The sequence below is a fragment of the Epinephelus fuscoguttatus genome, linkage group LG19 (genome assembly GCF_011397635.1).
Source record: "Epinephelus fuscoguttatus linkage group LG19, E.fuscoguttatus.final_Chr_v1".
Classification (NCBI taxonomy): Eukaryota; Metazoa; Chordata; class Actinopteri; order Perciformes; family Serranidae; genus Epinephelus; species Epinephelus fuscoguttatus.
The window spans coordinates 18,419,762-18,563,940 of NC_064770.1; the positions used below are offsets into that span (position 1 = coordinate 18,419,762).

General features: G+C 41.2%; 2 protein-coding genes across 2 annotated transcripts; one reads left to right on the forward strand and one right to left on the reverse strand.

The window, feature by feature from the left end:
* Positions 1–21,710: 21,710 nt before the first annotated feature.
* On the reverse strand, positions 21,711–41,886 carry usp31 (ubiquitin specific peptidase 31). The gene is made up of 16 exons (XM_049560566.1): positions 40,703–41,886; positions 40,371–40,505; positions 39,958–40,052; positions 39,773–39,865; positions 39,070–39,205; positions 38,311–38,458; positions 38,033–38,213; positions 37,765–37,876; positions 36,718–36,812; positions 35,712–35,789; positions 33,708–33,837; positions 33,160–33,279; positions 32,149–32,374; positions 31,894–32,052; positions 30,676–30,828; positions 21,711–29,530 (listed from the first exon to the last, which is right to left on the reverse strand). Exons 1-16 carry the CDS (start codon positions 41,225–41,227, stop codon positions 28,044–28,046), a joined length of 3,873 nt encoding a protein of 1,290 aa, XP_049416523.1. The 5' UTR covers positions 41,228–41,886; the 3' UTR covers positions 21,711–28,043.
* A 9,886-nt stretch (positions 41,887–51,772) lies between these two features.
* Positions 51,773–108,779, forward strand: baiap3 (BAI1 associated protein 3). The gene is made up of 34 exons (XM_049560567.1): positions 51,773–52,004; positions 66,002–66,144; positions 79,030–79,117; positions 81,055–81,138; positions 81,314–81,421; positions 81,888–81,947; positions 84,507–84,573; positions 86,233–86,446; positions 86,658–86,702; positions 89,079–89,156; positions 89,933–90,038; positions 90,209–90,316; positions 90,420–90,512; positions 91,836–91,939; positions 92,030–92,147; positions 92,338–92,462; positions 95,466–95,556; positions 95,812–95,868; positions 97,193–97,290; positions 97,403–97,454; positions 97,573–97,724; positions 97,877–98,000; positions 98,626–98,766; positions 98,914–99,009; positions 99,276–99,491; positions 100,875–100,943; positions 101,044–101,123; positions 103,444–103,552; positions 104,078–104,149; positions 107,425–107,508; positions 107,811–107,931; positions 108,010–108,133; positions 108,219–108,424; positions 108,615–108,779. Exons 2-34 carry the CDS (start codon positions 66,011–66,013, stop codon positions 108,716–108,718), a joined length of 3,528 nt encoding a protein of 1,175 aa, XP_049416524.1. The 5' UTR covers positions 51,773–52,004; positions 66,002–66,010; the 3' UTR covers positions 108,719–108,779.
* The last annotated feature ends 35,400 nt before the right edge of the window (positions 108,780–144,179 follow it).

Sequence of the window (144,179 nt, forward strand, 5' to 3'; positions counted from 1 at the left end):
GGAACTAGACAGTGCATTCCCCATGTGTACTTGCACAACAAATGCACTCACATTGGTCCCAGTTAAAGGTGTTGGATTCATTTGTCCTGAAAAAGGTCTGTATACCTAAATTTTGTTCACAGCCAGTGGTGATCAGGGCCCCAGTTAAAGAAGCCCATCAATGCCCATCAGGGTCATATGGTAGCTAGAAGAGGGCCTACTTAGAGGGGTTTTGGGGGCAGCAGCGTATAATGCCTTTAAGGGATGTTTAAGGGGGTTTACAGTAATCATTGCAAAATGTGCCAATATGAGTCGCGTTTTGGGGCCCCAATTTTCCACTACAACTATTTGTATCAGCAGTGCTAACACTACAGCCAACTACTTCAGTATGCTAAGCTGAACTGCTTTAGATATCTTTCTCGGAATCCCCATCAGAATCAGATACATTTATAGAAAGACATTCAATTAACATCAGATTAAAATGATTTAGGCAATGGGGTTTTTCGACCCACCTGACTTTTATTGTGTTCATTCTGCAGGCTGGCTTCTAACAAACTCTAACAACTATCAAACCATCAGTATCTTACAAGAGATTCACTGACAATCAGCACAGACAGCCAGTGCCCTACAGATATGAACATCAATAGGCTGCTGGTACACAGTGGTGTTCTCCCACATTTCTTCATACTCTGCTCCTGGCTCCCACTTCTTTGTGTACTTCTTTGTTGTTGTTGTGGTATTTGTTCGCAGAACAGATCAGGCCCAAAGTGAGAGCTCCTTAAAGGTTTGCAGGATTATAGCAGTACTTTATGAAATTGGTTAGAATGGAGCAAATCATATGGGCATGATAAGAATGCCCAGAGGATTCGTCAGCTATCACAGCCAAAACAAGTTTAAGGTTAGAGCCCACGAGGTGTAGTGCAGAATGAAACTAGAATTACCACCTCGCGGTTGGATGCCTCAGCAAACCAGTCAAGTTGCAATTATAGTTTATGTCCATGTCTGTCAAGTCTCAAATGTAGCCTTGAAAGGTGACACTGCCTCAAATATGGACATTGCTGCAAAGAAGATACATATTCCAAAACATGGATGCTTTTGTTGTAGAATAAAGAGACTCAGCACACAGGATTGGACATTTGAGGGTGTACTCATGAAAAAGAGAAATAATTAGTAGATCATGACAATTTATTGTGTCTGACAAGCAAGTGTATCAGATGACACATCTACAGCTTTCCAGTACGCATTTAAGGTGTTTCCTGTCACTTAACCTAGCCACATAACCAGTTCTGGTAGCAATTGCTTCTCCTCACATAACCAAATTGGGCCAGAATCAGGGCCATCGCAACCGGACAGGCAAACTAGGCAATTGCCTAGGGCCCCAAGCTGGAAGGGCCCCCCAGAGACGGTTGACATTGGTCCATATCAATGACAATATGAATGGAACCCCTATAGACACTGCAGCAACGACAACACGTCGGAATCCCCCCTAAGAAAAAACGAGACAGTGGTAAGTGAGAATGTGTTACAAGTAGTTATTGCCACATGCCACTTTGTCCCAGTCCCACCAAGCATCAGAAAAGTTTAATGTTCAATGCACAACATGACAACAACAGCTAGCTAACATTAGTTAGACAGTGAGTGGACCAGCTTGAAGCTTCTAAACTCTTGAGACATATCTGTTTGTTTGTTTGAACAGAAGAGGTGTATTATATGACATTAGCTGTGTTGCCATGGTTGTGTACACAGAACACTGTACCTGCAATAAGTTAGTGCCAACGACAGTGTTAATTTCTCCCATTAGTAATGCATTTGTTGTCAAATGCTAACATTAATGAAACCAACATCAATTCTGCTGTCAGTAGAACATCTTATTCTGTCCAAACTGTAACTAATTTGTATTAAGAAGAGGAAGATATTATGTTAACATGAAGCATTGAAGTTGTTACTGTTGTTCATTAATTATTTCATACAGATCTTAAATGTTGAGTGTTTGTGAAGCACATACACACAGTTCTGTACTTGCATGAAAATATTAAAGCAAACTCACCAAATATAATTGAGCTCTTTTTTTTCTCAAGGTGCTTTGTTGAAATATTTTGGTCCACAACAACAGCATATCTCTACAGATGCCTCAACAGATGAAGGTAGGAGGAAGTTATTCTAAGTTCACAGTGACTTAAGAAATAAGAATAACTAAGAATAAGAATAACTTGCCTAGGGCCCCCACAGGGTCTTGAAACAGCCCTGGCCAAAATCACGCCAGATCATTTCGCTGAAGTCACATCAGGATAATAACAGTTTATGTCAGGTCACCTACACCATATGTTCACACAATAAGAGTTTATGCCAGGTAACCTACACTATACTTCACACACATCTTCAACCTGGCAGCACTGAAGATCTATACAATCAGCACAGTTTCAAGGTGGACACCCAAGATTAATGTCACCAATTCAGTATGTGACCAAATGTCTCCCCCCTCTGTTCCTGAGTTATGATGTTGAATAATGGCCAGAAAAGTGTTTTTGCAGAACATTATGATGTCACAGTGAAGCTGACCTTTGACGTTACTTGTGAAACTTTGCCATAATAGTGTATGAATGCTTGCGTTATGGCCAAAAACATGTTTTGTGAGGTCACAGTGACCTTAACCTTTGACCTTTGATCACTGTATTCTAATCACCTTATCATCTAATCTGGGAGGATGTTTGTGCCAAATTTAAGGAAATTCCTTCAAACAACCTAAAAACATAATGGGTCTCATTCATGAAACGTGAGCAGAAGGAATTTGTGTGTAAACTGTTCGCAGACAGAAATTTGCGTGCATGTCGCATTCATCAATATTTTAGTAGCTCCGATCTTTTCGGAGCTACTAACAAAATCTACTCCTGCTCCTGACCACTCGTAGTGCTTGTGTAAATTTAGTAAAGCACATAAATATTGCTTGTCACTATTGGAAATTACAATTTTAATTTGTATTGCGCTCTGTTATGTACACAATACACAGATGCCTTTGAAACACGTAATCTAAACATGACAAAATATTAAAAATATAACACATTTAGTTAAATTAGTTGGCAATAAGCAGGTTTAAGATCCAGATTAGGTTCATGATTGTGAATTAAATCCACTCAATAGATTACACGTTCTTTCTACATGTTGAATGATGATAATAAAAATATAGGCTAATAATAAAATCACAAAAAGGTTGTAAACCTTATGGTCATTACCATATCTGGGTCACTCAGGTGGTGTCAATTCTAATTAAACCTCCCACAGTATAAAAGGCCTTCAGTCTTAGTTAATGGTAACAATGGCTGAACTTTCACATTTGCATGATTTGGCGCAAGGTGCTATTTGGCGGGTAAGGCATTTTTAGGGATAGGGCAGCTATGTTGGCTGAGAGTGATGAATGGTTGATTAGTTGAATCCGACTACCGAGACCAATTCTGTTGCATTTATGCAACATTTTGGAGCCTAATCTGACAAGGCCAACAAAACGAAGCCATGCCATCCCTGCACATCTGCAGGTACTCTCTGTGCTTGGTTTTCTAGCCACAGGGACCTTCTAGCGGGAGATTGGTGACAGGTCCGGCATTTCTCAGCCATCTATGAGCCGCATCTTTCCTGCAGTGCTCAACAGTATCATCAAACTAATGCCAGAGTACGTTCAATTTCCCTATGGCTCACAACGGCAGGTAGAGCTGATGCAGAGATTCAGCGCGATTGGAAACATGCCAGGTGTCATCGGTGCCATAGACTGCAGATACGTACGCATCAAGGCTACATCTGGTGATGCATTTGCTTAAATAAACTGGGAAAACTTTCATTCCGTGAATGTGCAACTGATCTGTGATGCTAAGTGTGTGCTGTTAAACGTTGTGGCACAGTGGCCTGGTGGGACGCATGATAGTTACATCCTGCTCAATAGCGCAGTTGGCACACGTTTGGAGGATGGAGCTGTGAAGGACTGCTGGCTTATTGGTAAGAATATAGCCTGCCTATAATTGCATAGGCTACATTTATATGTAGACACTTACCCTTCTATATCCATAGGGGACAGGGGTTACCCCACGTGGCTGATGACCCCGCTGACCAACCCACAGACACCACAGGAGCTGGCATATAATGAGGCGCACGCTGTTACTTGGGCCGTTGTAGAGCACACCAACGAGGTCTTGAAGGCAAGATGGATGTGTTTGGATAATAGAGGTGGCACTCTTCTTTATGCACCCTCAAAGGTGTGTAAAATAATATTAGCCTGCTGTGCCCTGCACATCGTGGCCATTAAACAAGGCCTACCTGAAGTCCTCAATCCAGGAGAACGCGTACCTCCGGAACCAGCTCTTGGACCTCGAAATGCAGCTGCTATACGGACCCGCCAGCGACTTAGAGTGATTTTAAGGTCGACATTCTTTGCAAAAAGTTATTTTCATTTGTTTTGTTTTGTTTTATATTTATATCCAACATCCTGTTTCAGTAGGCAACATCAGTTCATTTTAATGTCATGCTCTTGAAAAATGTATACAAATAGGCTATATTTATTTATCCGAATAAAAGAGAGCTTGATTATCTCGTTTCAAGTGTTTTTCCCAGGATAACCAGACATCACACAATACTGACAAAATTACACTTTACTTTAAATTACACTTAATTTGCTGAACTGCTGTGAGTAAAGCCTCTTGATCTCTCAGGACCTCATCCGTAAGGACAGCTGGATCACAGCCTCTTCGGCCTTAGTGCCTGGGGGCAGCAGGAGCAGCAGGTGGTGGAGCCACGAAGGAGCACGTGCCAGCTGAAAGAATTATTTGAGACAACACGTTTTTGTTTTTTTTTTGTTGTTTTTTTTGTGGCTTTTTGATCATTTGAATGAATAAATCTGATTTGAAAAATGTTTAATTTTCGTTGGCTACAGACTGAATTATTTGGAGCTGTATAAAACAGAACTTTAGGTTATTAAGATTCAAATAATTTGAAGATGATGCATACAAAACTGCTGTAGGCTATATGTAATCCGTATCATTTGTTAAAATAAATGTTAAATAGCTCTACATTCCGACAGCCATCACTGATTTAGAGTTTATCCATTACGCACAAAACATCTCTGGTTTCCCGTTCCCACTTCATTCAAAACCCCACAAATGAATCTTCTGTTTGTTTGGTGACCACTATGCTATCAGTGATGGTTTTCAGAATGTATTATGATACAACACCTTACCGTCTGGGTTTGATGTTGACTCCAGTGGCATGTCGCTGTCTCCGTCAGGAATAATTCCTGACAGAGAGGTCTCCCCAATTATGCCAGCGATGCGCTCATCTGCAGCAGATAGTTGTGACTGTGAGCCTCCTCCTCCTGCGGCTGCTGTATATTTGTGTGTGTGCGCTTATGCGTATCTTTGCCTCCAGTTTCATATCAAACCATTTACCCTTCACCTCTGACATGGTTCTTTGTACTACAGAGACAACATTAACAGCATCTGTTACCTCCCTCCAGGCCTTCGCTTTGCCTGTCCCTATCACACCACTACTAACTGAAGAAAATAAAATGTTTTTTCTTAAGTCCACTTCACCCAAAATTATTTCGATCTCCGCTTCTGAGAAATTCTTTTTTCTTTCTCTCGACTGACAGGTCGACTGGATGCACCTACACCTCCTTATATGGTGGTCATTGGCTATTCATGGGCGGGAATTTATGCTAATTGCTGATTACCGGGAGCGCGCTGTCACTTTACGATGGATTGGTTTTTAGTAGCGTAGGCTTTTATGTGCAAATCTACACACAGATTTACTCACTTTTCATGAATGAGACCCACTGTCTCCAGCCATCACTGTTGCTGGCACAAAGACATAAAGAAGAGAATAATACAGTGAGAGTCACCTCTTCCTGCTGAAAGAGCTTATATTACATGTTAGCACCAGAAACGTCTCAGAGTAAGCCTATATTATGGGTAAACTTATACACACACACACACACACACACACACACACACACTTGCAACACAAAAAAGCAATTTGAGTGCCATGTCACGGCAATTGCTCAAACAAACGCATGCATGGGATGACCGAAAACAATTTATGAGCCTCATTGAAATTTTAAACCGCATATGTTCACACTCTCTGGCCTCCTTTGAGTGACAAAACAATATTTCTGCCCTTCACCATCAATATATCCAGGACTTCAACAGACACTACCATTGTCACAAATCACACCGATACTGATGGCGCACACTAATCAACAACATAACCCCATCCTGACTCGCTGCTCCAGCGTTAATGGCGGATGTTGAGTAGAATTAAGAAGAATAGCCCCATGTCAGCACCAGATATAAGTATCAATCATCTGCTGATAAACGATGCAGTTGAGGGAAACTGAAAGGGTTCTGCTTCTGTGTAAGACCTGATAACTCTCTCCAAACATATCTCGTCCTTCACCAGAATGTCAGCGTGAACCTGTTTCACAGACAAAAGAATGCAATGATTAAATTCCTGCCTTCAGCCACAGAAACTCAACACTCAGGAGGATAACATGAGCCAAGGTCACTGCATTCACATTCCAAAGCATGGCTCCTTGGGTCTGTTTGCTTGTTGTTGTTTTCCCCCTCGAGCTCCCCGTGAAGAAATATGAAGTCTAAAATGTGGAAGGGGGGAAGGAATGCCGGAGAAGGATCGTTCGGAGAACTATCAACATGGTGGACTGTAATCTATTACAATGACGGTCCCAAGGATCAAAAGCAATGAGCTGCTGACTGTTTAATAAACTGCAAGCTTACACTGCAGTATGGTCTTAACTATGATTCATTACTGTCACTGGATCTTCTATGAGAATAAAAGAGGCGCCCGAGGAGGCTGCTGGATTCCAGCCACACTAAATTGCTGTAAATTGCCTCTGCATTACATGTAAAGACTTTTTTTGTGGAGTTCATTTTGGCCTGTTTTCTTTCCTCTTCCCTTTATTTTACCACCAATTAAAAATGCATGAAAATAAGAGTTTTAAGATCCTCATGAGTTGCCACGGGGGTTTTTAAGTTCACATACTCAAGGCACAGTTTGATATTTTATTCATTAATGTGTTTCCTTACATCATAATTATGGAGGTAGACTTAAACAGTTTGCCTCAAAGTCACGGCTGACATTTCTCACTTTACGAGGAGCTGACTGCGGTGAATGTTCTCCGGCTCTTGAGGGCTTCATATCGTGTCTTAGTGCAGCAGCTAAATGAACTCTTTAGGACACTCGGGCTCTATACAGAAGATAAAAGCCGTCATATTGAGGTCAGGAATGTGTAGAATGAGAGGTAGTGCTTTACATATCGCCAGGGAAGAAAATTTTTCACATCCTTAAAAAAGAAAAAAAACTCTAATTTAAAATTCTGTTTCATGTCATCCATTGAGAACTGGAGATTGTTTTTAACATAACCAGGTGTTGTTTAATTATGCACTTTCATCCAACCCAGTCTCCCTACCAACTCATCAATGCCAACACATGGTTAGTGGCCCTCAGTGTCGAATACTGATGCACAGAGGCCCCCTTTAGCGGCAGTATGAGATGCATCATACAGCTGCATTTTTTGATGCTCTGATCAACAGCCATAGGTAAGAAGGTTGGTGGATTGGTCAAACAAACTCTGGACTTTCACCCAGGAGCCCATTATTTGTGTCCCGTGTGAAACCAGAAGTCAGTCAAATTATTTTAATAACAAAGTAATGTGTTAGTATACTATGCTAGTGACGTATGTCATGTGACATTATGTTACATGCTAACACTCATATCCTATTACTCGACTTCTTCTCCAGAGCCTTTGTGCTCCACTGTCTCACAGGTCCCCTCAAATCACAGCTACACCTGGATCGTGGGTTGTGGTAACACTGCTGTCGTGATCCTGTCTGATACCTACTACTACTGCTGTTATTATTGTCATAGTTGTACGATTATTATACACATAAGATTATTATTGTCACATACTGTCATGTATGGCAAAATGGCTTGGACACGTCCTTTAAAGAGCAACCCCCGTGGCATGTTTCACCGATGTACACGAAAACTGGTACACACGTGTATCATGCCCAGATGCACAAAGAAGTCTCTGGACCAAACAGGAAGTCAACTATTTTGAATTCTATGGTCATTTTTGGCGTTTCTCACTTGTTGTATTTTACCAAACTTCTCGTACAGAATCAATTGGATTGACTTCAAAATCGGTTTGTGAAAGCTTGACTACATTGTGATCAAAAGTTATCACAAGATCTACCTCACACTGAAGGGCACGCCTGTTGCGGAGCGTTGAATTTTGATGTCTTGCCATGGAACACAAAATTTGGCATAACTTTAGAGTAAATGGTCCGATCTCCAGCAAACTTCACATGATTCAAAATACAGTAGTCCTGCCCTGAACACGTCTATATGACAATATTCCATATTGTCATAGCCCCACCTAGTGGAGACAGGAAATGACATGTTTTAGACTTTAATGCGCTCCTCCGGGCAGGTTGACCATATCCAACTCAAATGCGGTCTAAAAGGCCTTAAGACGTTGGTTATGTTATATTGTAAAGATGGGGAAATGTCACCAGACGCCTTCAAGGCATGGTAAAGTTCAATGTATTGTCAAAACACAGCAACTGGGATTAAGTTATGGGTACTTTTTTTCCTGTTAGAGTTTTTTTGGGAGTTTTTCCTTATCCCCTGTGAGGGTCGAAGGACGGAGTGATGTCGTATGCTGTAAAGCCCTCTGAGGCATATTGTGATTTGTGATAATGGGCATTATAAATACAACTGAATGACTGAAATGAATCAAATTACAATTGTAACAAATGTACATATTTTAAGCAAAATAATGATGTCTTTTCTCCAAACTAACATCATGCTTTTGTTGCCTAAACCTCAGGAAGTGCACCTAAAAACAAAGTTATTTTCATCAATACATTCTAAGCGTATTTGGATAAGAGACTGAATGCATTTAACGAGCGGAAACTGTACATTTCCTGTGAAAACTGAAGTTCATTTTGAAAAGACCCAACACATGTAATGAGTGTAAAAAATGACATGCATTTCCTGAACGTCCAGAACAACACAGGAGAGGTACCTAGATTGTCATAGTTTGATATGAAGGTCTGATGAACTGGGGGTGAGAATCTATTTTTTCATCTCAGGATCTACAGCATGTCCTAAAAATTTCAAGCTATTACAACGAAGGTGAAATTACGGCTGTTATTTGCATTTTAAATACCAGAATTAAAAAAGCAAATCACTGGAGAGAGGCTGTTTGGAAGGCCAGCCAGAGACTGGTGGGAATTGAAGGAGAGAGCTTGATACACAACACACACACACACACACACACACACACACACACACAGCAGCAAGGCTCTGGTTCAGGGTGCTACTCTGGTTAAAGCCAACGCTTGGCTGACTCATTACAGCACTGTGAGTACACTCATTAGTCAGTTTCTGTGGGCACTGGAAACATCTTAAATGTGCCTATAAATGGTCACCAAAATTTACTGTGTAGTAAAGTACTCATATTATCCTTCAGAGTATAGGACGATCTATAATTCATTCTGCTGGCTTCATTGTTATTCTCATTGGTGAAAAGGAGAGTCTGGGGAATGTGATAGGGGCTCTTCTTACTGTTAATTAGCGGAACAGAGACGATGGCTTTTTTTGAGACTTGTCATGAACATGACACAAGGCTATTAGGTGACTAGGAAATTTGACTCATTGCGATATGGCTGTAACACAATCTGTAGTTCACTTCTCATTTTTAAAAGCTATCTCTCAGTGGCGGAAATGGTACATAGAGGTAAAGGAGAGGCAACGAGGCGCTTCAAACGTCCCTGTGAGTATGCCCCGCTGTGTATTTGTGGTTGTGTTTAATTGAGGGGTTTCAAGGATGCATGGAAACCTCATAACAGCATAAATAAGCACATCTTGGTACATGGGAGGCACTTTGTTCCCGTATTCGTCCGCATTAAACCAACAAACAGAATTCACCGGAGATTGTTATGTAAAGCAAAGCAGTTTTAAATTTATCTTTGTGTCAGCCACATCACTCCTCTCCAAGGGGATGAAAATAGTGCTGCAGGAAGGTAATGATAAATCCCCTTCAAGCTCTATTAAGGTACCAATTCATTCCCCTTCAGCGCATTATGTTTATGATGTAAATATGTGAGTGGAGACGCAGCATTTCCATCAGGGCCATTAAGAAATGCAGATGCCTTCGTGTTTTAGTGCTACATTATGATTGAAGGAACTCGCTTTTTCCTGATATTGAAACTATCCTCCGCCGGATGCACAGACATACCTGCCTTTAGATGCAATAAATAACATTTGTGCTCTTGACAAGTATCATCAAATTTTCATATCAGTTTTTATAATGCAGTAACTGCAGGTAATAATAATAAGAACAGTTATGTGGATCTCGGTGCCTCCACCAGGCTCAACTGTCATCCTCGGGATTTTCTGTATTGTAGGGGGGTGAAAAGAAAAGGAAATAAAACCACATGATAAAGTGTTACTTTTAGAGATTTGACAGGTAATAAAGAATCCCACACCAAGCTTAACAAATACATTAGGCCATTTCCCCTAAGCCCAGGGACATATTAGTGCAGTTGGAGAATATTCATTCATAAATAAATAATGGTGAAACAGCTTATGGGGGCATCTGGCTTTATATTCGTATTAGCTGCTGTGCTCATGAAACCATGAATCATGATAAAGAGGATTCATGAGTGCCGAGGCCTCTTTAAAATATGGTTCCTTCAAGCCTTTTGTTCCGTGGAAAAGCATAACATAAAGGGTCATGCAATGTTTCTTTTTCTATTGTCTGTTAATCCCATAATATGCAGTCTTCTTTGCAAAAATATATATACACACAAACGACATCCTTGGTCAAGGTAGGAAAATGCAAACAGCACTCTAATATTTTCATCTCATATACACAATTTGAAAACCATTTCATACTTGACAGGCCAGAGTACGTACTCGTGTGTTACCTTGACAGTTTTGGCTCTGCAGTCGTCCTCATAAACCGTCCAACAGGTGGCTGAATAAGTTTAATGGCTGAAAATTGCAAGGCAGTGACTTCCGGTGCTGGCAAGCCCATTATCACAGTTTACGGTCCACTGGATCCATTTCCAGATTCCTGTTGCCTCTTTAATCCAGCAGCGCTACTTGTTGCTTTCAGATGTGACAGCTCTGGATCGCTCTGTGTCCTTGATGTGGTTTCACTTCTTTTGAAATGTTAAGAAATGCTCAACTTAGGGTTTTCTTGAGGGGTTTGTTGTTAAACTGTGAGCCAGGGATACCTAGGCCCAATCCCAGTACCCCCCCGTCCACCACCCCTAACCCTTGGCCCTCGAAATGAAGCAACAAGGGGTAGGGGTTGAAATGTTTCCCTAGGAATTGGGACACCACTCACTACATCACTGCGTCAGTTACATTCACAAATACGTAACTCTTTTAAACAGGAAGCCGTGAGCCATCTACATTTCTTTAACCAGCATTTACAATGGAGTCTCCAGCTGAGTTCATCCTACCAATCGCATTTGCTGATTTCATCACATTACGAGGCAGCATAGTTATACTAGCTGGCGTGTTATCGTAATGTGAAAAATCCAACAATTTTGCAGAACAGGACAAATGACAGACGCCAGTCAATCAAATTTACTCTCATTGTAAATTAGATAATGGTCGCTGAGCCACCAGGCACCCTATGGGCCCTGAGTTGAGTACCACTGCTGTAAGCCCCAGACAAGTCGTAATACACTTGTATTTGAGTATCTTTTCCAAAAGCCCTGAAAAGCTCTCCAGTGTGTGCTTTGTTGCAAGATAAGCATGTAGTGAATCATGAACAAGGTCACTTATTATAATTATTTTGTTTACTTTCTCTCAGCAGGATAATCCACTCAGTATCAGTGCAGCTGCACTGTAGTTACAGCTGCATCTGTCAAGGTAAACAAACAAGTACCACAGGTTCACAAACATAATCTTCATGTTATATTGGTATTGCATAAATGCATGTATATATACGCTGTACATAGGCTATATGCAGATGAAGCACTCAGGTATTGACCTGTTCACTGACAGGTTCAGGCATGTTTTATCCCACTTTGATGAAAATGGGACCAAACACAGAATCACATCAGCTGAAAAACACAGGCTGAAGGTGCCGTCAGTAGAAATCTGCTGAGTAAAGGTTCATTACAACCTGTCTGATTCTGATCCTGCAACCGGAACAACAGAGGCTGTGATATTTAATCCATACTGCGTGCTACTGCTGTAAAACGCCTCAGATTCACAACCATGCTAACACTTTGATCCACACTGTTAGGCTTAGAACATAACACCAAACACTTGGACCAAAGTAGTTTGTATTTTTCTGCATCTTTCAACATATATGGATATTTCGATGTTCAAATTTTGTTATGCATGCATTGCATGGAATCTGATCTTGTCAGTTCTCATTTGGGCCACTTCCAGATGTGCTTCTAAATCAGATACAGGTCGTCTTTTATTAGCAATGCAACCTCTGAACATCTGAACAGTCATATTTGAATTGATGTGACTTTTACTCAGCTGAACTGAATGTTATGCCAAATGTTGGTATTGCACATTTCTGCAAACCATGAATATGTTACATTTGTGTTTGTACGTTTCTAAAGTGACATAATATATAAGCTGAGTTGTCATCAGGAGGTGGTCTTCATGGTGGATGGTAGGCGAGACACCTGCCAAGCTGCAGTCCATTGTTTGAAACCAATAAGAATGGTTGTTTTTTGGTAACCATTCGCAGTGTTTCCACTGGTGTTTGTGGCACCAAGCTTGGGTGTTTTGAATCAAAACATGATCTTTCCCCAACCATAACCATAACCAAGTAATTTTTGTGGCTTAACCTAACCACATCTTCACCACAGGGTTGTTGAGAAACGTAAATCCACACAAACTAATGTTCAAATGTAACTTAGTTTGCAAGAAGTGTAATACAATTTTTTTTTTGTTTTGAATATTGGGTTGGTTGCCATTTTTTAAAATTGATTCAAACAATACAAATTACACAACTACACCATAACACATCATAGACATACAGTAGTAAAAGGAAGAAAAAAACACACACACACAAAAAAAAATAGCAACAAAAGCCATCAACCAAAAACAACTAATTAATGATATCATTATAATCCTTCTTCTAAACTTGGCCTTAATCTGTTCCATCTTTTTTCATAGTCATTGAATTTCCCCTGCCTTGTAGCAATAACGCCTTCTAACATAAAGAAATGTCACTCTTTTCCTTTCGATTCAAAAATAAATCTTTTTCAGAATAATATAATAGGTGTATATATAATATGTATAACATAGTTAAAAGTAGCCCCTAACATCCTGAAATATTGGATTTAATCTGTTTCAGTGACGCACTTCAGGTCATGATCCCACCACTCCAGGTTATGACCCCGCACATCCACACACACCTCCATACAGATGTAGTAGCCATTGCTCAACAAACAGCCATAATTAAAGATTTGTCTCTCTTTCTCCTCATCCTTGACCTTGTCATAATCTGGTCACTAATTCTCTGGCTTCCACTGCACATCAGCATCTAAATGAAACCATAAAAGCTGACCTCAGTGGCCTCCATGTTCACTGCTGTAGGACAACGTGCTGCATGTGACATCTTTGTTATTGTGCATGCAGGTAAGGTCAGGACTGTGACCAGATCACACTGAAATCTGGTATTGGTCGTATTTATAGTGTGATGTGAACAGCCAAGATAAAAAAAAAAAAGGATCTAAGAAATATATCTGAATTGAACTCTAAGGGTTGCAGTGTGAGCAAACCAGTGTTTCTGTGGTTATTCCTTTCACAGCATGAAGATTCTTGCCGATACATCCAAAATCTTGTGAGCAAAGAAAGTAATATTTCCTGAAACAGACAGACGTACCTCACCCCTCTAAGTTAGGAAGCATCTGGAGACTATGAAACAATGTAGACCCCCACCACATACACACACCCTAAAGTGGAGCATGACCCCAACGCACAAATATCAACTCCTCAAATCACTTCTGCTGATATTGAACAAATGACTTTTTATAAAAGTGTTATTTTCATAAGAGAAAAAAAAAAAATCTGTGCAACACCGTAACAGCATTGTGATTGGATGTCCATGTGTGCGCGCATCTATATTAAAATCAACTCACCGTTCGGATGGCTCTGATCAAAATCAGGAAGAGTGACGATTTCTCTCAGTGCTAATCTTGGTGTATTTGCTTTGTCTGAAACACTAGATAAAGGAGGGGAGGAAATGACAGCAGGGAATAATAAAAAATCAATAAAGAAAACATGGAACAAAAAAAAAGGAAGAAAAAAAAACCCTACAGGTTCACATTTTCTTTGAAATTTCCATCATCCTGAGCCATTGATGGGTCCCCAGGTGCTTAGATCCAAGTCTGCAGGTACTGAGTACCATTCAGAAGTCCTGATGACAGGGTGGACATGGCCTACAGCCAAAAGACCACACAAACACACACACACTTCACTGAGGGATACACCACATCTGCACCCGCCCCCACCTCCACCCCGCTCCGCTGGTGCCTTGGATCACTGCTCATGTTGTCCAACACTGTTCCGCCTGGGAAAGATCTCAACTATCAATCTCCTAGCTGTCAGCCACGCTGACCCGTCGGACCCCGGACGGATCCTGCAATAGAAATCAAACACTCCCTTCCTCTCTGTAGTGAAAGTCTGTTGCTGTCCTGTCCTGCTTTGAACATTAGCCTGTGAAGGTTGATTGAGTGGTGTAGAGGAGGAAAAAAAAAAGGCATAACAAACAAGCAGTGTGAAAGTGAATGTGAAATGAAGCTCAGCAGCAGATAGTAGAAAAACAGGCAACTAATTGGCTGCTACAAGGAGGAACATGACAAAGTGATGCTGATAGTTGGGGAGCTGATTTAACAACTGATTTGGTATTGGGACATTATTTCACACTTTACAGTCAACGTCAAAAACAACAAAATCTTGCAGCTTTATCATTAAGAATGCTACACGAAGACAGTCCTCAAGAAAATATATCTGCACAGCTGGCTGCACTTGAACGCAACCCACCTTCCTCTTTATGGATTAAAATGACTTTCAGTTAAGAGGTTCATCGCTGCCATTATTCTTATCTTATATGTGAGACCTCAGTAGCTGTGAGGCCTAGACACTCCATAATCTGTTGTTACAGACAGGTTCATGTTGGTGACCTTTAGCTGTGCCAGCACATGCATATTATGCTTAGGGTCCTGCACCTCTCTGCTAGTACCTCTCTGTCTCTGTCTTCCCCTGGTTCTCCCCTTGAATTCCAACTGCTCTTTCCTGCCTCCTAAAATCAATTATTATTGATTTTTCTGCACTCTCTGGGGTGGAGTCAAAAGAGGGGACAAAGGAGATAAAACCACAGGCGAATTGCTAAAGTAACTCCACTGTACCGTGGGGGACTGATATTATCGTGAGAGAGGAGTCAGATGCTGGTTTAAAAGCACCAGTGGAGAATGAGAGTAGATGGCATCCTCTGCTTACCAGGAAATTTCAAATGATTCATGAGGTGGATGTCGGCCAAGAGCTGACTGGCTGCACTGTTTTATGGCATACACCAACATGCTGATACAGACGTACAGAGAGCGGGACTAAAATACTTCAAACTTTGGTTTAACAGCTGCTTTAAGATGACCCGTTGAGTGGAAATCAGCAGGGTGGTGGGAGATGATGACAGATGCTACAACATTCTGGGCCCTTCGAAATCTGTTTGCCAGATGATCAGGTTATGTACTTACAATATTACCTCCTGCATCAGACTGATCTAAAAAAAAAAAAAAAAAAAAAAAAGCCAGACAGCTGTCTATAATTTTAATGAAGAAGAAGAAGATGTTCTGGTCTATGAAAGGTCACTTTTTAATTGGAATCCATCCTATAGTGCAAAATTGACTGGTTGAATAATGAATTAGTTGATCTGAAGAGAAGGATGTATGAGTTTATGATGTTTCACAGTGGTGGACAGTAACAAAGTACAGGTACTTGAGTACTACTTCAAGATACTTGTCATAGAAATAAATGTATTTATTTATTTATTTGATACTATTTGAGTATTCCAAATTTATGCCACTCTATACTAAATACTTAGTGTAGGGGAGTAACTAGTCGCATGTAACTTTTAACATGTACCATACCCAAAACCAGTGAAGTTGGCACGTTATGTAAATCGTAGATAAAAACAGAATACAATGATTTGCAAATCCTTTTCAACTCATATTCAATTGAATACACTGCAAAGACAAGATATTTAATGTTCAAACTGAGAAACTTTTTTTTTTTTGCAAATAATCATTAACTTAGAATTTAAAGGCAGCAACACATTGCAAAAAAGTTGGCACAGGGGCCTTTTTACCACTGTGTTACATCGCCTTTCCTTTTAACGACACTCAGTAAACGTTTGGGAACTGAGGAGACCAATTTTTGAAGCTTTTCAGGTGGAACTCTTTCCCATTCTTGCTTGATGTACAGCTTAAGTTGTTCAACAGTCCGGGGTCTCCGTTGTCGTATTTTACGCTTCATAATGCGCCACACATTTTCAATGGGAGACAGGTCTGGACTACAGGCAGGCCAGTCTAGTACCCGCACTCTTTTACTATGGAGCCATGCTGTTGTAACACGTGCAGAATGTGGCTTGGCATTGTCTTGCTGAAATAAGCAGGGGCGTCCATGAAAAAGACGTTGCTTGGATGGCAACATATGTTGCTCCAAAACCTGTATGTACCTTTCAGCATTAATGGTGCCTTCACATATGTGTAAGTTGCCCATGCCTTGGGCACTAATACACCCCCATACCATCACAGATGCTGGCTTTTGAACTTTGCGCCTATAACAGTCCGGATGGTTCTTTTCCTCTTTGGTCCGGAGGACACGGCGTCCACAGTTTCAAAAACAATTTGAAATGTGGACTCGTCAGACCACAGAACACTTTTCCACTTTGCATCAGTCCATCTTAGATGAGCTCGGGCCCAGCGAAGCCGGCGGCGTTTCTGGGTGCTGTTGATAAATGGCTTTTGCTTTGCATTGTAGAGTTTTAACTTGCACTTGCAGATGTAGCGACGAACTGTAGTTACTGACAGTGGTTTTCTGAAGTGTTCCTGAGCCCATGTGGTGATGTCCTTTACACACTGATGTCGGTTTTTGATGCAGTACCGCCTGAGGGATCGAAGGTCACGGGCATTCAATGTTGGTTTTCGGCCTTGTAAACTACGTGCAGTGATTTCTCCAGATTCTCTGAACCTTTTGACGATATTACGGACCATAGATGATGAAATCCCTAAATTTCTTGCAATAGCTCGTTGAGGAATGTTGTTCTTAAACTGTTCGACAATCAGCTCACGCATTTGTTCACTAAGTGGTGACCCTCGCCCCATCCTTGTTTGTGAATGACTGAGCATTTCAGGGAAGCTGCTTTTATACCCAATCATGGCACCCACCTGTTCCCAATTAGCCCGTTCACCTGTGGGATGTTCCAAATAAGTGTTTGATGAGCATTCCTCAACTTTCTCAGTCTTTTTTGCCACTTGTGCCAGCTTTTTTGAAACATGTTGCAGGCATCAAATTCCAAATGAGCTAATATTTGCAAAAAATTACAAAGTTTACCTGTTCGAACATTAAGTAACTTGTCTTTGCAGTGTATTCAATTGAATATAGGTTGAAAAGGATTTGCAAATCATTGTATTCTGTTTTTATTTACGATTTACACAACGTGCCAACTTCACTGGTTTTGGGTTTTGTAATTGAATTATGAAAAAAAAAATGTAATTGTAATATGTTACTGAGAAGAATAGGCTACATATTCGAATTACACTCACTAACCAAAATGTTGGTGATTACAAATATACTCTTTTCAGGAAAAAGTTTTTTTTCTTTTGGTATAGTCTTTGTCAGAAGAGAAATCAAAAGGTAATCAAGCGTAATAAGTTACATTACTATGATGAAGTATTTAAAATAGTCACAATACTTATCGCATTTTTAACAGATTAACTAGTAATTTGTATCCTATTACATTTCAAAGGTGACATTCTGAACACTAGAGTACTGTACGTCTCTGTTGGGGAATACTACATTGATCTAACAGCTGGAGTTACGAGTGAGATTGAGATTCTCTATACAAGACATGACATCATTTTGTGATCTACTGTTAGAGATAAAAACATTGCACAAAGTTGATCAAATTTGCTCCAGCTTGACCAGCTGCAACATTCATAATAATAATCCACATACTGTATAGAAATCTCTGCTATTACTGAACATTGCATCATGAATACTTTTACTTATACCACCTGCACCTACACCTGCTACTTTATTAGGTACACCTGTTCATCTGCACTTTAATGCAAATTGCTAATCAGCCAATCACGTGGCACGTGAAGTTATTTAACTGCTGATCTACTGGGATTTTCACACACAACCATCTCTAGGGTTTACAGAGGATGGTCCGAAAAAGAGAAAACATCCAGTGAGCAGCAGTTCTCTGGGGGAAAATGCCTTGTTGATGCCAGAGGTCAGAGGAGAATGGCCAGACTGGTTCAAGATGATAGAAAGGCAACAGTAATGTTGCAACCAAAGTATGCAAGAGACCATCTCTGAACCAACAACACATTGAACCTTGAAGCAGATGGGCTACAGCAGCAGAAGACCACACCAGGTGCCACTGCTGTCAGCTAAGAACAGGAAACTGAGGCTACAATTCACACGGGCTCACCAGAACTGGACAATAGAAGATTGGAAAAACGTTGCCTGGTTTGATGAGTCTGGATTTCTGCTGCGACATTCAGATGGTAGGGTCAGAATTTGGTGTAAACAACATGAAAGCATGGATCCATCCTGCCTTCAGCTGCTGCCAGCTCCTTGTTGAATCTATCTGACGAAGAATTGAGGCAGTTCTGAAGGCAAAAGGGGTCCAACCTGGTACTAGCAAGGTGTACCTAATAATGTGGCTGGTGAATGTATATAAATAGCCATAGAAACATAGCAAGCGAATGACCTGCCTTATGCTTTATATGATTGGCTAGTACTCATTGCCTTTGTGTGTCTTTAAATTGATTAGGTCTAGACAAGGATTAGGGTAAGAACGTCAGGGGAGGCCAGTAAGATGCAGAGTAAGGCAGGCTATTCCTTCGCTATCCTGGGATTCTCAAATTTGCAACTGGTACGTGAGCTGCCAGCACTTGTCAAAACAGCAGCGCCTATTATTTTCTGTAAACAACCTCTACACAAGTGGCAGCCGAATTAACAAGAGCAGACAAATAATTAGGAATTTGTTGTAGACAGCATTTAGACAGCGTCTCATAGAGTTTCCCCATACTTGACAACTCACAAAACTGGTACTTTCTCAGCCACGGAGGTTGTGCCCCAAACACATCAAAGCATCAATGTAGAGCTTGTTTATGAAAAAATTCCCAGGGAAGGATCCCCCTGAACCCTCCTACAGAGGTCCGGGCCACATAATAAAACTCTGTATTGCAGTGTGACGCCACACATCACAGCCACACATGATGTTGTTTTCCAAATCCACACTCTTTAAAGTCATTAGTTTGTTATCTACACAGGTTACTTTCATTTATGGTCAACCATCCATCCATCCATCCATCCATCCATCAATCCATTTTCATCCGCTTATCCGGGGCCGGGTCGCGGGGGCACCAGGCCAAGCAAAGCACCCCAGACATCCCTCTCCCCAGCAACGCTTTCCAGCTCCTCCTGGGGGATGCCAAGGCGTTCCCAGGCCAGACGAGATATGTAATCCCTCCAGCGTGTTCTGGGTCTGCCTCGGGGCCTCCTACCAGTGGGACGTGCCCGGAACACCTCCAGCGGGAGGCGCCTAGGAGGCATCCTGATCAGATGCCCGAACCACCTCAACTGATCCCTTTTGACGCGAAGGAGCAGCGGCTCTACTCCGAGCTCCCTCCGGATGTCTAAGCTCCTTACCCTATCTCTAAGGCTGAGCCCAGCCACCCCATGGAGGAAACTCATTTCGGTTGCTTGTATCCGCGATCTCATTCTTTCAGTCACTACCCAGAGTTCATGACCATAGGTGAGGGTTGGGACGTAGATGGACCAGCGCTTTGTATGGTCAACCATACATAAACAATTGACATCACACAGTTGGTATGATTTATAATCCGTTCATTTGCTTTTAACCTTACATTGTTTAATTTAAGTCGACACATTGTAGGGTTACACGGGCAAATTGTTTGATATTAATCATCTATGTCTTTGTCTTTTAGTTACCGTGGTTGTTTGGGGAGGTCTGTTCCTGGTGGAGCAAAAGGCGTGGCTGACGGCTGAGGGCTGAGGTTCGGGTTTCGTGAGTTTTGCTTTGTGTTTAGTTGTAGTTGGCATCCATTTTAGTTACCCCTTATGTATTATTTGGTTTAGCCAAGCCACTTTACATGCTCCCTTGTGTGTCATTTGGACAGGTCAGTTTGTTCGGTTAACACCTTGTTTAGTTATTATATTGACCTCTTTATTAGGCCTAGTTGTTCATGTCTTGGTTTGTAATTTTTCATGCTTTTTATAAATAAAAACCCACCGTTTTGTCAACAACTCCTGAGTCCATGTTGCCCCACTGCTTGGTCCCTAACATGAAATATTGCTTGTTACTTAAGGATGTGAGGGCTTCTTCTACCACTGCTGATTAACATTTAAGTCTTAGTTCACAAATATTTGCTGACTGCAGCTCTAAAATAAGTAACTGAGAGACACTGTGACAACTGCTGGCACTGATCACTTGTCATGAGCATTTTTCTTTTTAGACATTTTAAAGTATAATGATGTGTTATTTAAGTATTAAATGTTGAATCGTAGTGGCTCAAAGCTGGTTGTTACAAACAGCCCAGGAGTGTTTTTTAGAGGACACTGTTGTTTGCCTTGTCACTGTGTTCCCTGCCCGATTATAAGAAATGTATCTAGTTTGTTTATTGAAAATATAACTCATCTAACATTCACTTTTCAATTGCACAGGTCAAATTTTTCACTCTCTTTGCAGCCGTAGGCGCTGAATGACAAGTGGACGCCCCTCAGTGTAAAAACTGAGCTCAGACATGCTTGCATCTGCACATCCCTGCTCCTGCACCCTCTATATTCTGTGGCCAGGAAAAGCTCGAAATAATAATCCTGCCCAGAAATTTAGAGGCACTCATGTATCGCACAGCCTTGAGGTCTCAGATAATACACAGTCTCTGCGGCAGCAACGAGACAATGAGCAGTAGATTTGTGTGCTCATCGGCGGGATAAAAGGGGGATCTTGGAACATTAAAAATAAAAACACCTTCAAAATGTGTCTCACGCTGCTTCCGACAGCCACCAGAACACAAACGCTTTTATGGAGACAGACTGTGGACAGTCTTGCAGATCTGAGATCTGAGCCTGCTGTTGAGTGGGTACACTCATTACTGACTCAAGGTGAGATCAGAGGCTTTTCTGACACGAATCAATCTGGAGTTGTGGAATCGTAACACGCAAAGCTTTGTGTAACTTTAATATTTATCTCGCTTTAATTATTTTTTAATGCTGCACCAGTGGTTCTCTATAAACCAGTGAAATCCAGGAGCTGCATGCTCAGTGTTGAGAGAAATGCTGGGGGATGATTTGTTAGAGAAAAGCTCCCTCTAGTGTTTGAACGAATCCAGACACACAAACACAAATAAGTTTCAAAATTTTTAATCAGAGTTTCCATTTTGTACTCGCATGGGTAAACCAACATAGTATATACACATTTGTCCTTTTGGAGAGAAAAAAAACAAACATTAAAAGTGCATACATGTTAACAAAAGAGAAATAAATTAACATAGAAGACTCTGACACAGTCTACTAAACTACTGAATGTCACTTTGATCAACTCTTAAAAAAATAGAAAAGTGAATTTAAGGGAAAATGAAGAGGCAAATGGTGGAACAGAGGCTCGAATACATATATATATTAAAAAGAAACGAAGCCTCATGAACCTGGCACGACAAGGAATACAGTAAAACAGCCGTAATACATGAAAAAATCTCAATAAATGCAACACACTGTATTTTACAAAATGCGTTATGAATTATACTTTAAAAAAGAGAACATAAGACGTAAAGGTCAAAGGGGAGACGTGCTATGCATGTAGCACTGTAGTGTTCTTTGTGAGCTTAAAAAAACATTAAAATGAGACTCGTGACATTCATTCATTCGTTACACAGCTCCTTGGTTTCATCCGAAGGAAGATACAAACCAACTATTACAATTTGTGTTGCTTAAGGCTTCTGTTTGTAGTGTTTACATAAGTCCGAAAACAATTTAAACCCAGACTCACATGTTGAAGTTATGTATTTGGAGTCCTTTAATATCCAGGACGACACACAGCTGTATTGCTGTACGATATCTCGGCTGAATCTGAAATCTGTGGCTCAACGAAAGGATTTTGGTGTCTCAGTTTCAGTGGTTATTGCAACTTTGATTCAGTGAGAAAATTACACAAAAATGTTGCAGATAATGTCATTAATTAATGGTTTCACCCTAAAAAAGTTTTGGAACTCTGTTAATCAACAAAACAGCCGCTGGATTCTCTAATCTTATTTAACGTATGCATTTTAACAACTTCAATAATGTTTCACACCCACTTCACCAGTCAACAGAAAAAACGATGACGTTGCTGTTTGCTGACCCTGTTTCAAATAAAAAATAAAAATGATTGCAATGATCGACGTGGAGTGAATTCTACAAAAAGTATCAACTGAACATTTACATTTTAATGTCATTGTTCGTTACATACTATAATATAAAACTACAAATTTACTATCTTTATTGCATTTAACTATATATATATATATATATTTATTTATTAGAGTTGCCTTTATATGAGAGTCCGGCCACATCTTCGATGCAGCTGAGGGCATTTCGACAGGGGTTCACAAACTGTTATCACTGAATTAATGAAAGGCTTTTTCACAATACATCCATACATGAGGCTATTTAGTAACCACGTAGAGATTATCGCATCCATAGTGTTGTCTCTGCTGGTGTACAACGGTTAATATTAAACATCTTGTCCAAAAACAAAAGACAGTGTAACCTACCAGTTTGGTAGGAGCACCCAGAGAGCACAGATCAGCAGAGTTACAAAATAACATACTGTGAAAAAAACATAAAAAATATATATAAACATTAAATGGTAGGATGCTAAAAGGAATTATGGCATTAAATAGATTTTTTTTTTTTTTTACTTAAAGTTGAATCCTTTTAACTGTACAGATGAAATAGTTTGTCATTTACAACTTCTAAATATTGGAATGGTGTGCAAATTAAGCAATGGGATATACCAGCCATGCTCTGCTTTCTACGTGACACGGCCGCAGACTCTTGCATAGTTAATGAAATACATGCATTAGCGTTTTCATGCAATACTGCATTCCTTAATCATTCTCAAATCTGTACATTGACAACTAATTTAAAAAAAAAAAAAAACAGACGATAACTGCGGTGACGAAAGCTAGAGAGGAAAATTAATTCTATAAAGATGCTGATTCTTTTTTTTTTCTTGACATCTTGTTTCAACAGGTATTTGGATTATTATACTGTATGTACTTTTCATACGGAGTACAGTACGTGTCTGGTCTTCACTGGCATTTTGAGCTCTCAAAAGTCAGCCATGTTACACTTTTTGGTAATTCAAACCTCAGCTTTCTTAGTCTAATTGATGAAAGAGATGATTATTGCTCTATCTATAGGTGTAATAAAACTAAAAAGGTTATTTCATGACTGGAAGCCACTGATTAAGATGTTTTGACAGCAGGTCCCTGTGACGTAACACAGGACCAAAGTGATACTGTAGACATTAAAATCATACATCAGGGTGTTTATAAGAACTCTGCAAAACAGAACTTCATAGAATCAGTGAAGGAACCGTCTCGTATAACATGTTGTAAAACCAAAAACAATTATGTAGGCAATGTGGTGCTACAAATACAATTGTTATGGATGAATGAAAAGTGGTTGGAAAACACAGGCTGCAGCTTTCAGATTTAACCTCTCCCCTCATCAGCCTCACTGATAGTTCAATATGATCTCAAATTATTCAGACATCATAAGCAATATACAGAATGACTGACATTATCTACTGATGCTTATTTACAACGCATCTAAAAACTTAATTAAGATGTTAAAAAAATCCTAATGCACTGGGTTCTGGCTACACAAATGGATTCGTAATCCAATAAACGTCCCCTTTAGCGAGTGGAGGAATGACGGCATGATCCAGCCCGACACACTAGCCACTACAACTTAATTACAGACTTTAAAACAGGCAAACAAGACGGTGAAAGCCAAAATGACAGAAAATTGTCCTGCTTTGATCCAAAGTGCCATGCACAGGTTCCTGATAGATTACAATGTTAAGTAGAAAAGAGCAGCTACAGGAAAACCACAACGTTTAAACAGCAGTGTGTTATTTCTATGGCCACTGACAGTTTGAGCAAAGCAGCCTCTTTACTTTTTCTAATGGTGTGGCATTAAAAGGGTCCCGTAAGGTTTTTGGAAACTATCAATAAACTATCAATAGGAATTAAACAAATACATTTTTTAGTAGGGAAGACTATGGTATAAGCCGATATTAGCCTTGTTGACCGTCATTGGCCTTGCAGGAAATAAGGTGACATTCACTGATGACGGTGGCTGATACTTTTCTGCTGTGTCACATCAATTTTGCACAGGCTTAACAGCGTCCCGTCGTCCCATAGACAATAGGATATGTGTCTGGGATGATCAAAGATCCCAGGACGCCGAAAAGAAGCAGTAAACTAAAAATCAGGGGATGCACCTTATTTGAAACCGTGTTGAAATAGTCAGGAGGAGTGCTAATTTACGTTAGCTATTAGCAGCCGGTTGCTGACACTAACAGCTAACGGAGGTTGTATTAAGTTACGTTAAGATGTGTTCAAGCTCTAGTTAGAAAAAATTGGATAAAAGTAGATTATAACATTATCATGATGTGTTCAAATGTAATCTTATAAAATTTATTGTTCTTTGAAGGAGAAATTTGTTGATGTTTCCACAGCAATATAAAATAGATATTAAAGAGGAAATTACAATATATTATATATCTTTAAAAAGGCTTCGGAATAAGTTATTATTTCAAAAACGATGTCTTTTTGTGAATAAAAGAACAAAGTTATTTCATAAATTTGTATGACTGAATTTGTAGACAGTATAATGAACGACTAAATGACTTTAAAACTGTTTGGTTATTATTTTACAATGAGGATTTCGTTTCCCTGGGGAAAAAAAAAAAAGAGGAATTAGTAACAACGAAAACAAAATAAACATCAATATTGGCCAAATTATTATTTTTAACACAAGTATGGGCCCAGAATTTCACAATCGGTGCATCCCTGTTATTAAGTCTACTGTGTTTTTAGCTTGACATGTGCTCTGTTGTTTCTAATTTTGGTTTTATTTAGTAGCCTTCAACTTGCTATCCAACTTTCGCAAGTCACCACAGTTAAGTTACACAACTGTGTTGCCAAAAAACACAAAAAAGCTCACAAACTGATTTGCTCAAACCATGTTCAGGCCATTTAAATAATACACGTACAATTTTAAATTGCGTTGTATTTCCTCTGAAACCATCTGAGAACCAATGTAAACCTGGTAAATGCTACAGGGAAACAGCTGAGAGGAATACTGTAGATCTACAAGTAAAAGATTGTATGAATGTTTAAAGTAAGAACTAACTAATGGTTGGATTTTAATGGCAGAACCACATTCATTCATTAAAAACATACACTATGCTGGTATCTAATGTTCGGATATTGCAGTTGCAGGTGGAGTAACTCTGAAATGATAATGCTGATTGTTTAAAACGAGGCCAGCGAGCATCATGACAGCTGCAGTGACAACTTCCTGCCTCTGCTTTTGCTTCTGTCACTTTACTGCAAAACAAACCCAGCGTGCAGTAAAAGCCTACATATCTAAACAACTGCTCAAAGACAATAGAAATGGAGCTCTATGATTAATTAAATGGCTCATTACCAATATTCTGTTTCAGCCATGTGAAGAAAGAAATGGCGTTGTCTTCTCCAGTGAGGTACCACAGGTTATGATAATCGCTGCCAACAGGTTTCTGGCTCACTGAAGTGTGTGGTCACAGTTCTGAACATCAGCATTTGAAAATATGCTCGTTTTAAGAAATATCAGTGCCAGAGGAGCATCGGTCTGTTACAGCACCAGGTGTAGTAAAGGGGCGATTCCTTAAAACGACCCCTGAAACATCAAGATGAATGTACCCTTTTACCATTACGACTCTAAGGCCTGTTGACACGACTCTACGATATGTCTTGAAATCATGACAACATATTAAAAATGAGATAATTACATTGCTAAGTTAGTGTGTGTATGTGTGTGTGTGTGTGTGTGTGTGTGTGTATGTGTGTGTGTGTATAACTACTCTGGATAAAAGAAAACTACTTTATCTATACAAAGTGCGAACAATACAACATTCCTACTCAGTGATGCATACAGTAGTAGACTACTATGTTGCCAAAGGCAATTATTTGTTTCCATGTACAGTATTGAAAGGCGCTTAAGATAATTTTCATCTTGCTCATGGAAGGGAAAAGTTATATACTATACTATATTTGTCATTATCTGTACGGACACATATATATATACATACACATATATATGGATTCATATACTTTGATTTTAAAGGGTTTCATTCCAAAACACATTGTCCCTGTGACAAAAAAAAAGCTTTTGAGCATTTGATAAAATACATTTCTATCAAAAAAGTACTAGTAAGAAACAAAAATAAGGTTTTTATCGGAAAACTTGTCTCAACGTGAGTACCGATTCTAATTCTTTCTCAAATAGTTTCTGTTTTGGTCCACTTCTTGTCGTCACCTCTGTATTTCTATTCTTCTAATGTTCATACTCAGGAAGTCTCTTATGTGTGTTTTCAGCTATCAATCTTTAACACTCTTAAGACATGAAAGTGAAATTATCACTAAATAAAGTCCACAAATGTCTTTTTCCCCAATGAATGAGGTGTGAAGAAAGGGTTTGCAAAGCAGGTTTCACCCATCAATGGTCAATTTGATCGGCTTAAAACAATCAATGAGAACTACTGCCAATGCTTAGCCACCATTATTTCGGAATGAAACTCTTTTGTACGTGTGTGCGCGTGTGCGTGTGTGTGTGTGTGTGTGTGTGTGTGTGAGCGTCAACCCAGTTTCGGTATTTGTCCAGAGATTATTTTTTGATGTTACGGTTCTGTTCTCACTAACGTTGAGCTTTAAATGCTTATAGAACAGCAGTTAGGTTTAAGCCAGCTTAATTCCATCTGAATAATGATGAAGAATGTTATTCCACGAGACAAATTATGCATTGTTGGTGCATACGGGGTGGGGGGTGAGAATGCTCCTTACCCCATTAATTTCTTTTAATGTACAAGCTGCTGCATTTTAAATCCAGTGTAGCCAGCAGGATGTTTTGCAAGCAAACTGAACTTAATGTCTGCAACGTTTCGAAGATATCACAAGCCTCTTGTCTCAAGGAGAGATAATTGGATTTCGAAGATTCCAACAGGGAATTCTGTCAGCTGTCATATAAGCCTCAAGTACACACAATCAGACAGGTCAGCTGAATGCATATGGCATGCCATGCCAGGGAAACATTGAACGTGTCAAGCGATTGTCTCACTCGCATCAAAACATTACCTAATGCTCAAAAGGTGTAATTGGTAACAATACACACGGCTCCAAAAACTCAAACTGGCGGCATACCAAGCATCTGTTTGGCACCCAAAATATGCAGATGATGTACAGTACTTTACTTTCTATGCAGCACAGCTAAAATTTCCCGAAGCCGGCTGCCACTATTTGTAATTCAACGCCAGCGTGTGTATTTTATTCCAGTGTACAAAACCGTAACATCAAAAAGTGTGTCTCTTTACAAATACACCTGGCGCTCACTGAAACTTAGGCACAAAGAAAATAGCTGCATTATGCGAGTTCAATGTAACTACTATGGATATATCATTGAGGCCTCTTTGTTGTACGTGCAGGAGATTGCATGCTTGATGACAGCTTTCGGGAAGACGCCATCCTTTCGAGAGGCTTCTTCCCGTTAGAGGGAGACTTGAGACTTACTTCAGAAGTGGAAGACTTGGACTTGCCGACATTTAACAGAGTGCGACTGAGAGAGCTGGGGGGCTTGGAAGACTCCTTTGTCTCTGACTTTGTCTCACCTCCATTAGTCTCTACGGACGTCTGTGAAGACACAGCGTCTCCTGTTTTTCCAGTATCACCACCCATGTCCTTAGCTTGTCCGTTCTGCTTGCATGTCCTCTCTGAGGCCTTTTTGGCAAGCAAGGTGCTTTTTCCTAAATCAGCCGACCGGCGGCTTTCCCTTTGTCGGAGGGCGCTCTTGAAGAAAGACAACCCTTTTTCCTCAGATTTGCTGCTGCGCTGCAGGTCTCTGGTGGATACGCTCGGGGAGCGCAGGCTAGTGACGGAAGAGCTGCTGCTGGAGCTCCTCACTGATCTCCTCTCAGGCCGGGTGCTGTCACCACTCTTAGACAGTGAAGAGCGCGATGCCAAGTTGCCTCGGAGACTGTCGACCAGGGGACTCGTGTGCATAGAATCTCTGCTGTAGCTCCTTTCTACCAGCCTTTTCCGACCACTCGTGGAGTTTTTCTCAGTGACACTGGAATTCTTCTTTGCAGTGGGCGAGGGAGAAGCTGAGGACTGAGGTGTGGAGCTCACTAATGGCTTCCGTTGTGGCGTTGCATCTAGAGGCCGAATTGCCTCCTTTGTTTTGGAGGGAGTTCCACAGGGTGTAGAGGTGCTTTTCTTTACACTCTTTTCTTTAGTATTGCTCACCTTTTTGCCTTTCACAGGTGTACCGGAAGACGTCTCAGCAGTGGAGGTCTTGTGAGTTGCGCACAAACGTTTTTTGGAAGTCTTCTCTTGCTCCACTTTGCTGGAACTCTTTGTGGAGCCTGCGCTTTCTGCCTTTGAGCCAAATCCTCCTATACTGCTCTTACGCTTCTGCTCTTTGGAGGGAGTAGCTTGGGCGGGTAGAATGTTTTGGTCTATAGCTGTGATCTGGTTGTTGTTTTCAGTTGACTCATTTTTGGTGCTCTTCTTATCCACTGGAGTGGGAGCCCTGCAGTACATCATGTCAAGGAACCTTTTGTTGTTGTCGTGGTCACTGAAGTTGCTCTCCATCATGGACAGGGGAGTCCTGCTGCCGAAGTAGCGTTCGTGTCTACTGTAGCTGCCAAAACAGGACGTGGAAACTTTGTCATCGCAGGCCTCGCCTATCCTCTCCAGAGGAGGAGAACATCGAGAGTCGAGGGAGAAACGTGAGGGGGAGTTGGATCTCATGTGCAGCTTTGCAGAGAGAGACCAGGAAGGCTTTATCCCACTGTCGCTGAAGGCTAAGGGACTAGCGATGGATGACCTGGAAGACAAGCTCTGGCGCTGAATGCTCCTCACAAAAGGGCGAACAGAGAATCCTCCTAAAAACAAGGAAACATATTAGGAAGAAATGCATTTTTTGTTAAGGGCACAAAAACTGGACAGAAGACCCAATCAGACAGATCAATTTTCAGCAGTCTCTACTGCTTTTTGTACTTGATTTCAATGAGAGTAAGCTTTTTGCTCGCTGCTTTTGCACTGTGGGAGCACCCTAAATGCCTGGAGTTGAAAAAACTTGGAGCAGAAAAGCACCCAAAGCCTTTGTCTACTTTTTTCATTGTCCAATTGGATAAATTCGCATTTTGCAGATGACATTTTGCAAAAATACTCTCCATTTTGCATAAGCTCTCCATTCGATCTGGCCCTTAAAGTGCTTTTGGAAGCCTTGAATTAATCCAAAGTACAACAACAACTACACAAACTACATTATTTAAATTTGTTAATAGCTTAAGTCAACTAAAAGGGTGTGAATAAATGTAATTAATAAATACTACAAATAATAAAACAATCACTTTAGACCACTTTTGGACCATGACCCACTGGTTGGGAACCACTGATACAGCAAATTACATCATTTAGAGGCAGTATCCATAGTGAGATCTGTAAAAGTTGTAGTTAAATACCAGTTTGCCTGGCCAACATTTTTGGGGACTGTGCTGACCCTTCATTCTGGAGGGTTAAACACAACCTACATTTATATTAACCACAAACAGGAGCCCAAGCCAACATCTGTCTTAATTTGGATTCACTCGGTATGTGAGGTTTCCCACAGTACAGAGCTCTGTCAAGCATGTTTTCTAGCTCGTCCCAGTCAGATGTGACACATGTCGTGTCAAGTTCTGCCTTCTTCCTGCAATATGCTCCCGCTTTAGAAAAATAAATTATGGAATTTTGGAGTTTGTAAGTTCAGGTGGGAGAGTTCCTCACTACAAGGCGCTCTGGGAAACCTTGATGGTATTTTTTGATTCCAGTGGAAATTTTGTCGGTACAAAGGTTTGTGTTTGAAAGCAAAACTGTCTCTTTGAAGCTGTTTTCATTTGTCATTTTGGTTTGTGACTGACGGTTAGCCACATGTGTTCTGTTTCATATTGGTTTTGGTCTGATTTTAAATAAAGTCCAATCTCATCTGGTGGGTGGATGACCTTAAAAGTGGTACAACGATAACATGGCTTTTTCTTTGTCTCACCATCATCTTCACTGCGTTCTCCTGGAAACTCTACTGACTCAGCCAGCGATGCCAGAGAGGTGCGTCTGGATGAGGCTCCGGAGGCCAAGCTAGCAGGCCTACTGCCAGGTAACCGGTTGATCCAGTGGTCACACAGGGATGAACTGGTGGAACCTGCATGAAAGACAATAAAAACTCTTGTTTCCTTTAGAGGTTCAAAGCCAAAGTGAGACTTTTAATCTTGTTATTTTTCCTCAGGTAATATTTTCCAAAAAGGTCTGCCCTATGTGGTAGGTACATGCACAATGAAATCATAATCAGTCCCTTCAGGATGCTGCAATCACAGCAGTGAATGCAAATTCAGCCAGCCCCTATGAATTCTGCATATCCTTGTAATTTTATCCAATTATCACAACTTAACAGCATATTTGACCATTTAAAAAGGGTAAAATCTCATTTCACTGTAGATCTGTGCGCAGTGTATTGATTCACTCCTCCTCCCTCTCTTTCTCTGTTTATCATGAGACTACTGCAGCAGGACCAGAGCTCGGTGACAGGAGTCACAGACACACAGTGACAGGGCTAAGTGTTGGCATCACACGGCTAATTTTACCCAACATTTATTTACAGGTTTAACGACAGTCGAGCCATTTTGCTGTCAGTGTGAGATTAACGGTTTGGTGTCGGATGTTAACCACTGCTCAGGGCTCCAAGCGGAAAAAATGACGAAAAGGGATGAGATCACATTATGCTGTGTTAGCTTGTGCTATCTGGGCAGAGAGCAGGAGGAGAGCTGCTCACAGGGACAGCATTAACAGTTCAGTTCATTACACAGAACAGTTATGACTACATTTCCTTTGTCAAAAGTTGTGGATGGTACTAACAAAACCATTCCAGTCTGTCCCACTTTTTCATCACCCCACTGTTGAGGTACCTAGCACACTGATCAGGAACTAAAAGGTGGAGCTAGAAACACTGCAGTCCGTTGACTGATCAAAAATGAGTCCATATGGGTACTATACCGAAAGTGTTTGGTCGAAACGCCGCTTAATTAAAATGTTTACATTGATTGGTTTTAAGTTTCTCTCCAGTATTCAACCACTAACCAAAACCTTCCATCACAATAAAGGTTCATGCAAATACTGCAATAAAACTACACTTTACTTTGACTTGATCACAATGTGACAGGAATTCTAAATACAGCAGATATTATTTAGATAGAATGAAATAAATACTGACCAGCAACAGAGCTGTTAGCAGACCAGGAGGGGATAACTGTCCTCCGCTGGTAGAACAGTATGTAGGCCGTCTGCTGACACACGTCATCGTCAGGTACTGATGAAACCTCGCTGTCATCAAAGCAGTACCACTGACCATCAATGGAGTTCTTACAGTACGCTGTGAGCACGAAGCACATGAGAGAATAGGTCAGAACGGATAATGAACACATACAGTCTAGTTCTATGTCCATATGAACAACTGTTTGTACATTACCCGTGTAGTGGCCTCCGTGCATGTTCCCATGATGGTTGCACACAGCATACAGGTCATACAGGTAGTCGTCGGGGTTTCTTCCCAGGCCATATGGGCGTCTCCATGGCGACCAGTGGGAAGGCAAACTCCAGCTGCTCTGGCTTCTCTTCACCACATGAGGTGCCATGTCCATGCCCATCAGTGGGAACCTCACCATGTTCTGCATCTTCACCCTCCGGTCCCCTTCCTGTAACAGAGGCCAAGTTAAACAGATCAGCATTAAAAGGAGGACACCGGCTGAACTACTAGTTGCAGCTGAGAGCGCTTGTGGTAGGGTGATATGTTCTCCATAGAGTGTCGGTTTATTTGTGGTTTTGTGAAAAGTACACAGTAGCTACAACTATTGCATAAGGGGCAGTGAAAATGCAACGTGCGCAGGCTTTCTTAAACTGCTGCTGACCCAGTGCTTGCTTCATCACCTCCACTGCACGGCTGACATGTGCCAGGCTGTAATCATTCGGCAGCGAAGCAGCGTAGAGGTATAGAAATCCAACAGTCCCCAAGTGCCACACCAGCAAAGCTGCATTTCACTGTACCTTGTGACAAGTAGGTACAGACCTTTAACTGCTTCATTATTTAGAGTGCAAGCCAGCTTTTCTCTAAAATTTTAGATCCATTTAGTCAAACTTACAAAGAATGCATGCTTCAGGAAATACAATAAAATCTCAATGTCAGTGCCGGTATGATATGTGAGTTTCAGAGCCAATATAAAAATGATTTTTCTAAACCTTACAGAAATATGAACAAATGAAGACATAGATAATAAACTGTAACTGTGTTAACATGAGCATCCATACAAGAACTACAAGAAAAAACAGATAAGAATTCCAACACCAAGTCCAAAGCAAACACAGATAAAGAAAAGCAACTTAATGTAAAACAAAAACAGAAATGATTCTTGCTCTTGATGCTCAGAGTGTAGTTCCACATTTCTGTTTTCTATTTAAGCAGAGTTTGGTTGAGCTGAAATACCTGTCTGAACCTCTTGAGATGCAGAATAAGGACATCCGGCAGCGTCCACAAGCTGAGCTTAATGCGGCCCTGCTGCAGCTGCTTGCAGTGGGGACAGCGCCAGGCGTCATCTGGGGCCAGCTGAAACACACACAGCCCAGGCAGCAGCCATCAAGGACAAGCTCCGACCACACTGCTTATAAAACTGGCCTCACACAGGATAAGGCCCCCGAGTTTTTCTCCCTATTCTCCTGCGGAGCAATCCCAGGCAAGTCAAACCACAATGTGTACGTAGGCCTGTGCTCAGTTTCTTCCAAACATAGCATTAGAAGTCAAATACACAGTAAAACCACAGAGTGAAAGACTTTTTGAACTTTAGAAGAGAAATGATAGACCGGTGGGGAGAAGACAAATGTGAGGCTACACATCAAAATATACTCACCACTGACGTGCCAAGGCAAATCTAAGATTTATTGTCTAATGTCAAAGTACTGACTGCGCAGTAATTGTGTGTGGGGGTGTAGCTTTGTGTATGCGTGCACTGGCCATGTGTGCGATCACAGCGTTACCTGCTCCTCCTTAGTGTAGAGCTGGAAGCATTGAGCGAGGGTGCAGGCCTGCGGCTGATGATGCTGCTCCCTGTGCAGATACACACTCTCAGCATCAGGAATGTACTCCTCCTCAGTGTGTCCAAACAGACTGTGGGAACACAAAGTACGGGTCATTCACTCACATCAATGTCATGTGAGGATCACATGATCTGCCTTGAGATTTGGGTACTGCAGTAAAGTCGTAAAATATTTTTATTTCAATGTGATTAAGACACTTGATGTGATGGTTAAACACATCACAGTAATCCAGTTTGTCTTTGATTTAATATCTGGCATAAAATATTCCTCAACTATGAAGTACCGTAAGTTTTTCTAAAAGTATTAGATCTTGCCGGGGGTGCAGCAGCATTGAAAAGGCTTCACAAACAACACCTGCACAAACATTAACTACAGGTTTGACAGTATTCACATTTGACAGTGTCTTGCGGGTATTGTCCACATGTCTGCCAAAGACTGTTGGTTCACTGCCAAACTGGGAAGCTGATGAACTACACATGACTTCTGATCAAGATGTGACTTCCATTTGACCAGCAAAGGGTGTGTATCTGTGTGTGTGTGTGTGTGTGTGCATATGTGTGTTAACCACACACAGTAATTAGCTTAAGTAAGGAAATAAGAGCAGACATGTTGTTGATTGTGTAGGCGGTTTTTCAGACTCCTCTGTTTACTTGTGGTTTAAAACCACAACTGGTTCAAATTAAGCACATTTGTAAGAAGATTAAGCAAGTTTATTTTTTCAAAAGCAAATAATGTGATGAATAGTGAAGGCACCTACATTCAGGGGCTCACAAAAGGTTTAGAGCTGCATAATAACCCTCGTTATGTTTGAGGATTTGCTTAACTTGACAGTCCCTGCAGAAATCCTGCACAATGCAGTGACTCACCATCGATTCGATTTTACTGAATTTTGAGTTGGACCTATTACACTTTTCCTTATTTTCTGTGAGATACAGAATCTTACATCATTGACTATTCATATTAAATGTAAAATAATCCCTGTGAGTAAAAGCCTCAAGCTTCAGAGCTTCCTAAATACTCTGTTTCCAATGGTTTTATCTACTTGCGAGACAAGCCTACGTCATCTCGTGATGGATTTCCTCATATGGTCATCTGCTCAAGGCAAGCTACGACAAGTGTTTACATTACATACACTGCTACATGTAGCTACATGCTAACATCAAACCTGTAATCTTGGTTGCTGATGCTGTTCATTTCTCCTCAATTTCGAAACATATTCATGCTGGAACATGCCCAGTTGTAAAGATTTTGGTTTAGAAGCTTTTCTTGGTAACTGTTCACGATACACAGCAGCGAACCTGCTAATGAGGGTGTTCTTACGTGACCCATGAACATGCAGCGATGTGAGGGCAAGCTTAATTTTGTGACTGTGACTGAGTTACTGCCCTCTAAATCAGTGAGCAGTCACATTATGCTGAGAAGCGGGTACAAGTATTGAATAACCTGACTGACCAATTAAGGATCACAATATAGCAGTGGTGACTTACGCCTTTATTTTGAGATACCCACTGCACGTCCGTGTCACCATTTACGTCCAAGCACACCTACTTCCTAAATATTTTCATATTTTTTTAGTATTTAATATTAAAACTGATCCTGTCATCTTAATTGTGATCACTACATATTCGCTTACATGGACAAACTTGTTAGCTGGCCTATTAACGAACTGCCTACAATATAATTACAGTTAAATACACATTCGATGTCATGCCTACAAGGCAAGTTATTAAAACAAATGGTTTAACCTGTTCTTACAAATGAACACTGTGGTTTAATATAATTTGGTGTCTGCAGTCCAGCTTTGTGAAATCCGACATATTGTTCCCGATGACGATCACAGCAAACAAATGTCAAAACCTGGCTCTGTTCCATTCTGTGCAGAGCAAACCTACTGTAGATAAAAATAAACAGAGCACAGAACAAATATTAATCTTTTTCACTCACTAGTCCTTGGTCTCTTTGTCCCACTCTACCACAATCTTCACATGCGGCGGCCCTCCTTGTCCACAGGACTTGTAGGCTCTGTTAAAAAAAAAAAAAAAAACAACAACAACAATAGTGACATTTATAAATGTGGTTTTATACCATTTCATTTATGTTACTGTAGGCTCGTGTGAAAAGGTTTTCCTGAGTTGTGAGCCATGTAATCCACGTGCAATTACATTCCACTTAAAAATGGGGTTAGTGTGAAGGACATGTCTTTTGCAGATGGGCTAATTTAATATGGGAAATTAAATCATTAACAGCTTCTGTTGAGTTTAAATAATTGTGTTAATAACAGACTATAATATATTTAGATACATCCTGGTTGTCACTAAAGAAGCAACTGATCAATCACAGCAGTACCAAACACAACTCTGACTTCACTCTGATTCGTGCACCTCTATTGAGCAACAACGTTGTGACTTGTTTTATTGTATAAGGCAAACATGCTAAACTGGCATTTTAACAAACAGTCAAAATCATGTCAGGGCATGTCATCTAAGCAGGCCTATGAGAAAGAGAACTAATGGGACATGTTTGCAAAGAGAAGATAAACGAGGTGGATTTAATTTGACCTCACCCAATTAGCTTAGATCATGCCTGCCTTTACCTTTGTGTGCATATGTATAGCATATGCAGTGTTGGTTTGGAAGAGGTAAAGATCAAGATGGAAATGGTAAAATGCCTTCTTAACATTTGATTCACCTTATAACATTCAAATCTGTATGACTGTTTATCTACCCTTTTAAATGAATGGCTGTGAAAGAGAATTTCAATGTCAGTAGGATGAGATTTATGAAAGTGTATACAGTAGTTAATGCACAAAGTATTAAAGACAGGTACATTTGTGTCATTACAAGACCCCGAAATCACACAATTCTATATTCAAATAATTGACACATTTTGGTCATAACACTCAGCACATATTAAGCAGTAGACAGATATTGTATTCAACAGCAGAACTGACCTTTCCACAGTTGGGTGACACAGTGGTCGCTCGTCTTGAGGAAGGAGGTAGGTGATACCAACAACGCCGACCACCCGAAGACTGAAAGGTCCAACCTATACAGAGACACCACTATCAGTACATGTGTTAGGCCCCGATCACACAGAAAGCATTTTAGCAGCTGGAGGCGGCTTTTTTGTATATTCTCTGAACTCCTAAAGTCAAAAAAACTTCCTACTAAAGAGTGGAAAAGCACCCCATGTCATCTCTTTTTTCATCATCGTTTTTTCCATCGTCCAATCGGATGATTTGAGAGGGGGGCCTTTTGTGGTGGTCACAACAACAAGTTTACAGTTGGTAAACAATGGAGGAGAAACTGATGGTAGCAGTTGCTGGATACCCAGAGCTATACAGCCCGACGATAGACAGCAAGTTGTCAAACTGCCCCGAGTCATCCTAAAATGTACCTGGAAACGGCTATCATCGAAGTGAAGCTCTTGGACCAACTGGTGGTACTCTCCATGATCCATCCTCTCTATTAGGGTCTCATGTACCTACACAGATCTCTGTTTCCCTGTGCCCAACAAACTTTTTACTGACAGCCTCTCACCCTCAGCCAGAGCTACAGCAAGTACCCTCTGCCTGTCCATTTCAGGAACTAGCTACCAATTACTGTGAAAAAAATAAATAAATAATGGTAGATTGATTACAAGGGAGGGTTAGTGTAAGGACATGACAGGGTGGTTGCCAGGCAACAATAAAAAGGTGCAGCAAGCATTTTTAATTTACAAGTGGCAATCAATTTTTAAAAAAGGCAGTGCCGTGCGCCTCTGTGTTATCGGGGTCTTAGACTTGTAACAAGATGTAGGCAGAGAAACAGGGATGCCAATCAATAATTTCACTAGTAGTAATCTCACATTCATTGCACTGATTTCACTTGTTTTGGAGGCCCATATCTGTTATACAGATTTTCTGATTAACCTGTCTCTACAATTCTTAAACACTCACTGTTTGCGGCATCAACTTATTTACTGTACAGACAAACTGTGTGTTGTTTCCTCTTCCTACCTGAATGTAGACACCTGGCCTCAAAAGATGACGCATTTTCTCCAGGATCTCTTTCTGTAGAGCATCCCAGGTCACAGTGCGTTCCATGTACAGTACAAAAGGTAGTCCGAACCTAAAAGAACATAGTGTGCGTAGCTTTGTTAAACATTATCAGTTTCTCCAGGAAGCTTTGAACAACACCGGTGACCCAGTAATAAAGGTCATGTGTCCTAAGAGAGACAGAGGACAAGTTAGCATCACAGAACATAGAATACTGTGACTGTATTACCTCTTTCCTTGGTGGCCGGAACAAGCCCTGTTACACACCAGAAGGATCATTTTCTCTGGTCCCAGGTTTTTATTGGGGGATGCAGATAAAGGAGTCATGGCCCCCTGCATGAAAGACGGAGTCCTGCTGATCTCTGGCCCGTACTTCAAGTTGTTATGATTCAGGTTTGCCAGAAGACTTCCTGTGAAAGACACACAAAAAATAATTTGATAGATTCAAGTCTTTTCATTTTATATGAAAAAAGCAGAATATTTGCAAAAACACTGAGCATGATTTACCTCTTTTTGTGCGTATGTTTTCCAGTTTGAAGGTCTCTGGTGTCTCAAAGGCAAATATGGAATCACTCTCTTGAATGATGTCGAGATCATCGTCATCGTCGCAAAATGAACGATGGAAACCGTCATAGTACATTTCAGTCAAAACAAACTGAAAGAGAAGAAAACAGTCAATTAAAAAAAACTGCGAGTAGTGTTTTCTTACCGTTACTGTAAAAATTAGTCATCATTTTATCACTCCTTGACCGGCTTTAGCTCTCATTTACATTTACTCATGCAGCTTTTTCATCCTGCCAACTTTAATCAATAGCCCCTTTTATACAGCCAGCTCAAGGCGGGAATGTCGTGCTGTTATTCCTCCTCGCCATTTTGGACAAAACACACCAACACAGAATGGGAGGGCATAGCTGTTCTCCCAAACTGGCATCTGTGTCAAATGACACTAGATTCCATCACTGTTACATTACACGTCACGCCTTTTTTGCTTCCAAAACGCCAACATACTATGTAAAAGACTATCTTTGGCTGAGTGTAAAAAAGCCGCCGTTATGGCAGATCTTCTTTACAGCACAGAATCTGATGGAGCAACTGTGTCAAAAATGTCCTTCCCTCTTTACTAAGTCCACTTCATAAAAACTGGTTTTATGACATACTACTGCTCAGAGGCGGCCTGACTTTAGGAACACTGGGTGAAGACTGTGTGACTGTAACATAGCCTTCACTGTGTCAGACCCTCAGCTGATAAAGAGACAAGAATAGCACCTGGTCCATTGGGATCTTGGTCTCACGTGACACAGCATCTCTGAGGCGATAGACGGTGCTGTTGAGGGGAACAGCCACTCCGATCCTCATGCAGTGAGAATACTTCCCCTGGTACACCACTGTCACATACAGGGGCCTGGCAAAAACAGTTAAATAAACATTCTGACATACTCTCACAACACACTTTCATGCAGGTTTCTCCTGCTTTACAGCCCCTGGTTCACTGGTCCCTCCTATTACACATTTACTGACAGTAACATTTACTGCCACCCCTAAAATGACCTCACTGTTGTTTTCTTTTGAATGTGCACACTCCTCCCACACCTGTTCGCTGCCCCTCCTGCACCCTCAACCCCCCCACACACTCCAAACACACCCGTTTACATTCCTTCTTCTGCAGCAACACATACATCGGCCTCAAGTTCTCGTAAACCTGTCAACACACACACTTCAATGAAAGGTGTCCTCACTTCTTTTCAAAAAACTTGCCCTTATTTAGATGGAAGAAAAACAGGTACAACAACTTTTTGTGTACTCTTTAAAAGTAATTCTATGCCTGTGAATGTTTGCTTTAGATATGCAAATTTCTCTATAAACCTTATATATCAGTAATTACTAATCATGAACATGTTAAAACCTGTCAAGCAAGCACTGAAAACGGATCACGCCTCCTGCTGTAGCACAGCTCAAGAGAGTAACTCACCGTGTGTGCGGCAGTGGGATCGGTAAGGAGATGCAGAGGAAGGGATCAAACGTGTTGCTCTGCTTTTGGCAATGTGGACACGTAAGAGAAGACCTGTAGGCAAAAAATTAACTCTTTAAATATAGCAGATAGATAATGTGGCCATCGTGGGAAAATACTGACGTGTTACTTGGCATAAAACACACCTGTACTGAGCCTGAAACAGTTCTTGTACAAACGACCCGGCAGAGAGGGGAGGAGACGGCCCCTCTATGCTCTGATCGTCTTCTTCAATGGGTGGCTGAACAAACAAAAACTGGTTTTATTAGTCGGATTAACAAGTCATATATAATCAGGGTTCTTGAGTGATTGTGAAAGCCATGCAGGCTCCTGATGTTATTAAGTAGTTTGATGGAATCAAGAGGAAGCAAGACCAGGCAAGCACAGCTTAGCAGGACTGTGAACGCAGCCCATTTGTACGATACGCTGACTGAGTGACCAGAATAATTACAATAATAACAAAACAGCACTGCGATAAAAACACTAAGGACTGTGTGGCTGAACAAAAAAGGGGGAAATGTGTCACATGAACACCAACCCTCACATCTTCTAAACACACCTTTATAGCAGGTCTGCAGTTGGGGTTGACTGAGTTGATGTCTTCGTGTACTCTGTCCAGCAGCCACAGCAGAAACTCCTGAGCATCGTGCTGAGCGTTCCCTTTGAATTGGGTGGCATTTTTTGACACAGCATTCTGCAACAAACAACGTGTTGATCCAAAGGTTACAATGCATGCAAGTGAGCTTAAATATGATGGTCATAAAGTTTCATTAGTTCATTAATGTTTCGATCTTAAACATCATTTATATGGCAGTGTGTTTTCAGCATGCACTGGCAAAGTTATTTTTCCACACAGTGCAAAAGTAGGATCCATACTGGTAATGGATTTACCTTAAAATCCCTGCTATGCTGTGGGGTATATTCAAACGTCCACAAAGCCCGCACAAGTCCTGACAGCTGCTCTGTGACTTCTCCTTTGGCCAGAGGACCCTTCTTCTGCAGAAGTACGCCATTTGTCTTTGGTTTGTCCTCATCCAGCTCCTCACCTTTGTAGTGCTCCAAAACGAGGTACTCAGCAAAGAGTTCAGTGTTGCTGAGACACTGCAGGATTGCATTCATGAAGCAGGTATTCCCGTGGTTCTTGAGGCCTGACACTCCAGGAACTCTCTCTCCAGACAGAAACCCTGCGAGCTCCCCATCATCCATGGGCACATCTTTACTCCCAGATTTGAATGTGGAGAATCCTCCATCATCTTTGTCATCTTCTGTCTGCACCTCAGAGCCAAAGTGGGATAGCGCCGTCAGTGTCCTGAGGACTCTGCTCATGAAACTGCCTACAGAGCGCACAGAGCCTCGCCTGAACAGCTTCTTGCTGAAGCTCGGCTTCTTGTCCTTGGTTGCAGCTTTGCAAGACATGGTTTCTCCTTCACGGGCGTTACAGCTCAGACAGATGTGTGGTGAAGACCGAGAGCCATGTCACTGGCTGCTGTCTGCTGCTCCATGTTAAAACTAGCAGACAGCTGTAACTGCTGGCAGCGTAGGTGTGTTAGCTGACTTTAGCTAGTAACATCATTTTCACTGAGGTGTCTTCTCTTAAAGCACGCAGCTGTAACTTTGATGTTTCACTTGTTAAATAACGTTAGCATGTCGTGCAGTGCAACCTTGCCTAAAGTATTGGCTAAGGCTAATTAGCTAATGTGTCAAGAAGCGCAACATAAACATGGCTAAGGACAGTTGTCGATGTCTGTAACTTGCTCCAGAGTTACCTTGTTTTTACGGTTCACTGCCCCGCAGCAATGAATCAACATCGGTTATGCTGAGAGCGAAGACAGCAGTGAGCTAAATTAGCTGACGCTAGCGCTAGCTACAATAACAACAAGAGCAGCAGAAACAGCAACAGTCCCTTTTGGCCGAGATGTCCGTGTCCAACAGAAACTTACAGTCCGCCATGGTTTGCAGGTGATGACAAATAAAATAAAGAGAGTGTCCGAAAATTGGTTAACCTCACGTTTGTCACATATTTGGAGGCACATTCGGGCTAAGCTACCAAATAGCAGAATCGTTTTGATTCTTCCTCTTCTTCTTCGTCTTGTTTGTGTTGGCAGCTGGTGAGCTGGTTTACAACCACATTACCGCCACCTACCGGAATGGAGTAACAGCAGCAGCCTGGCTGTAAAAGTTTTTAATTTCATTTAATTTAATTTCATTTTATTTTATTTTGGTTTATTTTTTTTTTATTTTGTTCTATTTTGTTTTGTTTTATTTATGTTTTATTTTGTTTTATTTTATTTTATTTTATTTTATTCTATGTTATTCTATTTTGTTTTACTTTATTCTATTTCTATTTTATGTGTCTTTTCAGTAGGTAAATATATACCAAGCCAGGCATTTTAATTGTCAATACTTCAACTGTACATACTGATAAATAAATAAATGTTCCTTTTCAACAGCTGAACAGAATCAGGACCGTCTATGAATATGAACAAAATACCCACAAATTATTAATCAGCTATAGATATATTAGGAATGATCAGGTGAATTTATTTGATGCAATTTGGCAGCCTTTTATTCACTATCTTGAGAGGCCAAGTAGCAGAGCTTATAGGTAGTTTCTGTTACTGCTATAAAGTAGACCCTCTGGGTGGTGTAGTAGGGGAGGTGGGGTGTGGGAAATAAATTTATTTATTTATTTATCTATTTTTTATTTATTTATTTATTTTAGTGTATAATTTATCGATTATTTCTTTTTTTTATTCTCTTTAGTTTTTTCACTATGCTGTTTTTTTCTGTCAGTTTTGTAAAGAGATTGATGTCCATGTAAGTTATGTATATCAATTACTGATGGTCTATATTATATTTGTATTTATATTTTAGTAACCTTTATATTTGTAAATTAATTAATGGGTTGTGCACACTGGACTTCACTCTTAATAAAATGTTTGGAAAAAAAAATAATCAGCTACAATGTTCTCAATGCAAAAAGACTGATATAAGTTCTTATTTTCAGCTGCATATATAGATCTGAAGTTGACATCACAGACAGGCTACTAGAGGAAGTACTGTTGATAAATGCTTTTTAAACTGAGTATGCTTCTTTCTGCCTTTGCACTGCCGTCAGTGCCACTGAATGTTAACATTCAACATTTTTTTTCTGCTTTGGCTGTACATGTATAGGTAATAAAGCACATATATTGACAGAAGTAGCTGTGATATACCCTTAGTCAGCTTTTCTTGTTTGTTTGTTTTTACCTTAGAGTTGAATCTAGGGGAGACCAGGTATGGTTGTTGCAGCACCTAGAACTCACTGAATATTTATATTAGAGTTTCCAACTTTGCCAGCTATATCACAGAATCCTGTTACTGATGTCAAATACAAGGAGTTCAACATCTTCATCCTACTTGACCTGAGCACAGCATTTGACACCATCAACCACTCCATCCTTCTTCAACCCTCTCCTTTGACCAACATGTCCAACACATCACCAAAACAGCCGTCTTCCATAAACATTGCCTGGCTCTGTCTATCCCTCTCCTCTTCAGCTGCAGAGACTTTCCTTCACGCATTCATCACTTTCAGACTTGTTGACTGTAACAGTCTCCTTTATGGTTCATCATCCAAAACTATCAAGAAACTACAATATATCCAGAATTCAGCTGCTCGTCTTCTCACACACCCGAGACCACATTACCCCCGTCCTTCATAACCTCCACTGGCTTTCCATCCCCCAGTGTGTCCACTTTGAACTCCTCCTCAGCACCTATAAAGCCCTCCACAACCTGGCTCCTCCCGTCTGTCTGAGCTTCTCCAGCAGCACACTCCCTCCCACACTTGCAGGTCTGCTGATGAAGAAATAAAAATTACACAATTACAAAAAATACACACAGGTAGTACACAAGGCTGCTGTTGATCCTCTTTCTCTGAGATTTTTTAATATACTTTTTTTTTTTTTGTAGTAACTGCTAAATGTCTAAGTATAAGTAGGGGACAGACCCTCCTGTCTCTTCCTACTTCAATTCACCAGATGCGGATTTCAGTGCAATCACAACTCCATCAGTTTTTCTCACTGCCTCTCCTGGCCTGCTAAAAAAGGAGTAAAACAGAGAAAATGTGTTTAGTTGTCACTGGTGATGGTTGTAACACTTTTTTAAAGGTGTTACAACCATCACCACCCCTGTCAGTCATTGTTTAGCCAGCTGTAGCAGCATGGTGGTGTGAAATGAGACATCATGAAATGCCTCGCCCAAGAAACTCCTCTCTAATCTCATACAAGTTGCATAATTAATTACTAATCAAAATATAGTAGTAGATATATGACTGTATAGGACACATCATCAGTGATAGTACCAGGGGTCATCAAGGGTTTTGGGTGTTTCAGCTTCAGAGCCACTCACCCTGGCGACTCCACCTGGAGTGATCAGTTCCCAGTCTGTGTCCAGCAGCATTACACCACAGCTCGTCCCTCCTGATTCACAGCCATCGTGAAGCTTTTCTGCAGCCACTGAAGCTCTGCTGATGGCTTGTCATTTACATGCCCCAGTAACTTCCCTGCAAAGCCTCTCGCCCCCACCTCAACGGGCATACACCGAGCATGCTGCCCACATCTGCAGCACTCCACTTGTTCAGCGTATCTCTCCTTCTTACGCTCACCTCCCAGGACACTGTCAGCCCCAGCATGACCACTTGTTTTAATGTTGCTGATACAGGCACAATGTCCAGTCTAAGAGTTGTTTCCCCAGGTCCAACATGCCAATCATTTGCTGCCCCCAAGAGGTCTGCCTGGAGTTTTGTTTTGGTGTTTGGGTGTTCTCCTGCTCTCACAAAAGTGATGCTGCTGGGTCTTGCTGGTCGGAGATGCTTGACCTGATCAGTGGTGCTGCAGATGGACGCAGCAATTCAACACTTGGTCGTGGCAGCAGCGCGGTAGTGACCCTCCCCATGTGCTTTAGGACAGCTGCTGAGGATATGCTCCAGCGTTCCTGTACAATTTATGTATAACATGAGTCACAGGTCAAAGTGAGGGTGGTGCTGTTGCAGCGATCCTGTTGTTACAACCGTACCCGGTCTCCCCTGGGTGAAACTGTGGATCACTTTTTTTTAGACTTTCTTTCAAATTAAGTTGTGTTCTGCACAAGGTGAATGGTAGAGGGACTGAGGTTAAATCAAGGATGTCCATTAATGTGTCAAAACAAATTAAAATCATATATAAAAGAGAGAAATGGAAGAAATAAGTAATTTTGTCACTGCTCTTTTTCAGTTCACTCTTTTGCCTGAGGGAGGCACAACGAGTCTAAATATTGAGCATCTCATTGCAGTGATTATAGAGGCCTGTGTGTGCATGTGTGTGTTATGCATGTATTTGTATGTGTCTCACAGGAGTGGCATGGCGGTGACGTGTAAATGCACGACTTTATCTATACGTCCTTGTCTTTGAACATCTTCAGCGTGCAGCCAATTAAGTAAAGTGGACTTGAAAGTGAGAGCAGAGCCACTGTGAGTCAGTGGCTAATGCACAGAAGTATTTACTCAATATGAATCATCCTTTTTAACAGTTTTCCTTTTCAGGTAAGTGGGTGGAGCAGATGAATAGAGATAGCAGAGGAAGAACATCCGCACTTATCTCAGGGATTTAATGATGCCAAATGAAGCTGACGTGGGGGGAAAAAAATGCAGACTGCACGGTTGTGCTTTATGATCTATTCCAGGTTGAGACTCCTGCTGACACTGTAATGGTAAATTATGTGGGGCGAGTAATATCAGTTTATTTGTCGCCCTGTAATCACAGTATAGCTGTGTGAATTCAGCTATAAAAGATAAAGGATAAAGGGAGTGAGAATTCTACACATACGGGAAGAGGTGTGTCACAGTGGGCTTGTTGTTAGTAGTCTATCCAGTGTTATCCAGTTCAGCATATCAGTTACACAGTCTAAGTCAGTGACTTTTACCTTCTGTAGTGTTTGAGGCAAAATTCTGATGTACATGCCAATAAAACACCTCAGACAATGATGAAGAGACACTGTTATATTGTGAATATTCCCATAACATTAAGATCATGTGCTGCTGTTTTGTATTAACTCAACCGAAGACAGTCTGAGTGTGTGAGGAGGAACTAAAGTGCCATCGTTACGCTCGTCATGTCAACAACCACCCAGCACATTCTCTGTAAATAATAACTTTCGACTTTTGAGTGACAATAGTTTTGTGTTGTGCTGATGAGCCGCTTGTTCTCGCTGATGGAGTGATCTGTATACTGTAAACACTAAGTAACACAGACTGACACACACTTTTATTGTGTAGAGATGAACCCCTGTCACATGTCGTTGTGGGAGCGCTCCAACAGTCTCGGAAAACGCAGCAGAGATCAATACAGATCGAAGGAAATTGGATTGATGCGTGACAGTGATTTGTGCGGCCCCAAAACGCATCCAGATGCTCAGTGGTAGTGTGTGCCAAACACTGAGGGTGCAGTACATGAACGCTACTCACCACTGGGTGGCTGTACAGTACATGCACCTCAAAGCCTTTGCCTTTCATGTGCTGCCACTCTGGAAGATTTAGAAACAGCTTTGTGCCGTTCATCACTGAACAAAGTGGGTCAAATCAGAGTGGGAGTACTGGGAGCATCTCGCTGCCTCCATTGTGCTACTTGCAAGTTTTGGGCTGAGCTCGGATTTGAGTGGCAGTGGTTCTGTATTGATCTGTAATATAATACTGGGTAGCATTCGCCATGCACATGCTCAATCTGCCACTTCCACTTATGAGGCAATAAACTAGTAATGTAGTGTGCACGTATGAGAGTGCTCTCTTCTCTGCAGAAAACATTGGTTTCAGATATCTCATATGTGCTAGAGAGAAGGATAGGACAGAAGGAAGTGTGACTTTTGTCTCCAGAAGTTGCAGCAGTGAAATTAATGAGTACAGTGTCTGAATGACCTTTGGATGATTGAAGACATGTGCTATTTGAAGGTAAGAAAGTGCAGTGACTTTGAGTGGTGCTGCCTTCTTCATAGATTGTCCACGAAAGTTGTTACACTCCAATACTTTCCAATACTTTCCAATATATCCACTGTAATGACTTCATTATGTCACCGCTATAGGACTTTAATCAGACTGACTGATGGACTTGAACGTCAGTTTCGCCTTCGTCCTGGTTATAACTAAAATCCTTCACTTGTTATTTGCCGTCAACACAAGCAGTTGGGGCCAGCTGGGGAAGTTCTCTAATGATGTGTCCATGGAAACAAGGCAAGGGGTCACATGTGTCTCATCACTCAACACAAAGCCTTCTGTTCGTTTTTTTGCTGAGATTCTCAAAATGATGTCAAAACATATCAAAATCAGAGCGAAGCCTCGCTTTTGTTTTTCCTCATTAGTGAATTAGAGACGGTTTCTGATGTAATTCTCCAGACTCAGGCGTCCGTCTCCTCGTCAGTCTGTTTCTTTAGCGTTGTTTCCCCCTCTTGTTCACAGCTCAGGAGGCAGTCAGTGATAGGAGAAGATTCCTTCTCTCAACATCTGGTGAGAAAACACCAAGTAAAGTTAAAAAACAAACTGTCAAACATCCAATCACGACCCACCCAAGGATTAGGCATTAACTATCATCAGCTTTGAGCTGAAAACACTGGATGAAGGACTAGTTTTAAACACTTAGCTGCAGCTATTATCTCCTTGAATTCATATATGTTTGCCCAACGCACAGCTGAAGTGCTGTGGAAGGTGAAGTAGCTCCAAAATGGCTTTTAAACCCTTTTAGCAGGAGTGTGCAGCAGGGATCTGCAATTTATTACTTCCAAATAACAGATCAGATTTGATCTTTGTTACCTGGGCATTACAAACAAATTTCACTCTCAGTAACTGATTAAATTAAATTGTTCCACATGACATGATGAAGGCTCCAGAAGTGGCTCTTATGTAGATTATTACAGGTAAACAATGATAAGGAAACTCCCTAATCGCAGGATGCTGATAAGCTTTGACTTTGTTGATGCTGATGAAGGGTTCCGTTGGTGAATTGTCAGTGTGTCACGAGCCGGTGCCTGACAGCAGCTTCTGCTATAATGGCCGTGTGTGAAATAATTTCTCCGCTTAGAGAGGCACCTCTATCCCACAGGCGTATAATTAATGTTCCTGTGTCTATTTAAAGCGTTTGTGCACATGCCCTTCCGTTCATGTGTCCTCATGTGCAAACAGAGGAGTGAGAAAATGCATGACGCGTCCTACGATACAAGGGCTTCAAAGTGCTGTTTATGCTACGCTCAGCCTTATTATGGGCTGTAAATGTGACTGTAAGAGTATCTCTCAAAGAGGCACATATACAAAACATAGTGGAGTCAATTTAGCACAAGTAGCATGAAAGATATTGTGTTTTAATGAAATTATTTACATATTAATCAGATGTTTAAGCATCTATTATTCTTTATTATGGTTCAAATGTTAAAACGCTTTGCACAGTAACATAATAGCTCATGGTTGACACATGCAGCCAAACAAAAGGCTTTTGTCCCTTTTATATTTTTCTTTGTAAATGGAAACCCACATCATTTAACATGACATATTATAAAGCTACAGCTTTGTGTTATGTAGGGCCTATACATAAATCAAATAAGCATTAAGCACAGTCCAATAAATAAATAAATGAAATCAAATAATAATATAATATAAAGAATTTTAGTTTGTTGAGACCTTATGTGCACCCTGTAAAGTCTGATAGCTTCTTAGTCTTCTGAGTATTTCATATTTTTAGTATTTAAATCATATCAAAGTGTTATATTAGTAGATGAGCTCATTAGGCAGAACAAAGTCAAAGTGGGCTGCATGACTCCCAGTCTGACTGAGAGATGAACCTGCTCCTTCGTCGCTGGAGATTTTTCTCGGCGACATCCCTCAGCAACAGTCAAGTGGTGCCTTCAGGTGCACATCGTAAACTTTTATTTTTCATTTATTTCAAGTGCTCCTATTGTTGGAAGTAATAATCAACAACACGGAGCATGCACAGACATGGAAAGAGAAAAACTGTCAGTGTTATTTTGATGATATGACACTAGAGTGTTATCGGCTTCCCTATAGGCCTGCTGTGACATGACCATGTAGTTTATTTTAACAAGAGCCCCTACCTTGCTACGAAGTTATGTTCAGGAAGAATGGAAGAGTCATGTCTGGGGTTTTTATTGTTAAATCCACTTAGCACTACAATTAATCCATTAAATCATTAATGTAACACATGGCTATTCATTGAAAAATATTGTCCAACTTTTCTGCTATAGTTTCCCTGTTCTGTTGCTGCTTGGTGCCATATTGTGTGCTTGCATGGCTAATTCTGAAGTACTGTGGCTGACACGGACTCACTGCATCATTTTTGATATTTTTTCAAATGTCAAAATAACTAAAAATGTCTGTAATATGACAGGGTGGTCCACGAAAGCATAAGTCATGATTTTATGGCACCTGAAGCCTAAAAAGTTGCTGGTTTCACTTCAGTACAAATGTCCCATTTTAGCTTAGGTATTTCTTGTCACATTTTACCTGAATGCATTAAGCAAAGTGTTCAGTGAAAATATTAATTATTAGTCCAAAATTTAATAAAATGCAACATCCCCACAGCCATTTTTGTTGTTATACCCTTGTTTTAGCAGAAGTACTCTAATTACCCAAATCAACATGCCACATGGCTGACCTGGCGAGTCACTGATGACTCTTTGCTCTGCTACTACAAGTTGTTTCAGACCAACTAAAATAATTGTTTCATGTAAAGTACATTTGTCCAAGCCCAAGATATAAAACCTTATTTGTCCCATTGTACCTGATGCCCTACATTACTTGACTTCAATCTATATAGAGAGACAGAAAATTTTACTTTGTGTTACTTTTCACTTTGTGTAATATTTTATTGTTGTGCATTTGTGTTACCTGAATTTAGACTGAATATCAAACTATAGCACATTAAACACATCAGGTCAAGCAAGGTCATTAAAGGTCCAGTGCATAGGATCTAGGGGCAACTATTAGCAGAAATGGTATTTAATATTCATAACTTTGTTTTTATTGGTCTATAATCATCTCAATGTAAGAATTGTTGTGTTTTCGTTACCTTAGAATGAGCTGTTTATGTTTACGTACAGGGTGGTTCCTCTTCCACAGAGTCAGCCATGTTGTTTCTACAGTAGCCTACAACGGACAAATCAAACACAGACTCAAGATAAGGCCATTTGCCTTATCACATTGGCTACTGAGTGTCAGACTGAAGCTCCCAGAACCTTCAGTCTGACATCACCTCCATTGAAGGCGATTTACAAGGGGGAGGGAATTTTTTTTCCCCTAACCAATCAGTAGAGATCAACAACTCACCCAGAATCTGACGTCATTAGTATCCATGCCTCGGGGGGTGCCGAAAACAAGCGAGCATTGCCCGTTTAAAATGTCTCCGTCGCCGCGCACGCCCAGCTGCATCGCCGTTAAATCCAGTTTAGAAGCTTCCTTAATTTGGTCCTCCATTAACGGGAGTAGTGGCGAAATACCTCGATAGCATCGTTAATGTGGTCTGTAGGATCTGTAGCGGTCGCCATTGTTGCTATCCTCACCAGTTACCCACCGGCGCACAGCTTGACATCAGCATGGCGCTGATTGGCTAATCGCTAAGCCCACCCCCACCCCTGGCGTTCATTGGTCCATCCATCATTTGGACGAGATAAATTGCAAATTCACTGCAGTATGCCAGACCAGACCAGTGATGCAAGCCTACTCAGTTGAGTGGGCGGGGTCTATGGTCTGGAACCAGGCTAATTGGCTACTGTAGTTCTCCTATATCAGTCATGTCCAAAGTCTGGCCCAGGGGCCAATTGTGGTCCACAGACTGATTTTGAGTGGCCTTCGGCTTGTCTTTTAAAATATAATAGTAATGTTATTATATTTTTTATTTGATATAGCACCTTTCACAGAAAAATAACATTCACAAAGTGCTTCACAAAATGCAATGAATCAATCAAACAATAAAACATGCAATCAATAAAAACAAAGGCAATATAACAATTAAAACAAAGCAACAAAAAGAAAGTAAGAAAAGACCATAAAACACAGAGCAAATACAGGCTACTGAGGACCCAAAAAGAAACACACCAAGGAACAAGCACCAGACAATTTAGGGTGCACAATGGTTGGTCAGTCATACAGTTAATACACATGCACTAAGAAGCACACAGGTGGAACCAATGCATTTTCATAGACAGATGGTAAACAAGCAAACAAACAATTAGCTAACACTACCTATTTCCTGTTAGGTAGCAAACATGGCCACAACTAAGAAGCATAAATTCAAGCGCAAGGGCCGGCGACTTCGGGAGTGGTGGAAAGCTGAATTGATTAATAATGACTGAAAGATGAAACATTCGCATTTATTTTTATTTTCTTAATAACCCGTAATATGTGAGAGGCAGCTGGCAGTTTGTCGCACGGGAGAATGTTCAGTTCTGCAACCTCACCACTAGATGCCACTAAACCTTGCACACTGGACCTTTAATAATGCTACAGTCATAAGTACTCTGAAACATAATAATATAAATTTGATAATATTTATGCATTTTTTGCTTATCTTAACAAGAGCGCCTTCAACCATTCATTAAATTCTCTTTCACCTAAGAAAAGAGACAAACAGGAAGACACTAAACGCTTCATACTTGACCTTTAGGGGCATTTTGGCAGCACACTAAACTAAATGAAGAAATAAACCAGGCTAAAAACAGGAACAAGTAGAATACATACAAGTAAAATGTGTCTGTAACCATCAGCTACGCCCCTCTCACTCAGTACTAAAGCTTTTCCTCTCCCTGTTGCATCTAGCCTCAACCTTTTTGTGTGTGCATGTGTGTGTTTCTCGTGCGGTCGGCTACTAAATGCAATATTTCCGACAGTAGTCGAGGACTGTGAAGTATCGCTGCACTTCCTATGCCCATATTTGGGCGCGCATCGGCGGAGCGTGAGCTCAGGAAGCCTTTCGAAGGACCGAAATGAGCTTTTGTCTGTCGTCTATGGCAAGAAAAATATCCAAACGTTGTTTTCACCCAAGTTGATTGCGTCTCGTCTCCAGAAGAAAAGGAGAGAGTCCTGCTGCAGCGAGCACAGCTTTGATCCACAGCAACTCTGACACACACACACACGCAGCCGCAAAAACACTTCACACTGGAAAACTGTCAGGAGACACAGGTGAGCTGGATCTTTATCATATCACAGCAGGAAAAATGACCTGTTTGCTTTGGAATAATCAAAGCAAAAAGCGTGCATCAGCTTTTCTGAGTCATACTGGCTTTATTAGGGAGGTTGGCTGATTGGCACCTGTTGATCTGAATTTTCCTTGCAGTTGAAAACCATAAGAAATGAGGCATTTTGACTGAAGGTAAAGTTCTGTGCATGAAATATTGTATGCATATGTTAAAGCTCATGAGCTCAGATGTGTTGCACTTTTCTAGATGAGAAGAAACATCATGAATGCAACACTGCATCTGCAAATATGGGCAAAAGTTCTCCTTCTGTGCACTAGAAAGATCTTAAACATGCTTAGAAACCTCTCAAGTTGTCTCTGTGTGAAGCCAGATACTGGAAATCCACTTAAGTGGAATGTTGCATAATGTTGGCTTTACCCAAACTTGACAGGTGGATGAGATTCTGTGAGGCAGTTGATATATTGTTGTGTGTTTTTCTGTTATGTAATCTATTACTCTGCACATCTCAGAAGCTAGACTCGCCCCACACCCATCAAGAATCAAAACATACAGGTGCAACACAGCAGCATCACATCAGATAAAGATAAAGTTGCCATTAAAGATGTCTTGAATGCACTTTTCTTTGCACATATCTAGGCTTGTGTCAGTAACCTGGTCTTCCTAAAATGACAAGTGTCATGAAAATAAAGGCTTGAAATGTGATTTTTAACTCTTGAGCAGCTGACACATAACACTTGCTGAGCATCATACTGTGTGTAAATCAATTTTGCGCTTTGGAGATGCTTGTGGAGTGAGCTCTCTTTCACACACACACACACACACACACACACACACACACACACCCAAAGACAGCAGCCAGAATTATATTTTTCCCCCCAGTGACCGCAGCAGCAATTCCGACTCCTGTAATTTACCTGTGCTTTTAATATTGACAATGACTACATGTGTGGCACATTAAAAGGGTAATAAAAGGGATTGCATTTTTAATGTTCATCAACTGCATGAAACAACAATCTAATAGAGAATAAGCAGAGCAAAATGACTGTGGATGTCTCTGTGTGGCTTTCTGCTCTTTTCTTAAGAAGCAGACAGGTCATAACTCCACTTTGGACTAATCCTCATGAGTCCATTAGTCATGAATTAATCATTTCCTCTTAATATAACGCAGTAGATCAGTGGTCAAAACCCTGCCTATAAATACCAGCTTCCCCAGTGGTCCCCCCTCTGCTACACATTCAAAGAGACATCATATAAAGCTTATGGTAATGATTCACAAATATAGTCCTCAGTTGTTGTGTTCGGAAGTACGGCATTAATTATAGTGACTGAGCAGTTGTATGACTTCAGAGCGTCACTTTTGTTGTAGCGCATCGTCTTGGTGCAGACTGATGTTTGTGCAAGTTTGGAAGTGGCATTGTTGCTTCTGCATAGAGACTCAATGGCTGCTATTTTTGACAGCAGCGTTACAGCTGGAGTGAGTGTTTTTCGGGGGGACAAAGGGTGCATTGTCTGTGGTACAATAAGCAAAGCGTTTGTGCCATTGTTTAAATTTTTATATTTTGTGCGTGGCTGTCAGTGATTTGTGGCTGGTGTGCAGTCAGACACCTTTTTTTTTCAGTTCCAGGGATTTTCTCTGGCAATCAATTTCCAAGCCAAAGTGCTCATCATGTGCCTTGACAACACAGACACTGGGAGCTTCTGGGAATAGCTTGATGCACCGTGTGCTTCTTTGGGCCAGAGCGGGCTCGATTATAGATTATGTGTTATCTGCAGTTGCATACAGTATAGATCACAGCGATGTCCACGCTTTTCACACATCCAATCCACTGGAAAGTTTGTTGATGGTTTGACACACAACTGGCAGCTTGGTCCCACACCGTTATGTCCCTGAGGGCCAGTCAGATAATTACATCGATGGTCGATGATGAGGCTCGGTCGTAAAGGTTATGATAGTCATGCTTTTTAACATCAGCGCTGTAGCATAATCGACTTACAGTTATGATTTGAATGTGCATCACCTCAGGCTGATGGGAATTAAGTTGAGAATGTGCTCGTCTCTTTTCATTCAATTAAACAAACTGTCAAGGTCTTCATAAGAGGAGACGTTTAATGTTCCCCTTTCACTTTGGGGACTCAGGAGGAATGTAATGAATTAAATCCATGCTCCTAATTAGAGATGCACGATATTGGGTTTTCGCCGATATTTTCCAACTACTTTTGGCCGATATCAGTGTCAATAAATGCACATTTTTTTTCCATGTAATTGCAGAGAACAATCAAGATTCTGTTGTAGTGGAATTAATATTATTATGCTTGATCATGATGTTCACGGGGCAAAATAAAGCCTCTTTCCCACTGGACAAAAAAAAAACACCAACACCCGCTAGCATCTGACTTATGTATTTTAATGGGAAAGGCTACAATCAGCATTCACTCCTTGGAGAAATGACTCTGCTGTAGTCACCAGTATTTATCGGCTCCAGCTCCAATTGGCTCCAATCAATATGTATTACGTCACCCACGTGGACGCGCTAATTTTCGCCCCTTCTGTGACACAATACAATGAGGTGCCGCTGTCCGTCTCCATCCAGGCAGTGCTAGAACATTGTTTTAAATCTAGTCGGCACTGAGTCTGAAACAGAGACTGAATACCTAAGAGATATAAAAAAGAAGTAGTCATGGTAACATTGTCACTGGCCTCCATAAAGAGGGGTTAAAACCATGGGGTTCCTGTTTGTACATTCCCATCTGTGTCAGCGTGGGTTTTCTCCAGGTACTCCGGCTTCCTCCCACAGTCCAAAGACATGCAGGTTAATTGGTGACTCTAGATTGCTCGTAGGTGTGAATGTGAGCGTGAATGGTTGTTTGTCTCTGTGTGTCAGCCCTGTGATAGTCTGGCGACATGTCCAGGGTGTACCCCACCTTTCGTCCAATGTCAGCTGGGAGGATAGGCTCCAGCCCCCCGCGATCCCTAATAAAATAAGCCGTTATGGAAAATGAATGATTGGATGTTTTTTAACCTGTTTTCAGGCCCATCGGGACATTGAATGTGTCACATCAAGAAAAATAAATAAATAAATACATAAAAACAGAAAGGTACTCGTCTACTGCGGGGCCGTGTACTGCTCTGGTCTACTGGCAATGGAAAAAGAGTCTATTGCTTTTTTTGACTTCTATTTCCGCGTCTAAAAACCTGCATATGTGCACCAATATTGGTAGAAAAATTGTATGAGAAAACTGTCAACTTCAATATTTATGTTCAAGCAAAACTGTCAGATTCGTTCTACTTAAACAGGCTTTGATGATGCTGATACAATCCCGACCCTGACAATAGCCACAATCAAGGCATATTTGACAGATTTGAACTAATTACATTCACATAATTAAAGCATAATTTTAATGGCTTGTCATATTGGCAGAAATGTTCACTTTGAGCCAATGCCAGTATTTCATTTTAAAGCCTTTATCTACTGATGATGTGTCGATATTATCGTGCCTCCCTACTCCTAATTACGTTGATTGGAAAACAAGGATGTCTGGAATGTCATAATCTCCCCCTCCTCTGTCATTCTCTTTCTCTCCTGCCCATTTGAAACACAAATACCAGTCTAAAGGACAACGCTTTCACTCTCAGACGACACTTGGAGAAGTGCTCGACAACACAAGACTAATGACTTAGAAAGGTGTTTACTTAGAACCACACAAAGACTAATCTTGAGGCGTCCCTTGAAGCTGCTAATAACCCGCTGGTGCAGAACACATTGTAGACCTTGTAACTGTATTGACCTGCTATAGTATCTCTTGCTGTCTTTTGTCTGACCTAGAAGCATCTCGCAGGAAAGGAATGTGAAGTAGCAACAGTAGTTAAGACGTACAAGGTCATGAGTCACATTGAAATATTACCCGTCATGACTGATTTTACTGCATTAAAGGTGAACACATTATAACATCAATGGTATTTTTTTCCCAGCCTTTGTAGAATTCCATTTACCTGTGTTTACCAGCTCCCTTTCCTCTGCTGTTACCATAGAGACACTCCATCCCTATCAGCAAGGCGCCTTTGGCTGCCGGGCTCATTGGCTCTCACAGGAGAGAGACACTGGTGAGCAAGTGTTTCCCTGGCACGACTTCGGCACCAATGTAGCGAGAAAGGCATTTACTTGGCTTTGACAGGGTTTCCTTGGCAGCCGTGCCCCACCGGCGGTGGCACGTCGACCTGTTTTGTCACTATGGGTTGACGGCTGAGACAGAGTGAAATCCAGTTGGGAGAGATCCACTCCCGTAATTGAAATGAGTTCACCTGGGAGACAGCTGCTCTGCGGTGCCTGTTAGCTGTCAACAATCGGTGCTTACCAGCCTGCATGTAGTGGATATGATGTGATGCCTGAGCAGTTTTTCTTTTTTTAAAAATAACATTTTTTTTCCCCTGTTTACCACAGTGAAAAAACACGCCTCAGGTTTTTAGCTGCACGGCCTTTTAAAGATGTCACCAAGAGAGCATAGCACTGTTAAATACAACTCACCCAGGAAGAAGAGCACCAAACAGTGAACACTTTCTCACCTTACCTGCACAAGGCTGTAGCCTCTGACAAAATAGCACCTGGAGGCCTGAGAAATTCAGACCTTCTGGGATACTTCATAAAATCTGTAGTGTGGATAAGAAATAGAAATGTGATTCAAATCAGCAAAATCTGATCTGAACATTTGTGATTCATTGACATTTCATTTGGCAAAAGTACACTGCTGTTTGTAGGAAAATTAGGGATGCATTGATATGGAGTTTTTCAACTGATACCGATAATCAATAACTACCTGCTTCTCATGACCGATAACCGATACGATAATGGATAATTTCACATTTTGGTATTTTGAAAAGAAGTGTATAAGTTGTAGTTTATGTAAACCTGAGGGTAAGGAAGGAAAGGAAATATGGCTGATTTAATATTCCATAGCCCTGATCTAACCAAATCAAACTGACATCACTGTTGCTAACACAACAGAAACAAAGAGCAGTTCTGACCCTTCCATACCTGTCAGCATAAGTAACAACTCCCCTGCCCCCATATAACCCTCCACCACAAATGAACATAATAAATACAAAGCTGTGAGAGTAAAATTACTTTTAATCAGTATTACATTTATAGCTAACAGTAACAAAGAGGGAAATTGGAAATTGGAAAGCCAGTGTTGAGTGGAGTCTCTACTAACAGAGACAAACAGTAACAGCTGAATCATATGAACGCATTAAATGTGCATCAGCAGGTCCGCGTTACTGATGTATGAAATGTTTTTATCAATAGACTATCCTACCACTACTAAGTAGAACATCAGTGCACTATTGATTCACCTCATTAACACTCATCTCAGACAAACAAGCGGCTGTGTCTCACACACACGCAGCCAGAGACATAACAATATAACCGCTAACTGTGACATTACATGGGTAGTGGTCATCAATAAGTTTAAGAATAGAGTCGAGCCTTTTAAAAGCTTGGTGTTGGATGTAAACCGCTGCTGCTAATTAACCTTGTGCTAACACTCTGGAGACGGTCCTTCGGCACTGTGTCTAACCTGTGTCGGGCAGTCGGGGATCAGCGCAATCCTGTTGTCTTCCTCTGGAACTGTGAAAGACGTCCACACTGTGACATAGTTTGCCCTCTAGACAGCGTGCTACAGTTGTTGTTCTTCTTCTCTGTGTACATGTACTGCCCCGCACTGTGTCGAGTGTGTAGATGCTGCCCTTCTTAAGTCAATGAAAGCCGTCTGGTGTCATATTATTGGCACTATTTATCGGCCGTCATTTTATTAATGCGTAATTATGAAAATGTCCCATTATCGAACGATAATTTTTCGGCTCGATATATATTGGGAATCCTTAATGAAAATAATGATAATTTGAAAATCAGTGTTTTTCCTTAAAATACGTTTTCTTGCACTGATCCATTAATAGCAAAGTATTGAAGTGGTAACTCCTCCCTTTTCCACACAATGGACCTGTACATTTGATGTGACAAAACTGGCAACGAGGCCGAACTATTTAAAAGAATACTTTACCTTGTAACCTGACCATTTGTATATCAGTTACTACTACTGCGTATTTTTTGGGATTTGTAGAGAAAACTTGGTTTATTTGCGTGGTGAAAGCAGAAGCCAACAAATTCTTCATGAATTGAAGTACACTGGGTCCACGTTAAACAACAGCAAAACATCCTTTTACAAACTCTCACACAACTCCTGCAATCTAAAACATTATGATTTGAAACCCTTCCGCCTACGAGTAGTTCGCCCTGAGTGTGCCTGTTGAGCTCCGCTTCAGCAGAGTTCAAACGCATGGCCAAGCTCAGTAGTCAGCCATACATGAAACTCTTTATACTGACATGTTTTAAATTTTTTAAAAGGTTTTAGTAAAAATGTATGTGTTTGAGAAGCACTAAGCATACGACTGGATAAGCGAGACTTGGATTAGACTGAAGGAGTTGTGTGAGTGTTCGTGAACCACTGTTTCAGCATAGTTTTGCAGTCTTTAAACACAAACCCCCGAGTACTTCCATTCATTAAGAATGGTATTCTTTGTTCACCGTGGAGACAGGGAGGCATGCAAGAAAAACGTTTTCTTCACAAGGTAAAGGTAACATGCGGTGAGTAATTGGCCGTTTTGCAGATGAAGTATTCTTCAATGGTTCATATAATATATTGGCCATATATGAACTATTACCTTGAAAGAGGTTTCTGAACTTAGCCATTATACTTTCATGTTCCTGACGTATTTCCAGTTCAGCCACATTGGAGATTGACAGCAGAAAGTATCAACAACCCTGAGATTCAGTCAGACTCCCACAGCAAGAGCTTCCTCAAGACGTTTAGGAGTGGCGTTTAAAAAGCTGACAAGAATAAATCCATCATGCAAGAGGCAGCTACTCACAACAGCCTCAACAGATCCGAAAGCAATACCACAAGATATGTTGCTGTGTTGACAACTAGTTGGCAGGCAGAATGTTTATACATCCGCCACCTCTGGGTGAAAGCAACAAGCTTACACCTTATTCCTGTCTGACAAAAAAAAAGGATATTAGAAGAGTTTCTCACTTGAAAATGACACAATGATCCTCATGCAGCAGCACTTCCCTTAAATTTCTTACATAGTTTATTTTAATTTTCTGTTAAGAGAAAAAAAAGTCATCTCCAGATGCACCAAACATTCGTAGCCATCCAAACCTGCTTTTTACCCAGGTGTGCTAAAAGATGAATCTCTCTTGATCATAAATTGGAAGTGCATGGCAAATTGTTTGTAATTCCCATAGGTAATGCCCGCTTAACACCTTCTAAGGGCAGGTGTTGTGCCGTGTGCAAATACTCTGGCACATGCCTAAGAATCGACCCTACACTAAGGCCTCGGATGCAAACTACCAAGCATCAATCTCAGACCGGGGTCCGACAACAACACAGCTGTGCTCCATTGAGTCTAAAGGCCCGAACATACTCGGGCAGAACGTATGCAGAACGGACTCCGCGAGGAATGTCTGCAGTCATTTGGGCTTTCATAGTTGAACGCACTTCCGCATTGTAGTTTCCTGTAAAAATGTCCGTGAAAAATGCCCGCGATGTGAAAAATACATGCCGAGCAGTCACTGGTGCGCGGAGCGGAGTCCGCATGGTCGTAAAATCAGCGCACAGGGCTTGCGGACGTCCGCTTTGAGTCCGCGCGGACCTCTGCAGAGTCCATTCCGCCCGAGTATGTTAAGTTAGTTTAGTTTAGTTAATGCAGTCATTTCAGATTTCCTTCATCTTCAGGCTGGCTTTGTGGATTTGGAGCTAAATGTTGTGCCTGGGGCATGTCGTGTGTCAATGATACTTGTTACCTGGAGAGGTTGGAAAAAGATATACATTTCTTCCCTGTTCCAAAACCAAAAGCAGACCCTGAGAAGTGTAGGGTTAGCTAGCTGGCTACTGAAGATATAGCCTACTGAATGTATACACATGCTGCTTTTGCTTTTTAATTATTATATAAAAAGACCGACCCTGCTGTACAGGAACCAGTGAAGGGAAGCAGGGAAACTTTGCTGATTTTCAACCAGCTCTGTGTCATTGCATTGTGCGCAGATGAGCGTTGTTTGACTTCCCCCAGAGATCCCTGCCTGTGTGACGGCTGAGGTCCAGGTGCTGGCAGCGGCACGGGGGCGAAGCCAAACACTGTTCATCTGCACATACTGCGATGCCACAGAGCTGGTTCAACATCAGCAAAGTTTCCCTTTACATTCATTGTCTTCTGTGGCGATCAGCAGTGATGTGGTGGTTCACTTTTACACTGTGATCTGTAGCCTACAGTTCGGCTTTAGCTTCTAACTATCTTTGCCTTTTTAACCTGTTGTTGCTGCTGAGTCAGTTTGACATCCTGGATATATCCTTCAAACACAGACTTAAACAAAGCAAACATGATTTTCCAGAGTGTGAGTTCTGGCATTACAGAAAAATCAAAAACCAAGCAATGGTAAAGCATTTGTGATGCTGTAAATGTCAGTAGAGGTCAGCTAAGTGACTGAAATTTTAGAAAATAAAGGTTTGACATGAAACTGGAAGCAAAGAAAATGTATGCCCAAGAGTTTTTCTCGACTTAATTGGGATCAGTTGACGAATAGTATTTCTTCAGCTGGTGAATTTAATGATCCCATAGTTATAATTACTCCACTCTATAATTAATCTAAATTTGATTATATAAACTTGCGTTGGACAATTTGTGGATTGTGAAAACAAGATGTTTTTTTCTTGTCTTGGTGAGAGAACTCTCAAACACTCGTAAAATCTTTTCTCACCTCAGAGAAGAGCCAAAATAAGACAACACTGGGGAATACCAGAAATGACTGGGTGTGAACAAAATAAAAGTGATTCACGAATATGAACAAAACTAAGGAAATTTGTTCAAATGTCGCTTCCTGCATGAGGCCCGCTGATGGTATCTGACATGGAAGGAGCACAGACACTTCAGTCTAATTGAGTAAAGTGTGGATGTTCCAAGTGGATATCAGGTGTCAGCCTCCTGGATCAATAGCATACTGTCCTTTGGCTCAGTCCAGTGATGCAACACGTACCACAAATTTCTGGCTTATTCCGAGCTGGGGAGACTGACTGCACGGCTGCTCTCTGTGCAATTGGCCTGGAGCACCGAGTGATAGCAGTCGTGCAGGCAAATATGTTTCATTTTCTGGATCCATTTGGTGTAAGCACAGTAATTCAAAACAGGCAGCCTTCAACAGTGCCATAAAAGAGAGGGAAAAAAAATTAACATTGCTTGCAAAATGAGCAGCATCAGCTCAGAATCTCATCCCACGGGCACAATGAGCTAATTGTCCTCTATTACAGTTTGTTAATAACAGTGACGATAGTGCCTTTTTTTTTTTGCCGGTTGGAGAATCGGAACACGCTCCCGGCCCGGCGGTTCACTGCTTCTCTTTCGCACAGATGTACAGACATCGCCTGTCAACTATTGAAAAGAGTGTCTGACTGTCTGAGTCTCTTTGGCTGTCTTCTGAAACAACTTTTCCATCAATCAAAGCCTCCCTCTTGTGTCCTTGTCGTTCCTATTTTTTTTTATTTATTTATTTTTTTATTTGAGTCTCTTCTTCCTCTGCAGCCGTTCATCAGCACACTGACTATTGCAGGCTCTCAAAAGACCCTCAGATATCGAGGTAGAGCCGGTATCACAGTTAGCATGCAGTAAATTGGACAAGGGACGAAAGGGATTGGCTGCTGTTAAGGAGAGTCTTTGATTTTACAACAGGCTCTTCAGTTGCTAGGCAGATGTGTGAGCATCCTCGAGTGTTTCGCCGAAGGAACTCCTGACATTTATGTGATTATTGACCTTGAAATCAGATCATTCTGATGTTTTTTTTTTTACTTGAGGTGAATGGTGAAACTCAGGCAGCGGTGTAAACAGTCTTGCTGCCACGGTGACTTTAAAAATGTGTCAGCTAATAAATGTATTCTGTTCCTCTGGGGGTTTTGTAACTGACTTCAGTATTGAACTGCAGGTATTTATAGACGCCCAACCTTGTCTCGAAATTAAAAGGATTAACTCCTAATAAAGGGTAGATGTACTGCAGACATGAGAGGAAGTTCGGTGACTAATTTTTGCCAAATAAAAAAGAATGGGGCATTACACCTAAAGATAATATGTTAACGCCAATATGTGGGCCTTGAGTAATCACAAGGAGTAGTATATTCCTATTAAACTGTTTATATTTTGGCTTCCTGTGCCTATAGACTCGGCTTTGGTCATAGTTAAAAGCTGATTTAGAAAAGCAATTGATTCTGCCACTGCAAATAAACTGTCAAGTTTGCTTACTTTCCCCTTTTTTCTTTACCTCTTTATTCGGGGGAAATGCAGACATGCACAGTTTCATTAGATATCCTTTAACAGAACAGTTCATTTTATTCTCCGGCTCCTCCACTGCGGGGAGCACTGACGGTGCACAATATTGTTATGAGGTCATATAATTCAGTTATACTTCACAGCCCGAAATGAAAGTTCACTTTATGGCCCTGAGAAAGACCCACTCGGTCTCGGCGAATTGCTTAGCAACACAGTGCCAATCTCTCTGAGGTCGCCAGATAGGCTCATTTTTCTGAATTCATGTTTCACAGTCACGACTGCCCTAGTTTACCTTTCTCTGCAAATGCTCGGACAACTTTCCTGCTTCTGTTGAACCATATCCAAGTGAAAAAGAATGATTTTCTACAATATTTGTGGAGGAAATATATTGCCTGTATAGTCCAATTCCTTCCTGTGTTGCTGTCTTTTTCAATAATGCTGGTTTATGCTACTAAAAATTAACCGTTGTTTTTGTAATCTTATTCATTAATCAGAGGTTTAGGCCCATGCGGATTTATGAAAACAGCAATGTGAAACATTCTGGGAAATTGAAAAGGACTTTAATAGAGGTTGTTCCTTAATGATAAATTATTTGTCCACAAATGCAACAGTTGGTCACCCAGTCCCTTTTACTGGCCTGGTGTAGCTACACGTTTTGACAGATGAATGTCTGTCTCAATTAGAGGCCTGGTCTGGTTGCCAAACAGTTCATTTTTTTAAGGAAGTTCTTCGAATGTATAAAACTGGGTTGTTGGCTACCTCAAATTATGTGTCCATTCCTCGACTGTCATGCAAGTTATTCATATTCCTTTAATCCACAAGGGTCCTCAGATCAAAAGAGTTTTTCCATAAAAAATAATCCAAGTTGTGAGTATTGTTTTAACAGGGTAAAGTGGTGTTGTGTCGGTGTGCCAAGTGCCGTAATCCTCAAGAAGCGTAACTCTCTGATGCGCTGTCTGCTGGGGCTAGATTAATTGAATGACTCATAATTTATATGTTCTCTGAAGCCTAATTTTGAAACAAGTAATATTCATACTGGTATAAATGAACAGTTTGACTGTATTTCTGATCTTTGCTGAGCAACAGTTCTGTGTGAAAGGAATTAAAGGCCTGTCCCATATAGACACCTGTCCCAAATATAAGCCTGTGGATTTCAGTGGGTTAAGCAAATAATAGACTGGGCGATTAATTGAAGTTTCATAGCTTGTAATTTTCATTCATTCATTCATTCATCTTCTAACCGCTTCATCCTCTTGAGGGTCGCGGGGGGCTGGAGCCTATCCCAGCTGACATCGGGCGAGAGGCAGGGTACACCCTGGACAGGTCACCAGACTATCGCAGGGCTGACACATAGAGACAGACAATCACTCACGCTCACATTCACACCTACGGACAATTTAGAGTTATCAATTAACCTAGTCCCCAATCTGCATGTCTTTGGACTGTGGGAGGAAGCCGGAGTGCCCGGAGAGAACCCACGCTGACACGAGGAGAACATGCAAACTCCGCACAGAAGGGCTCCCACGCCCGGGATCGAACCGGCAACCCTCTTGCTGTGAGGCGAGAGTGCTAACCACCACACCACCGTGCCGCCCGCATGTAATTTTCGATACCCATATATTGATAAATATAAAGCCAGCAGCCAGCATAAAGGCTGGAAACCGCTAACCTGGCACTGTCCGAGCCTAAGTTATAAGTCGGTCCGGCTTTGCGTGCATGTTAGTGCATGTGTGTATCCCACTGGCTAGCTAATCACTTTGCATTGTATTCACAGGGCAGTTACCTCTGATATGAGGACGTAGTAGCACATACCCCCGGTTCCTCCCCGTTGAGCTCCGTTAAGTGGCATTTATACTTGTGCATCAGCTCAATGCAGAGCCTGCACCGTAGCCTACGGACGAGGCCTACAAGGCATTTATATTTGTTCAGTGGTGTGTCAGTGTCACTCTGCAGTTACACCTCCAAAACACTAGTCGGCGGCAGGGTTTCTGTGAAGTGTTGTAAAGTGTAGTTCATTCAAAACACACATTAAACATGGCTTAACAGCGACAGTTTCAAACACAAGTACACAAATCAGCTTTACTATAACTCGCAGCATGCACAGACAAACATTTGTCATGGACACATTTTCACCACAAATACAACACGCTAATGTTTTTAGCAAAAGCCTATGGCATTTTACATTGTATAAATTAGCCTAGCAGCTAGCAGACTTTTCCTCTACTCATATGAAGCCAGGGACAACAGCAACATTTAACAAAGATAACGTTACAAAATCCTGCTAGATTACAACTCACAAGGTTCACCGACAAAACAAGTGTCTCATACTAAACACATTTTCCAAACAAAGCCTATGGCATTTTACATTGTATAAATTAGCCTAGCGACAAGCGGATATTTCCTTGGCTCAGATGAAGCATTGATAAATCCCATCTCTGAATGAAAAATTGCACACAAGACTTAAAATGCTATTTTAGTGGAGGCTTTATTGTCGTCACAATTTATTGTTTCTTATCTGTGAAATTAAAGTAAATAAAACCTTTGTTTCCACTGAGGGAAATGGTTTCAGCTTACAAAAAAAGACAGGTGGTCTGTTTCACTGCAGCATGTAGTTTCTGGGGAGTTGCACGTCAGGCTAGGGCGTAGGGTATGGCGCAGGCTCTGCGTCGAGGTAGAGCCTACGCTGTAGGTACGGCATCAGAAGTATCAATCTGGCATTTGTGCTGTCAGCATTGGTGCATCATAAACTGCTAGCCGCTGGGAACTGTGTCCAGACAACTCATACGGTCTGAATTTCACGCTTTAATCCAACTTTAATTATAACACTTTTACTATACAGGAAAGTACACAAATTGTTACTGAATGTGTTTCTCATTAAATCACAAGTGCTTCTTTATCAGACTGCTTCTCTTTACAACCCTCATTACAGCACACTTTTCCTATAAGCTCCTTTTGTTGACTCTCAAAAGTCAAAATCTTATTATTCTATTTTCACATCATCATACTGAGCTGTTTTTGCAACATATTCTGGGTCTTGTTATTAGATCCTCTATTTTTTACCCTGCAGAGGCTCCAGGTCTACAATTAAGACATCCAGGGGAATCATTTCTAAACATAGCTTTTACTTTGCTTTATTGCAGAGTCTCGCCATTTCATTTTAGCGATCCAACAGTTTTTATGACTTTGTTGTTATGGGGCTCTTGCGGCTCACAGCTCTGCTGGGCTTCTTAATTTGCATATTTCTTACAAAGTATGATCCCAGAAATAAAGGTCGACTGACTCTGAACTGACCAGACCCAAAGGTGCAAGATAAATTGCACACCCTGCGGCATCAGACAGAAATAGAAAGCACCTTCTGCTGAGGAAGAGTATAATTATGTTAAAAGAGCAAGGGGGTGATTATGCAGCTGATTAGACCAAAAGAATCCCCCGAGCCAACTGTATTTCCAGAAACAACTGGTTTCATAAATATGATCCCGCAGCGGAAATGAATTGTACATATTGTGACTCACTTCTCTATAATAGAGGTTGTGAATTACATAAACTCTGCCAATCATGGGGTGGACCAGGGCGACAGCATCTTGATGTTTGCCCCTTTGTGTCTGTTCTGGCAGTGAGAGATCATGACGACCCTGCTCGACCTGAAGAGTAGCGTGCTGAGGCAGGTGCAGAGGAGCCAGTCGCTGAGGAGCCGAAGGGAGCCGCCACCCACCGCCAGCAGCCCCCTCACGCACTGTCCTGACCCCTTACCTCGCAGGTGAGTCACTGGGGTTTGCAAGCATACACACAACTGCAAGTAGCTGGTTTTGGGTCATTATGGTGGTTTGTCATGGATGCGGCATTCGTGGAACTTTGGTGCTGTCTTGTTTGACATAGTGGTTTTATGACTGTTTTTTACTTATAATTTAACTGATGAACATGTATTGATGCTGACTGAACTGAAATCCCTCTGGGCACACTGATTGGCAGAAGCGTGTTGCCTGATTTTATGAGATCAAAAGTAAAGTTGTGATGCACTTCCAGCCTTTGCTTTTTAGATTACCTATTGCGTTGCTGTCAGACACAAATTAAGCCTCGCTTGAGTTTGAGCAAGAAGCAGCACACCGACTGTTTATTAATATATTACTGTTTCTAGCTATAGTTAATATTTGCTTGATTGTTACCGCTTAGGAAAAGTAATCGCTTTCATAATGAAAGTCTTTTTTTTTTTTTTTTTGAGGAAAATTAAATTGCAGCGTAGCTCCGGAAGATGACAGCCCTTCGAAGACGGCGGCACAAGCTCATAAGAAATAATTCCTGTCTGTTATTCATTTGTTTTTCGGTTGGCCGTCCAGCCGAAGCCACAGGTCATTATTTCTTGTCAACAGAATGTTTTAATGTGTTTGGCATTTATTCCAGAGTTGTGACTTGCTGTGAGCAGGCAATGCACAAGCTGCCTCTCCCCCAAGGACACATCAACCACACTATTACATGCACAGTCAGGCTCTGAGGGCACTGCAGATGCTGTTTTCTTGTGTATCAGTTTACACCCCATGGTTCTGATGTCCACATGTCTCCTTCGACATGAGGGTGCAGCACACTGCTGCTTGCTGTTTGCTATTGAGTGATGAAGATATCATGCACATCACATAAGAGCAGCACATCACCTTATGTTGTAGTTTGTCTATGGACGTCTTTTGTGTGTGTATTCAGTATACATCAAAGTTACAGGTACATGGGTGATCGGTGGGATAATGGGATCAAAGGTTTTGTGTGTGCGTATACTGTATGTACATGTGTGGCCACGGTATGTGTCATTGCATTTATTTTTGTATGTATTTCAGACATAAAAAATGAAAAGAAATAAAAAATGAAAAGAAATAAAGAACAGATAAAGGTCAAAAGTCAGGCTTTTCTTGGTAATATGCTAACTTAATAGTTTTGTATGTGAATTGCCAAAAACAAAAAAGATCAAGTTTTCTATATCATTAAGATGTCACATTGGACCGGAGTGGAAACGTTTAGGTGATTAATTGATTAGTCGATCAAAAGAAAATAAATCTACAACTATTTTGATATCAGTTTAATAATTTCAGTCACTTTTCAAGCCAAATACTCCAAATATTTAGGGTCCGGGCAGCTAAGCTGCCAGGACACTATTGTAATCCTAGGTATTCTTCTTTCTTTTTCTTCTTCTTCCAAGGAAATCATACTTCCCATGGGTGAAAACTCACCAAACTTTGCACAAAGGTCCAGTCTCATGCCAGATATCCTCAGCTGTAAACTCAAGCCAATAGTCCTGATGGTGGTGCTACAACAAGCGTCTAAAGTTCAAAACTTTGAAAATTCATAACATCAACCATACGTGCTACAACTTCACAACTTTCATCAAACTGTAGCCCCAATACTGAAGAAACTTTTGTATATTTAAACTTATTAAAAATATATTATGTACTATTATGAAGTTCATCACTGTTCTTTTCAAAAACTGTAAAACTTCTTAAACCTATCTCCTTCCACAGTTTTTGCTCAATTGACACCAAACTTGCTACAGAGCATCTTCAGACTGTCCTACAAAAACTATGTTTCTCAGATTTTTGATTTATCAAAAATTGAGCCTACAGTGCATCAAAATGTTTGATTGTAAACATATACATGCAAATTCTTGCTAAATAAATCTTCAGTGCTCATGAAAAAAATGACAAAATTCTAGAGTCATGGTAGATGATGTGTGGCAAATTTCAGAATTTTATCTCAAAAACTGAATTTTTGACAGCATTTTGAATTTTGCTCTAATGTGAACAATTGGAGTCAATGTAAAAATGACAATTTTAAACATCGGTTTTTCACTTATGAAGCAAATCAATCATTGTTACAAACAAATTACCAACATCTCCATGCTGTCTAGATGCAATATGTGTATTTTCAGATTTTTGTTTCAATAACTGATTTTTTTTTACAGTGGTTTGAAATCTGCTTTTCCATGCATGGACGGCTGCTAAACCTGCACGTCTGGCTTAGTCAATTTGTGAAGCTACACAGGAGTTGTCACTGACTAATTAGCTCAGTGAGCTAGAAATTGATTCTTAGTCTCAGAGGTTGTGAGTTCAAGCCTCAGCTGATGCAAAAGGCACATTGTGTTGCTAAATTCCTAAATGTCTTCCAATTCTTCTGCTTGTTGCTCAGAATTGCCTAAAAATGCCTGGACCCAACCCATCGCTGCACAGCAGCTATAATTAATGGTTACATCTTCCCAAATGTAAGGAATTGCTGCCTTTCCTTGCCGTGAATTCTACAAAATGTAATATCTTTTAGTTTTGGACTGTTAGTCAGACAAAAGAAGCAATTTGAAGGTGTTGCTTAGGGTATTGGGAAACTGCGATGGCTATTTTTCAATATTTTCTGACATTTAATAGATTAAAGAAACATGGAACAACCAAGAACATGGGGCAAATCCACTTTTCATCTTGTGAACATGCCATCCAGATAATAAAATATGAAAATGTACACGTCTAAGAAATACTGTATGAAGTATAAATCTTACTGCTATATTAGTATGTTATCGTAATAAATGTGCACTGTTCGAATTTACTAAGATGTTACTTTTAGGCTGGAGATATTGCGTTTTAACCACACACAGACAACCATCTGCATCGTGAACGGAATAGTTCACAGACTTATTACTGGAGGATTCCACTAGCATGCACACAGGATAACTTAAACCGTGTTGAACTTCCGCATTTGCAGGATGTAAACAATAAAGATGGCGACTCTTGAGACGGTTACAATGTAATTAATTCCTGCAGACCAGGTTAGAAAAGGCGACAGCTGCTTCACTGCTGATGGTATGTATCATGCAAGCGGAGACAATGGCAAGTAGGGGTGTGTTCCGAATCACATACCTTTTCTTTTTACTTCCAAGTAGGTGCTGCAGCTGCCCTAAAAAGTACGTAATGTTGCATGCAGTATGCACAAAATCAGGACATACTGCTTCTTCATAACATTATGCCCTGAACCTTGACCCTCTTACTCATGTATCTGTTACCATGGAGACAAAACAAAACGCATTCACTGAGCTCACCAGAGATGGAGGTCAACCTGGACAACTCTGATGTTGTTATTTTGTAACTGCATACATTGTAGATTCTAACATATTATATTCACAAAAGTAAAATTACATAGGCTATACATGTCCTTGTGATTGTTTCATTGATTATTTTATTCAGTTAAACAATTACTATTCCTATTATTGCTAATCGACTGGTCATCAGTCACCTGAATGTGATGGCATCCATCATTGTGACTTCTGACAGTCCATGTGACGTATCTTTCGCTGCAGAGGATTGTGAATATCCAGAAAAGCATGCTGGCTTGCATACTGCAAAATCTAACTGGATGTAGCAGAAGATCCTGGTATTTTTGGCACATATTATGTATTGGGACATACTAATTTTTTTCTTGCATACTATATAGTATGGTAGTATGGGGATTGGTTTGACAGTATGTTTCTCTGGGTCGGAGTATAAGCAAGCAGTCACCATTTCTATTTCATGAATGTAAAAAATACAACGCCACGCCTACATATAGGGTCAGGGTCAGTGTTTGAAAAGGCAGGAGCTACTCACTGCTTGACCATAACCCAGTGATTATGTGTTGATTTGTAATGAGTTATTAGCCTACATGTTTTTTAATGAAAATACTTGTGCATTTACATAGTATGTTTCTGTGTATGTCTGTATTTATGTCCATATGCTGTGTACTGCATGCATGTACTATATGTGGGTTTGTGTATCTCTATGTAGATATGTAATCTGTCCTTTATGTACTGTATGTATGTATTTTGTTTCTGTTATTATGCTGTGTAATGTCTTGATGTATGGCATCTGTTACCACTACCTTGACAGCGCTGTGTTCTTGGGGAAGAATAAAGATGACTTTACTGGACTTTTCATCCTTGACTCTGGTCTTGTCTGATCAATCTGAAAGTGTATTCCTTTTTTTTAAAATTTTAATTTTCCTTGTTTTGCGTCATAGCAACAAATGAAGTGGCACAGGTAAATTTAGTCATCTGATATATATATTTTTTTTTTTCAGTCTTGTTTTGAAGCCTCATCTAAAGCCAAAAGTAATAGTATGAACCTGAGGTTTCTATAGCAACCTAAACACGGGCTGCTGCCACCATGTGAACTTATACTTGCACTGACGACCGTGTCTATTTATAACGTGAGAGATAACCTCAGATGCTTTGTTGGTCACTGATCAGTTGTGGTTTAGAAAGACTAATATTGTCCATTTTTCCTGAATGTGTTTTAATTAGTGCTGTCTCTGTATGTGTTATTGTTTTAGCATTAATTATGTTCTTAATGCAGTTCAATATAAAATCAGCTCCGGAAAGACCTTATTTATGTTCTTAATTAAAGAGTGATTCGAAATGTCAGTATCTCACCTTTTTCCTCATTTCCCATGCCAGCTCCCTGGTGCTACATCCTCCCCACTGAGTCTCAGCCGTACCCTGAGCGCTAGTCATTAGAGGCAGGCTGTTGATCTTTGTTATTCATTCAGACTGCCGCTGGTCTGCCTGCGCTCTCACTTTAATTGAGAATTTGCAAATGAGGCCGGCTAGATTTGGGCAGCTCCGTCCCCAGTTGTTGACCCGGTTGTACAGTGGGCTGTCAGAGCCGAGCTCTCAGAGCAGAGACCAGCACGTTGCAGGTGAACTTTTTAATTCAGTTGAGCAAATTATGGTTTTGCCTCCATGTGAGCTAGGTGTTAAGGCTGTGGGAGTGCAGGAGACACTGTCAGAGATGAGCTTGACCGGGCGTTATGGAGATACATTTAAATTTATATTATAATCTGCTTATTTTACTGTTCTTTTCCATCTCTGTTAACAGCAGTGGACTTCATATTTCACACTTGACTTCATTGTGTTTAAGATTGTGAGCTCGCTGCTGTGTCATTAATGGATTTGACCCCTCTGTGACACTGTACAGAGGCTCTCATTTTTTATTAATGCAGAATAACTCATCAAATTTACATGTGCATACAATTACAGTAATTAATGACAGGTATAACTTACATATAAAGAGCAAGACTGTTCTTATTCTATATTTTTCTTATTGCCAGTAACTGCATGAAAACACCAAAACAATGTGTTTGTTCCAACTGAAGGCATCTTTACCGAATCTTAGAAACCGATACTGCATCATTTTGTTTTTCTAAAGGTACAGTTAGATCCTAAAATTGCTGGGGATTGTTGTTTTTCGCAATCGTCAAACAGGAGTAAACAGTGTAGCTATTTTTCTGGGACTGTTTTCAGCCGTGAATTAGTGCACATTTGGTGCTCCTGTGCAGAGGCTCCCAACCTTATTTGTCCATTTGACCCCTTAAAATAAAGCAGTCTGCTCTACCTGTGACCCTTTATTACAGGTTTCAGATTAATTTCTAGGAGTCAGACAACACAGGCTGTTGGTTTGTCATAGGCCAAACCGGAACCAAACCCAAACATCATTTCTAAATATATAGCCATACCGTACCTGGCCCAAGAAGTTGGGTCCTGTCAGGCTTGGGTTGAGTATCCATTTGGGCTGTATACGACTCAGATTGGGTTGTTCAATACAAATATTCAACCATTTGTTCCTTTATTCTATATAGAATTTGAGAGTTTGAACAGAATTCAGCAGGATGTAAAGTGTGATAGTGACATTCACGTAGCATAGTAACCAACCTAACCAGCCTAATTTTGGATCGGACACTAGACATCAAACAAAAGGGACTGTATCAAGTTGCTGTGAGCTTTAAATTCACCACTACTATGCAGAGGGCAGAAGGTAACATGGCCCTAGAGCCTGGCAGGGCAGATCTGCCTCTTCCGCCAGGCAGCAGTCTATGTGTCCACAGCTGCCTGTACTGAAGAGCTGCGTGAAAGCAAAGGGCGCTCACTCTGCAGCAAAATTTGACAACCGAAATGTCCCCAGATGTACACTGCTCACTGACTGAAAAAGACTGCTTGACTTGAAGGAATCTTTGTCGACTCAGAGGTCTCCAACTGAATCTTTGACTTTCAAAGGGCAACCTTAGTATCCACACTGTGGCTGGGCCTGAGCTGGGATTTTTTACTTGTGGGTCAGCTCTATGCAGGGTGTACGCTGTAGCCTATGCACATAACCTATGCCATTGTGAGCATTTATACTTGTGTGGTAGTGTGTCAGTGTCACACCTCCAAAACACTAGTCAGCGGTGGAGTTTCTGTTAAGTGCTGTAAAGTTGAGCTAATTCAAAACACACCCAAAACAAACATTAAACATGACTCAATGGAGACAACTTCAAAACAAATTCACAAATCAGCTTCAGTATAACTCACAGCATTCACAGATAAAGCACTCCTTTGCTGGACACATTTTCCCCATAAATACAACATGCTAATGTTTTTAGTACAAGTCTATGGCATTTTACATTGTATAAATTAGCTTAGTGGGTAGCAGACTTTTCCTCTACTCATATGAAGCCAGGGGCAACAGCAACATTTAACAAAGACAACGTTACAAAATTCAGCTCCATTACAACTCACCAAGTTCACTGACAAAATTGCTATCTTATACTAAACATGTTTTCCAAACAAATATAACATGCTAACGTTATTAGCACAAGCCTGTGACATTGTATAAATTAGCCTAGCGACGAGTGGATATTTCCTCTGCTCATATGAAACCAGGATAAATCCCGAAGTATAAATCCCTGAAGGATAAATCACGCATAAGGCTTAAAATGCTATTCTTGTGTAGGCTTTAGTATCTTCACAAATTATTGTTTCTTTTGTGAATTTAAAGTACATAAAAGCTTTGTTTCCACTGAGGGAAATGGTTTCAGCTTACAATAATAGACAGGAAGTCTGCGTCGTCGCTATGTGTAGTTACATTTTTTGGGAGGTGCCGGTCAGGCTACGGCGTAGGGTACGATGTTGATTCGATGCAGAAGTACAAATCCCACATAAGTCAGCATTTACAGCAATAAATGGTGTGTATGTGTTTGACTTTAAGTACACTATAGTGCCCATGTTCGTTGTGTTGGAGGAAAATTCAGCAGAGTGGCTCGCTGATATATTTTTAATAGATTTTGGACAACAGTGGGAGCTCACAGAGGAATAAGATGTACCAGGCTTTGACTACACAGGCAGCACTTATTAGCAGCATGAGTTCATTGTTTTGGTCTTTTCATGGGATTGGATTCCTAAAAACATGCAGTTATGGACATACAATAGTAAACCCTGCAATACTAAATATGGAACAGTATGACCTACTACTGTCAGATGTATCAGGAATGATTTTCCTGCTATAGAATTTTGTCTGATGAATGGGAACATAAATCAGAGGTTCACTGTTCAAGCGTCTTTGAATACCTTGTATTCAGGCAACACGTAAGAGCGTTACGTTTGAGTTGCCCTTTGCTTGTTTTGAAATGCGTCAAATCCTCAGTCAGCTATTGACCGACACTGCGAGGAAGTATAAACTGTGAATCACCATCGCGAAGCACCCAGGAGGACCTAGTTTGAAAACAATTTCACACCAAGCGTCTGTTCTGTCTGTCAGTAGCTCTAGCCGGGAGTTCATACACAAGTTATTGAATGGAGAGATTCTAAGATCGTATCTCCACATTAGATCCTTTTCACCTGTAATGTTTTGCTGCTCAATCAAATGTGTAATTAGAGTAAAACAAACAAGTCTTGTGTGTCGTTTTGAGGAGGGGATCCTTGTCACAGAGATCCTCTGTTACGATAGGAGCTGCAGGCTGATATTTTGCACTGACAACCGTGATGAATCAGATTAAAGAATCTGCTTATTTTATTAAAATGCATACAGATGTCATATTGCCCTTCATGCTGCAACAGTGATGTCTGCAGTGTTAATTACCATGTGTGCACTGCTGTATTATATTTAAATAAGGGGTTGCTGTCACTTTCATACTCTCAATTAGTCACGTTTAAACTCATATTCTCACAGTAAAGTTCAGTATTTGTGTTTTTATTTATGTTTTCCTTCTGATTTATTCCACAGACAGGAAAACATAACTGAATGAATTCTGAAAATAAATGAGAATAAAATGACAGTAAAAAAAAAATGGACCTGTTTCCTAGCAACATCAAATCAGTTTGTTATTCCGGCGGTGTGTGTGTGCATGTGTGTGAGTGTGAGTGAGAGGAAAAAGGTTGAAAGATATCAGCATCATTTTTTTTAGATGTATCAGATCAAGATTGACTGGATTTGCATCATTTGGGCATTATGTCTGCTCATGAACACGTCGCCCCAAAGCTCAAAACAAAAGATCCCAGAATGTCTGGACAAATCCTCCAGCCGACTGACAGAAGATGGGACAGATTTCTGGATAAGAGGATGCCCTGGACGATTGAAGATGGATGTGGAGAGAATTGAGTGTCTCATAACACAAGTATTAAAAATCACATGAAGCTTATTTGTACTATGTGTGCAAATCAAAACTGTAAGCCCCCAAAAAAACAAAAACAAAAAAAAAAAACAAAGCCTCCCATCTCCTGTCAGCGGAACAGGCTTTGTTTGTGGAGTCGTTCACAGATTGAAGACTCGGCTTGTGGTTTCAAGCTTTCAAACAGTGAGTGAGAGGTTTCGGATCAGAATAATAACTCGGTTTTTGATCAGTAATTTGGCAAAATCAACAAAGACACAAGTGAAGCTGAAAAATAAAGGCCTGTCTTTGTTGCTGAATCCTTTTATTGCTACCAAATAAAAGAGTAGACTATACATATAGTAGAAATACAGGGAATCAAGTCATTTATTTTAGTTAAAGTATCCAGAAGTCACTGCAAGCTTATAATATCCTCCGGTGCCGTAGCATTGTTCCAACCTCTCATTGTTCCGACCGCTCATTAGTCCCACGTCCTGTTGTTTCAATATGTGATTATACTAGGCTATACTGTATTTGTGTACCATAGAGGATCAGCAACGCAATAAAAGTAGGCTACTGGTCGAGATACAAGTGCCATAGAGGGAGAGAATGAAACACCATAACCTCCTGTTATTAACTCTGGGGTTGGGGTTGTGTGGGGAGCTCTCCGCAGTGCTGAACGGCTCCCGGCGGGTATATTTCTGCCTTGATGGTGCGCCGCGACCGGCTCTGGGTCAGCTGGGAAAGGCTTGAGGTGGAGCAGGCTCACAGCTTATGGGTTTGCCACTTTCTTTTTCATTTTAACCCACACCATGATCTTTTCCTGACCCTAACCAAGTGGTTTTTGTGCCTAAACCTAACCAGACCTTAACCACAGGGCATCATGATGATTTAGGGACTTTGGAACAATGGGTTTAATATGGTCGGAACAATGGGATATCGGACCAATGGGCAGACCCCATATCCTCCTGAGACCCCGTGTCCTCATGAGGACCTTACATAATGGGTTTACTGGACCTTATACTTCACTCTTCTTAACTTAGACCTGTTGTCCTTGTTCGTGGACACTATTTTGTGCCATCTAGTGGTAGTAAGAGCTAGGGCTGTACCCAAATATTCGGATATTCGAATATTCGTTTCTATGGGTAGGTATTTGTTATGAAAATTTGGTATTCGATATTTGTTTTTTTATTTACTTTTTTTTTTTTTTTTTTAACATTTTTTTGGTGCTAAATGTAGTCTTTTTGTAATTGGTAAATGCAGGTTATCAATAAAAATCAAAACTTTTAAACTGCATTGTTAAAAATGTGAAAACATAGTATAGCCTACCAACGGAGCTTGTGCGCACGGCACGCTTGAGCGCATCCGTCTGAGGCTGTGGATCAATGCCAAGTTTTACCACTTCATCCCTATGCCCTCTAACTTGTAGCTGTTTTTTTGTTATCTTTTGAAGTTAATATGAATTATGGAACCGTTTTTGTCAGCGTTTGTTTCCCCCGTTTTGTACAATAAATTATTGTTTAAAGTTTCAACAAGTTTCTTTTTGAGTGCGGGACACAAGTGTGTTTTGAAAACAACCGCGGACTGTCACCTGCTCAACGCATCAGTACCTTCGGATGCCGTGACAGTAATAGCCAATAATGTCAAAATATCATTTACAGACCGATTTAACAGACGATCACTGCTGCCCGACCCGCAGGTCCATTTGTGGGACCCGCGGGTTACGGATCGACCCACGCGTCACTACTCAGCTCAGTCTATAAATGCTCTACAGTGCACGGCACTGCTGATTAACCATTTTATTGCAGCACAGAGTGTCTGCCAGCAACCAATTACTTGCAGAGGCTTCCTACAACTTGTTTCAACGGTTCCGATTTAATCAGAAGACAAATTAAACAGGATGACTAGCCAATGTGAAAATCAAAAGAAAGCATAGAATAATGTACTGAAGGAGACTGTTGTGCCATCATTTTTTTGTGGTTTGCAAAATTCCTCAATACGATTAGGTCCGAAAAAACCCCGGAGTCTGTTGTGGGTTTGATCCCTGACCGCTATAAAAATGGAACCCATTGCCTCCCTGCTTGGCACTCCGCATCAGGGGTTGGAATTGGGGGGTTAGATCACCACATGATTCCCGAGCGCTGCTGCTCACCGCTCCCTCAGTGGATGGGTCAAATGCAGAGAACTAATTTCACCCTGGACAGGTCTTCAGACTATCACAGACACATAGACATGGGAAGAACATGCAAACTCCGCCCAGAAGGGCTCGCTCCTTTTGTAACTGCTCCTGGTTTTATAAATCTATGCAAACTTTTCAGACGAAAATCCGTGCTTGGTGTGAAACGGCTTGAACTGAGACTCAGACTTTAGTTTATTTAAAATATCTGTTCACTTTACAGACAGTAAAAAACAGCAGAAAAGAAGACACACTATATTACATGTAAAAAAATACACACACTGCCACACGCATACATCCACAGGTAATAATGTCAATAAGGCAACAGGTTGAGGTTAGCAATGTTCAAAAAACAGACATCATACAGTATAACTGTAGTTATATTGGGGTATTCTGTATTATTCTTCATTATTCAGGATCCCCATCAGTTGTCACAGCAGTAGTAGTCACTTTTCCTGGGGTCCACACAGGGGTATCTACTCTACTTGTCAATAAGTTGAAAAATTAACAGTGGTTTGGGTTCCCTGCTGATAAAAGGAGTGCTCATAGTGAACCAGAAAAAGATGCGTTTTCAGCCTGGATTTGAAAGCATCAACAGAGCTTGCCTCTCGAATGTGCAATGAGAGATTATTCCAGGGAAGTGGAGCTTGCAGGGCAAAGGCTCAACCACCAGAAGAGTTCTTATTAAATCAAGGAATGGTTAAGTAACCAGCATCAAGGGAACGTAAAGGGCGTGATGAAGTATGTGGGGAAATCTGTCTGAGGGAGCCAGACCATTTAAAGCCTATAGGTAAAAAGGGGGGGGTTTGAAATCAGGTCTTGCGTGAACCAGTGGTCAATGCAGAGACATCAGTACAGATGTTATATGATCCAGCTTCTAAGATCTTTTGAGCCAATTAAAGACCTTTTGTTGCTGCAGAAGTACATTACAGTCATCAATTCAGGATGTTTAAAAGACAATGATACAGAAATAACTGGTAGCTGCAGCCCTGTGATATATTTTTTATTCAGAGGGGGCCCTTTATGAAGAATATAGTGTATTTTATAGTGTAGCATTGATAACAGGCTTCAACCGTTTTAAGTGAAGAAGTCCAGCTTTCAAGTTTTACTGTGCCAGAGAAAACCTGACCAACTCTCTCAGCATGGCTGCCATTAGCTCTCATCAATACCTCAGGGGTTTGCCATCCGCTCCCCCACCATGGCGAGAGTCAGTGGGTGCTGGGATGGGCTGCCACACGCCTGCTGTGATGTTATGACGCTAATAAAGGAGCGTGACAGGGCCTCTGTAGATGGCTCCTCTTTATAGGCGGTTGGCTGAGAGGCGAGGAAGGAGACAGAAGCTGGGAGGTGTGGGAGCTGTGGGGGTGAGGTGCTACAGGCAGGCGGCGTGGCTGATCCCGACGGTTCTGCTACAGCTCACATCAGAGCTGCCGCCTGCCCAGTTGATCTCCATACAGGCTGGGAGGAAGCCACCCGGTGTGAGATTTGGGAGGGGTGAGGGTGGTGGTGTGGGGGGGATTCCCAAGGTGTTCAGCCAGCTATTCCCTCCCAGAATGTGCCTGTGTCACCATGACAACTGGGGCCAGCAGGAGTCCGGGGATTCACTCACACCTGGAGGAAACAGAAAACATCATTTGCATTTTGCACACAGCCCTGCTCATCATAGTAGATTAACATGGTTTATGCAGAGTGCAGACATGTTGGATGGCTGACAGCTCTGGTCCAGACCTGCTTTGCTTTTTAGTGCATGAGATAAGACGGTGTTTGATTGCTAATAAGGAGCTGAACTGCAGGCGATGGAGTCCAGTAGTTCAACATAAAAAGGAAACAGATCATCATTATGGACAGACGCTTCTTCAAGTGTCTGTAAACAAGATGCAGCGTGATCCCACTGATGTCACTGAATCCCACTTTGTTTTTCATCACGATCCAGAAGTATTCTGATGACACGATGTATCTGTTTGCCATAATACAACATGCATTTCACCACATTTTTTTTCTTCTTAATTAACATATTTTCCAAGTATTCCATCTTTATTTTTAGACTGTCAATCTGCTTCCTCTCCTTGGCAGGGTTTCTGAGGAGAGTGTGGAGTTCTTTGAGCGCGTGAATGCCATTCTTCAGAAACAGGGGAACATGCTGCGGGCTGCGCAGGCTGAGGTAACCTCCTCCTAATTTCTACCTTCTCCATCTGTTACACCCTTAAAGCACGTGCGTGTGGCGCGTAGGCCTCAGCGCTGTCACTCAGGGCAGTATGACGCGTATTGACAGAAGGGCTGGGTTAGGTTTGGTGCTCAGAAGACTGAAAGCTCAGCTGTGACAAGCTGCTGTCGATGGCTGTGTTCAGCTCCTCTTACTGCCAATGCTAATAAGGCAGTGGTGTTGTATGAACATCTTTGCCGAAGTGAAGTCTTCATTTCCAAACTGCTGTAAGGCAGGAGGGAAAAAAAAAGACTCAACACGTAAGAAACAGCTACACTTCATGTCATAATTGGGAAGACATAGTTTCCTCGAAGAGGCTCAACGTTGGCCTGTTTTTCTTATTGTGGATGTCTACATTTGGAGTGAGTCCTCAGATTGTCCTGTTACAATTGCTGCCCCTCTGCCACTGGCCCCCTTCTGGCAAAAATCTATGGCCAATAATACTGTCTCAAAGAGACTGTGACACACTCATCTATTCAGCTAGCATGAATGTTTTCATGTTGTGTAAAATTAGACAACTGAATGCATCAATTGACCTTTTGCTAAGCCCCACCCCTTTGTGATGGTCCATCCATCTGTTGGAGTAAGCATGGAGCCTTCACTGTAACTAACTGCACTCCCTGAAGAAATATCATCATATTTTTGGAAAACTGAAACAGTGATTCCAGAGAGAAGCAGACAGAGGGGTCTGCAGTCTGTGTTTGAAGGATATATCCAGGATGTCAAACTGACTCAGCAGCAACAACAGGTTAAAAAGACAAAGATAGTTAGAAGCTAAAGCCGAACTATAGGCTACAGATCACAGTGTAAAAGTGAACCACCACATCACTGCTGATCGCCACAGAAGACATGAATGTAAAGGGAAACTTTGCTGATGTTGAACCAGCTCTGTGGCATCACTGTGTGTGCAGATGAACAGTGTTTGGCTTCGCCCCCGTGCCGCTGCCAGCACCCGGACCTCAGCCGCCAGATGGGCAGGGATCTCTGAGGGAAGTCAAACAATGTTCATCTGCGCACAATGTGATGACACAGAGCTGGCTGAATATCAGCAAAGTTTCCCTGCTTCCCTTCACTGGTTCCTGTACAGCAGGGTCGGCCTTTTTTTCACTATTAAAATCATTAAAAAGCAAAAGCAGCATGTGTATACATTCAGTAGGCTATATCTTCAGTAGCTAGCTAGCTAACCCTACACTTTTCAGGGTCTGCTTTTGGTTTTGGAACAGGGAAGAAACGTATATATCTTTTTCCAACCTCTCCAGGTAACGAGTATCATTAACACACAACGTGCCCCAGGCACAACATTTAGCTCCAAATCCACAAAGCCAGCCTGAAAATGAAGGAACTCTGAAACGACTGCATTAGAGTCAATGGAGCACAGCTGTGTTGTTGTCAGACCTTAGTCTGAGCCAGCCCGATGCTACGTTATGATTGGCCAGTCTGCATCTAGGGGCGGGACTTAGCGAAGGGTCAATTGGTACCAACCATGTTGACATAGCTCGCCAAGGGGGGGGCTAAATATTGTTCCAAAATTAAGCTAAATTTTGGCCAAGGAAAAGCTGATGTTGCCATTTTCACAGGGGTCTCTTGTACTCTCACCTTTATGAAAATGGGTTTTATTGAAACCCACAAGTCTCTCATAAACTTGAAAAGAAAGAAAGAAAGAAAGAAAGAAAGAAAGAAAGAAAAAGAAAAATCCAATATTTTACAAAAAGCAAAGATTAGGAAGAAGTCCAAAAAATGCCTACAAAGTTGTTATTTTACACCCCCAGATTTATCTTCTGAACTTTTGGAAGGGGCCTGACCTTAAATAAGGAACCACTGGACTAAACTACTTCCAAGAGATAATAAAATAAGGCAGGTTTTGTTAAAGATGAACTTTTCCTGACCCCTCACAGTGCCAGAGAGGGGCCTGCACAGTCCCGCCGCCCCAAGAGCACGTGGACCAGGCTTTCATCCCCGACAGAATCAGAAGGACAGAGGTGCGTCAGCTCAGCGTTTCTGTTTTCATCAGATTTTCAGCGGGGATTACATTTTAAAAGTCACGATAACAGAACCCCTTCCCTGCCTTTGATGCGCAGCGGAGCAGAAACCATGAAGGAACACGAGCTTTTATTTTTGAAGGGTTGTTATTAAGTGGAGTGTGTTTTCATGTAGCTGGACCTGCTTTATGAGGAAGCTGTGTACACTGTGGTCAACCGTGTGGGAGTGCCATCATCCGAACATGTGAAAAGTGACGAAGAGCTGTTTGCTTACTTGCTAAAGGTACCTGTCCATCAACCCAACCATGCACTCACTCATTCATCCATCCATCTATCTATTTTCTGAGCTCTATTAAATGTGTGTTAGTAACACTGCTGCACGCCTCATAGAGAGTGTTATTTGTTGTGAGCAGGCAGTAAGAATCTGAGCAGATGCTCTTGGCTCAAACCTGATTAAACATCAAAGCCCAGTCACGCTGTGTACTGATATTCAGCTGTGATATTACATCCATTCAGATGAAATCATGTCAAGGATTGTAGTGTCTTTCATGTCAGGAGTGGGTGTATTTTTTTTTCACCTTGTGTTATGTTCCCAGCTGGTCAGGTGCTGTTTTATAAAAGAATTTCAGCGGTGTTATAATGAACAGTGGTGCATTTTGAATTGTGAAAAAGAACCTGGGTGTTTCGAGAATGTTTAGACAGGTTTCTGCCGCATAAAGAAAGCTGTTTTGTCTGACCATCTCTTCAAGGTGTTTGATATGGGCGAGGAGGAGCATGATATCATTCTACAGAAAGTTCAAGAATCCAAGGTGAGACTCTTTGTGTGTAAGTCACTTTCCTTTCAGATGTTGCCATAACAACATCTGTCAGATATACTACAGCAGTGGGAGCTGACACCAGATGTCTGTACATAAAAGGTAACATTTATACTAGTCGTTAAATTTCCGTTCTGTGCTGATATTATCCCACTTTTGACTGTATATCACATATTATTGAGAAGTTTTTATTATAAGATGAAGTACGTGTGATGTAAAATAGGTCATATTTTGTTTCCAGTAGATTCCCCCAAATTGTAAAACTGAGCGGAGACTTTATGACAATGGTGCTGCCAATGGGTGGCCGGCTACCCTTTCAAAACATCCTAGCACTGACCATTCAGTGACGTTTACTAATCTGTGGTGCTTCAAACTCATACTGCATTTAGGCAATATTACACAAGACGGTGTGCTTTAACGTAATTTGTGGCATGATAGTGATGCTGTCAGTGCCACAGATGACGTTAAAGCACACCCTCAAGATAAAATAAAAATACATGTCAAAATGTGTCATGTTGAGGGGCAATTAGCACTCAAAGTAAAGAAAAAACATTTCACGACTGTTGTTTCTGTTTCCATTGAAATACATAGGGTCTGACTAACTGGAAAAGAATCAGTCATGTCAGTAGACTACTATATGTTATGAAACCTAGTTTACTACTTCAGCAAATAGATCAACCTTAGTAACGACCTAGCAAGAGACCTGTTTTCTAGTCCCTGTTGAGTCCGCCAATCAAAATGAGCTGAATGCTTTCTAGAGAGCATTGGATTTCCCAAACTAAATAAATACCCCATGTATAAACAGCTAAGTCTTGTTACGACTAAAGCCCCTTTTACACTGCCAGATTTTTGCGAATGTTGGGCCGTTTTGCCGGCAAAGTGCGAGCGTTTGGACACACAGAGCCGGATTGGCGAGTTGATCCGAGGTGCCCAATTTTCCGCCCCGCAGGGTAGTCATATTGGCGGAAACCTTTTTAGTTTAAAAAGACCGAGGCGGCCTTCCGCAACGGGAGGGGCTGTTGATGACTTGTGGGAGGAGCTGTTGATGATGCTGCACATGCGAAAACAGCTGATATCAAGAATTAGCGAGCAGCTAGTAGCAAGAGGGAAACACAAACCTGACAGACACTGTAAAGATGAGCAACTGGGGAGACAAAGAATTGCGCGCCCTCCTTGTCCTCGCAAACGAAGAGGCCGTTAACCGTCAGATGACGGGGACTGCGAAGGACTGGCCGATTTACGAGAGAATCGCAGAAGGACTGACCAACCGGGGCTTCCCTCCCACGTCACTGTTTACGTCACAAGCTGAGCTACGTATATACGTATAAACGTAGTAAAAAGTAGGCAGGCGGCATTTTGCCACACTCCCCGATTTTATTTTTATACTGCCAGTGCTGAAAGAAGACTGATTGGGCTTTCCTGCAAATTTGCACGATTCCTGTCTAAAAAGGGCTAAAGATATCTACTGAAAAAAGGTTTTTTTTTCCCATGAATAGATTTAGCTCCTACATCCACAAACTTTGTTTATTTAACCTTTATTTAACCAGTAAGTCCCATTGAGATTAAAAATTTCTTTTATAAGAGAGACCTGGCCGAGGTAGCAGCCAGTCAAAACACATTTAAAATGCAACAAATACAACATATAATACAAATTTCCACAAAAACAACAACAACTATTCCAACATAGTGGCCTCACTAAAAAAAAAACAAGCACATGTCTTTGTCATTCTTTGTAGTGCCCTTAAATTCGTCAATGGATATGTGTTTCTAATGTTAGATATTTTTGAAGATTGTTCTATGTCCAAGGTGCAGAGTAAGAGAAAACCATTTCCCCAGATCTGTTAAAACCCAGGGTACATTATAAAGCAGCCATTTGGAGGAGCGTAGCTGTTAACTACCAGAGCTGACACAAGTGCTAAAACATGCAAATCCTCTGTTAAAGTTTTTACTAAAACATTAAACGCATAATAGCAGTGGTGACAAAGGCATCAATAAATCCCCAGTTGTGCAGCCACAGGTTGTGTTTTAGTACATTGCCTTATATTTTCATGCTCATATATTGTGAGCAGTGCAGTAGTAATAAGGTGAAAGCATAGCCTGGAGAGAAGCAGTTGGCCTCAAAGAGTTGAAAGATGTAAGACCTGTAACACTGAAAGCCACTTTGTTATAGTAGGAATTTGTGTCTTTTACTTTACTGCAAAGGACCTTTGAAATATTTCTGTTAAGATCTGTGATCCATAATACGACTGAGTGCTGAAAATGTAGTGACCAGAGTGAAAATATTTTGCCATTCAAATAATCTCCATTTTTTTCCTGTGGTGGAGCATTGAGTTTTTCTACCTTGCAACTTATGAAGCCAGTATATAGAATAAAACATATAGGATGTGATGACTCACATTCTCACTCTGTAATGCACGCTGATGTTTGTTTAAATGGGGATCCAGGAGAGTCGTGTTAAAGAAAACACTGTAATGTACTCAGTGCATGTCTTTGATTTGTCACATTTTACAGTTTCTTGCTGGATAGACAGAAAATTTCTTTTTTGTTTCGCAGCGAGCCAGCTTTTCCTTGAGAGTTTCTGTCATGAAAGCAAAGAGTCTGATGGCCAAGGACGCAAATGGTGAGATATGTCAACTATTAAATTACCCTAAATTTTGTCCACTGGAAAACAGAAAAGTTCTGTGAAATATGACTTGCAGGTTTGACCAGCAATGCTGATGCAATGCATGATGGGTATGATCCTGTCCAACCTGCTTGTGACTTTTTGTGGTGTTAACATGGTAATTGCTGTTGGGTTTGTGAAAACTATCACTGCTCAGAGGCTGAATATATTACAGGATCTTCATAGGCAAATGTTAAGCCCCATGTCCTAATTGACCTCTCACAAAACCCCGCCCCTTTGTGATGGTCCATCCATCTGTCAGAGTAAGCATGGAGCCCTCACTGTAACTAACTGCACTCCCTGAAGAAATATTATCATATTTTTGGAAAACTGAAACAGTGATTCCAGAGAGAAGCAGACAGAGGGGTCTGCAGTCTGTGTTTTAAGGATATATCCAGGATGTCAAACTGACTCAGCAGCAACAACAGGTTAAAAAGACAAAGATAGTTAGAAGCTAAAGCCGAACTATAGGCTACAGATCACAGTGTAAAAGTGAACCACCACTCACTGCTGATCGCCACAGAAGACATGAATATAAAGGGAAACTTTGCTGATGTTGAACCAGCTCTGTGGCATCACTGTGTGTGCAGATGAACGGTGTTTGGCTTCACCCCCGTGCCGTTGCCAGCACCCGGACCTCTGTCGCCGGACTGTCTGGGATCTCCTGGGGAAGTCAAACACTGTTCTTCTACGCACACTGTGATGACACAGAGCTGGCTGAATATCAGCAAAGTTTCCCTGCTTCCCTTCACTGGTTCCTGTACAGCAGGGTCGGTCTTTGTTTCACTGTTATAACCATTAAAAAGCAAAAGCAGCATGTGTATACATTCAGTAGGCTATATCTTCAGTAGCTAGCTAGCTAACCCTACACTCTTCAGGGTCTGCTTTTGGTTTTGGAACAGGGAAGAAACGTATATCTTTTTCCAGCCTCTCCAGGGAACGAGTATCATTAATACACAACGTGCCCCAGGCACAACATTTAGCTCCAAATCCACAAAACCAGCCTGAAAATGAAGGAAATCTGAAACAATTGCATTAGAGTCAATGGAGCACAGCTGTGTTGTTGTCGGACCCTGGTCTGAGCCAGCCTTATGCTCTGTTATAATTGGCTAATCTGCACCTGGGGGCGGGACTTAGCGAAGGATCAATTGAGTCTTACATCCATCATTAATGTGTGTATTCGTACCTTTAATAATGTGAGGGTTTTGGTATTTGGATAGTATGTCTTTATTATGAGATGGAAAGAAGGTTGGGGGGTGCATGTTACTTACATGGCATTTCTATGAAAATATTACAAACATATAATACACAATATGCAACATGTGTCAGCCAAAAAAGATTATAGGACTTTCTTTTTGTCCAACATGGCTGCAGGTTTATGGAACTTCCCCTGACCACAGTCCACTTTCCACATGAGGTGGTATTAATCTCAAACAAGCCCGTTATCAAACAGACACACTCATTACACTGACGGGCACTTTACCAAAACACAATACTGACTTTAATTACAAATGAGCCCAAAGGCTTCCCCTCTTCTCGCTGTCATAACAGCATCATTAGGGTGATATTAACAGTTTGTGCAATAACCTTTTCTATGTGTCATCCCCGGCCTGCCAGGTTACAGCGACCCCTACTGCATGCTGGGAATCCTGCTGGGCCAGAGCCCGCGGGAGATGGAGGAGAAGAAGGAGAGAAAGTTCAGCTTCAGGAAGAGAAGGGAGAAGCTGGAGAAACGCTCCAGCACCAAGGAGGTGCTACCTGCCAGGTGTATCCAGGTGACCGAAGTCAAACCGGAGACTCTCAACCCGGTGTGGGACGAGCACTTTGTGTTGTGAGTACAGCAGTTTAACCTCCAGCAGAACATGGTGATATGTGTGACATGCACGATTCACAGTTTCATTTGTTTCACACTGAAGTCCAAAGCTGTGAGTTACAGTATGTGACCAGTGCAGCAGAGTGTCATCTCTGTGAGGACTGATGTGTCAGTGTTTACTCATGGAGATTAATGACTTCCCTGGTTTTTGGTTGTTGTTTCTTCACAGTGAAGTAGATGATGTCCACAATGACCTCTTACATCTGGACATATGGTAAGAATAGCACGCAGCAACACCTTAAATATCAACATAAAGGACCAATGAAGTTTTTTTAATGATTATCATGAGATTAGATTAGGTGTAATTTGCTTTGTGTCCGATTGTTTTTTGTGTTTCTTGCATCACAGATAACAAAAGAAATAGATTCAGTATAGTATACTATACTATATAAACAGAAAGACTGATCCAACAAATGTCTTTAGGTTTGGTACTCTCTCATTTTAAAATCACTTGACAAAAACAATTTAAATCAATGATTTATTTTTCAAAATCTTAACAAACTGCTTATTTTTCAACATTGTTATGCCTCAGCACCAGCGACGGCCATTGGTTGTCTGCCTGTACATCCGTCCCATTCTTGTAAACGTAATATCTCAAGAAGGTCCTAGGGGAATTTCTTCAAATTTGGCACAGATGTCCACTTTGACTTAGAAATGAACTGATTAGATTTAGGTGGTCAAAGATTAAGGTCACTGTGACCTCACAAAACATGTTTTTGGCCATAACTCAAGGATTCATACACCAATTGTGACAAAATTTTGCACAAATGTCTATTAGAATAAAACTCTGAAGTGATGACATTTTACATCCAAAAGGTCAATGGTCAACTTTGATATCACATCATGATGTTCTCCAAAAACACTTTTCTGGCCATTATTCAAGGCCATAACTCATATACTAAATTGACACTAATCTTGGGTGTCCACCTTGTGCTGATTGTATAGATCTTAGTCTTCTCTAATCTTGTTCTGCTGGGTTGATGACATGTGTAAAGCATCCATATTTTGGAATATGTAGTATGGAGCTACTTTGCTGCAACGTACATATTAGAAGCATTGCCAATTGTCATGGCTATATGTGTCTGAACAGACATGGATGTAAACTGTAAAACAACTTGACTGGTTTGTGGAGGCATACAACAGATGGTGGTATTACTAGTTTTTTCCTTTTTTTGCACACACTCATTTTGCAATCAGTTTTTCAATCAGCAAGCAAACAGAAAAGGTATTTGAGGTTGGATGAGAAAGATTGATTTTGGTTATACTTGATCATTTAATCCGTTATGTCCTTCAGTGAGAATATTATCAGTGTACAGATAAAGTTACGTTTTAACCTCTAAACTACCGTAAAACTATTAAAAGCCTGGTCCCACTTAAACACCCAGTCCATTTTACTAGCCCGGTGTGGCTACACATAAACAAATAAACGCCTGTCTCAATTGGTCTGGTTGTCAAGCAGTTCTAGCCTGAGTGTCAGACTGAAGCTCCCAGAATCTTCGGTCTGACATGGCTTCCATTGAAGGCGATTTACAAGGGGGAGGGAATTTGATTTTTTCCCTAACCAATCAGTAGAGATCAATGACTCACCCATAATCTGACGTCATTAGTATCCATGCCTCGGGGGTGCCAAAAACAAGTGAGCATTGCCCGTTTAAAATGTCTCCGTCGTCGTGCACGCCCAGCTGCATCGCCGTTAAATCCAGTTTAGCAGCTTCCTTAATTTGGTCCTCCATTAACGCGAGTAGTGGCGAAATACCTCGATAGCATCGTTAATGTGGTCTGTAGGATCTGTAGCGGTCGCCATTGTTGCTATCCTCACCAGTTACCCACCGGCGCACAGCTTGACATCAGCGTGGCGCTGATTGGCTAATCACTAGACCCCCGGCGTTCATTGGTCCATCCATCATTTGGACGAGATAAATCGCAAATTCACTGAAGTATGCCAGACCAGTAATGCAAGCCTACTCAGTTGAGTGGGCGGGGTCTATGGTCTGGAACCAGGCTAAAGCAGTTCATTTTTTTAATAGGAGTTCTTGATGTGTAAAAGCAGGGTGTTGGCTACTTCAGATTATGTGTCCATTCCTTGATTACCCCGTAAGTTATCCATATTTCTGTAGTCCGTAAGGGTCCCCAGATCAAAAGAATCAAAAGGGTTTTTCATAAAAAATTAATCTTAGTTGTGAGTATTGTTTTAACAGGGTGTTGTGTTGGTATGCCAGGAGCCGTAATCCTCAAGTGCTAGACCAAATGAATGATTCATAATATATATGTTATCTGAAGCTAGATTTTTAAAGAAGTAGTATTCATACTGGTCTAAATAAACAGTTTGATTGTATTTCCCACTCTTTGCTGAGGAACAGGTTTGTTGAAAAGACTGGTTGAAGAGTCGTTTTTTAGCGAGAAGAGTACGGTCAAAGCTCCGCTAACAGCAGGCTCTTGACTCTTGAAAAGTTAAGTGCTGTTGGCAAATGCTTCTTTTGAATGGGGCTAAATTGTAGGTCTCCTTCTCTTCTCAGTTCCGTTCATTGTTGTGCAACAATAATGATGTTGGAGGATACGAATAACCTCTGAATTTCCCTCTTTTTCACAGGGATCATGACGACGACGTGTCGGTTGCTGAGGCCTGCAAAAAGCTCAATGAAGTCAGTGGACTTAGAGGAATGGGCAGGTAGAGCAAACTGTACTGTGTATTCCTGAGCTACCATTAATGTAATGAAGTGTAATGATGTCTTATTTGTTTGTTTCGTAAGAGATGCTGGATATTCAGTCTGCAGCCTTGTTAGTTTTTGTGCAGCTTAATCACAAATTGCAATTTTATGCACAATTAATATAAGTTGGTAATTAATTTATTCATCCAGTTGGCATTTTGGCAGTGAATAGATGAGTCATTCAGCATGTCAATCAAAGGGTAATTTCCATTTGAATTAAGCCAGAAGTTGCTGTAAATGGATGAAGAGCGTTCTCTGAATTTGTTGAAAAATACCAACACCAACCTGCTTGTTAATTTTAGAGGATCGTTTGGTGTTTGTCCTTTTAACCTTAAAGAAAGACTGACATACAGAGAGCCCGGTGCCAATAACGCTGTGCACACAGAGAACACAGAGAGTTCAACCAGGGTTGGGGAGAGACTAATAAATAGCAGACATGTCTAATGAAAACCTGAGAACGTCAATTATAACCAGGGGACAAAAGGATCATAATGCTGTGGCAGAAAATGTGCAATTTCCATTTTGAACAAAAAATCGGAGTAACAGCCAACTTTCATTAGAAAATGAAACTCATTCTGCCGATGCTCTAGTTGTAAGTCACAGTGGATAAAAGCATTAGCTAAATGTCTAAAAATGAAAATTGTTAAATTATAGCTGTCACAGTGCATTTCAATGTAAATTCGACCTGTGACAAACAAGACTGCCTTTCCCTTGCACTCCTGCTTTTCCTTGTCAGGTATTTTAAGCAGATAGCAAAGTCAGTGCGTGCCAATGGATCTGCATCATCGGGCTCTGAGGAGAACGCAGATGACTTCCTCGGATGCATCAACATCCCTTTGAATGTGAGTGTTTGAAGCTCAAAACAAACCCTCTGTTGTCACAGGCGTCTAGCTACAGCACGGTGACAAATCAAACACAACCACAGATAGATTCTCCTAAGGATGCAGTGTGAAGTGTTTCCCAGGAAGTATGTATGTCAGTGGGGTTAATCTGGCTTGTTTCCTTCTTGTAGGAGATCCCAGTTATTGGCTATGACACCTGGTTTAAGCTGGAGCCTCGATCGAGTACATCTAAAGTTCAGGGCGAATGTCATCTGATACTGAAGCTCTTCACCAGCCAGGTCTGTGTATTCACTAAACAGAGTTTTAGAATTTACTCCTTTTTTTGCATGTGTACGATGTGAAGAATTACAGTTTTTAACACACTCTTTAACTTTCTTTCAGAGAGACACAACTTTGTCTAAGAGAGAATCAAATGTCTCTATCCACAAGAAACTGCTGAGTCAGATTGTGGAGTATGAGCACGCTCATGTTAAGGTGAGTTTCAAAGCAAAACCACCAGTTTAACATACTGTAATCGTAGTTATATTTACACACTTTATGTATTGTTATTATTTTATAGTCATGATTATATTTTGCATTGTTAGTCTGCTGTATGCCGTATTGTAAAAGCAAGCAGTAACCTTCAGGGCTGAAAAATGAAGCCAACATGGAATCGCCAAAAATTGTAGTTCCTTGAATGGCCACTTGAGGCTAGCTCCAAGAGCGAGTCAATCCCCTGAGACACTTATGTTAAAATGCCCAACTTTACAGCAGGAATAAACATGTTTGCATAGTTAAAGAAATCTGGGTGCCGTCCGTTGGTAGGTTGCTGCAATGTTGGTGAGGTAACATCATCATGACATAACACTAGATTCACAGAGTCCAGGCATAGCTTAGCCATAGCTAGTGCTTTTACAGTGTGTTTTCAGTACATGGAAGTAAATTGTAAGATTTTGGCCCACTGAAAAAGTCCTCCTCAGCCTTTGGTTGTATCATCTAAGATGTCAGAGGTTTAGTTTTTCCAGTAAGTACATTTTGGGTTTCAGACTGTTTTTTTGCTGGTGGAAATTAGCATTAGCATTATCACAGTTAGCCATAGACTGTTGCACCAAAGCCCCCGTGAACAACCCCGGGCTTAAGCCAATTTTACATGGTGCAACGCAGAATTACGATGCCTGATTCCATCACGTAATGTCACAGGGCCCAGAAAGACACATTGTGAAAGAGACATACATTTTTTAGTGTCGCAACCCCCGCAAAATGATTCATTTCACAATTAGGATTTGATCCATTTGATGTGATAACATTTCTAAAGTCTAGAAAAGCTGCATGATTAAATCATTTTTATTCCCATTCAAGGTGGCGGAGGGCCAAACCAGAAGTTAGCCTCTTGGCCACCGTCTGTGGTGTGCTTGTTATGTGGGTGCCATGAAGCGGAAGATTTTGGTGATTTCATATCACAGAAATCAAGCTTTTTGGCCTCAGGCGACACGACACAATTTTCATAGGAATGTACCAGGCTCCACCTCCGACATTGTATCCAGTTCTCTTTATACATCCATGAATGCACCACGCTAACCAAGCTAGCATTAGGGTTAGGTCCACCCTCTTGTCCAAGTATGGTCACTTCTGGCGCTAAAAGTCCAAGATGGCGACGATCTAACCGCCAAACTTGAGACTTCAAAACGGGAATCCACAAACCAATGGGTGATGTCACATAAGCTTATACAGCCTACGTGTAACACAAACTAATGTTTTTGATGATCACGAACAGATTCTTCTCGGACTGACATAGTGATCATTCACATATTATTCTAGCGAGAGCCCTACAACTGGAATGGGCAGGTTTGTCCTCCAGCGTGGACCGTACTGACTCACCATGCTGTGCAAACTGATCTCTCACCTCTCCAACAGGCCATTATGTGAGTATTAATGGAGAAATAAAATTGATCAAATCAAATATGAAAGCTTAAACGTTTGGTAAAACGTGCATGTATTACTTTTTAACCCAGTCGCTGGCAGTGCTACAGCAGCCACCATCGGACCCAGAGGGTGTGCTACTCCCTGCTGCTGCGCCTCCTGAGGACCATCGATGCAGAGTGGGACCCCACTGCTGTGAGGGGAGACCTAGTAGGTTTTTCCGCCTTTGGTCTATTATCAAAAAAAAAAAAAAAGAAAGAAAGAAATTCCTCTCATCATCTGGAAAGTCACCTCATTAGATGAGCTCTTCACTGACATACATCAAGGTTTTTGGTTCAGCCAAAAATGTCTCACAGCCAGTGTACTTGAAGCTATAACTGAGGGCCCTTCCTGTGTCCAGGAGAGGCAGCTGTCAGACAGCTTCAGGCTGTACACAGAGCACTGCCTGTGCCTGATGAAGAACATGCGTCAGGTTTTCCCGTGCACCAGCGCCGCTGCCATTACACGCTACGAGCTCATGCTGAGGTAAAGTCACACTGCCATCACATCACATCAAACACTCGCCTGTGCTGTCATACCAGGTACACGCCTAACCTCTCACCCTAACAGACACAGAGAGACTTCAACCAGTCAGTCATGCTCTGTTCAAGAAGCAGTGTTGGGCTCCTTAAACAGAAATATCTTAATCATTGCTCATAATTCATTTCAAAATTTGAACATTTGCTCCTGACCACAGATTTTGTTGTCTAAAACTTCCAAGGTATACTATGCAGGATTTCCTAAAAAAAAAAAAAAAAACAATACTATCATCACATACTGTACAACCAACTAAGTGTGCAGCAATGTATTTTTCTGCAGACACCCTGCCCTCTGCCTGTATTTTCTTATTTCCTTCTTATTTTGCTGTGTTCAGGATGTTTGTTACACGACCTTTGTGCAGGTATGCAGCCTCCAGCCAAAAACAGCATGCAGGTGAGGTCAGGACTTTATAAAATGGTAGCAATCAGGTAGTAGCAGCATGCATCCAAGGGGAAGCTACAAAAATTATGGGCACAGCACCAAAAAAACGCAAATATAGCAAGGCGAAATGCAAAGCAGACAAAGCCTGATCCGAAATGAGTGAATCTGGAGTTGCCTGTCGTTTTCACTTTTTCTGATGAGCACTGAAGGAGAGGATGAGGAGCGATGCAGAGCTTTTTGTCAGACAGGTGGACAAGTGGTTAGCTTAGTTAGCTTGCTAAGGTATTGGCTTTTCTATTAGAACAAATGTAACATTCCTACAATAGCACAATAGCTTGCAGTTTATGTACACGCACCGTAGGGCCAAATAAGAATTTTGTGTTTACAGACAGAAACCCACAATTCCTGCATAGCATACTTTGAAGAGACAGTCCACCCTAAAATCAAATATACATATTGTTCCTCTTACCTGTAGTGACAAATTTCCTTATTGTATCATATCGTATCGTATCGCCTTGTATTGTATCGTCTATATCGTATATTGTATTGTTTTGATGCAAGTTGCCGAGTGTTGAAAATATCGGCCCTAGAGATGTCTGCCTTCATCTGGATGTAATGGAACTAGGTGGCACTTAGCTTGTAGTGCTCAAAGTGCCAAAAAGATACATTTGGAAAACTCTCCCCATGGACGAGAGAATTGTGCTTGTGACTGGCAACAAAGACGGTGGATAACACAAGACAGTCCACTGCGAGTCAGTTTCCCGTATCAGTGTCACGTGGGGTTCGTGACCACCACGCCCCTTTAGGAGACTAACAGCAGGTCCTGAGTCCATTGACTTCAGTGGGAGAAATGAACGTGATTACAGATTATGGTTGATTCTTTTGCCCCATAGTCACGGAAGCAAATATTGGACCCATTTATCACAAGCCACATATCTTCAGAACATTCCGACACCAAAATGGCAAATTTCAGACGGACAAATCAGGAGAAAATTTACTTTGTTCAAGACCTGTCTCTGTCTCAACAACACACTCTTGCGAGATCTGGCAACTGATATCTCCTCTCTGGTGCTGAAATCAGTGCAGTTTCACCAAAGATCCAGCGGATATCTTAGTTACATGATTGAGCTAGCAAAGCAGTTTTGTGTTGCTATGTGTGGTATTTATTCAGTTTTGGGAAATCATGATGTCTAGAAAGCATCAGTGGCTGCAGCTGACAGGGACAGCTAACAGCAGCAGCAAAGCTAACATCAGGACGTCATCTGTTAAAAGCCTCCCGTTGTCGGATACGACATGAAACTACTCCAGTTAACTCAGTCATGTTGTATATAAGACATCCACTGGAAAAAAAAAAATTTCACGCACCATTTATTTATTTAGCTTACGGCCGGTAAGGGTACACACATGTTGACAGAAGCGAGGTTGGGAATACTCGTCTTTGATCTGTGCAGTGATACTGTTGGAGGGTGTCATTCATCAGAAAGAAAATCGTCCCTACCGGAAAACTGCTCCCAACAAAGTCTGGTGCTGTTAAGTTTTTCAAACATATTTTTTTATCCAGATTGATAAATAGCACTACAGGTAAGAGGAAAACTAGGTTTTGGGTTGAACTGCCCCTTTGAAAATAATTTATTTGAAGCAACATATTGTAGTCAGAAGCAAATACATACATACCTTACATAACATGTACTATTCCCTATGATATAATGCTCCCAATCCACTGGTAAAATCAATGACCAAACCCTTTCATATACACCGGTCCAAGGGCCATACAGTCATGAGTATCATAGAGGCTTACCCTGTCAAAGCATTAATGTGCTCAGCAAATTAAAGGTGGTATGTCTAGATGTAGATTTTGATATTCTTTGTGGAGCCTTTAGCTTGGGGAAATCACCTAATCATAAGCATCATCTTATGGGAAATGTGAATAACCCCAGTGAGTTTCATGGAAATCCGAGCATTAATCTGTAGACAGATTGTCATCAACCAATGTTTTGGCCATCAGGGAATTTTAACCAGAAAGCTTGTGTCCATGAAAGCCCATGGGCACCTGTGCTTAATTTGACGGCAGTCTGCTCAATACTGCTGTTCTGCTCTGAAGAAACCGACTTGGCACTGAGGTATCATCACACAAAGAAAGGATGTTAGATCAGTGAAACACACCAAATTAGGGAAGTCTGTTCCACACGAAGTCCATCCAGTAAAATCAGCTAATTATTAAAGTTCATGTTGCCATGTCGGACTGATTTGGAGAAGACTGTTTTTTAATAGACCAGCTCTGCCCAAGTGATCAACACCTCAAGGAAGATCATCTCTGCACCTCTCAGAAACACACACACACAAACACAGAGTGACTCAGCTAACAGTCAAAGTTGCGTCTCTCCTCCCCTGCAGAGACAGCCCCGGATCCTGCATACAATTAGAGCGGAAATAATTTAGCGAGACTACAGTGTCTGTGCTTCTTTCATGTTTTATATTCTATGAACAATATGATTTGGAACCAGCATATACGTGACCCGAAAGCAGTCTTGTATTGTAATTGGCGTTTTTCTTGTCTGTGAATGTCAGGGGGATTGGCTACATGCAAAACATGCGGGCCTTTAAGACTGTATGTCCTCTTCGAAATGAACTGCATCTGGACATCACTACTGCTGCCAAGGTAACAATGAAATATTTGTTTTACTGTAGGTTCACTTAACGGTATCCCATCAAGTTTTTAAACTGAGGGGTCGTTGTACTGCAAACAAATGTCTTGATTAGCAGGTCAACTCATATCTTTGTATTCCATGAAAGCAGCACAAAGAAGAGGCATATACACTAAGAAAACAGAGCTATCAGAGTGCAGTACCATACTCCCCAGGACACCTTTAATTAACTCATTTATTCTCTTTAATCTGTCTTATTATTTCAACAGAAAGGAACTGCGGAGTGGTATGAGAACTTAATTGCACAATATAAACCAGAGGAAGGGGTAAGTTATTACTTATTGAAGGAATACCTCACCCCTAAAATTACCATTTGTATATTAGTTACTCAAAGGGGGCCGTGTTTAACAACAGAAAAACTATATCAGAACATTCAGGAAGTGACAGGAAGTGGGTGAGTAACAGCAGAACTCCTGGCCAGTGACGGAAGGAGTGGGAGGTTTAATTGAATGCATGAGCAGATTTAAAATTTGCTTGCCTGGTGCACAACTCGTCTATGTGGGAGACTGTTTATGTGGAAGTGTAGTAAGTAGTAAGGTTTTAACAAAATTGCATGTGTTTGGGAAGCACTGAGCATATCCATCCATCCATCCATCCATCCATCCATCCATTTTCATCCGCTTATCCGGGGCCGGGTCGTGAGGGCAGCAGGCCAAGCAAAGCACCCCAGACATCCCTCTCCCCGGAAACGCTTTCCATCTCTTCCTGGGGGACTCCAAGGTGTTCCCAGGCCAGATGAGATACAGTATGTAATCCCTCCAGCGTGTTCTGGGTCTGCCCTGGGCCTCCTACCAGTGGGACGTGCCCGGGACACCTCCACTGGGAGGCGCCTAGGAGGCATCCTGATCAGATGCCCGAACCACCTCAACTGACCCCTTTCAACGCGAAGGAGCAGCGGCTCTACTCCGAGCTCCTTCCAGATGTCTGAGCTCCTCACCCTATCTCTAAGGCTGAGCCCAGCCACCCCACATAGGAAACTCATTTCCACCGCTTGTATCCGCAATCTCATTTCTTCGGTGACTACCTGGAGTTCATGACCATAGGTGAGGGTTGGGACATAGATGGACCAGAACGACAGACCGGCGTAGCGCCCGCATCACTGCAGAAGCCGCACCGACCCGCCAATCCATCTCACGCCTCATTCTACCCTCACTCGTGAACAAGACCCCAAGATACTTGAACTCCCTCGCTTGAGGCAGTAACTCTCCCCCAACCCAGAGAGGGCAATCCACCGGTTTCCGACAGTACTGAGCATATGACAGAGGTAAATGAGACTTGTAATATACTGCATGAGCTGTGAGAGAGTTTGTAAACAGATGTTTTGATAGAATTTTGCTGTCGTTATTTGCGGACCCCAATGACTTCAATGCATTCATTCATTCATTTCTTTATCCACTGTGGAGGAATGCAAGAAACCAAAAGTTTTCTTTATTGATTCAAAGTACCATGGGGTGAGTAATTGATATACAAATAATCATTTTGGGGTGGAGTTTTACTTTAATATGGAGCGATTGAAATCATGCATTTTATAATTTTACTTACTGTGGCTTGAGAGTTGATATTTAGGATGTTCATGTATTAACAACATAGACTCTGGAGGAGCAGCTGAAGAAGCTGGTTCAGGTGGTTGATGCTGCGTGTGCAGACGTACAGAGAGCCCAGAACATCTACAACAAACTCTTCTACAGGTAAATATCAACAGAGTTCATCTCAAGAAAAACAATGTAGAAATGTCGAAACATTGATTTGGATTTGTTATTGCTGGACAGAAGCTGTTTCATCCTTTGTTTCTTCTCACAGTGCGGTAAAAGTAGATTTCTTCAGCATATCATACAGACAGTTGGAGAAACAGGTAAGTCATTGAAAGTGACATGAAAGTCCTTGTGAACAAGTCCTCCAAAGCCTGTCTGAGTCTCGCTGTCAGCTTTGACATAAGCACTTGAACACAAGCACGTTCTTTCATCCCCCAGGTAGCCGATGATGTAAATGTAGCAATGGAGCGGGTTTGTGGGACTCTGGAGCAGGAGAGCTCCAGACTGACTCAGACAATGGGAGAGACCATCTTTGAGCTCTTCATGTCCTTGAAGATCCTCAAAGGCTTTCGGGAGTTTCTTCCTCTCAAGTTGGTTCTCAATTCGACTCTCATGACAATTCACACAGCAGCGTAAAAGGCTCTGACTCGTGGTTATTTGTTTGAAATGACAGCGAGGAAAGTACAACTTTTTCTTCTGCTTTGAATTTATTAAAAACAGGACTTGTGTTCTTCTCTAACAGGGATGCTAAAATGTTGGCCCTGACAGGCTTTCATAACTGGTTCAAGTCCTCGATTCATAAGTGGCTGCAGATCGTTCATGACAGATCCTGTGACAGAATTCGTAAAGCAGTGGAAACAGACAAGGTGAGAGGCTACTATAATAAAGATGTACAGTAGGCAGATACACTCCTCGGATGGTCCCATTGTTGGGATGTTGGGAGGACGTTCCATGACTTTGGTGTGTTCAAGAGCTTTTAAGTCGTAATGTGAAAACAACACACTCCAAGATGTGCAGCATTTTATCCCTGAGAACGTTTAAACAAAACAAAAAAAGTTAATAGCTTTATATTACAAAATAATTTTGTCCAGCACTTGTTGATCCCCTAAGACCACTAAAATATTGCTCTAACTGACTTTTTATCAGGGTTAATGCTTATAAATAACTTCTCTAACTAATCTAAGTCACTTTACGAGGTCAGCAACTAATGGTTACAGTCTAATACCGTATTATAAATTACATGTGAACAAAAATTGATATGCAATACATGAATTATTAAAAGGTTTCTTACCATTAACATTGACATTTACTTTCGTCCACCATGTTTCTGTGTACATGACTCTAAAGTGAGCAGGTCATGTACCAAAATTTTTGCCATCTTTCCAAGTTGTTGTTCTGTCTTGAGGCAGTGTTCATATGAATTTTCAGTTTTATTCACCGACTATAAACTATGCATGTTATATTTTGTGTTTTAATGTGCTTTGTGAGCAGCTCGAGCCGGTGCAGCAGGCCAAACACAGCTCCTCAGCTGTAGAGGTGACAACATGCTTCAGCCAGGTACGCGAGATCTGGCTCCAGCTGGCCTGGCCAGACTCTGCGGGGGCCTTCATCTTTGTCACTCGTTTGACAGACGTGAGTGCTGCTTCCAGTGTTTCCACACTCATGTACGCGCAACCAGCACATATATAAACAGACTCACTTACTTACACACAGAAGACTTTATTGGTGATGGAGTCAGAATCAAAAAGGAGACTATGACTGGTATTTTACTCTTCACAGAATTTCTGTAGTGAAGCTGTGTGCTACTCAGAGATGATAACACGCAAGATTGAGAGGAACCAGCTGGGCCGAGACCACAAGAGCTTCACAGTGCAGGTAACGCCTGTAGCAAGGCAGAACAGGGGGAGGGCATGCAATGACGTGGGAAGTAAATGTCAGCAAGTGTTCTTCCTGGCAACACAAAGGGCTCAACAGCAGATCAGATAAAAAAAAAAAAAATCGTAGTTGCCTCTTGTCATCGTCAATCATTTACACTGGCATCCCGTCCCTCCACTTCTCTGTAGCCCTGCTTCTTTTCCTTCTTTGTTTCTCCACCTCCACCCTCTGTTTCTCCTCTTTTGCTCCTCCTCGCTTTCTGCTAGCTCTGCATCGCCCTGAACAACACAGAGCATGTGCGAGTTTTCCTGGGTCACCTGCCTCGTGACCTGGACTGGCAAGGTGTGGAGCGGGCCATGGAGGAGTCCTGTGGGGTGGAGGGGAAGGAGCAGGTTTGCAAGGCTCTCAATGGGCAGCTGTTCAACATGGACCTGGACCTGCAGAGAGAAGCCAAACGTCTCATCACGCTGCTCACCGACAAGGTGCGGAGCTGAAAGCATGAATACCTGGAAATCAGTATGAGACATGGTGCACATATAGAGCAGTTGGTTACTGCCAGTGAAAACTTTAACCCCGTTTCCACCAAACACTTTCGGTATGGTACCTTGGAACCAATAGTAACCCTTCAGACATGATACCTAGACCCTAGGTCCATGTAGCGTTTCCACCGCAGAGAGTACCTTTCAATGTTGGCGCAGTTATTGTCACTCACTGCTCCATCCAGCCCTCACTGTATTCCTTCATTACCGGTGACACAGATGCAAGTCTGCACCTCAAAGTTGCACACCAACATTTTCAAAACAAATAGAACAGGCTGCAGTGAGAGTCTCTCTTGATGAGATATTTAAAAATAGCATGTTTGTGCATTTAGCCCTTCTCAGGGAAGAGCAGCCGGCCGGAGCCCACAGGATCAATGCTCCGCTATGCCTTTTTTTTTTTTTCTCAGAGCAAAGATTAGAATATATGCAGTTCACATAATCTGTCGAAATGATCTTAAACACTTGGAGATCCACTCATTACTAAAAGTTTGTGTCATCCAAGAGAAACAATTAAAAACTGAAGTAATGGTCAAAGTTGTCACATTGAAACTTAAGGTGTGTTGATTGATTCACATCCTCACCTCATGCATTGAGTAACATTACAAGTAAACGTTCCAACTTAAAAGTCGCTGGCAGTCGGCCCAGTGAAAGATATTTTTCTCAGACTACAGCTGTTGTGAAAGGCAGTAAAACATCCTTTATTTTTATAGTTATAGTTTACTAATGTATGTAAGACTTGCCACAGTATGAACAGTGGTGTTCACAGCTCTGCCTTTTAGTACCAGATCTGTGTGCTAGGTACCCCAACAGAGGGGGGACCAAAAATGGTAACGGTATGGTATGGTATATATCATCCACAACTTTTCACAGTGGAAACGGAAACAAAGCATACCGAACTTAACTGTACCACACCGCTCTGTGGACATGGGGCTTTTGTAACGCCATTTGTGAGGTGAGGTTTGCAAGCAGTGACTTAATGATATATGTTCAAAAATACTGCACATATTGGCAAAAATTCATGTTCATCACTTAACGCAGTACTGTTTTGTGTTTAGTTTTTCGAGAATTGACTTATTTTTTTTTTATAAAGTTTGCATCCAATAATAATGGGAGTCAGGCCTCTCCCTATGATCTATTTCTACTGTTCAGAGGACATATGATGTGCTTGGGTGTTTTGCATTGAAATCTTACACTGCACAATTTCGTATTATGTAAACCTTTTGCAAAATTGTGTGACTTTCTGTAACTTCATATGCATAATGCACAGAATTGTGTCTATACTGTATGCACCTGCATGCCCATGTATGAGAGAATATTTCTATGCAGATGCTGCCGGAGCTGCGAAGGTACATCCAGCACATCAGCCTCTCTCCAGACTCAATCAACAACGATGACGTAAGACCCAGTAGTGGCTCTCTACAGAATTCATTCCTGTATCCGTGGTGTATGCAGCCCGGGTATATGTAATGTATGTTAATGTGACATTTTTTTCCAGGCTGTGTCTCCTCTTATGAAGTACTTACAAGACACTATGGTCATCCTCACTGAAAACCTTGTGAAGGAGACTCTGACTAGGTAATTACTTTCTCCCTCCCTCTCCTCGCTACAAATATGACTTCATTTATTTTCTGTTTGACAGGGACAATGCAAATTAATTTTAATAACTATTCTGATAATTGTGCCACATTCTGCCTAATTGCTCATCTCCATCTGGTGTGCCTGTGCAGCTGATGATAAAAGGAATCACTAAGTATGTAATTATGAAACACAAACAAGACAGAATTCACAACATAAACTCATAACACATGTAGCACATAATAAAAGAATAGTTAAAGGAGGCACTTGTACAGCAAAGCATTAAAGCCACTACAGCACCTCCCAGTGGTAGGTATTTATTTTTTGACATTAGGCCTGAATCATGATTTGACTAGCCAGCTTGAAATGTGCGTCACTGTAGCACAGGACTCTTGACCAGTCTGTTACCAACTGTTTGAATACATATAACACTGCATCATCAGCATAGGTGTAATTAATGGTAGGGACAGTGGGGTTGTCTGTATCACTTTCCTGATGGCCTAAATTTGTCCTCACCACTAATTTGACATTAACTGCATATGCGTTTGAATTAAATGTGATTTCATATAGCTCTACAAAGGGTTAACGCCCTCATATTCCCACTAGATAAGAAATAGTTTTCAGTGAATTGTTCTTGAGGCATGTTGTAGCGTTTTCTGACAGGTCATGGAAACTGTAGCCTACAGTTATTTTGACCTGTGAAAAGTTTGGACTGCAGTGTAGTGTCTTTCCCCTGATTAGTAGCTCTGTGTCTTTATGTGTTCTTCCAACTGAAAGCTGAGGGAAGCGGCCAGGAGCTGCGCTATATCTACCGATGAATTTCTTTTGACAATTAGCCATACAAGGGTGAGATTTATGCCTGATCAGATGTGTTGAGCTGGTGGTGTGTCTTCCTCAAGCTCGGCCTGGGATTTTGAGGGTTCTGCGCGGTATCTTAGCTGTTCCTCAGATGTTGTACCTGGAATCTGCTGGAGCCACTCTCCCAGTTTGTGGGTCACAGCCCCCAGTGCTCCGATTACCACTGGCACCACTGTTGCCTTTACTCCCTACATCTTTTCTAGCTCTTCCTTCAGCCCTTTTTTTTTTTTTGAGCTTCTCATTTTCCTTCTTGCTGATGTTGCTGTCATTTTGGATGGCTACATTTTTCACCGCTGCCTTCTTCTGTTGCTGCAGCAGCTGGTTAGCTCAGTGGTTAAGACTTGACGTACTGACTTTGGCGTGGAAGATCAGGGATTCAATTCCCAGTCAGGGCAAGGCAACACATATCCAGTCTGGATTCTTAGGCAAGGTTCTTAATGCTGCTAGCCTACCTCAGGATGAGTGAATGCAAACACAAGAGTCATACTGGCTCAACAAGGTCTGCGTCAGGTTTTAAGGAGCCAGGGCAACCTAATGAGAAATGGGCTACTGGAACAAGACATAGATGGACTAGAGTAGAGAATAAATATATATATATATATATATATATATATATATATACATATATATTTAATTATTTTGGGCCTCTCTTCTTGACTTAATTCTCGAAATCTCTGGTCACACACATATGTGGAATATGTTTTGAATGTGCAGAGAGTTTTGAACATGAGCAGGAATGTTGCTGAAACACATGAGCTATTTAAGACACAAAGGAGAAGGGAAGACTAAATCAATCCTACACATGTGGAGTTCAGACATCCGGAGGAAGCTCGGAGTAAAGCCGCTGTTCCTTCGCATCAAAACGGGCCAGTTGGTTCGGGCATCCGATCAGGATGCCTCCTGGGTTTTCCAGGCATGTCCACGTGGTAGGAGGCCCTGGGTTAGTCCCAAAACAAAATGGAGGGATTATATATCTCATCTGGCCTGGGAAGTCCTTGGGATCCCCGGGAGGACCTGGAAACAGTTGCTGGGGAGCTGGACGTCTGAAATACTTTGTTCAGTCCGCTGCCCCCATGACCTGGCCCTTGTTAAACACATGAAATGGATGGATGGATGGACTGGGGAAATGTTGGCACACCTTAAATTGATAGATATCGATAGAGGTATCCTTACATCAAGTTACATAATCATACAACCTGTTTCCTCTTCTCTAAATCAGATGTAATGTGTTTGATAGTACTAGGTGCAAAGTGTGAGAGCTCAGCAAATAAGATGCTGCGAGTACTGTGTAAGCTTTGTCACAGTAACAATACCCCTCAGACATGTTTTGCATTACAACCTATCATTATCGAGCTGTTCTCTGTGAAAACGTACAGGAGGCTAAGTTAGGGTACAGGGGTGTTATCGGAAGAGCTGGTAAACAAATAAGTGTGGGCGTCTCACTGTGTCTGCTGCCTCGTAGGGTTCTCCAAAGCATGTGGGAGCTGCTCCTGCGGATGATCCTGGACGCTGTCGCAGAAAACAGAGGTGTTCAGGTGGAGTTCTACAACCGCTTCCAGTACACAGTGGAGGTCAGTGATTGCATTTTATCTCACAATTCTTTTTTTAATGGGTATTTCCAGCCTGGCATAATTTGACTAAGAGGAGAATTCTGCTTAAAAAGATGTGTCAACTCTGTACAGATAATCATGACTACTGTTACCATCATCCTTTAATTAGCTCTCTGTGCTTGCTGTCGTGCAGTCATCAGCATACATTAGATATTTATGAAGTCGCAAGGTAGTAGTTCAGTGCCAAAGTGAGTTCCCTTATGAATGACAATTTGGGAGCTATTGTATATTCTGATGCCAATTTAACCAGCTGGCATTGGACGTGACAGATTTGCATGAAAAGTCATGGCGTGCTACTCATGAGGGCTGAGTTTGGAGTTTGGCAGACAGATATCGTGTTTGTCTGCCAGAGGTTTCATGCTGTTTGTGTGAACAACATGTCTTTCTACTGTGATTAGACTTCCATTTATTAAACTTTGAGGGATAACTCTGATGAATCCCAGCTCTCAAGTTCTATATTTATGTTTGTTTACTTGAATGCTTTAGACCCTGTTGCAGTTCCTGCATGCCAAGGGAGAGGGTCTTTCCCTGGAAGACATGAAGAGTGGAGACTATAAGGTAAGCTGTTTGCTTGCTTAAGGTGTTATTTGTCTTTGTCTATGACTTCTCTGACTTAATATTGAATGACTGCCATAGACCCAAAGTCCTATTTAGCACTAAAAATGCTGCCATTAACACAATTGACAATACCATTCCTAGCTGTATAACATAATAATAAAAAAGCCTCTGTGACGTCACCCACTGGCTCATGGTCTCCCATTTAATGCCTTAAGCTTGGCATTTTGGCTGTCACTATTTTGGATTTTTGGAGCCGGAAGTGACCATGTTTAGACAAGAGGATGAAGATAACCCTAATGCTAGCTGCTAGCTTGGTTAGCACAATGCATTTACGGCTAGATGGTCAATATATATTAATATATATTATATATTAATGCTAATGCTAATTTTTGTTCATGAAAAACAGGCTTAATCCAATAAAACAAAATGTATTTACCAGAAAAACTGAATATCCAACTTCTTCAGGTCTTTAAGTAGAAACAAGCACTGAACAAGACTTTTTAGACAACCAAAACTATTAACTTTCATGAACTGAAAACACACTAAAATAGTGATAGCTATGGCGACACCTATGCTCTGTGAATCAGGGCTTACACCATAGTTACGTTACCTAAACCAACACTGTCACTCTAATAAACCACCACCCTCTTAACACAAAGTTGAAAACAAGTAATAGCGACCAAACCCGTTTTTTGGACCACACTGTAAACGTGTATTTCTGCTGTAAAGTTGGTTATTTTAATATGGGTGTTTACAGGGACTGACTAGCTCTTGGAGCCAGCCTCAAGTGGCCGTTCTAGGAACTGCAGTCTTTTGCACCATGTTGGCCTTATTTTTCAGCCCTGGAGGTTGCCGCTTATTCTTGACCCCTCTACAGTAACTTGTGAAAATTTCCTAAATTTCTTTATCAACAAGATAGTTGTTATTGGAAGAAAAATCTCACCATCATCTCTTCTACCTCTTCATCATCCTATATCCCTGTCTCTTTTTAATCAGTTAAAAACCTGTGCCTCTTTCCTCTGTGCGGAAAGTAATTTGTCATCTGAAGCCCACAACCTGCCCTTTTGACCACATCCCTTCACTCCTACTAAAAGATTGATATTGTGGGTCCCAATATCCTTTCTATTTTGAGTTGTTATCTTTCCTCAGGTTGTTTTCCTTGTGTATTAAACACGCACTGGTTTAAACCCTCCCTAAATTAACAACTGTGACCGTAATGATTTTCTCTAAATTCCAAGCTTCAATTTTGATCCAAAATACAGGGCATTGAAAAAGTTACTCTGCCAGAGAGAGGTGGTAATATTGAAGAAATGCTTAGCAGAAGAGAAGTATACTGGATATTTAATCAGCAAACTGTATCTCCCAAAGGATTAAATGATGAGATACCATGACATGTCATGCTATAATGGATTTGGGGCTCTTAAAAGACCAATTTATAATGCACGGCGTAAGAGTATTGAACATTTTGAATGATTTATGAGAACTACAAGGCTGATGTGTTCATTCATAGGATTAACATTTTGTGTAAATAATCTTGTAAATGTTTATTGTGTAAGGAGAATTAGATGTCTAGGTTTTTCCTATGTTCTTCTTGTCCCTTGTTTCCTTTGTTGGGGATGTGACATATGGTGCACAGGCTGTTGTCAATTACTGAGAAACACGGCTGATTAATTCCCCCACACCTGTGCACACCTGCGAAATGGGTGGAACAGTCTCCATTTAAGCTCAGTAATGTAATGTAAGTAATGGTGTTGAACACTCTTGACGAAAGTCCAGGAGGACCAAAACGGAGAAGCTGAGCAAGAGCAGTGTGCGGGATTTTCTGTTCAAAGATCCAAAATACAGGAAAAAGATATTTACCAGCAACTCCATCTCTTTTAAACAAGAATTTACTATTCAGAGCCTTTCAATCTGGTTTTAGGGAGCAACATAGCACTGAAGCAGCTCTTTTAGGAGTTCACAATCATTTGCTAGTAGTAGCAGACAAGGGGACTATTCTATTTGAATACTTTAAATCATAGTGTGGCATTTAAAACAGTCTATCATGAATTGCTTATTACCAGACTTGAACAATGGGTTTGGGTGCAGGGAACAGCCCTGAAATGGTTTAAGTCACATCTGGATAACATAAGTCTCTGTGTTTGTGTGGGGGAATGCTTCTTCCTCCTTTGCCCCTTCTTACCTGCGGAGTCCCTCAGGGCTCTGATCTTGTGCCTCTTTTCTTCTCTCTCTGTATGCTCTCACTGGGTTCCCTTATTAGGAAGCACAGCATCTCCTTCCTTTGTGTTGTGGACAATATCCAGCTATTCTTCCAGCTAAATAGCCACAACCCTTGGCCATGCATTGCAGCCTCTATTTGACTGTTTGTAGGACATTACAGACTGGATGCTTCAAAACATCTTGATACTAAACAGACTAAAAATTGAGGTGGTTCTCTTTGGCCCCCCTAATCCACCAGCTTTCTGTGTGAAAGTCTCTGCTCACTGTCATCCTTTGTGAAACCAAAACCTTGGGACAATTTTTGACTCTGAAAATCAGATCAATTCTGTGGTGAGAGGCAGCATTTTCCAACTGTGAGCCTTAGTGAAGTAAAACTCTTTTTGTCACTTCAACATCATGAAAAATAATCCATGCTTTTATTACTGCTCGCCTTGACTGTTGTAACTACTTGTACGTGGGAGTCAGTCAGTCCTCTCTTTCACATCTGCAGTTTGTGCAGAACAGTGAGGCAACTTTCTTAACTGGTTCCCGTATACATGAGCATGTTTCATCCATACTCCTTGTCAGTTTTAAAATTCAAGACTTTACTAGTTGTCTAATTAGCACTTAATGAATGAGCTCTCTTTTACCTGTCTGACCTAACCTCACCTAGGTCACTCAGGTGTTCTGACCTGTCATTTTTGGTCTTCCCTTGGGCTCGGCGCAAGCTTAGGGGTAACCTTTTTAGTCACGGGCCCCAGTCTGGAAACAAACTGCTCCACCACATCAGATCTGCCCGTTCTACTGAGTCATTCAAAGCAAAGCTCAAGGCCCACCTATTTTCTTTGGCTTCTGAATGTACTAATAATTGGTCTTTTGTTAGTTTTTGCATTACTCATCGCTTTTATCTTGGTCTCTGCCTGGGTATGAGCATTATTTTCTTGTCTGCTCTGTTGACCTGTTTTTATTCTCTCTAATTTTGCACAGCACTTTGGTCAACTTGCATTGTGTTAAATGCAAATATATAGACATATATTTGACCTGACTTGACTCCCTTTCTGACGGTGCTGCTTTAGGTCCTGGATGAGGAGCTGAGGCTGAATAAATGTTCCTCCTTTGAGCTGATTGAACAGTACTATCTGGAGAAGATTTCTCACCAGGTGTGTTTCAACTTACCAGGCTAACACTTTGATTTTAGCCCTAAGGTGCACAGAGACGTATTGATTGGACACAACACACAACACTCTGTCTTGTGTTGTTTTTCTTCTGATTGAAATTCTCCTGGACTGTTGGAAAAACAAGATGCTGTCAGACAATGCAGCACTTAGACTGATACATGCTTTGAATAATTCCTTCAACTTATTTCTGCTTTTGAAACTGAAAATGTGTTGTGCTTTTACATGTTATTATAACATGTTTTCAATGGTATGCTGATTATTATAACCTGTCTGTAATGTTTCAGAAAACACTCAAACACACACGTTATGGTCGGATCAGTGTAAAGTGCTACTACGATGCTCCGGAGCAGAGACTGACGGTGGAGATTCTGCACGCTGCAGATATCCTGGCGCTGGATGCTAATGGTAAGAGTCAAAATATAATATAGCACATGTCGCTATTTTAAAGTTGAGTTTTCACTCATTTTTTCTGGACATCTGCAGGTCTGAGTGACCCATTTGTCATAGTAGAAATCTGTCCTCACCACCTCTTCCCTATGGCCAAGAGTCAACGCACACAAGTGAAACTGAAGACCCTGCACCCAGTTTTCGATGAGCTCTTTTACTTGTGAGTACTGTTTTCCTCTCTCACTCCTTCTATTTGGGCATACCCTGATTTCAGCCTGATTTGTTTTGCATCTTGTGTCTTCCAGCCACGTCAGTCCGGAACAGTACAGACACAGGTTTGCCTGTTTGACCTTCACTGTGATGGACTACGACTGGCTTTCCACCAACGACTTTGCCGGTGAAGCCGTGGCTCCTCTCAGTGACTTCTGCTGGCCGGGGAGACCGAACGCCTCAGCTGCCGGCAAAAGCGTCCAGCCTGTCATTCTCCACCTGTCTCGCAGTAAACCCAGTGGTACATATAGCCCCAGGCTGTATCAAGCTCTTTGTTTTACACAAACATAATATTGGCTCCTTGGGAGACCAGAGGGGTGTAGGTCTGGGTTTCCAATTACTTCTCCAATACAACATGAAAAGCCATTCAATCTGGAGATATTTGTGTCAGGTGTCGGATCTACTCTCATCTGTTTGCTCTCCCCCTCCAGAAAAGCCAATCATGAGGATGCTGGACGCTCGCATCGGAGACAGGGAGGCTCAGGAGTTTGTCCGCAGGCTGAAGGAGATTGAGAAGTCAATGGAGGAGGAGTAAAAGCTGTCAGCGCTGCCTGTGTTGATGTTTTCTGACCACGTCTTGCGACATGTGCTTTTGTACCGGTACGATGTTTACAATATTTGAATTTTTATTTCCAATGTTATTGTTTGTTCAGTAATTATACCAAAATGAAAAGATAAAAAAAGAAAGCAGTGAAGCATATCGCTGTTTTCTAACTGGGAGATGAACATCCTGTCACTGTGCAACCTTATGCTGTCTCACTTAAACTATATTTTAGAATTGAATGGATAGTTAATCCTAAATGTTACTAGTCTATATTTTTTGTAATTAGGTAATTGTTATATTTGTTGTATGATCTTTGATATGATAGATTCAGAATTATTTTGTGGAAGTAGCTTATGTATCCAATAGTATTCAGTCAAAGTCTAAATCTATACCTCACATTAGTTGCAGGGGAGTTTAACAGGTATTGAGACTTTTCACACTGTCTGTGGACATTGTGGAGATAAACTGCATGAAAGCCTATTTAGGATGTGAAAGCTTGAACCCACACTGATTTTCCTGATTACACAGTGGGGTACTAACAAACAGGTATGAATAAAAATACCTGTCATGAAGGAAATCATGAAGACACACATAGCTTTGGGGGATTGCCCTTTCTGAGACTGGGTGTTTTAAGGTCAGTCTGACAGCTCAGCAGCAGGGAGGCCTAATACTCCCCTGAGGCACACGCTACAGCTCGGGTTCATTCGACTTTTCAGATTGCTCTTCGCAACGCTCATGATGGGTCATTGAAGAGGCCAAAAACCTTCTAGAGGGAGGACAAATTCTTTTTATTCACTTCCTTCCTGCAGTCTGACGCCAGTGAGCTGACATCTCTGCAGAAACAGTTTCGCCGGGAACAGCACACTGATATAAAGTTGTACAAAGTCAGCACAGTGACAGAAACAAATTAATCTGTCACATGTTGAAGAGGAAAATGTATTGAACAATGAACAGGTTCATTTAGAGAACTGATATCCCAATGAGGAAATGATTGACCTTTGTACTGCTTCAATCTGTGTTGTCAACTTAACAGTTAATGAGCTACTAATCCATATGTTAGCAACTGAAACTCAATCATACAGCACTGAGGAGCATCCATGTAATAATAAGCTTGTTTGGTTGTCATCATGAAATCATCAATACTTTTCTGATGTCTGAAGCATAAATAGGAAGCTACCGCCAGCTGCCACTTAGCTTAGCTTAGCACAAAAACTGGAAACAGGAGAAACAGCTAGCCTGTACAATGGTCACAAAATGTGCCTACTAGCACCTGTAATGTTCACTAATTAACATTGTTTTTATTACTTTATAATAACCTGATTATAAGAACTGATGTGTTTCCATTAGCTTACAATGAGCTGTTTATATCTACATATTGAGCGGGTCCTCTTCCACGGAGTCCACCATGTTCTTTCTACAGCGGCCCAGAATGGACAAACCACACACTGGCTCTAGATAGGGCCATTTGCATTTTTAAATCTGCCACCATATTCTCCTACACACTTGGCACACAGGAAAGGTTTCTGAGGCGCTAGATGCCACTATATTCTATACACTGGACCTTTAAAGTTTATGTTATTGGAATTAAAAATTCAAATAAATAAAAGAACATTTTATTTTTTTATTCATTTATGGAGTTCAAGTTGTTGAAAAATTTATGACACATGAATCTCTTTTGCACCTCCTCTTCAGGGAGGAAAAACTATATTCAGAACAATTCATACTTTTATGGTTATGGGAATACACCAGGACACCCTGATGCCTGATAATTGAAATGGCGAAGAAGAAAAAAAACACCCTAACGTCCCTACAGATAACGCAGTGTGTGGCACAGTGTGTGGCCAGATGGTAGCTAATTGTAGCTAATGAGCTTGTATAATGTTCAGAAAGTTCTGGAAACAGCCATTAAACATGGCAAGCCTTTTGTTATCCTAACTTTAAATCAATACAGGCTCATCACAGGCCTTATGCAAGGACCAGAAATTGAGTTTGAGTCTCAGTGAGGGGCTCAATCTCTTGTGGTAAAAAGAAAGGAAAAGCATAATGAACCTGTTCTGTGGAATAATTATACCTGAGGGGTAAGAACAGAGCTCACTGCCTGCAGCAGCTCTCACTGGTCTGACAGGCATAATTCAACACCAGGTCTCTCCAGTCCTCCAGAGGTATGTGTCTGTGACTGAAAAGTTGGGATCTTAATGGTTTTGCAAAAAAATATATATATAATAAGGATCAGACTACAACCTGGGATCCAACTCTCATGTTATGGAAAATATGAAATTGTTATGCAATTGAAACATCACAAAACAGCTCAAAAAAGCACAGATTCTGAAATCAGCTTAATAAGGGAGTAGCCTAGATTTCACTGTAGTAGCTGTGACCTAGCAAGCTTATATTACCGTAGCAAGTCTAAAGGCCCAGTTTCCTGGACAAGAATTAACTTTAATTAAATTTTGTTTTCATGTTGTTAAATCCAGAATAGTTAGTCATGTCTTAAAAATTGGCTTTTTTAACTTCTTTAATACAAATGCTGCATTCCAGTTGCACCAGAGGCCCCAGGATACGATATAATCACGATACCTAAGTCATGATACATTGTGATTTTAAACACGTTGCGATATGCTGAGTATTGTGGTAAAATATACTGCGATATATTGCGATTAATTACCTTTTGTGAATGGCAAATTATATCTCCAAAGAAAAACTTTGTCAATATAAACAGTTTTATTGAATAAGATAAAGTAGTTAGTCTGTTCATGGCACTTAAGTCATTTTTATTGCAGCAAAATATATCTAGTAAACTGAAAAAAGCAACTGACTATGTCATTCTACCAGGCTACCCAAAGTTTACTTTGTATTTGTAATATTATTAATTTATATAATAAAATAATCAATACTTGGTATATTGTATAATGTAACGATACATTATTGCCATACAAAAATATCACGATACTGTGTTGTATCTATTCCGGTTAAAATTGGAGGTTGAATTTTCCAGTTAAGACATCCAACTTTGGATCTTGAAGGATTCAGGTGCACAATGCCAAACTCATGTTTCTTTGGTAAGTGTACACACAGCTGAACTCTCAGCAGTGTTGTGCAGTGCTTTTCCTTATGGTTTAACATTTTTGGTGTTATTTTTGAAGGTTTCCCAAATAACTATTTTATTTTATTTATTTACTTTATTTAACCTTTATTTTACCAGGCAGATTTGCTTGAGATCAAATGATCTCTTTTACGAGCAAGGCCTGGCCAAAATGGCAGCATTAAAGTACAAAACATATAAAGACACACATAAAGAAGAAAGCACAGACATGACTATTATGACTATAACTATTGTGTAGAGAAGACAACTTTCAGAGACTCTTTACCATAACCAGCCAGGCCTAATAACATTGGCAATGTAATTTTACATCAATTTATGCAGAACAGGTTTCTCTATATGGTAGTTTGTATTACTGTAATTAAATTCAGGCAAATATAATTAACATAACATTAACATTAACCTTTGATGGTTCACCATTTTCATTGTGCACTTCAATGGGTGCTGCCATGGTGTCATTTCAGATAAATACTTTGTCATAGATCAGGGTAGATGGATTTGCCCTAAGTTTATAAGAAGGACTTTGAGTGGCATTTCATTGTACTTCCTCCAGTAAGGGGGTCAGAGATTTTTGAGTTCTCACTTGGTTTGAACACAGCAAAGTCTGACAAGACTGACAAGCTTAATTTTAGTCAGCTGTGTTAGACCTTTAATGAGAGTGCACCCTGCTCTCACTAATGAGGTTAATATCAATCATCATGTCAAAAAAATGTACTTTTGAGTCCAAATTTTTCATGTGTCTCCACTACCTGGCAATTATTCTGACCTTACAGAGCAGGTCAATTATTCTGACCTTACAGAGCAGACCTTACAGAGTTTTAATTTAAGACCCTTTAGTCCTGGAGGAACTTTAATCTTCCTTCAGGAAGTAAGTCCAGTTAATACAGGACTGAGTTAAATATAGGACTGCATTGAGTTCATCTGTAGCGTATTTAGGATATTAAATAGGGTTAAATCCTGTCCAGTAAACTGGCCCTTACTGTCACTAATGTAGCTTGAAGTTTACAACTGGTAAATGTATAACAGGATGAAACACTTCTAGGAATTTGGAAAGGTGCAAGCTAGGTACACTCCTCTACTCAAAAACACCCAACAACGAAAAAAGAAAACAAAATGGGTATCATGATGTTGACTTTGCATGTTAAAAATAGTAAAATCAGTAGTAAATAGAAAGCAGACCTTTGGGAGTTGTTAGTGAATGTTGCCAATTGAAATGTGGCACTTTTATTGTACCTTAATGACAAGACAACAGGATCACAAAATAGTAAGACGTGTGGTGAAAAAACACTGAAAAACACTGTAGCAAGTACCAAGAACTTAGCACCAAACTCTTCACACCGACAGCATTTTGTTAGTGATGTAACTTAACAGTAGCTGCTTGTGTAGTGCTTTGTTGTTACTCTGTGGAGTCGTGAGGATGAAGCACGCAAAAACCATATCTATGCCTGGAGAGTGTGCTGCATTACAGGGACCGTTCAGGTGATCAAGAAGTCTGCCTTACTTAAACGAGAGCGAGGAATCCTTTCTGTTCATCTGAGCTGCACGTACCTTCATGTTTTAGTTTTGTTTTAAAGATATTACAGTTTGTGTAAGCAGTTGTTAAACAAGTAAACTCTTTCATTGTTAGTATACTATTACCTCCTGCCATAAAACAACCCCATAGGTCATTTGTACAAGCAGATTATGAACCATGTTTATGTTTACAGTCAGGAGATGACCTCCAGTGGCCGTAGTAATTACGGGTGCATTCCGAATCGCATACTTTTTCTTTTTACTTTTAGTATGTACTGCAGCTGTCCTTAAAAAGTGCATACTGTTTTATGCAGTATGCACACAATCAGGACATACTGCTTCCTCATAACATTACGCCCCGAACTTTGACCCTCGTACTCATATAACCGTTACCATGGAAATGCAACAAAATGTGTTCAAGAGCTTGCCAGAGATGAAGGTCAACCTGGACAACTCTGTTGTTATTTTACAATAAGTAATCACTGCATACATTGTAGATTCTAACATATTATATTCATTTAGAAATATTTTTCCGGCAGGAGGGTGGGGTGTGTGGATGGGTCAAACAAGCACAGGACTTTGACATAGGAAACCGCTGTTTGTGTCCCATATGAAATCATAAGTCAACAATGAGTTATGGCAAGTCAAATTTTGAGTTATTTATTTCACATACTTAACAGCTGTACTTAATTTAACCCAAACCATGATTTTTTCCTGCGACCATGAAATTTTATTTCTGTGTTATCTCCTGTCACATAGGGTGGCTAATTCAGAAAACGCTTCTGTGGGTCGTATAAGAGGGTAGGAACAAATGACCTATGTGGTCCTTTGGGTTGGAGGACTTTGCTTTATTTGTTAACAACATTCTGTAGGTCACCCTAAATCAGTGATACTCAACTTACAGCCCCCTGGCACTATAGGGTGCCAGTTGGCCCGCATAACATTTTCTAATTCAAACTGAAAATACATGAATTCACACTCATATTTTTTTTTCTACTTTGAATGTAAAAAAAAATTGCCAGAATGCATTAAACAACATCAAAATAGAGCTTGGTTATCCCAAAAAAGTGCCATGGAAGGGTACCACAGACCCCCCGACAAAGGTCTGGGCCTAACCCCTACTGTCCTCAAATCCTAGAAACACCCCTGCGTACACCTGACCTGTGCAAGGCTGCTGCGGCTGGATTTGCCTCTTGGCAAATATGGTTGAGGACAGCAAACATCAAAAGTTTGAAAACAGGCAACTTATTTATTGCTTATTATATAACTTATTTATTTAAAGCAAGTTGAGTATCCTTTCCTTAACAAAGACAGAAGGACTTCAGTGTCATATATCAAAAGATAATGACTCAGTTAACTTCACTTTTGGTCTGAATAACCATTATATAGTCAACTAAAGCTGATGTTATACAATAAAAAGGATTCAAGGGTCCCAATAAAACTTTAAGAGGTAATTTACCTCTTTCTAACAGTGTTAGAAATTCAGTGAAATTCAGTTTATGATTGATTTTACAATTGATTGATTTTTTCCAAATTCTTTGTGAGCAAAGTCTTTTTCTACTCAATACAATGATCTATGTTAAGTCACAGTATTGTAGACGTCCCTATGTTGCCCTTAGAAAGGCCATCTGGTCAGTATTTGTTGAGTAAACTGATTTATTCTGGTGATTTTCAAATTAAAAAGTATTACAGTCTTAAAATGTTCAGTGAAGTCACTTGTATTATCATCGTATTTGTTTCCTACAAAGTGCATTTCATAAAAGACTCTAGTTTTGCTGGCCATAATAAAAAAAAAAAAAAGCAAAGGATATCAGACTGTGAATTAACAGAATACCATCGCAATTTAGTTTCCGTCAGTGCTGAGATGGACATATTTTATTTAAGGTACTAATATAGAAATATTTATTGAACTGAGTATTTGGTTTGTCGTCTGCCGTCCAAATTTAAAGGCAGCAGCTGGTGAAATGTATCTGCGAGAAGCAAAACACTTTCAATTTGTTATCGTAAAAGTGAATTATTTGTCCTTGAATTGTAAATGCCTGTGTTGCTGTTTACTGGATTATACCTTTGGGAGATGTCTATGACCTTGAATAAAGATTGTATTTAAATTTGAACTTGGTGCCTTCACTGACATGAGCGTGCAGCATTTGAATATGTAGTTTGGATATATGATTCATGCACCTGTTGTTTATTTAGTGTTTAGACATGCCCCTGTCTGACACTGACCTGTTTCCTCCCTTCATCTTTCCCACAATGTCATCATCTGCCCAATCCCACCCTCTGTACTGTCTCTCCGTCTCTCCTCGACCTTTAATATTACCTCCCCTCTGCAGCAGCTACCTGGAGATCAAACACATCCTGTAACGCCAAGGCAACCCTCTAGAAAAATAGTGAGAAGTAGTAATCTTTATTATGTCCAGGGATCAGAGGGGACCAGAGGACTCACCGTGACACAATCATTTCACCGTCCCCATTTCTCAAAGAGCTGCTGCGATGGTGGATTAGACAAGGATTTCTCATAGCTGGAGGATACAAGCGTCTGTGAGCACTTGTACTCTACTGAACGCTAGTCGATACGTTCTAATTTAAAAGGGTATTGCATTGTGTGCAGGCTCAGGTGTGGAGAGGACATTGTCATCCAATGCAGACATCATGCCCTCTAGTCAGCAACTGCACACACTACACCCTCACACTGCAGTGCTCTGCTGCTCTAATGTCTATGAGCAGCTGGGAGCCTCATATAAGTTCATAATACTCTTTCTGGGTCCCTCTCATCTATCCTGGATCGTAAAATACAAGCTGCATTCAGTGCGTGTCAGATAACTTGCATGTGTGTGTGAGAAATCAGAAGACAGACATTTTCATTGAGACTTCTGATTTTCACCACTAGATGTCCTCGTAATTTTACAAATCCTTCTATGAGCTTGAGTCACGTTTTTAGTTCTATAAAAGTAGTCCTGATTCATGACAGCATTGCTACTCAGCCATGGCAGCACAGAGCAGCGAATCAAAACTCTGTCCCCAGATGGCCACTTAAAGGTGGAGTCAGCAATTTTGGTAAAAGATTGTTTATATTTGAAGCCAACACCCAAACAAACACACCCCTCTCATCAATGCTTCCAAGCCACTTTGTTTGTTTCCCATTCAAGGCTCATTAAGGCCCCACTGTTAGATAAGTGCATGGACACAGGCGGAGCCTTCTGTCCATACTCTGCGTTCATGTCATCTGTGTTTTGTGGTTGAAATGGAGTTTGAGCAAGACGCAACAGAGGCATTTAAAAGAAGGTGGAACAGAATCAATAGATCATATAGTGGCATGTCTACATGTCACAATGTATCTAATGGCCTCATAGACCACCACTGTCTACAAAACTACCTCCACTGAAAGGGTTATCATCACGACCTGTTTGCAGTTGTCAGAAACTTTTGACTCTGCCCTCTGCTGCCATCTAGTGGATGTATTTATGCCAACACAAAGGATGCGCTTAACGTATGTGGGTAATGACCGTTACAACAACTGAAATGAACTTATATTTTTGTACATAAAAGGAGCATAAACAAGCTCTTACTAAGCAGGGGCTGGGAACGAACACTAATATTCTTTAGTAATAAGCACATATGCAAAACCAACCGCTAACGGACACCTAGCGTCACTGAATTTGACAAAAAAGGGTATTGGATTAGAATCACTGACTGCGCCTTTATCACTCATGATGGGGTTCAAATAGGTTAAAAATCAGAGGGCAAGTGTTTGAAAATGTATACACAACAGAAACACACAAAGGTAAAGGTGTAAAAACTTTATATAAATCAACCTATTTACACACAAGAGGTATTTAAGTTCAAAGAAAGTTATGCGTCAGCGTATTTATATCAGTTTAAGTATTGTAATTGAAGCCATTAGGTATTTCTCAGATCTCAGGGTTAGGGTTAAATAAATTCACAAGCTACCCAGCATAAAGTAATCAAAATTAGCTCCACCTTTTTTGCAACATTAAAGTGACAAACACATAAATGCATCAATAATTATGACTCCATAATGCAATGTGCATCATTTTAAAATGCGCAATTCTGCATAATGAGTATTTTTACTTTTGGTATTTTAAGTACATTTTTGATGCTTCTCTTTCAGCAACATCAGCATAAATCAGCAAACCATACAACTATTACCCAACATATTGTGGCACTGTATTATAGCTGAAATGGAGGGACAACTATGCCTGCTGTCATATACATAGAGAAACTGAATTAATGCACTTTGAAGTCTTTTATTTTGTGGTTCTGTCCATTTCTGATTGATTAATTCCTACTCTTATGAAGGCCTCAATTGAAAACTGAAACCATCAAGAGTAAAAGGCACTGAATTTCTCCATGCTTTTGTGGTGTGAGAGGCTGCAGTGAGCTTCTCTTATCAGGTGTTCTCTAAGTTTTGGCAGCAGGGGAGAGAGGTGGGAGCTTTCAGCTGGTGTTGATCCCCAGGAATGTTGGCAGAGCCTCTGCGTTGCTGCTGCTCCTCTGCTGGCTCTGGCAGATACATTTAACAGCGCTGTGATCCCGTGGTGTCTTATCTCCCCTCAAACAACCCTAATCCTCCCCGCAGAAATGTTACACTGCAGAGCCCGTCCCCCCCCGCTGGAGCAGCTCAACCTGGAGCCCCCACACAGACACTCCTTCCACTTTTTTTTTTTCTATCTGAGATTCTAGATTACACACCTGCAGATTCCCTGACGTGGCGCTGCGTGGCTTTCCTTTGAAGACTGATGCTACAGGTTTAGTCATAGCCCTCCCCCTGATGCATTTACATGTGCCACAGGAGATCATTAATCCAAGCTAACCAAGCTATCGTGTGAACAGCATGCGTGTGTACCTGCGTGTCTTTGCTTGCATGCATGAAGTTATTTTAAGTGTCGTCAGAGTAAGGTCAAAGAATGGAAGGAATGAATACTTCTCATGTACTTCAACAGAAATTTCCTCCTTTGGAATCTGATGACATCAGCCATACCACATAAATAAGGCCTGCTAAGAGGCTTCCTTTAGAATAAAAAAGGTTTCTCGCAGACTAAGGACATAAACACCTGTTGTCTGCAGGTGCATCCTTTGCTGGGGCGTCAGCATAATTAGGCACCTCTGAAGTCGGCCTCTCCTCGAAAGAAAATGTGATGAGGCCAGGGTGAGGAGAGGCCGACACAGCAAGTCCTTTGTAGCTTCAGGGGCCTCTGTTGGTGTGAGCTGAGATAATATTGGACAGCTTGCCCCTGAGGAATGCAATTGGGACAGTGCTTGGGCAAACGCCAGAGACTCCACTGAGCCTTTTAACAGAACCCATCACAGAATCATCCCTTCGGCTTCAACTGATGTCAGTACAGCGAGTGACTGGTCCCGTCCCACTCCAACACGCAGGCTTTGCCTCGCTCTGATTAGGCTTACCCACTGTAAAACCAGTAAGTGCTTGAGGGCTTTTTCCTACAATTCAGCAGGCCTTGGTTAACAGAATTACCCACAATTCATAGTTATATTAAGAAGAGGGAATGACAGGGGAAATCCGGACCCATTGAAAGAGTTCAAGAACAAGTTCAGACCTACATAGCTCAGGAGCAATCACTGTGTGTAGCTGTGCCTTGATCATTACCTTGAACCTTGTTCTTCCAATAATAACAATTTTCAAATGTTTTCCTATAAAGCAGCAGCCAACAGTGTAAGAAGATGCAAAAAAAGGACTAAAGTACAGTGCACAAGTTAAATGAGCAGATGGGATCACATTTCACTGGAGCTGTACTTTGTGTAATTCTATGTGACAAATAAATGATTGAATTAAGTTGAATTGATTTAAGCCAACAGCAATATAATTTTGCTAATGTACTTAGACTGAATTAGAAACATTCAACTACATGTAAAATATTAGCTTTACTTTAGAGACCACAGAAATTCGAAGCTGTCAGTTATAGTCTATGAGGGTTCAGTGCTCAGGGCAAAGGCTGAAAAGTGATTAGCCAATACAAAAAAATGTGTGTTGTAGCCTGCTCATGCAGTTGATCTAAGGTCCATTGGATGCTAGTGCCAAGAAAACCAAGAGGGTTAAAACTAGTCTCATTAACATTTTTTCCATTTTTCACAGTGACCCACAGAGAATGTTTTAACATCCTTTAGTTTGCTTGTTGCCTCATCCGTAGTCTAGATTGTTTTGGTGTGAGTTGCCAAGTATTGGAGGTATTGGCTGTTTGAATATAATGGAACCTGATGGTGTTCTGGATGTGGCACTCAAAGCACCAAAAAAATAAAAACTAAAAAATTAAAAAGATTTGGCAAACTCACCAGCAGTGCCTCTTTCCATAAATCATGACCCGGACACTAAAGATAATCCACAGACTTTGCTGTGAGCAGATTTATATATATTGTAACTATTTTCTTTCTACCAAACTACACCCAGCAACCGAATCACCGTGCAGAAGGAAGCATGACTCCACTGCTAGCTCACCCAGCGCCACTGAGCTAGCTGATTTTCAACACATTCTCACTTCGACCTCTTCACATATCGACATTTGGTCAAGGACTTTCCATGTCCAGATACAATATGCAAGGTACCCTAGGTGCGTTGGTTGTTGACGTTCTGGGACTCTGTGTCAAGTCCTGCCTGTTATATGCATTGTCTTCCTTTAAAATACACTTCCATGTTCACAAGAAATTTGCCATTTACATACAGTCTCTTTCAAAATAAACGCACTACATTGGTACAGCACTGCAAATTGACGTGGTTGGATTAAGGCAACAAAAACATGTGGTTAGGTTTTGGAAAAAAACAACAGGGTTTGGCTTTAGAATCTTACGGGACGCAAACACTGCTCTCCTGAGTGAAAGTCGTTGTTTGTTGGACCCATCCACCACCCCTCCCATAAACCCTACTTGGATTTTCACTGTCTTAACTTTCGTTCTTGTCCCGCCGTGTTTCCCCAGGTACCGCCAAGCGCTATTAACGGCAACCTGCCACATATCACGCTGATGTTAAAGGATGCCTTTTTTTCGTCAGTGTCTGACGTTGCAATTCACTACCCAAGTGCCAGATTTCGACGACTTCGGAGTGAGTTTCGGAGTTAATGTTTACATTTTGCAATGTAAGGAGTGCTAGCCTCTTGTCCATGAGTAGACGCACTCTTGCTTCTGCGCAGTGATATGATTGGCGGAAATAGCTTGGTAGAAAGAAAATAGTTCCTACATGAAACTGCTCACAACAAGGTCTGTGGATTATCTTGAGAAACATGGTCCTGATTTCTGGAAAGAGGCATCCCTGTTGAGTTTTTCAAAAGTTTTGCTTTTTTTTTTAGTAAAGCACCATCTGGTTTCATTATATTCAACAGAAGGCCACTTCAACACTCTGGGCTCACATCAAAACGATCCACATTGTTAAACAGCTCTACTGGTAAGAAGCAAAATATGTATTTTTGATTTTTGTGGTGAACTGTCCCTTTAACAGTATGTACCCACCATCAAACATAGTTTTTTTCTTTTTGTTCTTTTGGTTTTTCAGTCTTCATTTACAGTTGCATCATGTAAAATAACCCCTGGAAACTGTAATAATGAACTTCCTCCCCATTCTCCCCTGGGGAGACTTGTTTCATGAACAAACTAATTCTGAGGCGCCCCACTGTTTAGCTCCTCCCCTGCTGGTGCACCTGCAAAGTTTGGCTCCCAGCCTTAACTCCAACTCTCTTTGCATGCTCTCCTTCGTCGACACAGTTAAATTGTGCTGTAAGCTGTGAACACTGCCGTATAATTGGTTGTGACAGTTGTCCAAAGTAGACTATGTTCAGCAAGCAAATGCAATGCCTCAGTACATAAAGAACAGTATGTGCTTTAGAGAGGTATGACCAAAAGGGTCATCACATGAACAGCATCTGATTTCCTTATGTCTTTGATATGTACACTCAGAGGAGGTTTTTGTTTCCCCTGAAGACAACTGGACATCCTGTTTGTGAATTGACTCTTTTGCTAGTAGATAATGAATGGCTGAGTCATCACAGAGAGGGAGGTTCCACCAAAACAGAGCGTGAAAACTAGAAAGAAGAGCATTCGGTGGAAGCTGGCCAACACCATAGTTTGATGTCTGAGAAGGATGTTCATTTTGGGACATAAATGAAAAAAGAACTGTTTTTTTCCCCGTTTTCTTCACCAATGGCTCAGTGTAGAAGTCATTATTGCGGCAGGGCCTGTCCTCATGAATCCTCTGTTTATCCACTCAGTTCGGCAAGCACACTAACTGTGGTTCCCTCGGTTGGTCCCAAACACGCACATGGCTATTTCTGCAACAGCAAAAAAGACTTATACACTTCCTTAGCAGTGTGCACTCCCACAAAGCTCACAAACAAATCGCAGTGGCGGAAAAATTTGGAGAGCAGAATGTTGGCTGAAGTTTGTGTTTGCTTTACACCAGGGTATCAGCATTGGCAATTATCTTTGTGTGCATGTTTTTCAGTGATTACAAGATTGTAAGATAGCATTAGACGTCATTCAGCAGCTCTCCTGGTATTTTCCTTTTGTCCGTGGAAAGTGTGAAAGCACGTTCAGACTTCATTTTCTCCTGGCAGTTTGTTTTATATGTGTAAGGGGAGACTAAGTGTTCCTAACTTGGCTGGCGGTGTTAAAATGGACTTTTGCCTTAGAAACATTGGGCCCACACATTTGTTGGCACATGGTGAGAGCCTCATTTCCGTGCAGTGTTGGGGGGTAACACATTACCAGATGCGCACTGTCAGGAGAGGAAATATCGGCAAATGTTTGGGGAAAAAGAAAAAGGGCCCCCCAATGGCCATTCATATTGGCCTGTTTTCCAATGTGGACTCTAAACCTCCTTAAACTTCCCTTAAAGGCACTGTATGGTGCACTAGGCTGCCCCGTGTGTGCCGGTGATGTACAGTGATGCTGCAGCGACTGGAGCAGAGAGTATGACATTCAGTGGTGGATAAAGTACCTGAAGGCCACACTTAAGTAAAAGTATAGATTTCTAAAAGTCACCTATCAGAATATCACTAGACTTAAACTCTTAAAGCATCTGATATTTACAGTATTAAGGTATTTAAAATAATTTTATAATATTAAACATAGTTAAGCATTTAAAGTAAAAGTAGCCTACAAGTAAATGCTGTTAATAAAGAAGTCCGAATTTTGATAACTATTAAGTTTATTTCTCCGTACAATACACCACCTTAAAAATGTAGCATGTCACACTTGAAGAAAAACAAGATCTTTTTCCCCAAGTCACAAGAACAAAATCAATTTTTTTCTTCCCTCCCATTCCTTCAGTATTCCATCCGTCCATCCCTTCTTCCCTCCATCTTTATTTTGTAGTAATAATGATGATGCTTCGAGGAAACGTATTGGAGACACTCCCAAAAGACTTGAGTACTGTAATGACTTATTATTACTTTGTTACAAGAACAAGTTGACAAGAACTTCATTGTTCCAGGGTACTAAGACTCAATCTCAAAGATCCATTACCACAAACAGCACAACAACGTGAAGCTCCAGGAAATATACCCCACCAAATGTGAGCTCTGCGACCACGGAGGCTGGCTGTAGCCCTACCAAACTGGATTTTAATTGTGGACAGCTGAATGCTACAGTCAAAGAACTAATAAAGCTTTGGGCTGCATATTTGGTGGATGAAATGTTTCCTATCTCCACGATTGACTCTCCGTCTTTCAGTTAGATCTTTGTTAGACCTTGAGATAAAAAAGCTACCTAGCTTCAGCTGCGCTCGCCAGAGATTACCCTGACATTAACATCGAGCCTCACATGATGTCCATCCATTCATTTTCTAACCGCTTCATCCTCTTGAGGGTCGTGGGGGGGCTGGAGCCTATCCCAGTTGACACTGAGCGAGAGGTAGGCTACACCCTGGACAGGTTGCCATGGACGCCTGGACAGGACTATCACAGGACTGACATGTAGAGACAGACAGACAACCATTCACACTCACATTCACAATTTAGAGTCACCAATTAACCTATCCCCAGTCTGCATGTCTTTGGACTGTGGGAGGAAGCCGGAGTGCCCAGAGAAAACCCACACTGACACGGGGAGAACATGCAAACTCCGCACAGGAGGGCTCCCACACCCGGGATCGAACCAGGAACCCTCTTGCTGTGAGGCGACAGTGCTAACCACCACCCTGCCGCCCGCCTCACATGCTAGCTGGGTGTAATGTAACAAGTAGTGTGATGAATTACTGTTGGCAGGGAGTAGTAAGTAAAGTAATAATACTACTTTTCAAAAGTGTAACGAGTAATGAGTGATGAATTCCATTTTTTAACAATGAGCCCAACACTGTTTACATCTAAAATTTCCTCAGGCAAACAGGAAGTTGTCAGTGAAATGTTATGTGCAGTAGGCAACATTTGGTCCAAATGGAAGATGTAAAATTAATAACTGTCTGTGAATGTTTGAGATTAATAAAGACGTTAGTGTGAAAATGTGCCTAAACTACAGTGTGCTGCTAATCTCAATGTAGCTGGTCATTTAATCCAAATGTGTGTGATATTAAGATAAATTAAGATAAATCAGGTTGTAAATACATGAAATGATTTATCTCTTCATAAGGACTTTCTTGAACCTAGTCCCTGTATTTTATTTTTAAAAATAAATAACCGAAGAGCAATTTCAAGGCCATAAAATTTGAGTATTACTAAATCTGCTGTGCCTTTGTGCACCATGTTTGCTTTGGCACTGCAGGAGCAAAATGGCAGACTTTGAGGAAAACTGTATATAGGGATCATGCCAGTAATCTGGCCTTGATAAAACAGTTCAAACAGAGTAATTTTCCTTCGGCACTGCGTGTATTATTCATCACATTAGTCATACAGTGTGACACAGTTTTACTTTTACCACCAACTTACAAGCAAACGTAAACCTCCTCTGTTTTTAGGCAAAGTGCAGTGATGGATGTAATACAACTTTCTTCTCTCCCTAAAAGAAATACACAAACCGTATCCTCTCTAATTACACACACAGAGGGTGTGAAGGTCACAAAAGGTGAAGATTGTAGCAGAGGGAGAAGACTCGAATCCACTGCTAATCTAAGCATGCTCACAACCGTGTCAATGACCGGGGTGACATTAAAGATGACATTTTGACCAGAGCTGTTTAGTCCTATTGTCATTTATTCCTTGTCACTGTTGGCCTTTTCAAAGGCACGAAATAACAGAGCCAAAGTCTGAACTCTTCGAAGTTGCAGCCATGCCACCCAAAGTCAGTATTAATTGAATCTGAAGGACCACCACCCTAGTATTTATCTCTGAATGGCCTGTGTATTCTTCCCTCTCCATGCTGCAAAGGCTAATATCCTCCGGTGCAAAGCCCTTTCTTATCCCCTGACTGACTGTGGTTGGAGTAATCTTCAGTTCATTTCCTATTGCAGCTCTCCACAAGCGGGGCGTCCGAGGGTCAAGTGGTCAGTCGCAGAGCCAAAGTGTCCACAGCTCTGTCTTTGAAGTCTTTGATGGCCACTAACTAACAAAGACGACTGTATCCATGGCCACCAGCGGTGAAAGGGGGAGAATGTGACCAGTTGCCACAGATAAAATCTGCTGGTTCATTTCAAGGTCAGCAGACTTTTCACACTTCCCAAACTTTGTTGGACAAGAAACACATTCTGCGCCAAACCGCCGCAGCACCTTTGGTAACCGATGTTATGATTAATACAGGAAACCTGGGCCTCTGAAGCAAACTTAGACACAATGTGCTTCCTCTCTTGCTCTTTCCATGCTTTTGTGTTGGCTGCAAATGTTTCACAAAATGTGTACGGCATATTTCACTGCCAACTATTCAGTTTAGGTGGAAGATTTCCACTCTCCTGAAAGATTTCCTGCCACCTTTTATTCCATGTATTAATTGGATGTGAGACATTTTAGAAAGGATGTAAATGTAAGTCATTTTTTTGCTGCGGTTCATTAAAAGCCTCCACAGTCAAAGTTCACATGGTGGGAGGTACAGCTGTATGTAGCGCTCTCTGTCTTGCTCCTAACTAGACCCTCACATGGAGGCTGTGGGAAAGGAATGAAGGAATCCTCCCAAAAGGGAATAAGGGTGAGAAACACAAATCTAAAGAGAGCCTCTGTGGTCATGGGGCCTGTGGATACAGTGTGTGAGTCCGAGGAACAGTGTATAATGTCGGCCTCACTCTCATGCCCCGAGACCCTCGCATAAGTCACATCAGCTTTCCCTGACAAAACCACTGTCCAGCCGAAACGCCACCCCTCCCCCCTCTCTAACAGTACATCAACAGTGTTTTGCACAGCACACACTGGAAGTACAGGGGGTCAGGGATGGGGTGTTGGCACTTTCAAGTTGTGTTTTTTCAGGACAGCCAGGAGCAGCTGTTAAAATGTTATCCTACCATTCTGTCCAAGCACACGATGTTTCACAACTGGCTCAGCTGTCCCATATTTTGTTTCACTGTCACCTGTGACATTGACTTTAACTTTGAGAGCCCATTTACACTTTTAGAAATGAATGTGACACATTATCAGAGTGGGTGATAACTGAGTCTCTGCATACAAACTTCCTCCCCCCGACAATCTGTTTAGATATCGCTGAGAGCGGGATACAAAAAGGCTGTGACAGATGATTTTATATAAACATAATCTAGCATAGACCACCCACATTTTTCTGTTTGCTGATTACATTTTTCTTGTTCATTTTGCATCATAATGGCCACTAACATTTCTTACTTGTTTTGAAACATACAAATGGGTCCACGTGAGCCAAAAGCAAATTAAGGACAATCAAAAATAGTCCTTTAATGGCCAGTTCTGTAAGATTTATAGTAGAAATTAAATAAAATATAATAAGAATGTTGTCTTTAGTGTATTGTCACCTGAAAATAACAATCGTCATGTTTTTGTTACCTTAGAATGAGCCATTTATATCTACACAGGGAGCTTTTCTGTGCCTGCCACCGTAGTTAGCAGCCTTGTACTAAAGGAGCATTGGAAAAACACAGATTTTTTAATGTGAAACTGCTTTGTTTAGTCTTTGTACCAATCTAAATCACCAGGTTCATTTATTTTAGAGAGGAAGAGACTTTTGTGGATAATTCAGATCCTGGTACGTCTGGATTTTAAGTTATCAGAGAAAAAAGGTGAGCACTCCTAAGCTGTTTGTCTGCCACCAGCCAAACAACATAGACAAAACACTGATTTTAAACATGAAACAGCTTTATTTAGTCTTTTTAGCTATTTAAATCACCGGGTCCATTTGTTTTATAGAGGAAGAAACTTCTGTGGAGAATTCGGCTTGTGGTCAAAACCTCCTGAATGCCTGGATTTGAACTTATCAGAGAAAAAAGGTGAGCAGTCTCATGCTGTTTGTCTGCCACCAGCCAAACAGCATAGACAAAAAACTGATTTATAACATGAAACTGCTTTATTAAGTATTTTTAGTGATTTAAATTACCGGGTCCATTTCTTTTATAGAGAGAGAGACCTCTGTGGATAATTCGGCTCGTGATAAAAACCTCTTGAAGATCTGGATTATAAGTTATCACAGAAAAAAGATGAGCACTCCTATGCCGTTCGTCTCCCGCCAGCCAAACAGCATAGACAAAACACTGATTTATAACATGAAACTGCTTTATTTTGGATTTTTTGTGATTTAAATCACCGGGTCCATTTGTTTTATAGAGGAAGAGACCACTGTTGATAATTCGGCCAGTGGTAAAAACCTCCTTAAGATCTGGATTTTAAGTTATCACAGAAAAAATGGGAGCTCTCCTATGCTGTTTGTCCTACACCAGCCAAAAAGCATAGACAAAACATTGATTTGTAATGCAAATCGGCTTTATTTAGTGTTTTTACCTATTCAAATCACCCATTTGTTGTGGAGAGAAAGAGAACTTTGCAGACAATTCAGCTCCTGGTAAAAACCTCCTGGGCAATGAACAGTGTAGAAAACCAGAAGTTGGCAGAAATCCTACACACTGTTTCTCTGAATAGTCTGTTGTTTCCAGTACATTCCTTCTTCCTAAATAGACGTCCCCATCTAAACATAAATGACCACTTAGCCTCTTGAATATACAATAGCAGCAACTTAAAAATAAAAAAAAAGTCAACTCCCTTCTTTGTCGTCTTGTCTTTAACACTGTTGTGGGTGAGTGTGTCAGAATAACAAAGATGCCATTGCAGGGAGGAGCAAACAAATTGAAGGTGACAGTTTACTGCGTAGCAAACCATACGACCCTCAACATGCCACAATCCTCTACACGTAGCCAGGCTTTAGCCAAAATCCCACATTCAGCCTCTTTAGTCTGCTCAAAGCCTGATGGATGTCGTCGTTGAGTTGCTGGGACCACCATGGCAGCTGCCAACACTCACAGTCTGCTCCCATCAGCTCCCACACAGCGAGTAAACTCTGCGGCCATTGTGGGTTAGCGCTGCAGTGCGTTTTTGTATCATGTGGACATCATGTGGTGAGCTTTTCAAAAGAACCTGCCATCCTGTATTCCAGCAGAACAGTAGCTCAGCGCGCCCCCGCCTCCCTTTGCAAAGGATCCAGGAGCTAATGCTCGGTAATTCGAGAGTACACTCGGTCTAGATGAAAAGGAGGGAATATTGCGAGGCTGTGTGCCAGCTTGCAGCGAGGTGACATCTCACTCTTGTGTCGCCTTGTAGTTGTTTGTTCTCACTGGCGAGCTTGATGAAGACGTTTTACTGCAGAGCTGGTTCAATTGAACTGTTTACACAACACCATCTGTCCCAAATTCCTTTTGCTAACATGCAAACAAATTGGATGCCTCTGTTCTGAGCAAAAAAAAAAAAAAAATGCTGCCCACAATGAAACGAATTAAAACCTAAATTACATATTCAGATTCGGAGGTTGTCCTTGAAGTTTACAGAAACAGAAAGGAACACATGTTGATCAATCAGCACTCGCTTGTACAGTAAATGAAGCTTTCCCTGCCCTCACCACAATACAGTGTGGAAGCACTCTTCTCCCTGAAGCACATGTTATTAAAACTGGCCTTTTGACAAGCACGCATGAAATGAGCGCACGTAAATGCAGGGACTGCCCCTCTGGTTCTAATCACAGTTGTGTTGCTTGTTTGGCGAGCACCATCTGCACCCCCAAAGGGGTAAACTCAATCCAGATGCCTGCTATTTGGCAACACCAGAACTGTCTCATCTTATACTCCTCACTGGCTTCTACCAACACAATGGCGGAGTCCCCTCACGGCAGAAGAGCAAATGTATATGTCTTGACTGAAATAATCTGACTCCAAAATCTGACAAAACAGCAGCATGGGTCCAGAAAGAGAGAGCTAAGAGAAATCTGGCTCGTGGTCTAAAGGGCTAATTTGTGAATGCTATTATCTTAGAACATGATAGTCGGTAAATGCCTGAATATACTCTTGTGTCTGGAGAGGAAGTCTTAAGATTGGATTATCTTAAAGGTAAACTTTCACAACTTTTAGATTCCACTTCAACTCAAGGTTTAAGATCCATCCTGTTGCTCCACTTTGCTCCAATGTTAACACACAAAATAACATAGAATGAGGTTAACCAATCTCAGTTTGCATGCGTATCACCTTCTATGGAAAATACCACACAGATAATCAGTGCATGAGCAAACGGACTGTACTTTATCAGACCGAGTGCATTCACCCAGCCAAACACACACATACACACACACACACACACACACACACACACTCACATGCACACACAGCCGTCCTTTCTCTCAAATCCTAGAAACACCCCTTGGTTGTTACACAACAGCAAAAATCCTGCGGTTTGCCCCAGATAGCACTGCTGTCTTTGAAGTGAGGAACGATGGGTTCATTTTGGGAGGACCCCCTGCTGTAAAACAATGCTTTCTGTCTGTCTGTTCATCTCTCCATCTTTATCTATCTATCCCAAACCTCCCCTCAATCATTTATATGTGTTCTTAGCAGGAGCAGATGTCTGTAGGCAGAATAAACGTTTCAGTCTAGCTCAGGTTTTAACTTCTCTATAAATGTCCTGTCTATATATTTGCAAACAGACGCCCAAAAAGCATTAAACAGTTGAATATCAGTGGATTTAATAAATGGGACTTAAATGACAATAAGTACAGTATGGAAAGACAACCATTTGCAAAACTACACTACCTTTTTTGGGTCGTATTTGCATCACCGTCTATTTATAAAATAATCTGTGTCATAAATCTCTGTCCATGTGGTGCAGTGGCTGAATTACGGTGTAGTGTACACAGTTTAAAGAGCCATACATCAACCTCTGCACCATGCCAAAACCAGTAAACAACCCATTAGACATAATGAGGTATTATTTATGGTAGGTCCAATTCTGGAGAGGAGAAATGCCAACATAATGACATCAGATATTAATGGGATGGAAACACTTCTCATGACGTTTAAATCCATCAGCCAAACCTCAGACGTGCAACGACGTAGTTTTAAGGCCATTTGTGATAAAAGCAGTGTGACGACAAAGTTGTGACTGTCGGTTTTACGAGCAGAGCAAGAATTTGCAAATTTGGATTGAACGTATGGAAATCAGCAGCTCAGAGTTAAAAGCAGTTTTATACAGACACCACTTAAAAATGACGCAATGAATTGTTGCTGTCGTATGCACAGATTGTTGATTGGTTGGTGGATGACAAGAGGATGTTTACTTCCCAAAGTCAAAGAGACAGAAGGAGGGTAAATTGTCACTTGTCATTAGACTGTATAAAAATAATGGACGTCACACACTGGTTTGTGAGCTCCTGTTTTGCCTCAAATTTGGCATTTTGGCCGTTGCCACATTGGATTTTTGGAGCAAAATGTGACCATATTAGCATCAGACCCCAGTACTGTGTTGGAGCAAGGGGTGGATCTGACTGTAGAGCTGAGGACACTATTGTTGAACACCTGTCACTCACTTAATATAATGTAAACCTGCGAGTTATATAAACATTCAACCCCATACAGTTGTCATTAACTGGGAAATTGACCCCTCGCTAAGTCCCCAGACACAGACTGGCCAATCATAATGTAGCATTAGGCTGGTTCAGACTAGGGATCCGACAACAACACAGCTGTGCTCCATTGACTTAATGCAATTATTTCCGATTTCCTTCATTTTCAGGCTGGTTTTGTGGATTTGGAGCTAAATGTTGTGCCTGGGGCACGTCGTGTATTAATGATACTCATTACCTGGAGAAGTTAGAAAAAGATTTACGTTTCTTCCCTGTTCCAAAACCAAAAGCAGACCCTGAAAAGTGTAGGGTTAGCTAGCTAGCTACTGAAGATATAGCCTACTGAATGTATACACATGCTGCTTTTGCTTTTTAATGATTATAACAGTGAAACAAAGGCCGACCCTGCTGTACAGGAACCAGTGAAGGGAAGCTGATATTCAACCAGCTGTGTGTCATCGCAGTGTGCGCAGATGAACGTTGTCGGGGGCAAAACCAAACACCATTAATCTGCACACACTGTGATGCCATACAGCTGGTTCAATATCGGCAAAGTTTCCCTTTATATTCATTGTCTTCTGTGGCGATCAGCAGTGATGTGGTGGTTCACTTTTACACTGTGATCTGTAGCCTATAGTTCGGCAATTACCTGTAGAGACCAAAACAGTTTTTTGTACCAGGCTGTAAACATGTTTATTTCTGCTGCAAGGTTTAATCTGTGTGGACTGACTCACTCTTGGAGTCAGCCTCCAGTGGCCATTTAAGGAACTGCAGTTTTTGGCACTTCTCTGCTGGCTTCATTTTTCATCCCTGGCGGTTTCCATTCTGTTGAGTCATATTTTACATTCAAAGCATTTTTTCTCCACTGCATTCCCATTCTTATTAAAATCTTTATTCAGAAAGTGACACATTACCTACAGAGATATGATCTAAATACTTTTCTCCCTTTTATTTGTGCTTGACAGACATTTATGTTGGGCTAAAAGAATCTATTGTCTATTACAGTCATAAATAGCTGCTGGGAGGCAGTATAGATGACACTCTATCCGCTACGCAATGTAAATCAGCTTTTTTCCCTCCTCTGTCAGTGTTTTTACTTGTGCAGCATACTTGCTTTGAATTTAATGTATCCAGGTGTAGAGAGTCAGAAACGCCCCAGAGCATTTGGAATATAATGATACCTTTTCTCCCTGTGAGTCCCACTCGAGACCATTAACCTCATATAGCTTCAGTTGAATGATATATAGCAACATATCACTGCTTTCAGATTTATTGAGATGTAATTCCCACATACTGACTGATGGGTTTTCCCAGTTGTACTGCAAGGTTCTGAAACCTGCAGAGGCGTAAACAAATGATACATAATGGTCCATCAGTGATTGAGTCTCTCTGTTCTATTTAATGCCACATACTGCGGCTGGCTGGCCCATTATGAACAGGAGATGTCGGCTCTAATCACATCATCTTTCTGTGTGATCCAGTTAGGTACAAGTGACTAAAGGATTCTACATCTAATAAGCGGCATGCATCCTGCAATGCCACTGGAATAGCAGCCACAGATTTGGAGGGCAGACAAAAGCTGCCTTGTGTGTAGCAGCAGAGGAATGCTCAGGAAAGTCCATGCCTGCTCCCTGGACTTACTCTTATCTGATTGAAAGCACAGGGGAGGCCCGTGCATATATTCCGGCTTTCTTATACAAGCTGGTTAAGCCTGAGGTCTAGCTCTCCTGCACAGCTGCAGCAGAGAGACTCAAGTTCAAGATGTCACCCGGACAAGCCCAGGAGAACTTTGTGGTGACGGTTTTCTCGCAGTCAATCCGTCTTTGTGTTTCTGGAAGGAGCAGAGGCATGTTCTTTGTTTTCGCTGCAGTCATGTGTTTTTGGGGTGTGAAGGAAATGTGGCTGATGTAAGAAAAACTGTGTAATGGCACCCTTGTGGTTCACTGATCCTACCCAAGGTCCTCCATGTGTTGGCTATAAACATACAGTTCCACCTCCACATGACCTCACTGTGCTCACACAGCTCACCCCTCTACCACCTTAAATACATAAATAATGTGCACATGAGGAACATAAGGACAATGGATTATGCACTAACAATGTCTTGATTCCAGCTCTCTGTGGGAAAGGGAGGCGGGTATGTCCAATGCTCTGTCGTCTGCTCAAGTCTGCCTGTCTCTAGAAAATCCTGTGTGGTGAATGTAGACCTCCCATAAAACAAGGCTTCCAGACAAGGGCGGCCACCTCAGCTCTACCTCCACACAAACCTCCCACAATGCATTAAAAAGCCCAATAAACAAGGCTGCTGGCAGGCAAAGAGTAGGGAATGTCCAGGGAGTAAGAGGTTGGTGATATGTGATGGAGGCAGACAGACATGGCCCTTAGATTTGTCAGACGATTAGCTCTGTTTAATGTTATATGCAATATCGCCCTTTTTTTTTTTTTCAGGGAGTACGGCAGAGAAAGTCAGAGGGGGAGATATTTGAGATGTTTATAAATAGGAGAGCTGGAGCCTGCACATCTGATAAGGGAAGGCCTCGAACAAAGCACCAAACAGGAGAACAATAGAGAGTAGGAGGGCTTTGGAAAGGATGGGGGCCCAGAGAGGGGCAACTGAAAGGCCCACAGTGTAACAGGACAGAGAGAGAGGGAGGCAACCAGCGCCATGCTGACAGCACCACTCTGAAAACAGCACAGCAAATGTGTTTTGCCATCGTCTTTCACCAGTTCACAGATCAGTTGCTCCATTTTTGTCATGCAGACATGTTGTTACAACAAAATCTAGAAATGTAACCATGAGGAAATGAAAATCGCATACAACAGGTTAATGATTCTGAATCAATAAAGAAATTTAGCTTGTACTAACACGAAACTCCACCAACCTCCATGAAAAATACATGAGTTAACAGGACGTACCTCTGGATCCAGTCCACCTGCATTTGGACAGAGGACACACAAACTACCACATGGTATCGGTGGTGTCAATACATTAATTATTACACTAGTCCACTATTTAATGGTTCTCCATAAACAACCCAATCACCAGAATAGATGTTGGCATTGTATGTTTCTGCAAACCGCTAATATGCTAAATTTGTACTTTTCATATGTAGCGGATATGTTGAAAACATTGCGTTTATGTGTCTGACGTGGTTAGGTTTAGACTCAAAAACCACTTGGTTAGGGTTTGGAAAAGGTCATGTTTTGGCCTGAAAGACCTGGTTTGGTCATCACAAACATGGCTGTAAATGCCCAAATGTGTCACTGAAAAATACCCGCTTTTGTTGCCACAAACACAGCCCAAAATGTCCTGATATGTTAAAAAAAAAAGTGCTTTTGTTGCCATAAACACAGCAAGAAATGTTCAGATGTGTGGTTAATAAATACCTGCTTTTGTCGCCACAGAGATGGCTAGAAATATCTCAGTGTGTCATTAAAATATAAATGCTTTTGTCACCACAAGCTGGAAATGTCTCAATGTGTTGTTAAAAAATATCCACTTCTATCACCACAAACATGGCTGTAAATGTCCCGATGTGTCGTTAAAAAATACTTGCTTTTGTTGCAAAAAACACAGCTGGAAATGTCCTGATGTGTGGTTAATAAATAACTGCTTTTGTCATCACAAACACAACTGGAAGTCCCCCGATGTGTGAATATATACCCATTTCTGTCACTACAAACAGGGCTGGAAATATCTGTGTGTCATGAAAAATGCCTGCTTTTGTCATTACAAACAAAGCTGGAAATGTCCCAGAGTGTTGCCAAAAGAATACTAACTTTTGTTGCAACAAACACAGCTGAAATTATCCCAACATTTTGTAAATAAATACCTGCTTCTGTCACCACAAACGTGGCTGGAAATGTCCTGATGTGTGGTTAAAAAGCACTTGGTTTTGTTGCAACAAACACAGCTGGAATAATCCCGATGTTTCCTGCTTTTATCGCCACAAACATGGCTAGAAATGTTCTGGCGTGTTGTTGAAAAATACACGCTTCTGTCGCAACAAACATGTCATTGCAGATACCTGCTTTTGCTGTTTGTTGGTCTTGAACAGTGATGTGCTGCTGTCTGCTGCTTGGCAGCCGTCTCACCCAAGTGGCATGCCATCTACCATTCCCTCCTCTTCCCGATGAGAAACTTGGCTCATGTACATGTAATATAAAATCTGTCACTGTAGAGATGTTGATATGATATGTATGAAACCTATAAATGTGGCAGAAATGCCAACATTTAATTCTGGTGATTGGGCTGTCATAAAACCCCCAATTTAAACTAAGCTACCTTATTTAGTTTAGTTAAGTTTATTTGACAAAAAGATCACATCCAGTCCTTGAATCGTTTCCACTGTGTTCCCTGATGTTCTGTCAGTCCTTTCACCCTACTGATAAACTTAATCAGCCTTTGGAGGACAACTTGCTAGTAGTTTACTTTGTACTTTACAAGCTGACCGACCTACTGAACTGTTGGTTTTGAGGCGAAGCTTTGTCATTCATAGAGGGTGAACAGGTTCGGCCTGGCCTTCAGGTCCACTGTGGGACCCACTGTCATTGGGTGAGTTCTTCACAGGATCCAGTCCCTGAATTAGGACACAGCCTGTGTCTTTAATTATGCATGTGACCCATTAAAGCAAGCAAACATATAATTTAGTATCACTGTGGGCCGATCGATGGAACAAAGTGATAAGGGGCACAATGCCCCCCTGTTATATCTGAGTTTGTCCATGGGACCTAGTCTCTATATACAGACTCTGAACTCTCAGAAAGAGTCTGTAGGCAAACCCCGGAGATCTTGCCTCTGGAAGAAGAGCGGAAGAGCCCTTGTTTCCGGTGCTAGGCTGTTTGTAGTCCGCGTGATATTGATCAATCACGTTTGAGCCGGCTGCAGTTGTTGCCAGGTTAAACGCTCCGTGCTAACGAGGCGGAACATAATTGGCGTCACTGCAAACTCTGAATCCATCGCAATGGTTCAGCATATTTACTTATATATAAACAGAAGTCGGAAACGTAAATTCGCCTCCTCAAACCGGAATGCCAAAAAATCGGGGGTCTGCCCCCAGAGGCTGTATCGCCGTCTGCCGGAGGTCAGACGCCGAATACAGCCAATGGGTTGCAAGAATGCATGGGACCTGATGATAGACCTGGTGATAGAACAAGCAAAAACTGTGTATGGCTGCAGCATCCTTAAAACACAACTCTGACATAATGCAGAAAAAAAACAACTTTACTGTTGTCATTTGTCATATTGTTTGCATCTTGACACAAGCTTTGTTTCACAATAGAAAACTGTTAGTGCACATCAGAGAAATGTGACAGGTTTGAATCATGACAAAGCACCATTGCCCTTTTCTTATGGTGTTATGCTTCGTCCAGACCTCAGTCGTTGTAGCTGGAGGCGTGGTGACAAAAGATAATCCCTGTGGCCAAGATGATGATTTAATAGCACATATAACGATGCCAGAGAGCCTGATATTGTTTTCCCTTCTGTTTTTGTCCTCATGTGACTCAGAGCAGCATTGTGTACTTTGTAAAGCGGCTAATGATTAGTCTTTTTGGAACCATTTAGGCAGAAACCCACCTAGTCCCTTATGAATACACTACAATTGTTATTATTCATATTTTCACATCTATTTGTCTTCCTTCCTCGAATATAAGTGTTTCATTTCCCTCTTTAAAGAGCAGTTCCCTGTTTGACAAAGACATCTGATAAAAACACCAAAACAAATACATTTTTGAACACCCAAAAAATCTGCATCAAAGCACACCCCAGTCTCTGGTACGCCCCCCGAGACATCACGCACACAGCAGATGTTTTAATTTCTTTTTTTGTGTACTAATACAGCCCTATAGCTTTCCACTGTACTGAGAGATTTCAGGTGGCCAGTCAAGCATATAATTTGAATCAGAGCGAGATCAATGGACTTCATGCGCGTGTAGTTTCATATTCTCTGAGCTCTGCAGCGCTATGTAGCATAACCCCAGAGGGAGAAATGGTACTCTTTGAACTTTTGAGGAACATTAGTGCAGGAATGTGGATTATTAGCGTTTGAAGCTGGTTATATAAAAATGCAGCCCACTGTATGTTTTGTGGTTTGAGAAAGCTTGGTATTGTTTGAGGGGGAGTTCAAGGAAATGAATTCGGAATTAAAAGCATCTCTCTCGTCACACACTCTAACTGTGGGATCAGGTGTGTCGTGCTATCCAGGGTTATTATGTGGCCTTTATTCTATGCAAACTAGAAAGCACATAGGTATGAGTAAGCAAAAATACACTGAGATGTCCTGATATAGGGAAATAGGACAAGATAGAGGCAAAGAACTCTCTTATGAACTTTATTGTCCCACATTAGAGAGTATTGTGGCTTGTATGCCATAGTAACATACCATAAGAAAAGAACTATGCCTAAAAGGTCATCCATTTGTCAATTAGAAACAAGTATTTTCCATGGATTTGGTACGTACATGTGTTTTCATCTGACAGGTTTTATGCCTCCAAGTGCTGGCAGGGGTCCATGAGTGGAAATAAGTGACATAAATATGTAATTTCAGGCCACATTGGCATACATCTGCTAACACAGTTGAGGTCTCAGTGTTGTATTTTGTAATATACAGTATACTTTGCCCATCTAGAAATCATGACTCGCTGTTGCTGGATAAACACTTTGAAGCCAACATATACCTTCTGAGACTGTGAAACATGTGGTCCTATTCTGCGGCTTTGTTTTCTACAAATGGCTGGTTGAAGTCAGATCCCCCGCTGGCTGCCATTTGGTACACCACAAGGGTGTAGAAAGATAAATCTCTTAGAAATTGTGGTTTTTGCCTGATCTGGTGGTGAAGCTACAACATGAGCCATAACCACAAGAAGAAGGTATAGAGCATTTTGATTAGAATACATGTGGACGTCATACGGAGCACAACGGTACAGAGTTGTTGCAGAAATCCACACTGGGTGGTTAAAAGGAGGCAGACCACTCATCAAAAACTGACATCAGCAGGTGTCAGGAACTTTTTTGTTGGAGCAGTTGAAAAGGACAACAAGCTAAATCCCTTGGCTTTCTTGGCTGGAATTGACAGATATGTTCACTAAGACCGTCTGGAAAGTCTTTCCTGGCAGTTTTGTGAAATAAGTTAAAGGCTGGTTAGGAAAAATAGATTTTTCAAAAACTGTAAGTATAGACTTAAGTTTGACATTTGGGAAAATACACTTACTTGATTTCATACCAAAAGGTAGATGAAAAGATCAATAGGCTACCAGACTCATGTCTGTAGCTAGCGTCATTAGCAATTTAGCTTAGCTTAGCACAAAGACTAGAAAGATAGGGGAACAGCTAGCTTGGCTCTGTCTACCTCTAAAGTTCACAAATTAACATGTTACATCTCTTTTTCTTTTCTTTTTTTTTCTTTTTTTAAAAATCTAAGCTAAAAACAAAAATTTCATGGTCTTGTGGTCACAGCGAGGTTTCCAGGCAACCATTGGAGACTCCAGGAAGTGCCTGCACCCAGCTAAGAAAAAGGGGGACATAAAGCCCCTTTTCAGACCACATCATGTCTTTTTTTTACACTTCAGTTTTTTCATGGCTTAAACAAACAAGATATTATGTGTTAATTAAGCCCCTTTCCCACTGCACCTTCTAACACCTGCTAACATCTGGCTTTATAATGCAATGGGAAAGGTTTTAATTGGCATTCACACCCAGGTCAAATGACTCTGCAGTAGTCACAGCGATTTATCACCTCTGGCTCCGATCAGCATTAATGGTAACACAACATCCGGGGGAATATGCTAATTTTAGCTCCTTTACTAGTAAGATGCTATGATGCACCACCACAAAATACCATCCATCTCCATCCAAGCAGCACTCAAACATTGATCCAAATTAGTCTGCACTGAGTTTTAGAGAAACTGAATAAGTTAGAGATATAAAACCACCATAAGCTGTATACACAGCCCTGATCTACTGGCAATGGGAAAGGAGTCTATATCCTAGTTCTTGCAGGCTTACCCATGTTTAAAAAACTTGCATAGTCTACTTGTGCTACATTTGGTGGAAAAAGGATACTCCTGAGCTTTAGAAGTGCTGGTAGGCAGAGTTTGTTACCACTGAACTGAGCTAAGTTAGCTGTTAACTAGCTAACTAGCTCCTGGATGTAGCATTATCTAGAGTGCTGCAGGGAGGACATATTTTTTGTAGGCCAACCCAGAAGTTAGCATTGCCCTGGTTCCTTCAACGAAAAGCCAATGGGATTTACAAATGAACACCACTTCTATAATCTCTGAAGCAGTAAAAAGCTAACATTAGGCTAAACCAGGGGATCCCTGACTTTGTCGAATGGGGGGCCAGATTAGATAATGTGAAAATACCTGGTGGCCAGCTGCTTCTTGGATCATATGGGTTATCAAAAAATAAATAAAACAATCACATACAAATGAGACAAACACAACTGTTTCATTGTTCAGTGGGAAAGTATGCAACTTATCATCGCTCCTGAAAATGGTAGCCCTCGCTATCGACGTAACGATTCGTTGCTGTGCCATGTCTATTGTTAGGAACCCATTTGTTTGCTTGTTTACCATCTGTTCATGAAAATACATTGGTTCCGTCTGCATAGTTCCCACTTGGTGCATGTCTACAAACTCTATGATAGTCCTGCCGTCATGACTCAAACGGATCTTGCTTCATTAACCAGTAGTGTTTGGCAAGCCCCATATGTTTTGAAAGTCAAGCTGCTTGCCTTTCAAAATCAGGACCGGAGTTTGGTCAGGTCTGGTTTAACCAACCCTCACCAACAATGCATGACATCAACGTCACCACTACAGCAAGGCTGTAAAGGCGATGTTCGGCATAATGACTTTCAATATCCCCAACAACCTCCGTCATTTAGCCACCTGTCAGCAACCGCCTCTATAAAGACAGGTAAAAGCTTCAAAATTCATGGGTGGGCTATTATGTTGTAGAAGAAAACATGAAAGACTCTTAATCTTATGTTAACCACAGACCTCATTTCAGACATGAAAGCAAAAACCCGTTCACAAAACCCATTGACCTTGAGACAAGAAAAACGGAAGTGCAAAAATTCTTCCCATGTAACTCTACACAAGAAAGCCAGTAAGAGTACTTCTCAAAATGTTGAACTATTCCTTTAAATCAAACTTGAAAATATGTTTCTACACTTTTAGCTTTTTTTTTTTGTTCATGAATATTTGTTGGCCATAACCATCGAGGAATGCCCCTCTCAGAGTCGTCTAGGCAGGAGACGAGCCTTATCGGTCGCAGGGTTATCTGATGAAGGGGCCCCAAAGCCATCTCTTCAGGCTCAGTAGTGGCAGAGAAGGCTCATGGGAGGTGAAGGAGAAAAACGAGAAAGGTGGGGGTGTTCTGCTCCATTAAGAGCTGCAGAGGGTGGTATATATATCCACCGTGAAGGCTGCCGCCAACTGTCCATTGCCTTTAAAACTCCTCAGCTTTGATCACAAAGTGCGACACAGACAGCTTTAAATGTTTTACACACACAAATACACACAGGTCAGTGACCGGGAGATATCTGAAGGATCAGTAATGTTACAACAAATGTCACTGACAGCCAGATGTGTTCTGAATTGTACGTATTAATGTTAGTGAGTCACAGAAAAGGAAGGTTGGTTTTGGGACATTATTTTGTGCCAAGAGTTTTTAAGCTGAGGTGAAGCAGAAACTGGTTCCTGGAAGAAAAGAATAGATCAAGACTAGATTGTTTATCCTGAACGAGAGCTTCTCAACTTCTGTGTTTTCTCATCTCTGCTTCACTAGAACTCCAAAAGACCTTTTGACGTCAGGCTTCCCCAGACACTCACTCAGATTCCTAAGTGTAACTAAATCACCCCAAAGGTCATGTGCATCTATCAACCTGAAGATATATGTCCTGTTTATTGCCCATAAAGATCATTAGCATTTCCTCCCCTGCTGTCTTCCGTTCACTTGTACAAACATCCACACCAATTCAATTCTCCACACTCAGAGAGCCCGGCCTGATTCACAGAGAGCAGCTCAAACAGCCATGCAGCAGAGACAAGCTCCATGTGCAGATCGAGAGTCATAAACGCCGAGGTCCATGGGCTCTTTGTTCTCCATTCAAAGAGTTCCTGTCACTTCCTTTCTCTCTTCCAGTCGGTCCCCGCACAGTTCCTGTCATTCTCTGGCTCAGTTATTCTGAAAATGTTTTCAGAGGCAATAGGCCTGAACTTCCTTCACACATGCACAATAAAAAGACACTATTGCTTGTAAAAAAAAAAATGTGCGCCTCAAGTCAAAGAGGAGTCTAGTTAGAAAAAGTATGCCTTTTCAATACCCACAAAATTTGTAACCAAAGCTGTGTTGTAGCTTCTTTATGGCAGCATGTTCCAACACATTATTAGGCATGATGTCAGTAAGGCTGGGAAGATATGGTTGTCTCCTGATTTGTTACTATCACAAATCTTGTGTGTGCGATTTTTAAGTACTGCAATTCAAGTATCAAGTATTGCAATTGGATATTACGAATAAAATAGACCATTGGAAAAAAGTAACATCATACACTTTGAGAGACTGTATATCATGAGACATATCTCTCAAAAACAATGCACATCTCATGTCAGTCAGTCTTTCTGATCGTTGTTTCAGCGGCATCATATACTGCATAGAAAGGTGGTGAATTAACTAATGTTTTTATGGTGCTTTATATATTTTATTTTAGCGAAGCACTTTGTGATCTTGCTCTGTGAGGGTCCATGTCATTGGTTCGACATCCCATTAGTCCGACTGTCCGCGGTGCTGAATGGCTCGCGGCGGGCGTATGGTGCGCCGCGACCGGCTTGAGGCGAAGCAGGCTCACGGATTATGTGTTTGTCACTTTCTTTTTCATTTTAACCCACACCATGATCTTTTCCTGACCCTAACCAAGTGGTTTTTGTGTCTAAACCTAACCAGACCTTAACCACAGGGCATCATGATGATTTCGGAACGGACTTCGGAACAATGGGTTTAATATGGTCGGAACAATGGGCTGTCGAACCAATGGGCAGTTCCCCTCTGTGAAAGGTGCTATATTAAATAAACCTACCTACCTTACATGTTCAAGCAACACATTTTCACCCTGACCTCGTCACATATTGACGTTTGGTTTCCACGTCCAGGTACGATGTGCAAGGTGCGCTGGTTGTTGATGTTCTGGGACGCTGTGTCAAGTTCTGCCTGTTACATGCATTGTCTTCTTTCAAAATACACTTCCGTATTCACAGGAAATTTAACGTTTACGTACAGTCTCTTTCAAAATAAACGCATGAGGTTGGTACAACACCATGAATTGACATTTTTTTTCACAACACTTGGTTAGGTTTAGGAAAAAAGAACAATTTGGCTTTATGATCTCATGGGACGTTAACACCACTCCCTCAGGTAAAAGTTAGTGTTTGTTGGACCCATCCACCACCCCTCCCACCTGCTCCACTAGGAGTTTTGTCACCTTTACTTTACTCCAGGAATCTGCTGTGTATCATGCTGACATTAAAGGACTCCTGTTTTTCGTTGGTTTCTGACGCCGCATGTCACTGCCCAGACACTGGATTTCGATGTCTCGTGCAATAAAGTGAATAAAAAAATAACATTTTTTTTAAGTAAACTTAATTTTCTACATTTAGCTGTCTCTGCTCATTAGGTTTGTGATGCTTGTTGTACATTGACCGCCACATATTTATTTTCTTTTAAGTATGTGAAATGTGAGTGTCCTTGGTTCATCTGCCATTTTCTTCTTTCTCGCTTCATGTTTGCTTTTCTTGAAACGGATATGATGCCACATTACCTGTTAATTACCACAGTAAACGTGGCAGCTTCTTTCTTCCTCAGAATTTAAATTTTTTAGGCATTAAAAATTTTTTAAAAATTAATGTCAGAATGTTGATGACATGTTCATTGTCTGGCTGAGCAGCTAGAAAGGTATGGTCTTATACTGTATGATGATAAAAATATACACGAATCTGAGATGATTTACGTGTTGCCTTCTCAAGTGGTGTTGCGATTACTGCGTTAACAGCACAGAACTGAACACTGACAGTGAAATACAGATGTGAAAGAGCTTGTGTGGAGCCAACCCATAGGAAGTACTTGATTTAACATCACACTTAAGCTGGAATTTAAGCCAGGAAAGGTAGTACCCAGCTATTAAGAGATATGCGGGGTAGCGGCTCACCACTGACCCCATGTAGGTCGATGGCTCTGACTTTTAGTGGTCACTGGTCTGTCCTTTGTCTGCAAGGTGCTCAGAATGCTGTGTACATGGAGATTTAGGACAGTCTTCTTCTGCCTACAAACAGCATTCATCTACAGAAGGGAGAAACTGAATAATGTACAGTAGATGATGGATTTGCTGCACAAATAAGAAATATAACTTTTTAACATTCATCTCCACAGCTGCAAACTTCTGATATAGCAGTGAACATCAACAGGCTCTCCAGAACACAAAGCTGGCAACTCCAGTCATCATTTCTCATACAATAAGGTTTTCCTGTTGCACGCTGAATTTAAAAGAAGCTCCTTGCTTATCTGTTCCTGGAAGGCATCACGGAAATGCAACAGAAGTTACTTCATCTGCCAGAGTGAACCGAGAACACTTTTAACGAGATAAGCTCAGCACTTATATGAGCAGTCAGCACAGAGTGCGGCCCTGACTGTGATTAAAGATGATGGATTTCATTAAAAATTAATGAGCATGTTCTATGTACACTCCTCGTCCTTCCATTAATAGGCTTATGAGCTGACAGCAATATACTGTATGCTTCTGCGTGATGAGTGGAGCTGAAAAACATCAGCTGACTGGAGGTTGGTAGTTGCGCTGGCTGACAGCCAGGGGCTCTTTTTTATGCTTCACCTCCGTTTCCAGACTAAACAAGCCTATCTTGCAGATAGAACAACATAGAGAATATATCAGAGACAGCATATTGCAGAATGTACAGTACTTGTGCACAAAAAGAAATACTGTACACACATATACACACAGAGAGATACACACACACACACACACACACACACACACACACACAGGCGGTTGCTGTAGTGGATGGTAGACCACAGGGTGTAGGCAGACAGCCAGTGAGTCAAAATGAGGCCCAGAGTAACCACTCTGAAATGAACGCTTTAGAGGACAGCCAAACCACGACATCAAACACACAGACACACATGGAGAGTGAGAGGAAAGAGACACTGAATCCAAACAGTTGTTAGCGATGTTGTGTGCGGATGAAGGCCTTCAAGAAAAAAAAAAACTTTGGAAGGACAGCAATTTCTCCTGACCGCTCCACTTTCCGATTCATTGGGAAAGTCTTTGAGGAAAAGTGTTTTGAGAAAAAGAGTGGAGAAAACAATGCGGCCCACGCCAAAAACAAAACTCTGGGTCAACAATGGAATGAGATCAGATAGCTTTGAACTGACGGTGCTGCTGGATTCTGTATCTGTGCTCCTAGCTCTATGTGAGTCTCATGATAGGAAGTAGTTAAATGAAATCATAATAAGAGCAGGAGGTAATCAGCTTTGTGTTGCGCTCTGATTATAGCAGCAGAGGCTCTGACCTTAATTAATACTCACATTTTTTTCAGTAAGCAACCTTGTTTGGTCTTGTCTAAAAGCTGAATAGGCCTGGTTAGGTCGGGTTGAGTCTTCCAAAAGCTCCGTAAAATCCACAAAAATATTTCTTCTTCACATACCACAAATGTGAGAACACTGTTTTTATCTCCAACGATGAAAAAATGTTTTAATACATTTCCGTGATGACATGACTTATTTGGATTTTGCTGCTTTCCAACACAGCAGAGTGTTTCATATATTTCTCCAGGAGGTTTTTTTTTTTTTTTTTTTAAAAAATGCTGGTATGTTGAGACATTTCTTTCCAT

What these genes read in the sequence shown, in the direction of transcription:
- baiap3 (XM_049560567.1), top strand. Translation starts at nt 66,011, where the DNA reads ATGACGACCCTGCTCGACCTGAAGAGTAGCGTGCTGAGGCAGGTGCAG. An exon ending in ACAGACAGTTGGAGAAACAG is followed by an intron (nt 97,455 to 97,572) that starts GTAAGTCATTGA and finishes TTCATCCCCCAG; the next exon opens with GTAGCCGATGATGTAAATGT. An exon ending in CCTGGCGCTGGATGCTAATG is followed by an intron (nt 107,932 to 108,009) that starts GTAAGAGTCAAA and finishes GGACATCTGCAG; the next exon opens with GTCTGAGTGACCCATTTGTC.
- usp31 (XM_049560566.1), bottom strand. Translation starts at nt 41,227, where the DNA reads ATGTCTTGCAAAGCTGCAACCAAGGACAAGAAGCCGAGCTTCAGCAAG. An exon ending in AGCATAGCAGGGATTTTAAG is followed by an intron (nt 40,506 to 40,702) that starts GTAAATCCATTA and finishes TGTTTGTTGCAG; the next exon opens with AATGCTGTGTCAAAAAATGC. An exon ending in AAACATACGCACAAAAAGAG is followed by an intron (nt 38,214 to 38,310) that starts GTAAATCATGCT and finishes TGTCTTTCACAG; the next exon opens with GAAGTCTTCTGGCAAACCTG.